Source organism: Delphinapterus leucas, chromosome 15 (assembly GCF_059928025.1).
Source record: "Delphinapterus leucas isolate spDelLeu-1000000601 "Yukka" chromosome 15, BTC_Dleu_Yukka2, whole genome shotgun sequence".
NCBI classification, from domain to species: domain Eukaryota; kingdom Metazoa; phylum Chordata; class Mammalia; order Artiodactyla; family Monodontidae; genus Delphinapterus; species Delphinapterus leucas.
In genome coordinates, this window is record NC_143143.1 from 52,511,287 (window position 1) to 52,655,465 (window position 144,179).

Genomic DNA, 144,179 nt, shown 5'->3' on the forward strand with positions numbered 1-144,179 from the left:
TCTTAGTCATACTAAGTTCACAGACGCTCCAAAACACACCACTGGATATGGCTCTGCCTAGCAGAAGGACAAGATACAGCCCCACTCACCGGATCACAGGCACCAGTCCTCTCCACCAGGAAATCTACACAAGCCACTGAACCAACCTCACCTACTAGGGGCACACACACACAAAAAAACAGGAACTACAAACCTGCAGCCTGTGAAAAGGAGACCCCAAACACAGTAAATTAAACAAAATGAGAAAACAGAGAAATATGCAGCAGATGAAGTAGCAAGGTAAAAACCCACCAGACCAAAAAAAAAAAAAAAAAAAAAGAGGAAATAGGCAGTCTACCTGAAAACTAATTCAGAGTAATGATAATAAAGATGATCAAATTCTCAGAAATAGAATGGAGGAAAAACGAGAAACATTTAACAAAGTCCTAGAATTAAAGAGCAAACAAACAATGATGAACAACACAGTAAATGAAATTTAAAATACTCTAGAAGGAATCAAAAGCAGAATAACTGAGGAAGAAGAACGGATAAGTGACCTGGAAGACAAAATAGTGGAAATATCTGCCAAACAGAAGAATAAAGAAAAAAGAATGAACAGAATTAAGGACAGCCTCAGACACCACTGGGAAAACATTACATGCACCAACATACGAATTACAGGGGACCCAGAAGAAGAAGAGAAAAAGAAATCTCTGAGAAAATATTTGAAGTGATTATAGTTGAAAATTTCACTAACATGGGAAAGGAAATAGTCAACTCTAGGAAGAACAGAGAGGCCCATACAGGATAAATCCAAGGAGAAACATTCCGAGACACATATTAATCAGACTACCAAAAATTAAATACAAAGAACAAATACTAAAAGCAGCAAGGGAAAGGCAACAAATAAATAAAAGGGAAACGCCATAAAGTTAACAGCTGATCTTTCAGCAGAAACTCTGCAAGCCAAAGGGGAGTGGCAAGACATAGTTAAAGTTATGAAAGGGAAAAGCCACAACCAAGATTACTCTACCCAGCAAGGATCTCATTCAGATTCGATGGAGAAATTAAAACCTTTACAGACAAGCAAAAGTTAAGAGAATTCAGCACCACCAAACCATCTTTACAGCAAATGCTAAAGGAAATTTTCTAGGCAGGAAACACAAGAGAAGGAAAAGACCTACAATAACAAACCCAAAACAATTAAGAGAATGGTAATAAGAACATACATATTAATAATTACCTTAAAAGTAAATGGAATAAATTCTCCAGCAAAAAGACATAGACTGGCTGAATGGACACGAAAACAAGACCCATATATATGCTGTCTTCAAGAGACCCACTTCAGACCTAGGGACACATAGAGACTGAAAGTGAGGGGATGGAAAAATATATTCCATGAAAATTGAAATCAAAAGAAAGCTGGAGTAGCAATACTCATATCAGATAAAATAGACTTTAAAATAAAGACTATTACAAGAGACAAAGAAGGACACTACATAATGATCAAGGGATCAATCCAAGAAGAAAACGGAACAACTGTAAATATTTATGCACCCAACATAGGAGCATCTCAATACATAAGGCAAATGCTAACAGCCATGAAAGCGGAAACTGACAGTAACACAATCATAGTAGGGGACTTTAACACTGCACTTTCACCAATGGACAGATCATCCAAAATGAAAATAAATAAGGAAACACAAGTTTTAAAAGACTCATTAGACCAGATAGACTTATTTAATATTTACAGGACAATCCATCCAAAAACAACAGAATACTTTCTTCTCAAGTGCTCATGGAACATTCTCCAGGGTATATCATATCTTGCATCACAAGTCAAGCCTCAGTAAATTTAAGAAAACTGAAATCATATCAAGTATCTTTTCTGACTACAATGCTATTAGACTAGATATCAATTACAGGAAAAAACTGTAAGAAATACAAACACATGGAGGCTAAACAAAATGCTACTAAATAACCAAGAGATCACTGTACAAATCCAAAAATACCTAGAGACACATGACAATGAAAACACAACAGCCCAAAACCAATGGGATGCAGCCAAAGAAGTTCTAAGAGGGAAGTTTATAGCAATACAATCCTACCTCCAGAAACAAGAAATATCTCAAATAAACAACCTAACCTTACACCTAAAGCAATTACAGAAAGAACAAAAAAAACCCCAAAGTTAGCAGAAGGAAAGAAATAATAAAGATCAGATCAGAAATAAATGAAAAAGAAATAAAGGAAAAAATAGCAAAGATCAATAAAACTAAAAGCTGGTTCTTTGAGGACATAAACAAAATTAATAAACAATTAGCCAGACTCATCAAGAAAAAGAGGGAGAAGACTCAAATCAACTGAATTAGAAATGAAAAAGGAGAAGTAACAACTGACACTGCAGAAATTCAAAGGATCATGAGAGACTACTACAAGCAACTATATGCCAATAAAATGGACAACCTGGAAGAAATAGACAAATTCTTAGAAAAGTACAAACTTCCAAGACTGAACTAGGAAGAAAAAGAAAAAATGAACAGACAAATCACAAGCACTGAAATTGAAACTGTAATTAAAAATCTTCCAACAAACAAAAGCCTAGGACCAGATGGCTTAACAGGTGAATTCTACCAAATATTTAGAGAAGAGCTAATATGTATCCTTCTCAAACTCTTCCAAAATATAGCAGAGGAAGGAACACTGCTAAATTTATTCTATGAGGCCATGATCACCCTGATACCAAAACCAGACAAAGATGTCACAATGAACGAAAACTACAGACCAATATAACTGATGAACATACGTGCAAAAATCCTCAACAAAATGCTAGCAGACAGAATCTAACAGCACATTAAAAGGATCATGCACCATGATGAAGTGGAGTTTATCCCAGGAATGCACGGATTCTTCAATATATGCAAATCAATCAATGTGATACCCCATATTAACAAACTGAAGGATAAAAACCATATAATAATCTCAATAGATGCAGAAAAAACTTTTGACAAAATTCAACACCCGTTTATGAAAAAACTCTCCAGAAAGTGGGCATAGAGGAAACCTACCTCAACATAATAAAGGCCATAGATGCCAAACTGACAGCCAACATCATTCTCAATGGTGAAAAACTGAAACCATTTCCTCTAAGATCAAGAACAAGTCAAGGTTGCCCACTCTTAACGCTATAATTCAACCTAGTTTTGGAAGTTTTACTCACAGCAATCAGAGAACAAAAAGAAATAAAAGGAATCCAAATAGGAAAAGAAGAAATAAAACTGTCACTATTTGCAGATGACATGATACTATACATAGATAATCCTGAAGATGCCACCAGAAAACTATGAAAGCTAATCAATGAATTTGGTAAAGTAGCAGGATACAAAATTAATGCACAGAAATGTTTTGCATTCCTATACACTAATGACTAAAAATCTGAAAGAGGAATTAAGGAAACAATCTCATTCTCCATTGCAACAAAAAGAATAAAAAACCTAGGAATAAACCTACCTAAGGAGACAAAATACCTGTATGCAGAAAACTGTAAGACACTGAAGAAAGAAATTAAAGATGATACAAACAGATGGAGAGATATACCATGTTCTTGGATTGGACAAATCAACATTTTGAAAATGATTATACTACGCAAAGCAATCTGCAGATTCAATGCAATCCCTATCAAGCTCCCAATGGCATTTTTCACAGAACTAGAACAAAAATTTTACAATTTTTATGGAAACACAAAGGACTCCGAGTAGCCAAAGCAAACTTGAGAGATAAAAATGGCGATGGAGGAATCAGGATCCCTGACTTCAGACTATACTACAAAGCTACAGTAATCAAGATAGTATGGTATTAGTACAAAAACAGAAATTTAGATCAATCGAAAGGATAGAAAGCCCAGAGATAAACCCACGCATATATGGTCAACTTATCTTTGACAAAGGAGGCAAGAATATACACTGGAGAAAAGACAGCCTCTTCAATAAGTGGTGCTGGGAACACTGGACAGCTAAATGCAAAAGAATGAAGTTAGAACACTTAACACCATACACAAAAATAAACTCAAAATGGATTAAAGACCTAAATGTAAGGCCAGACACTATCAAACTCTTAGAGGAAAACATAGGCAGAACACTCTATGACATAAATCACAGCAAGATCCTCTTTGACCCACCTCCTAGAGAAATAGAAATATAAACAAATGGTACCTAATGAAACTTCAAAGCTTTTGCACAGCAAAGGAAACCATAAACAAGACAAAAAGACAACCCTCAGAATGGGAGAAAATATTTGCAAATGACAAAGGATTAATCTCCGAAACATACAAGCAGCTCATGCAGCTCAATATTAAAAAAACAAACAACCCAATCCATAAATGGGCAGAAGACCTAAATAGACATTTCTCCAAAGAAGATATACAGGTTGCCAACATGAAAGGATGCCCAACATCACTAATCATTAGAGAAATGCAAATCAAAACTACAATGAGGTATTACCTCACACCGGTCAGAATGGCCATCATCAAAAAATCTACAAACAATAAATGCTGGAGAGGGTATGGAGAAAAGGGAACCCTCTTGCACTGTTGGTGGGAATGTAAATTGATACAGCCACCATGGAGAACAATATGGAGTTTCCTTAAGAAACTAAAAATAGAACTACCATATGACCCAGCAATCCCACTACTGGTCATATACCATGAGGAAACCATAATTCAAAACGAGACATGTACCACAATATTTGTTGCAGCACTATTTACAATAGCCAGGACTTGGAAGTATCCAAAGTGTCCATCAACAGGTGAATGGATAAAGATGTGGAACATATATACAATGGAATATTACTCAGCCATAAAAAGCAACGAAATTGGCCTATTTATTTTGAGGTGAGTAGACCTAGAGTGTCATACAGAATGAATTAAGTCAGAAAGAGAAATATAAATACCGTATGCTAACACATATATATGGAATCTAAAAAAAAAATGGTCCTGATGAACCTAGGGTCAAGATAGGAATACGACTCAGAGATAGAGAATGGACTTGAGGACACAGGGATGTGAAAGGATAAGCTGGGATGAAGTGAAAGTGTAGCATTTACATATATACACTACCATATGTAAAATAGATAGCTAGTGGGAAGCAGCTGCATAGCACAAGGAGATCAGCTTGGTGGTTTGTGACCACCTAGAGGGGTAGGATAGGGAGGGTGTGAGGCAGGTGCAAGAGGGAGGGGATATGGAGATATATGTATACATATAACTGATTCACTTTGTTATACAGCAGAAACTGGCACAGCAGTGTACAGCAATTATACTCCAATAAAGGTGATTTTTAAAAAAGAAAATATAGCAATGAACAAAAAGAACAACAAAAAGTTTGAGTCTCTGTCTTATACCATATATAAAAAAATGAACCCAGTGACTTCCCTGGTGGTACAGTGGTAAAGAATCTGCCTTCCAATGCAGGGGACATGGATTTGATCCCTGGCCAGGGAACCAAGATCCTACACCCTGCAGGGCAACTAAGTCCATATGCTACAACTACTGAGCTCACATGCCTCAACGAGAGAGCCTGTGTGCCACAAAACTTCAGAGCCCACACACTCTGGATCCCATGTGCCATAGCTATAGAGCCCCCATACCCTGGAGACTGTGTGCCACAACTAGAAAGAGAAAACCTGCATGCCACAACTAGAGAGAAGCCCATGTGCTGCAATGAAAGATTACGCATGCCTCAATGAAGATACTGCATGCTGCAACTAAGACCCAAGGCAGCCAAAAAAAATAATAATAATAAAATAAAACAATGAACTCAAAATGGATTACAGACTTAAATGTAAGCTTAAAACCATTAAACTCCTAGAAGGAAACATGGGAAGTAAGCTCTCTGACATAAGTCTTAGCAATTTTTTTGGTTATGTCTCCTCAGGCAAGAAAAACAAAAGAAAAATAAACAGATGGGACCACATCGAACTAAAAAGCTTTTGCGCAATGAAGGAAACCATCGACAAAACAAAATGGCAACCTACTGAATGGGAGAAAATATTTACAAATCACATATCTAATAAGGCATTGATATCCTTATACAAAAATATACAAGGAACTCATATAACTCAGTATCAAAAAAAATCTGATTGAAAATTAGGCAGAGGACCTGGGTGGACATTTTTCCAAAGAGGACATGCAGACGGCCAACAGGCACATGAAAAGATGCTCAACATCACTAATCATGGGGAAATGCAAATCAAAATCACAATGAGATACCACCTCACACCTGTCAGAATACCTATTATCAAAAAGACAGCAAATAACAAGTGTTGGTGAGGATATGGAGAAAAGGGAACACTTGTGCACTGTTGGTAGGAATGCAAATTGCTACAGCCACTATAGAAAACAATATGGCGGTTCTTCAGAAAATTAAAAATAGAACAACCAGAAGGTCCAGCAATTCCACAGCTGGGTATTTATCCAAAGAGAATGAAAATGCTAATTCAAAAAGATATGTGCACCTCTATGTTCATTGCAGCATGACTTACAATAGCCAAGGTACGGAAGCAACCTAAGTGCCCATCAATGGATGGATAAGGAAGGAAGATGTGGTGTGTGTGTGTACAAACACACCATGGAATACTATTCAGTCATTAAAAAAATGAATGGAATCTTGCCTTTGGGCCAACATAAATAGACCTAGAAGGTATTATGCTAAGTGAAATAAGTCAGACAGAAAGACAACTACTACATGATTTCACTTATTTGTGGAATCTAAAAAAACAAACACATATACCAACAGAAGAAAACAGAGACAGACTCATAGATATAGAAAAACTGGCGGTGCTAAAGGTAATGGGGGTAGGGAAATGGACAAAATAAGTAAAGGGTTTTAAAAGGTACAAACTTTCAGCCATACAATAAATAAGTCATGGCAATGTAATGTACATCATAGGGAATACAATCAATAATATTGTAATAACTGTATTGTGACAGATGGTTACTGGACTTATAATGGAGATCATTTCATAATGTACATAAATGTGGAACCACTATGTTATACACCTGAAACCAATTTTGTATGCCAACTATACTTCAATTTAAATAAATAAATAAATAACTGTCAGTGATGTTAAAAAGAAAAATATATTGAATCACTATCTTGTACACCTGAAATATAATTGTAGGTCCATTAAAAAAAAAAAAAAGAGTTGCAGTCTGTGTCTCCTTTCCTTTGAATTTGAGATGGCTTTGACCAAAAGCAGAAGAAGTGGTGCTATGTGACTTCTGAGTCTGGGTTGTAAAGAGCCATATAGCTTATGCATTGTTTGTTAGAACATTCACTCTTTGAGTGCTACACCATCATGTACGAAGTTCAATCACCTGAGCTACCTTGCTGTGAAGAAATCCTAGTGACATGAAGAAGCTTAATGTTGTAGGTTGTCTGATTGATTGTCTCAGCTGACTCTAGCCTTTAAGACATCCCAGCCAAGGTGCCAGATATGTGAGTGATTGGCCCCTCGATGATTCTAGCCCCCATATATTCATGTCATATCATCTGAGGTAACACATCATGGAAGAGCATAAAGCCATCCCTGTTTGCCTTGTCCAGATTCCTGATGTACAGAATCTATGAGCATATCAAAACAGATCTTGCTTTGTGTCACTAAATTTGGGATGATGAAGGACTGGGTCATAACTTGGATATCTCAGCCACTCCTTTTTACTCTTTTCCCTGTCATGCTGTCCTGTTGAAAGGATTTATTGAGCATCATATTCTTATCTGGGTCTTGCTCTGAAATGGCTTACTTCATTCAGTTGTGTTAACAAGGAGTGTGAGGGATGTGCCCTAGATTTGATCATTGCACAGAACTGAGTTTGAAATGACCTTTATCACCCAAACATCTTTTAAATTTTTATTGACAGGGTTTGGGAACAAGTAGCATCTGCAAGCCTTTCAAATCTCCACATTTCTGGACTCTCTTTTTGGGAATCTTTTTTTTCCCTGTGCATAAATCAGCCAAGTCTTTGTGAGCTTGTTTTTCTTGTAGTAATGCACCCAACACAGCTAAATAGTAGCCAACACATGCTATATATTTGCTTTCCAACTCTTTCCCTTAGGGGTTCATTAAGTAGGTGATCTGCCTTCCAAGTTATTGCTAGTGATATGAATAATAATGGTTTTGCCACTGCATGACATGAATTTTAATCCTTCTTAACTTTAATAGTTTTCCTACGACTCACCCCCTAACCAAATACCCAACATTTTTTCTTTTTTGTTACTCTTTCTCTAATACTATTTTTAAGTCAGTCAGGGTGTACTGCAGTAGTAAAAAACTTCAAAATGTCAGTCTCTTAAAACAACAAAAGTTTATTCTTGCTCACACTCTGTAACCATTTTGTACTGGCTAGAGGCTATGCTCCATGATGCCCACATTTGGGAACTCAGGCTGCTGGAACAGCCACTATTTGGAAAATTGATGCCGAAAGCTCAGCTTCTCTGTACACCAGTGCCAAATTGAATCTTGGAAACAGAGTTTTGGGTAAAGAAGAAAAGGAAAACTTTGTCACTTTCCCAGGCAAAGGGGGACACAGTGACCTCCTGCCTCAAAAAACTATGTGTCCCCACTTGGAGAGGATAGTGAGAAGTTCTATAGTAATGGTTCAAAGAGGGTGTGATCCACTCATGGACATTCTTCTGATGGGTTGATGGTGAGGTAAGTAGGAGTCAGCATCATCAACCTTCAGGTTCCAACTGGTCTGGGGACTACTTTCTTGTGGGCAGCATACCATTGTTAATCATTAACTTTTCCCACCTGGAGGAGGTTTCAGTATCTGTAAAACAGCTCAAAGATATTGTTGTGTATATCCTTTGATGGGAAACAAGGACCTTGCCCCAAGGCTGCACTACTGTTTCTCTTGACTGTTTGTTTCTCCCTTGTCTTGCATCCCCTCCCTCCCCTAATTAACAACTGCTTGAATTTGCCCCTTGGAACTCAGGGAAGGTCACGGAGGCTGAATGAAGGCTATTTCCTGTAATCAAAGAAAGGGGGGACACAGAAAACCTTTGTGCCCAGGAGCCCCACAGGGCCCTGTCTGGTATTAATACTGTTAGTTATCATGGCAGAGGAAACAACAGGCCCAGAGGGTTTCAGTTCCTATTAAATTCTCTGTCCCAGAATTGACACACTACACTTCCACCCATGATTCTTTGGCCAACAGGTTTTATGACCCAACCATACCACATGTAAATCAGGACATGCAATACTAGGATGAGCCTGGAAGACAAGAGATCTATTTGCTGAAGAGCAATAATGAGTAACACAGTGCACAAGGCATCGGCATCTTCATAAAATAGTAAGGAATAAACAGACCAAAGCTGAATGAGAGCAAGAGCCCAGAGAGGTAAGCAGAGACAATTTTCCTCCAAGGGCATGCGCTGAACCCTTGAATTGGATTTCTATTTTAATTGCTTCATGGACCTTGGGGAACAGAAGACAAACCATATGACTTTCAAGGTGGATACTCAAAAAGATGTTAACCAGTGTAGTGGAGAAGCACAAGAAAACTCTTTGCACCTCATCTCCATCTTCAGACCACTGCCAGGGACTGTTGCAAAGTCCTGCCTTTTTGCACAGAATGAAAGAGGGAAACTTTCCAGAATCTTGCAACAGTTGTGCATGCTTTCATTGCAGCTCAAAGCCAGGACCTCAAAGGGCAACACATTTAGTGGATGAACCAGAAAAAAAAAAAATTCACCGGCTAGAGGCAACTTGCCCATTTAGAACTTGACTCTAATTAGAATGAGAGGGATAAAAGAGGAACAAAAGTAAGAGAATGAGGGGGATGAAGAAGAGGAAAGGGAAGAAAAAGAAGAGAAAGAAAATGAAGTTAAAGATGAAGTCAAAGAGAAGGAAGGGGAGAGGGAGAAAGAAAAGGAGGAAAGAAGGAAGAGAAAGAAAATGGGGACTATCTAACCACTTGCCCTCAATCAGGCAGCTTTGAGACTGACATTGGCATTTTGTGTGTGGGAAAAACGTCAAGAACTTAGTAAAAATGTACCTTATATATGTATAACCACAAAAGATGTATCCAAAGTATATAAAGAAATTCTACCTGTCAACAACAAATCTAATATAAAAATTCACCAAGGACATGAGCAAGCATTTCACAAGTTGGGAAACATAAAAAGCCAATAAACAAACATAAAAGGATTATCAAACTCATTAATAATCAGGAAAATGCAAAGTAAAACTGTAGGCAGATAGGATAGGAGGGTCCCCAGAGGAAAAGACCACATTTGGCTTCTCTTTTTCTGGCATAAAAGAAGCCATTTTGGCCTGAGCCATTTTAGTGATCTAAGCATGGCTGCAATGCTTGCCCTTGAAAAGGTCTCTGTAATTAATGATCTCAAGGGAACAAAGGAATGCAGGAACAGAGAAAAGACAGTCAAACAATAGTGCAGTGATAAAGCAGAGTCCTAGTTTCTCCTCAAGGGATATATGTAATAATGTATCTTTGAGTTCTGTAGGAACTAAGCCCCCCTCCCCCCAGGTGGAGGATGGAATGATTAAGTTGACCCTCCTAACTTCAATCAACTAAAACTTGGACTCTGTCGACCTTTGCCCTAATTCTATGCTGAATTCTCTGCTCCAGCTCCTTCATGAATATACCTTTACCCTTTGCTTAAAACTTCCCCAATTTTTGGGAGATTGGGATTGACATATATACACCAATATGTATAAAATGGATAACTAAGAAGAACCTGCTGTATAAAAAAATAAAATAAAATTCCAAAAAAAAACTTCCCCAATTTTGCTGTTAGGGGAGACACTGCTTTGGGAAAGACCCCCTTACTTTCCACAAGTAATAATAAACCTTCCCTTACTTTCTGCAAGTAATAATAAATCCTTCCTTCTCCAGATCGTTGGCTTGATTTTGTCTATTGTCTCAACACCCACCAAGAGGCAAACCCAGTTTCCGGCTAACAAACTCACAATGAAATATTTTTTAGCCTTGTAAGAGGCATTATTCTGCTGAACATTTTATTGGGATGTTAAGAAGGGTTGACATGAATAAAGAAAGTCCAGTGTAAAAAAAAATAAAAAAGCATAAAACACCTCTATCTTTTAGCTCAAATCCAGCAGCAGAGGCCATCTCCTGGCCATTTACCATCCTGATTCCCAAATTGGGTGGTCGGCAGCGATGGGCAAGTGCAACCTTTAGCAGCTTGAACAAGCTTCTCACTTCACAGAGGCCTAGAGCGGAGTTTTACAGAATGTATTGTCTCTGAAAAAATGTGAGATATTTAAACAACGTAATTATCACAAATTAACAGAAGCAGTTCTAAACTCCACCCACTTCTTTTAGTTCTCTCCACCAAGAGATTCATGAAACGATTTGGGGACTATATTTAGCTTATCTGCAAAGATGGTTTGTACACCAAATCAGCTGCCGGCTGCAATAGTACAGATGAGAGTGGAATTTTTTCTTTTTCTTTTAATTCGAGCTTCTTAAAATAAATCCTCCTTTACTCTCAATCGAGCCAGAGCAGTGGTTCTCAAACCATACTGTACATCGGAGTCACCTGGTAAGCTTGTTACAGCACAAAAGGCTGTAGAGTTTCTGATTCAGCAGGACAGGGGAGGGGCCTGAGAACTTGCATTTCTAACAAAAGTTTCCAGGTGAGGCTGACATCGCTGGTCTAGGGCCACCCTTTGGGAACCACTGGCCCTTATCTCCTTTACTTTCTCAAGCACTTGACCTGTTTAAGGTTCATTCTAGAATGATAAATTGCCTCTGCATCAAAATTACTTTAATTGCAAGGTGTTAAAAGTTTTAATATGTCGAAGTTGCAAATAAATGAATATGTAAATAAAAGGTCTTGCTTTAATATGCAACTTTTGAATCAGTTCTCGCAGCAGGTAAGATCTCAGATCAATTTTCATAATGATTTTGTTAACTGTGCGATGGAGTTATTTCTTTTAGAACTCCCCTAACATATTAACAGAATTTCACATTCCAATAGTATTTTTAGGGTCAATTTAGTTATCACTACACTGAAGCAAAAAGTAAGCATTTGTGAACTTTAGGAATAAACCTATCTATAATTCAATGTTAATCCTAACAGCTCTTTGATTAAATTAAAGGGTAGGGGAGTGAGATTGTTAGGGGAGTGAGATTGTAAGGGAAGGCAGCCAACACAGGGTGGCTTAGCAACCTACTAACACTTGCGGGCAACTGAAGCCTGCACTGTAGAACACACACCTACGAGTTAACCCCCAGAGGAGTGAGGGATTTGGTATTTATATACCAATTCCACTAAGCCCTCGGTGGAGGATTATTCCAGGGGGCATTGATTCCATAGCACTTTAGCATGCCATGTGGATGGAAAAGCAGGCTCCAAATTTAAAAGAGCATTCTCAGAGAGGTGTAGGCAGTTGGAATTCAGCTGCTGGACAGCACGTGAGCAGTTTTAAGTGGGGGCTCCCAGATTGAAAACCAGGTCTAACTGATGTCAAAGCCATTGCTTTCTGAGTCATTTCTTACTAATATGAATCTGCTCCAGGTGTTCGTTCCATGACTGAATGAAATTTGGATTGAGATCACATGATCTTTTGGACTGGCACTTGCTTGCATCCTCTCCAGAGCAAGATAAAGTTCTAAGAATTAACTGTAAATTTGGCCTTAATGTTCCTTGTTAAAGCCAAATGTTTATAATCGGCTGAGTTTCATATTGTGTAGACACCCTGCATTTACTGGATGTGTAAGGGAACCACGGACTGAAACCTCCTGCTTTGGCCAGGCATGATGATAAATGGCTTGCATGAGTTGTCTCAACAGGAGGTCCTGATAAGGAACACAGTGCTGTTGCCGAACACTAACCAGGAGAATTCGAGAGGGGCCAAAAAGAAGGAGGAGACTCCAGCCCATAATATGTTCTGCCAAACTCCCAGAAACCTTGCACTGGAATCTATCTTGGCTGAGAGGTGCGAGCCAAGAAGGCAAGAGGAGAGTTAAGAAGGATGCTGAGTCAGACCAAATATGGGTACAAGCAAGATGACTGGCCAGAGACTATCTGGAAAGCTAATGAGATTATCATCATCATAAAAGGAGACTGAAAGTCACGTGGCAGAGCAGTTCTCCTGGGTTCCCTTACCCTGCTGCTTTCCCCCTGGGCGCCCTTTCTCAATAAAGTCTTTTGCTTTGTCAGTACGTGTGTCTCCTCAGACAATTCATTTCCAAGTGTTAGACAAGGGTCTACTCTCGGGCCCTGGAAGGGGTCCCCCTTCCAGTAACACATGCCCCATTCATTTCATAAGCTCTTTTTCATATATGTGCATGATCCAAACATGGAATGAAAATGAATGGGCAGCCTATTCCAGTACCAGTTAGGCAGCAAAGGCACATGCCCCGCGGAAGAAGCAGCCTTAGGCAGAACTGAGTTAAGAGCGGCTTTCAGCAAGTACTTCTCTAGGTTTTTAATTTTTACTCATTCTTCTGCCTTTTTTTTGTTTGTTTGTTTTTTCTTCTGCCTTTTTAATGTGACAAACACCTAATCCCCTCCTGTTGCCTCCCCAACCCAACTTCTTGTGGCTTAGGTGTACTACCTGTTCTTTGGCAGACAGCTGCAAATAAAATTTCAAAGTCTAAGCATATGTTTGCTCTCTTAATGTACGCAACAGAAAACTAAATCTGAACTTTGGAAAAAGTCTATTAATAATTGACAAATAACAGAATTGTCAGGATGTAGAAAGCAACACAGGGAAAAAAAAGAAAAATATCCCAGGGTTCGCAACAGGAAAATGTTCACCCGGCTTGTTTGCATCAGTGATTATGAACAACATGCTAAATCCATACTTCCAAAGTCTATATATGACTATTATAAATCTGGGGCAAATGATCAGGAAACCTTGGCTGATAATATTGCAGCATTTTCCAGGTAAGAATTTTTTTAAATCATATTTAAAAATTACACAGAGACATTCTATCAAAACAAGATCTTTCAGCTTTAATGTTGATGGTGTGGAATTATTTGTCTAGATATTATGCTTAGTAGAGAGGCGAAATTCATAGGGCTGTGAGAAATGTTGGGCTTTAAACTTGTTTGAACATATTCCAAGCCTGGGAATCTTGAAAAAAGCTAACCCTAACTTTCCTCACTTGAAATTATGTGGATGCATACATTTTTATACATTTAACTGTGTATAAAAATGGTGACAAATTCTGATGACTCCATTTTCTTTTTCTCTGAGTATGACAGTGATGGTCTATTTTATGGTGTAGGAAACTATTAACATTAAACATAAGATAGCCATCTTATCTGGTCAAACCAGATCGGATGGTTGCCTCAGATGTTCCCATCCTGCTGGCTTTCCACTATCATTCATTTTGATTACCATTGTCTAAATTTTCACCTTAGATTCCAGTTTGTCCATATAGCATTACTCTTTCAACTTTGCTGTTTCATCTCTCCTTCAAAGTGCTTCATCTCTCTTCCCAAATTAGTTTTCCCTTGACTTTCATATTTCAAAGCCCAAGATGGTAGATATCATGGTTTATGTTTTCTATTTGTAATAAAAACAAGAAACAAAATAACTTTAAAGGAGGAAAACCCCTTTTTCTCTCAGCAATTAGGAAATGGTTTATTTGCTGGAGCAGGAGAGGCGAGCCCTCCATATACTATAGTCTTTGGGGCTCATTCATCTTATATAATAGCTTTTAGTGAAGCCAGCAAATGTCGCGGGCACTCATGGAGGATGAAAAATTAAAGAAAACAGGCAAAAAGTATCCAGGGGAAAGAATCTGCCTGCCTTCCTCATTTCTTCTTTAGCCTAGAGCAAAATCACTCAAAATCATTTTTCTATGTGTAAGTTAGGAGAAATGAAATCATTCTAACCAAGGTGGGTCCTGGCAAGCAGCACTGATTCATCTGCAAATCCATGCAGGAGCCTGAGAGTGGGGTGAAAGGGGGTGGGGGGCTTCCCAAAACTCCTTCAAGCCTTGACTTTGTCTCAGATCTTTTCTGGGACGCTGGGGGAGCTATGGGAAGGGAAAAGCTGGCAAAGAGTGGAGCGGCTTAAAATTCTGCATGATTTTTTCCAACTGTTTTGTAATATTTTGGGGTCCCTTCAACATTTTCTGCTCTTGGAAGATGTCCCTTCTTGGGCCCATCTCAACTCATCACCAGGTGATGTGGTTTGTCTATTAGTAGTCTCCTGAAAGCAACACTTGAACACAAATAGGTAACTTTGTTTTTTTGCGGTATGTGGGCCTTTCACTTCTGTGGCCTCTCCCGTTGTGGAGCACAGGCTCTGGATGCACAGGCTCAGCGGCCATGGCTCACGTGCCCAGCCGCTGTGCGGCATGTGGGATCTTCCCGGACCGGGGCACTAACCCGTGTCCCCTGCATCAGCAGGCGGACTCTCAACCACTGTGCCACCAGGGAAGCCCACAAATAGGTAATTTTAACCAAGGAAATTTCAGGGCCTTGACAGGATGATGGAGTTGGTGTCCCTCAGCATTCCTTGGGGCACAATGCTCAGGTGACCACCTACTCCACTTATACACAGCCTTCCTCACCCCTTACCACCCTTCACCCCGTGCTAGTTGATTAATTACCTCACACATTAAGACTCTCAATGGGCTCGATTCAGTATTACATGCTGAGGATAAAGCAGTAAGCCAGATGAAGAAAGTTCTTGTCCACAGGAGCTTACATTCCGGTGGATGCACATTGACCTTGGGCCTCCATAGTGCTGGTGGGTTGAATTGATGCAAACTGGACCCAAAACAATTGGCCCACTGGAGGCCTTTAAGAGGAAGCAAAGGGGTGTAGCAAAACAGACAGAACACCTCTTCAACCCTAGAAATTCTAGAAACCTGGTGAGACACAGAAGACTGGTGACTTCCAAGATGTGGACTGGAAAAGTACCTCACAACTTCTGTGAATTACATGGTTCTGCAGTGAGTATTCTCAGCTTACTCAGCCTAAGTACTGAGTAATTTAGGGTCAAGACACAGATAATGAGAATGAGGTTTCAATGCCACCTTTTCCACGAACCTTGATCATTCAATTTTGTTCAGCTTTAAAGAAGGGAAAAATGTATTAATCAACTTTCTCTGGAGGAGAGAGGATTATTATCAACCACCTGAGGAGTTTTTATTGCAGCACACATTGCCTATCTAACATCCCAGTTCCTCCTTTGCTGTGTAACTTGCTGGGTGGCCTTTCAGTCCTCACCCTGTGTCATCAAGCTGATCACGTGGAACTAAAAATAGATGTTCTGCAGAGGTGGTGGCGGCTTTGGCTTGATGGGATGAAGGCAATCAGTCTGAAACGTCTCATTTGATTCAAATGAAGATGGCAAAATAAACAAACTTCAGATAAGCCCTTGTGACACAATGACAGAGTATTTTAAAGACAGTTATGACATTTATACCCCTCCCCATGCCACAAGTGTAGCAAATGGTCATTCACAATGACACCTTTTATCTCTGTACCCAGCCCTGACAACCACGATTTGGAGTTCTGGGGACACTGGCCACTTATGTGACCAAATGGTTGCTTGGAGGTATTTCTGGCTAAGACTTGGGGCTCTAATACTACTGTGTCCACTCCCCACATAAAAAAGGACAAATAAAGTCAAATAGATAGAACCACCCAGAAGAACAGTTTCCTATCGCAATTATAACAGGAACAGAGAAAAACGTCATCTTGCTAGGTTTCATGGGGCCTGACCTGATTGGAGTTAATTTTCAAAAAAACAGTACTTTGTTTCTCTTACACATTAACTCAGGGTATCTTTCTAAACCGTGATCTGCACATATTTTGCGGCTTCTTGTGAAATTATCATTGGTGGAATATAATTCTCTGATTTGGGTATTTAGAAGTCCTGTAATATTAGAAAAGGAAGCTCTCCTCGTCCCTCGCAGATCACTTAGAGACTCGGAAAATTGTGTGGTTTTCTTTCAAATAACAGATGGTAAAAGTGAAATCATTCCCTCTCTTTAATATTTGAGAAGCAATCTACACTTACCAGTGGCACTGGCAGTGTTCTTCTCGTAGGTGTAAACGTCACAGGATCATTCAGCTCATTTGCACAACAGGTAAGTAAGCTGCTTTTTCTCTTGCATTATGAAAAGCAGCTAATTGTCTCTTGTTTTTTGAAGATACACACACACACACACACACACACACACACACACACACACACATACCATTTCAGGAGATCCACAGGCCTTCTGAAACTTAACTACACACAGAGCCTTTCCAAAAATGGCTTGACTATTTAAATATGTTTACCATGCTGTGTTTTCTTCAGACTTAAATTCCTGCCCTCCTTCTTCCTTTACCAGGATGCCTCAGAGGTTAATAATAATTCAGTTAAATTTCTTAAAGATCTCTCGATATTACAAATGAATGGTAAAAAGTATGATTACAAATACTGTGGTGTATTTTATATACATATATACACACATTCTGTAGGTTTATACATATATTTCATGTGTTTTTATTGTTTAGAATAACTAATTTCGAGAAATTAAGATGCAATATGATCATCTTACTGGACTTATTAATTCAGTGTGTTGAGTTGGTGGGATTCAATAACAGCACAGGACTTCAAAGCTGGGTGATGAGCAGGTGTCTTCTTTCATCAGTGTACCTCCTCTTGAGGACTGTATCACCCGATTTATGATAAATTAAAATCAAGGTCCTTGTTGGATGTGAAAATGTTGCAGGAAGGGGGACCCCTTCCAGGGCTCGAGAGTGGGCTCTTGTCTAACACTTGGAAAAGAATTGTCTGAGGAGACAATCATGCTAACAAAGCAAGAGACTTTATTGGGAAGGGGCGCCCGGACGGAGAACATCAGGGGAAGAGAACCCAGGAGGACTGCTCTGCCACGTGGCTCACAGTCTTGGGTTTTACGGTGATGGAATTAGTTTCCGGGTTGTCTCTGGCCAATCATTCTGACTCAGGGTCCTTCCTGGTGGCGCACGCATCACTCAGCAAAGATGGATTCCAGTGAGGAGGATTCTGGGAAGTTGGTAGGACAGATCACTGGAGTCTCCTCTCCTTTCGACTTTTCCTGAATTCTTCCGGTTGATGGTGGCTTGTCGCGTTCCTTACCAGGACCTCCTGTTTAATAAAACTCATGCAAGTGTTTACTATTGGGCCTGGCCAGGGCAGGCTGTTTCAGTCAGTGGTTTCCCTAACAAAATGGATCCCACCTTTTGCCCCACTTATTTTAACTCAGGAAACCTATGAAAGAGGTTTATTATTCAATTGGCTCGATTATTTTTTCAATCTTCATAACTTTTTCCAAAGTGGAGGTCCCATAAGAGCAGAGTCCAAGGTTATAGTCAGCTACTGTTTTATGTAAGACTGTGGAAAAAAATCACTTAAATTGGGGGATGGGATTGGGTGGGGCTTGGAGAGCTATTGGAATTACCTGACAAGGTTAGTTGTAATCGCTCTTTGGAAAATTTCAAAATATGGAGGACTTTCTAGAGAACGTACATTTCCCACTCCATTGATCTCATCTAATTTGGCCTAGGAATTGCATTTTGTGCAATTGTTGACGGGTGTCTGTAATGCCATCCTCAAGGCAGGAAATAACGTGTGTGGGAAGCAAGAACAGTTATTTAAGTGACTGCGCCACCTCGTGGACAAGCCTAAAGCTACTGCCTGGAGATGGAAGTAGCTTGCCTTAAAAGGGGAACCTTGCCTTAAAAAGGGGAACTGGATATTTGAAAATGTTCTTTCTGCCACACACACACACACACACACACACACACGGCTGATGCCCCGCAGCTCTGTGTGTATGCTTCATAAAAGCTTTCATTGTTTCCTCAGCTCTATGTAAATATTAATGCCTTCCAAGGCCAGCGTGCCAACGGCTGCTATTAAATCTTTTTCTCTCATTCTAATAATACACTTAGAGATGATTGGTAGTAAAAAACTCTCTTCAAGGCTTCTGCCTTTCCCCCATCAGAATGGAGATCAAAGAATTACGCTGTGAGGGTCAGTCGAGAAGAAAAGACTTCCAGCAGCAGAGCATGTGGTGTGACAGAAAATCATGACAATTATGATGTTCAAAGAAATTGCAGAGAAATCACAGTTAAACTTCTTTATTATGCTTGCAAGGGCTGGATGTTTTTACTTTATTATGTGAGGAAAGGTTATATTACAGACCCTTAGCTATTCCTCAAGGCAACAGGAAGACAGAACTTCTTCTGCTACAGGAAGTAAGCTTCAGTTAAGACTTGGGAGGTTCAATTTATTTTGGTGACTCCCTTACTAAATCACACTTCACTGTATTATTAAAAAATCTTGATCTATCTAGAAGCAGAGTTAAATCTAGGTCCTGAAAGGTAAGTGCTAGTTAGGTACGTATATGTGTGTACTCACATATTTATTGCCTTAGTGCTCATTAGAAATGGGGCTGTATTTTTTTCAGTTTTAATCAGTTACTAATGAGGAGAAAATAATCCTGAACAAATAAGAGACACAAATTTTGCTGAGAGAAAAGAGAACTAGTTTTCCTGTAAAATTTACTAGTTTGATTCTTGGTTTGTTAGTAACTTTCATTGCTACACAAAAGTATTACAGAAAAAGTAATTTAAGATAATGTTCAGGGGTCAAAAATTCAAGCCAAAAACTTGTCTTTGCCAAATAACATTGTTCATGAAAATGCTCAATTAAACTAAAATAAAAACTTCCCTTATCATCATACTTCAATGGATACTGAATTCAGATCAAGGATTTTGAAGAAACCACATCAAATTTTAAAAGTAGTTCCCTGAAGCTACTGTCTGTAAGAAAAAATACTGCTGAAGTAGACATAGGATATCTTCTTAAACTCTAATCTAACCTCCATGCCATTCTATACCATCTTGAAAATGGCTTGGAAGAAGTGAAATGAAAGCTATATTCACACAAAAACCTTTAAGTGAATGTTTATAGTGGCATTATTCACAATCACCCCAAGTTGAAAGATTCCGAATGTCTCTTATCTTGAGAATGGATAAACAAACTGTGCTACCTTCTTACAGTGGAATACTAGTCATCAACCAAAGAGAACAATTATTGATGCATGCAGCAATATGGGTGAATCTCAGAAGCATTAGGCTAAGTGAAGGAAGCCAGACTCAAAAGTCCACATACTAGAGCTGACCTTTGAAAGTGGGTTTGAACTGAGCAGGTGCACATATACAGAGATTTTTTTCACTGAAACGGTGCTACACGATCCATCGTTGCTTGAATCCGTGAATGTGAAACTGGAGATCTGGAGGGTCCGACTGTAAAGTTTTTTCACTGTGCAAAGGGCTGACCCCCTCCACCCACCCCGCCCCCCGCCTTGTTCAAGGGTCGACTATATATGATTCCATTTGTATGATATTCTTGCAAAGTAAAACTATAGGGACAAAAAAAAAAAAGATCAGTGGTTGTTAGGGGATTGGATGGGGGAGAGTTTCACTACAAAACGAAATGGGGCAAATTTTCAGGATGACTGAACTGTTCTAGATCTTGATTGTCTGGTTACACAACTTCATGCGTTTCTCAAAGGGCAAAAAACCGTACACTCAAATGGTTTAATTCTATAAAATGTTAATTATACCTTACTAAGAACAATGGCTTGAGAAATTTATTATTCATCTTATTGTTAACTCTCCATCTTAACAATTAAGATTTACCGCATTTCCTTGAGCTTTGTAAAGGACTTTGCTTGCTGGGAAAAATAGAAGAATATTTTCTCTTTCTAACTCAAATTAATGTCAAAGCTTTGGTTATGCTTTTGAAATTCTAAAAACTTTTTTTCTTTTTCAAAAATTCTAGGTGGAAGCTTTATCCACGAATGCTCCGGAACGTTGCTGAAATAGACCTGTCGACTTCTGTTTTAGGGCAGAAAGTCAGCATGCCAATCTGTGTTGGGGCTACTGCCATGCAGTGCATGGCTCACGTGGATGGGGAGCTTGCAACTGTGCGAGGTAGGAACAAGGTTCTCACTCAAAGGGACAGAAATGGGCTAATATTTAGCAACTCTCTTCTCTGTATGCATCAAGCAAACACTTCCCTGGATGTCTTTATACTCACAAAAGTTAAGCTCATTGACTGGCATCAAAATGCCTGTTCTGGAACGTCCTGCTCTTCTACCTTCTAGCTGTACGACTCTAGCAAGATACTCAGTTTTATCAGCTGTAAAATGGAGATAAAAATAGTACCTACCTCCTTGGGTTACTGTGAGGATTAACTGAGTTCACATATATAAAGTACCTAAAACAGTGCCTGGCACAGAGTTGTGGCTCAATGACTTTTAGTCGTATTATGAGTATCAATATCAATATCTCAAAATATCGAGGTCTGAGAAATGGACTCACCCGTGGTCACACAGCTAGGCAGTACAGAGATGGACTCAACTTCATGGCTATCTAATTTCAAAGCCCTTGCTCCTTCCCCCAAACCACATGATTCTCACCATCAAAGAGCAAATGCAGTGACTTGGTTGGTTGTGTTTTCTGCCATGGTTTTGGACCATGATTCATTTACTGATAGGTTATATTCCCAGTAGAGCATTTCCAACTGCCTTAGGAGGGAATGATGAGAAATTCAAATACGATATGCAGAAATTCCTAATTAGGGCTAATTTATTAACTTCCCAGTCCTCTAGCAACTATGAACGTTTGAAAGGATATGTGCAGTGATAAATCTCCCCACATTCTGCTTCAGAAACACATATAAAAGTTGGTAATGAAGTCTATCTGATTTTTTTTTTTTTTTTGATGCTGAGCAAGGCAGGAAATTCAGGACCAAAGAGCAGGAACTAAATACTATTTTAAAACATTTTAATTTTAAGAATTAAGGATCTTGTGGATTCACTTCCCTCCTTGAAATGTCTTTCACAAAATACTGCCTGGACTGTCAGCATGACACAGTGAGGTTGTGCTAGAGAGACTTAGGTTAGAGTCTGGAGTCCCTTTAATTCTAGGACCACACACAGATAAGTGTGGCCACAGCCATTTGTCTACAGTAATCCTGAAATATGGAGAAGGAGAGGGAAAAAAGGGAAATGTATCAGTCTATTTAAAGTTAGGATAAGAGAGGACTTTCCAAGAATGTTACAGACAACAACCAGTGAAACAAAAGCAAACAAATCAGCACACACACAAAAATGGAAATTTCCACACTCTCAAATATCTATAAAAATTTAAAACAAATGACCAACTAATAAGAATTGAAAAATGAGACTGCAAAGAGTTAATGTCCTTCCTGTGTAAAGAGCTCTTTTATTTGAATAATAAAAGAACATATAACCCAAAAATGGAGGAAAAGATGTAACTGAAAAAAGACAGATAAGACATTCACAAATGGAGGCATAACAATAACAAATAAATATATGAAAAATATTCAAATTTTATCCCATCCATAATTATCAAATATAAAATTATGATAATTTTATTTTCTGAATATCAAATTATTATTTTAATATTAGATAGGGTGATTAGGTTACACGCATTGTTGAAAATGTGCATTTTCAAATACTGGTAGGAAGAGTGAAAAATAGAATAATCTTTTTAGAAAATAATTTGACACTATGTATCAAAGCTTTGAAAATATGAATTCCAAGTGATGCTATGAAATATCTTCTAGGAATGCCAAGGAAATAATTATGATTTTGAGGAATGACATCTTTGCAGGGATTTTCATGCCTGTTATTTTTACTAAGAAAATAGTCAGGAAAACACTCGAATGTCCCATATTTGGAGATTGGTTGCAAAAAAATAGGATGCATAAATATGGGCTAAACACTTAAAAATCATATTATAGAAAGAGTTGAGTGGCATGGCAATATGTTACAATATAATAATTTTTAAAAAGCAGTTACAAACAATAATAAGGTCATATAATATATTTATTTTTGAAGACCAAGAACGTAGATCACATTTTACAAATTTTTATTTATGAGTGATGGGACTATTCCTGACTCTATAGTCTTCTTATTTTTGGTCCATATGTATACAATTTTCTTTGAATTATTTTGCAAGAAGAGACCAATAAAAGCTAAATTTAAAAGAAGAGAGAAAACTGGAGAAGGAACCATGGAGTGGAAGTGAACGAAAGGAAGTGAAGAAGGCAATAAGCAAAGCTCACTTGGTAAAATGCCCTGGAGCCTGTAAAGTATTTTTACATATATCATTTTATTTGCTATTTGACAGGTGTCACTGTCCCCATTTTATGGGCAAAGAGCTAGTTCCATAGAAAGCAGGTTTTCATAGTTAGTAATTGATAGGACTTACTCTCCAAATCACCTCTGATGGCTCCTTACTTTTGCTGGGGGTGGGGTGGAAAGAAAAATGAGAAGAAAGGTTACTTAGAAAGTATAATTTGACAGCCTAGGCAGTACTGTTTTATCTAACATTATTTCCTTCTAGCACTAACCATGAAACATTATTAAATGCCTATTGGAGTCTTATCCCTTTAGAGTTATTTATTTATAAAATGATTACCATGTTCCAGGCACTTTTCTAAGCACATTACAAGTATTAAAACATCACATCCGGGCTCCCCTGGTGGCGCAGTGGTTGAGGGTCCGCCTGCCGATGCAGGGGACACGGGATCGTGCCCCGGTCCGGGAAGATCCCACATGCCGCGGAGTGGCTGGGCCCGTGAGCCATGGCCGCTGAGCCTGCGCGTCCGGAGCCTGTGCTCCGCAACGGGAGGGGCCACAGAAGTGAGAGGCCCACGTACCCCAAACAAAAACAAAAACAAAACATCACATCCGCTGAACAGCCCGAAGAAGTAGGTACTATTATTAAGCCCATTTTATACAGGAGAAACAGAGGCACACGGCAGATGCCCAGGGTCACACAGTTCATAAATGATAGAGATGGGATTCAGACCTAGGCAGTCTGGCTCCATAGTCTGGGCTCTTAACCACCTTGTGCTGCTTTTAATTTCCAGAAAATCCCATAAGTATCATGAAGGGAAGCCCATGTATCTGTAAATCACATTCCCTAAAAGTAATTAATTTGTCACTTAAGGTGCACGCAGAGCAGACCTCGCCGGGGGAGTGCAGGAGACTGAAATACTTGATAGACATTAGCGTAAGGTAGAACAGGCAGAACAAAGAGGATGTGGTGACACTGAGGACGCAGAGGAACTGGCAATGAAAGGTTATACACACCAGGTTGGAGAAGCCAAGATCCTGAACACATTCCTGTCAGGGCAGTGACATGACTGTTTATATTCCAGATTTGTGGTAGAATCATCCCTCAAGGGTTTCAACATTCTTAAGGTTTTCTCCGACATTCCAATTACTGTTTATGGATTGATGGTCTTTTTAATATTAAGATTAATCCCCCAAACAGGTGGTGATCAGCTCATAACAAAGAGTCTTCCTTGGCTGATACATTTTGATGGCGGGATGGATAGGTTACTTGGAAGGAAAGAATGTGTGCCTGGAACAGATGCTATTGGTGCCCAGGATATATTCCCTTATTACTTCCCATTTTTATCAGAACCTGCAGCTTTTTGCCTAACATTTTCTCTGGCAGCAGGAGCTGATGAATGGGGGTGATGGTTGGAAGTGGATGAGTGGAAGGGCATCTCTCTGGCTGGTGGATAAATACCTCAGCTCTCTTTGATCAGGGTAACTGAAGCATCTTCTAATCCCATCACCCAGGGCTTCCCTAATAAGACTGAGCCCGAGTTGCCTTCAGAAGTTACCTGCCCATTAGCACACCCTTCACTGGCTGCCTCCCACCCCTCTTTCACTTTCCTACTCCGTCAGCTCACCTTGCCCTCATTCCCAAATACAAGACTCAGGCTCATAGCATTGTCTCATTGTCAGTTTCTGGAAGAATGCAAACCAAGACAATGACTAACTGAATATTTGTACAGCCACAGGCAAATTTAAGGAAGAGTGGAGGAACACACGTATTTGGTAGACACCGGTTTCTTTTCTCAAAACTCAGAAAATCAACATGGAATTACGCAGCTGATGTTTGGTTTACTCTATCATTTCCAAATATGGAAACTCTCAAGCTAGCCTGATCCTTGGGGAAACTGTGAGATCTATGGATGGATGTTGCTGTGGAGGATTTTTTTCCCACCCTCCTAATTATCTGGCCCCTAATCAGGTTTTCTTTTTTCCAGGGTCTTTGTCCTTAGCTAGAAGGAGAAACTGGGGCCAAGTTCAGAGGATAGGGGTTAGTTAGAAGCCGTCTCTGGAGAAAGTGTTCCTGTTAGCCTGGTCAGTAAGAGTAGGTGAAATCAAATCCCCAGGGAATGGTCTGGCCTGAATAATTAGAATGAGCCTCTAGAAAGTTCTGGAAGTTGCTGTGGTACCATGGTCTTGCCTTCGCAGCTGGTTCTCCAGACTTCTTCACAGAGACTTACTTCAGGGGTCATTTGGCCTTTCTCCTCACCACTGTAGGACATGTCTGCATTTTGAACTAAGCCCAAGAGCAGAGCTTTCTTCTTTACATGACTGTGTGGTTGTAGAGTGACCAGTGGAGCTACTCTTTCTTCATTTTCTAAATGGCAACGAGTATAGGGTTGCCAAATAAAATACAGGGAACTAGTTATAGTTGCATTTCAGATAAAAACCAAATCATTTGTAACTGGTATCCTATGTTTATTTGCTACAGCCGGCAACCCTAGTTAAATGAGAGATCTTATCTCTAGGGGCTCTTGTGAGGGTCACATGAGATAAATACTAGGAAAAGCTTCCCAAAATGGGGCTTAATTTTTATTTGCCCCTGAGATTCCAAGTCCCTAAAATATTTCTCTCCCATACATTAAAAACTCACTTTCAGAAAAGTATACTCCATTTATAATATCTTAGTGGGAGTAAAAAATTGCTCTTTTTACTTTGTTAAAGATGTTTTTGTTTTAAGCTTTATGCAGGAACCTCAAAAAATGACTTTAAGGGCCAGGCTGGTAATGTAAATGTCCAAGGAGGGATGAAGTTAAGAAAACAATAATGCAAGCTCAGTGGTGGAGAGGGTACCAAACCTAGATTGCAGGTTCCATTGAAGGAGGGCAGCCACATCTTGGCACTAGCTAACTGATGCCCCATGGGAGTGAGGATGTGCGGTGGTTGCCAAATCTTCAAAAATTTTAAGAGAAGCCAGAAATCTTGATTTTTATGTGCAATGTCCTGGTTTTTAAATGTTGGCAAATAAATCAAAATTCTTTAAAACACTGTTTGGAGCAACAATGTGCGGGCCAAGGCAAATACTTTTGTGGGCTACAACTGTCCCCTGGGCTGTCCAGCTGGGGCATCTGATTTATGTGGAAATTCACCACTAACTAGTTTCACTCTCTAGGATTATGTTTCCTCACTGATAAAGTGAGCTGCTTACATGTGATCAGTGGTTCACTTCTGGTGTTGCAAGGAGGCTGGAGTTGTTTCCAATGATCTCAAGGAAGTTAAGTGTGTCACTGAGCACACAGCTACTTGTGTTGCTTGTTGGGACTGAAAAGAACAGTGCTTTAAAGAAAAAGTTCTGCTGCTAAGACAAAAACAAAAAGAATACTCAAAAGCATAAAACTCCCAACAGGAGTAGATGATCTTTACAATTTTTTTCAGCATACGAATAACTGGTTTTGTGCCCTTTTAAGATGTCATCAAATACAAAAAAAGAGACCAAAGTCAAGACCTGCCCCTCCTGACATTGCTGAAATCCCCCCTCTCTCCCTTACTTTCCACTCTATGGCAGCCCTGGAGGATATAGACTATGGAGTGAGCATCTGCCTACATTGGATTTTCATTTCTCAAAACTGCATTCTTGGGATAGAAGAGAACGATCAGATAATTACTGATCTCTAGATCTTGCTGAAAACAAATAGGTGTTTAATAAATGCTTACATAAATTTTAAAAGTGATACTTCAAAGTCTTGTGGAAAATGATGATAGCGACCGTTTATTTAGCAATTAATGTGTGCCAGGCAATTTGAATTTATTAACTCATCTATCCCTGACCACTCTTTTAAAATGTGTGAGCCCAAAGCCCTGAGGATCTTTCTATGACTCCTGTGCATGTGGAAACTGAGGCTTGGAGAGATTAAATACCTTGCTCAGGGTTATTAATCACTTACACAATGCTGTCTATAATACCCTGGTCAGTTGCTGATATTTCCAAATGTCATTAACTGCAGCAAGATCCCTAAGGCAAGCTGTATGCTATAGTCTTGGAATATTTACTATAAGTGTTCTATGTTTTTACAGTTTTATCCTTTTAGTTTTGAGAGTATGGAATAAGCCACAGAATATGAAACTTATTAGGAAATAAGAGCCTTGTGCAAAATTCAGGAGCGTAAATAAAGGGGCTTGAATTTTAAACAAATGAAAATTAAAACTCTTTTAAGATGGAAGGAAAATAACCAGAAAACACTCAGTGGAGAGCAGTTTGCTATGCATTGTTTTATGAATAAGAGATTTATTGCAGTGGATGATTTAGTCAACATTTTAATAATTGACCATTATTATAATATTTAAGCAGTCAGATAAATGCCTCTACTTATAATGGCATAGCGTTTGAAACTCTACTAGATTGGTTTTTGATTTTTTTAAGTTTTATCCTTCACATAAGCCTCAGGGATGAATACAGAATCATTTCTCCAAAATATTTAACATATTGAAGAAAATAGCAATAATAAACATAAATGCTAGTAGCACATAAGGGAGGTGGTCTCATTAGGTTAAATTTCCATCTTGCAAAATAAGTAGAACATTTCTGATTTCTCAAAGAACCAATTAACAAAATGCTTACTATAGCATTGAGGCTTTTAGGACATTATGGTGAAAATCTCTCTGGTTTTATGCACAGTAGCTGTAATAAAATTTTATTTTGTACTCCATGGAGGTATGCATTAGCTCTTTTGCTCCATTTAATCATGGGAAATCAAAAAGAAAGAGAAAAAAAGAGATTAAATATTTACTTATCCTTTTGCTTCTGACTTGTTATGTGGACAAATGCCACATGAGGGAGTGCTGGGACCTCAAATAGAGAAAAATTAAAACCCACTTAATGCATTCCAGGAATGCTCGGCATATTAGTAAATTCTTATTAAACTGTCAAAAAAAAAAAAAAGATTTAAAAAAGAAATTCCTATCCCTGGATGCAATTAGAGGCTACCACACAGAATTTGATGGGTCATAAAACCATTAAGTCTAAACACTTTCTTTTTGAGCCTAAAAGGCCAGAACATTCCAAAGTGAAGTTTTGGGACTCAGCTATGACTTGGCCACCTATTAAGGTGCAGGTGGAACAGATTGCAGAGTAACACAAAGACCCCAAAGAACTGAATTAGGGTGTAGGTGAGAGCTTTAGCTGTTGAATTTTCTGGATTTTCCGAGATTAAGTGATCAACCTTAACACTGAGTGAAAGACCATTCAGCAGGAAAAATTGTCATTTCCTTTGCTCCAGACCCAAACGATGTATTTTTGAAAGCTTTATTGATATATTTATGTGTTGTACTAGGTGATCAAGTAGATATACATTTCAGCATACCTACAAGGAAAATATCACCATTATTCTTAATTTTATCTAAATCCAGGAAAAGCACCAGATTTGCTTTAAATTTTACTCTTTCTGAGGTGAGTGCCTTTTATGCACCAGGTGCTTGGACTTTTCATCCCTATTATTAATCCTCGCAGTAGACCTGTGAGGTCATTATTATTTATCATTCTCCTCAGTTGACAGTGGAGGAGAAGGACACCTTTGACCAATGTCTAGTGTTGGTGAGTGGTTAAGATGAGGTTTGTTGATCTGTTTCACTCTAGAGTTTAACCCAGTTATTTGTCTTCATCCATTATTTTATCACTTTTACAGAGAAGAAACGAAAGTAGGGAGGAATAAAGGAGAAAGGATAGTTCACTAAAACTTTGTCCAAATTACATTAGTTAAACATTTGGAAGGGAATATCTCTTTGCATCACTGTAGTAAAAAAAATCAATTCATACCTTTTCTTGCTTTTATTTTCAAACTCTTTTATCTCAGTTTTGTGTTCTGGACCTTCTTTTTCAATAATCAAAAGTCAGTAGGGGCTTCCCTGGTGGCGCAGTGGTTGAGTCCGCCTGCCAACTGCAGGGGACACGGGTTCGTGCCCCGGTCCGGGAGGATCCCACATGCTGTGGAGTGGCTGGGCCCGTGAGCCATGGCCGCTGAGCCTGCGCGTCCGGAGCCTGTGCTCCGCAACGGCAGAGGCCACAACAGTGAGAGGCCCGCGTACCGCAAAAAGAAAAAAAAAAAGTCAGTGGACATGCTCTTTCTGTACATACACTCACACATGTTACATCTACATACACATGCATATATACATATATATTAATGATTATGGACATCTTATATATGCATATATATAAATGTATAATTCATATATAAAAATTTTCAAAAAGTGATAGATTCAGTGTTGAAATCACTTTGCAATGAGACAAACTTCATTAATCCAAAACAGCTATTAAAAAATTAGACTCCAGCTATCTTAAAGACCAACATCAAATGAAATAATTTCTAGTATTTTGCACCAGAATTTCAGCTATTGATCAGCTTCCTCAAGAGCATGAGATTGCTTCTTCTCAAATTATTAGTGTGCCTGGTGACCTTAAAGATGTGACAGTGAGAAGTCAGAGGCTGACATATATATTCCAATACTGAGGTTGTTAAATTGAGAGAGGTTGATTGAAGTCACCACGTGCAAACCTGATACTCCTTGAAACCATCGTTAAAAGGCATCTCACTGTGGTGTCATCTCCATGCCATCAGCCAGTTATGACAGGACCTGACGACTCAATAAAATGACAGAATAATAACCTGGGAATCGGTATAGTAAAGCTAATGTTTTTGTCTATTGCAGAATTCTGCCCCAGAGATAAAGTAGGAGCAAGGAAGGGAGGGCTAAGATGTCGTTGGACTAACTGTTCCTTGAAAATATTTCCATACAATGAAAAAGAGTTCTTGAGGTGTAGTGACATTATGACTGCTCAAGGTTACTGTTCCAAATTCAGACAATGAGCCATCATGAAAACACTGGTTTCTTGGCCTTTTGGGGCAGTATTTAAATCGGTTAAATTTTCTAAATCGTACATGAATATTTGTTTGACCACTTCTAAGTATTGCACTCATGATTATAGTAGAAGTTTTGTTCTTCCCTTAGATGACTGACTTCAGAACATTCTTTTTCTGGGTAATCTCAATGATAACTTTAGACATTAAGACAATAATGTTAATTGTGTCTTTAACAAACCTGTGTAATAATAGTTCCTGTGCAAAGAAAGGCAGACCCACTCACTGGCTGGTAGGGTAAACGGTAGGATGAGAGCACTTCAGTGTGTCAGACCCTGAGTTTAGAACCACACAACTGTTTGGTACTTTGTCATTGCATATTTTCCCCATTACATAATGACTTCCTGTGCAGAGGACAAAATGCGTTTTCTCAGCAAAATTTTCAGCACAGCTGTTTTGGTGACTAAGTTTTGCAGGAGCTTTTTAATCAAATGCACCTAAAAAAACCTCCTTTGGGCCCTTTCATCATATTATCCCCTTTCCTTTAAATACATAATTTTGGAAGCTTAACTCACTTTTCCCATATAGGAAAGTTATTTTCAAGGAAATAATCTGTACCCAAAGTAGCACATTGCTTAGTTGCTCTGCTCTAATCTGGATATATGATTTATCCCACATGAATTAATGTTCCAGATAACAGACATTGACTCCCATTGATAACTAATAGTTTACATTTTCTCTGTTGTTGTTTTTCTTTTTTTTTTTGTGGTAGTGAATAAACATCATTCTCAAATGTATTATAATTCTCTCCCTTGTCAAGCCTAGCATGATGAACTTTAGTTTTATTTGATGATTCAGCAGCTTATTTATATGTGTAAGGTTGTTGGTGCTGACATTAAACATTTGGAAGCTATTTTATATTAGTAAATTGTGCCTTCTTAACTTAGAGAAATATCTTCTTTTTCCTCATCTTCTGTCATTTTATTTTTATTCTGTTGCTTAATTTTGCCTTGAATTTGAAATCTAGGAAGCTAGGAAAATCCTGGATAAGCAAGGTTATAAAATATGTCTGATAATGGTTAAGTGTGCTGAGAGGTTGTTACTGTAATGCAATTTAGTTCCTTGACTTTAAATCTAGCAAAAGATGAATGCATAAGAAAATGTTGCAAAGGTACCTGTGCCCCTCTCCAGAGGGACAACAATGGAGAAGAAAGATTCAGCAGTATGTGGCTGGCAACTGACAAGACAGGAGCCAGCTGCTACCCACCGTTACACCACTGGTCAGTTTCTCCCCCCTGTTTCCTGTAAGGTCCTGTCATTACTCAGGCCATCAGATATATCCAATTAACTTGCATGAGTCCTTGTGAAAGAAGATATCTACTTCATTCTTCTTAAAGTATAGTCCACGAAACAAGCATCAGCATCACTCGGGAGCTTGTTAGAAATATAGAATCTAAGTCCTATCCCAGACCTATTGAGTCAGAATCTGAATTTTATCAACAGCCCCATGTGATTCCTGTGCATGTCGAAGCTTGAGAAGCACTGGACAAAGACTTGGAATGAAAGTTTCTGGTGGTTCCCAGCCAAAGGCATAACTTAAATCCTCAAAGATGAAAGAGTTTTGGGTGTAGCATGAATATCATTTTCATCCAAAGATCCTCTAAGACCTTCTGAGAGCCAGCTGATTTCGTGATGACTGCCTGCAATGAGCAGGAACTGCGAAGCAGACTCTAAGATACACAAGAGAGACGTGTACAAAGCAGTTTTCAATTAAAGAATTGGGACAGGCAGACTTAGCATGCCTAAAATTTAAGGCCACAATAGGTTTCCTGTCTTCTCTACTTCACATCCAGATTACCTGAATTAGAAATAAATGTTGTTATTAGGCTTGATGTAAAATGAAACCTTGGCAAAATTTAGAAGTACAATTGCATTCCTTAGCCACAGGGAGGATTTTGCCAGCTCATGCTGCTTTGCAAAGCTATTTACCTGTTCTAGCCCAGCCAAATCGCTAAACATCAGAGTTTAGCATTTGCATCAACCCCAGGGGTGGCTGAATTCATATCTAATATGAAGTGATGTAAACCTTGGTAGTTGATTACAGGTTTCATAGTGTAGGAAACTGAGTTATTTCTATTGAATAGTGGTCTGGGGAGGAAGAATTAACTTGATCTTATGCCAGATTATTGCAAACCCTGAAGCATTTCCCCAGCCTAGGGCATGTGATTTAATTCTAATAAGAAACTTCATTTGGATAGGTCTGAGGATAACTTTTATTCTGTTAAACGCAATGCACCAACATTTTCCACTAGCCCATAGCCCACTTTGGGGTTGGAGGAGGGGTTATAGCTGATAATAAACAATGATACTAATCTCATTATTTCCATATCATTATATTTGCAGTTGTATTGCAAATAAAAGAGGAGAGAAACCAAAAAGTGTAGGGAGAATTTGAAACCATTGCTTCTAGGTATTACTGCTTGATGGCTGGACTTAGCAAAAGCTGGCAGCCGCATAGATTTACCACACAGTTCTCTCCATGGAAGTCTGTAGGCAAATAAAGGGTAGGCATGAGGAGTGGGGAAATGCATGTTTTTGTTACACCTCCTAGATTATTTGCTTTTGTTTTGTCCCTGACTTTCCAAAAAGATGTACACCCTCGGAATGTATTAATGGAAATGATCAGCCGTAGCCCAGAATTCCTTGGCCTGGAGAAGTTTCCTCTCTCCCTTAAGTGCTTTCTTGCTTCAGGTACTGAGAATTTGCCCATATATTTGCAAGGATAAATGAGTGTCTTACGCATCAAAACCATTGCAGAGGAAAGCTGTGTGTTGAGAAGATTGTGAATAATGAGGAGAAATCCAGGTCCTCGGCAAAATTCGGAAAATTTAAAAAGCTATCTAGAACTTCTTTTCCCAAATAGTATTAGGCATTCTCTCACTTAACCCTTTACAATTGTTTAGCTTTAGAGTTTACCAGAAAACATCCACAAACATTGTCTCAGTGGACCATCTGACAACACTATGAAGTGGGCAGGGCAGCAGCTGTGGTTAGACAAACTTTGCAGATGAAATGTGCCTCAGTTGGCAAAGCTGGGATTGTAGCCCAGGCCTTCTGACTCTCAATCCATTGGATCTTGTCTTTCTGAGAGATAGATGTTATCACGTAGGTCATTTATAGGGTTTTATCTTTGATGTTTCAAGGTCCAAAACCTTACTAGTGTCTCTTTTAGTGGTGTGTGTGTGTGTGTGTGTGTGTGTGTGTGTGTGTGAGTGATATGCATTTTTAATAGCAATGGCATAATGTATTCCTATTGCCTCTAAATAAAGAAGAAAAAGAAATGTCAAATATAAACAGAGTCTGAATATATCTAGAGCATTTAAAGTTTAGGTGTCTATCCTTGAAGGTATATCTTAGGGATGATGAAACAAAGAGCTTGTGGAAGTAAGGAAATAGTCATATGGGATCAATGTTTACTTAATGGTGTAGCCTCCTGGGTACGTTGTTTCTAGGATACCCTCACTATTATGAAAGCCAAGATTTTTAGACTTGGATAAATACTGGGGACCCTCATCATGGGCAAGAGCCAGGCCTTGCCTTTACAATATTATCACCTCAGAGATGATCTCCATTTTGCCAGGAGTTGGGAAAAGGCGACGTGCTTTGGAGTTTTCTGTTGCTGCACCACATTTTGGGAATGGAGGTCTATGAAAGTTGACCCCTGCCCTTTGTAAAATGAAATCTGACAGTTGCTACTTTTGAGAGCAGGTGAGAGTTTCATTGTGGAAAATGAATAGGGAGAGAAAATGGACTTCAACAATTTTGAGCTTTTGACGCTAGACTAGGATAACTCGAATTAGAATTTCTCAACAAAATCTGACTACACTAGGTGGTTTACAAAATTCAAAAGCTGATAATTTTTGCCCCCCAAAGAACAATATGAGCTGGAAGGACACATGTTTACCTCTGAGGCCAAGGTGATATTTGAAATATTTAGCAACCAGTAGAGCAAAGACTTTGACCAATTGCAAGAGATGCTCAGATGTTTTTCTCTAGTGCTCTAATGGTGGTCTGGACGTACCCAGCTCTGCCAGGCACCAGCCTTTAAATTGCTGGATTGTGTGGGTGTGTGGGGTTTGGGGAATCCAGAGACTCCTTAGTGAGAGAAAAGAGAGATGTCACATTGAAGGGACTCAGGAAGAGGGGTCATTTACTTTGGAGCCATGGTTATTTACAAACAGGAATGGAAGTATTTCAATATTTTAACAAGCTGAATTGTCATGCTGGTATGTACCAATGGAATCTTAGATCTGTTCTTACTGGAGGTAAGAAAATTTTCAACTGTCTCTGTGAGTGGTTCTTGCAAATCCCAGGCTCCCTTATCTCCTTCTAACATAAAACTGTGTTGAAAACAGTGGATGTAATTCATCAATGTTTTTTCTTTTTTTAAACATGTTTAATGGAGTATAGTTGCTTTACAATGTTGTGTTAGTTTCTGCTGTATAACAAAGTGAATGAGCTATATGTATACATATATCCCCATATCCCCTCCCTCTTGCATCTCCCTCCCACCCTCCCTATCCCACCCCTCTAGGTGGTCACAAAGCACCGAGCTGATGTCTCTGTGCTATGCAGCTTCTTCCCACTAGCTATCTGTTTTACATTTGGTAGTGTATATATGTCCATGTCACTCTCTCACTTCGTCCCAGCTTACCTTTGCCCCTCCCTGTGTCCTCAAGTCCATTCTCTATGTCTGCATCTTTATTCCTATCCTGCCCCTAGGTTCTTCAAAACCTTTATTTTTTTAGATTCCATATATATGTGTTAGCTTATGGTATTTGTTTTTCTCACTTCACTGTCTATGACAGACTCTAGGTCCATCCACCTCGCTACAAATAACTCAATTTCATTTCTTTTTATGGCTGAGTAATATTCCATTGTATATATGTGCCACATCTTCTTTAATCATTCATCTGCTGATGGACACTTAGGTTGCCTCCATGTCCTGGCTATTGTAAATAGTGCTGCAATGAACATTGTGGTACATGACTCTTTGAATTATGGTTTTCTCAGGGTATATGCCCAGTAGTGGGATTGCTGGGTTGTATAGTAGTTCTATTTTTAGGTTTTTAAGGAACCTCCATACTGTTCTCCATAGTGGCTGTATCAATTTACATTCCCACCAACAGTGCAAGAGGGTTCCCTTTTCTCCACACCCTCTCCAGCATTTATTGTTTCTAGATTTTTTGATGATGGCCATTCTGACTGGTGTGAGGTGATACCTCATTGTAGTTTTGATTTGCATTTCTCTAATGATTAGTGATGTTGAGCATCCTTTCATGTGTTTGTTGGCAAACCGTATATCTTCTTTGGAGAAATGTCTGTTTAGGTCTTCTGCCCATTTTTGGATTGGGTTGTTTGTTTTTTTGATATTGAGCTGCATGAGCTCCTTGTAAATTTTGGAGATTAATCCTTTGTCATTTGCAAATATTTTCTCCCATTCTGAGGGCTGTTTTGTTTATGGTTTCGTTTGCTGTGCAAAAGCCTTTAAGTTTCATTAGGTCCCTTTTGTTTATTTTTGTTTTTATTTCTATTTCTCTTGGAGGTGGGTCAAAAAGGATCTAGCTGTGGTTTATGTCATAGAGTGTTCTGCCTGTGTTTTCCTCTAAGAGTTTTATAGTGTCTGGCCTTACATTTAGGTCTTTAATCCATTTTGAGTTTATTTTTGTGTATGGTGTTAGGAAGTGTTCTAATTTCATTCTTTTACATGTAGCTCTCCAGTTTTCCCAGCACCACTTACTGAAGAGGCTGTCTTTTCTCCAGTGTATAGTCTTGCCTCCTTTGTCAAACATAAGGTAAACATATGTGCATGGGTTTATCTCTGAGCTTTCTTTTTTTTTTTCCGGTATGCGTGCCTCTCACTGTTGTGGCCTCTCCCGTTGTGGAGCACAGGATCCGGACGTGCAGGCTCAGCGGCCATGGCTCTCGGGCCCAGCCTCTCTGCGGCATGTGGGATCTTCCCGGACCGGGGCACAAACCCGCATCCCCTGCATCGGCAGGCGGACTCTCAACAACTGCGCCACCAGGGAAGCCCTATCTCTGAGCTTTCTATCCTGTTCCATTGATCTATAGTTCTGTTTTTGTGCCAGTACCATAATGTCTTGATTACTGTAGCTTTGTAGTGTAGTCTGAAGTCAGGGAGCCTGATTCCTCTGCTCAATCCTTTCTCAGGATTGCTTTGGCTGTTCAGAGTAATGTTTTTCTTTATCACAGCAAATAATCACAAGCTAATGGGGATCATAGCACATTGGTAATATATGTTCCAAGAAACATGGAGCCATCTCAGGTTTGCTCCTGTTCTCTCTTGGGAGTAGCATCTTAGCCTCAATTCATAATATGTCAACACAGACTCTGATATTCCCCCTGCATCCAGGAGGCTGTCTTGGAGCAAACCTGTTAATTTACCAAGTATTTATTGAATGCCTATACCTGGAAACAATGGTAACTTAGAATTTGGGGGGACCCTGATTCAAAATTTCAGTCCTGTATTATTTAATCTTGGAAAATGAACCTCAAGCACCAATAGCATCAGGAACCACTAGTATCAAAGCCAGAAGACTCAGGAACCAGATGGCACAGATTGGCCTTACCTTACTCCAGACATGCTTACCCAAGGGAAATGGGCAAAATGCTTGTTAAGGCTGAAGCCTCCTGCTAGTTTGATAGTTTAAGTAAAGTAAATATCATTGGTGCATTGGTTTGTAGCGTTTTAACAATCTGTGTGGAATGTCTGTAGATATTTCTTATGAATTCAAGGAGATCTGTTTGAGGATTTTTGATCCTTATTAGCAGAGCTGCTGTTGCCTGCATGATGCCTTTTCATAAACTACAAAAAGGTGCCTTATCATGTGCTAGTCCTCTTAGCTGGACCACTTTGTGCAGCCACAGTCTGCACCTGGAAACCAATGGCAGGTCTTACCCACTGGTTTCCAAATTTCCATGCTTTCACAGAACTCTGGCCATGGTATTGTCCCTCAGGCATATGGAAAACTGTGGGTGTCCCTTGGGTGTCATGGCCCTGAAGGATTGGAGGAGTACATTTATCCATATTTGATACCAGGGGAGTCTTCTGAGCATCTGGGAATTCTAGGAAAATCATTGCCCTGTGGGAGTGGTCAGACATGCTGGGTTCTTGTTTCACTCAGTTGCCCATCTATCTGTGACCTTACTTAGGCCACATCCTCTTCAGGACACATTTTCTTTGTGGTAAATTGATAGTTAGGAGATTCTGATCCCAGCAATCATTGTCCTCTAGTGTTTGTTCCAAACAGCACTGGATGACCTAGAGTTATTTTCCATATTTACAACTCAATGAAAATAACACTATGGTTCAGGATGTTCATACATATCACTACTTATTATTACTTGCTTAAAATGTGGTCTTTTTGGACAATATTGTGCAAATCATGAGTCCTTATGAGAGAAATTCTCAAAGGAACACTTGGAGGAAACAGATTAGTAACCCATAGATAATATAATCTCCAGCTTAAGTCTTCTTTATCTGACCTGTGACCTGAAAAATAGGGATGAAAAACACCTTCAATGACATAGGAAAAGTAACATTTATCAAAAACAAAATCCACTTTGTTACCAGATGAACTTAGAGTTTTACTATCAAATGACAATGCTATTTAAATGTCAAAGTGTGGTCCAGGGCCTGGCAGCATCAGTACCGCCTGGAAGCTGGTTAGAAAGGCAAATTCTTGGGCCCCATCTCAGACCGACTGAATCTGAAACTCTGGGGGTGTTTTTCACAACCTGTGTTTTCACAAATACTCCAGGGGATTTGATTGCCTGCTAAAGTTCGAGAAGCATGAAAGCATTTTAACCTCTCAGAGTAGCTTTATAAACAGCATGTCATCTGATTCTTATCATCACCCTGTAAGTGTCACTTGGATGACTTTTACTCACATTTGATATATGGCAGGGACACAGGTAAGTCGAATGACCCAGGGTCACACAGTCAGTTTTATATATTTATTATTTATCTCTTGGTATGTTTGGCATTTGGCATACAAACATTTTATCAGTTTCTCCTGCACTAAAGCTGACCCCAATTTGACTACCTATTTTTGGAAAAAAGCCTATCACCCATGTTCTTTCAAGTTCTCTAAGACAATAAGTTACATGATTTTATATAATTTTTCATTTATTTGCTCATTTTTTGATATCTTGTTTAAAAGATTGTGAGGTAACTGATGTCTGTTTGAAATGTCTAACATATGAATTGTATAAAATTTTAAAAGACAACATAAATAGTAGATGCACCTTTAACAAAAGCTTAAAAGATAAAATTTAAAAAGGAAGAAAAATTAAACTCTCCCACCTATAATTAACAATTAGTTTGTTTAGGTTCATACACCAATAATCACATTTGTACAAATCATGTTATATATGTTATTTTGGAGGATTTTTGCTTTCTTTTTCTTTCTTTCTTTCTTCTTCTTCTTTTTTTTGGGGGGTGCTGTGCCATGTGGATCTTAGTTCCCCGACCAGGGATTGAACCTGGGCCCCAGCAGTGACGCGCAGAGTACTAACCACTGGACTGCCAGGGAATTCCCTGCTTTCTTAATATACCTTGAAAAACTGTCTATGTCTGTCAATGTCATTCTTTTGTAACTGTCATAGTCAGAAAAAGAAGAGGGGTGGAATGAAAGAGGGATTGTGCATGCGCACACGAGAGAGAGAGAGAGAGAGAGAGAGAGAGAGATTTAAGGAATTGGCTCATACAATTGTATAGACTGGTAAGTCCAAAATCTATGGCTGGCACGTTAGAGACCCCAGGAAGGGCTGAGCTGGTGTTGAGTCTGGAGGCAGTCTGCTGACAGAATTCCCTCTTCCTCAAGAACAGTCAGTCTTTTTCTTAAGGCCTTCAACTTATTAGATGAGGCCCATTCACATTATGGAGAGTAATCTGCTTTACTTAAAGTCCACTGATTTAAATGCTAACCTCCTTTAAAAAAATATCTTCACAGCAACATCCTGGACATATTTGAGCAAATATCTGGGCACGATTGCTTAGCCAAGCTGACACATAAAATTAACCATCACAAAAATATTACTTTCCATGGGTGTGTATATTTCATTTTATTTATGAACTATAGATGATCTAATCCCCTAAAGTTGGAGATTCAAGTTGCTCCCAATTTTTTTATCCGAATACATAGCACACCTTTGGCTATTTGAGTCATTTTTGTCTTCAAGATCGGTTCACAGAGTGTGGAAAGGAATGCATATTTCTTACTTTTAAAGACTTAACTTCTTATTTCCAAATTGCCCTTGTAGATGGCTTTACCCCTGGAACCATAACTTGAAGACTTTGGAGTAGGGAAAATGCCAGACTGACCTTGATCTTCTCCTTTCTTCCCAAGCTTGCAGGTCACTGGGAACGGGCATGTTGCTGAGCTCCTGGGCCACCTCCTCAATTGAAGAAGTGGCAGAAGCTGGTCCTGAGGCACTTCGCTGGCTGCAGCTGTACATCTACAAGGACCGTGAGGTTACCAAGCAGCTGGTGCGACGGGCTGAGTGGATGGGCTACAAGGCCATATTTGTGACGGTGGACACACCTTACTTGGGCAACCGCTTCGATGATGTGCGTAACAGGTTCAAACTGCCACCCCAACTCAGGTAACCATGGGTCTCTGATCACTGGGTCCCTGAGCTGGTTTTCTAATTCTCTTTGCTCTTGTCATGATCCAACTCCAAAGACTTTCTCCAGTTTCTACGTGGGTGCCCTGGGGAATTAGATCTTCACAAAATGTTGGTCCCAAAGTATGGTTGACTGGGATTTGTCTAGGGCTGACAAGGTCTGGGCTCTAGAGATGGTGCCATTGTCCAATATCCACATAATCCTCAGCAAATCACACCCCTTATATGGGTGTCACGTACTTGAGCTATAAAAACAGAGATAGGAATTGCTGTATACTTGTAAAAGTCAAAAAAAAATTATGTCTCAGAGTGCATTAAGGGCTTTGAGTAAGATGAATTTCCATATAGACAGAAGATATTTAATTTAAACTAAACAACAGCTTGTTATTGTGATCCTAATACCCTATTTCTTTGTCTGCTGAAATAAAAAAGCACCCTTTTAATTTTATTTTTATTGTATTTGGAACAACTCTGGCAAGGAAGATTGAAGAAAGCTAAAAGAATGGAGACAAAAGAAGCCACACATTTGCTCCTTCATCTACTACTTCTTCTTTCAGCAATATTCCTCTTTTGTTGTGGTTCACCTATGGATCAAGATTCATTAACTTATTCACTGGTTCATTCGTTCTTTGATCCATTTACTCATTCATTCATCTTAGCAAAAACAGTGTATCTAGTAATCTAAAACTAAACTGTGAGCCCATCCATCAGCAGGGAATTGTTGTCCTTTTCCCTGTAAAAGATTAGAATCATCTTGAGTTAAAACTAGAAACTCAATGGAGTTTACTGAGAAAGACCCCCAACCTCCTTAAGCTACAGATCTCCCTTTCCCTTCGTTTTTACCTTCCCTCAGTTCCCACTAAAATCTGCCCTTATGTTTTTCATAGGGCTAAAACTCTTTGACCTCAAATCAAATGTGACTCTCAAATCTTAGTTTTAATGGAGGACATTTTGATGATGGGATTTCAAAGCATCCAACAGAGTACAGGAAATGAGGGATGCCTTCTTTGGAATCCTAGATCTCACTTCACACGGACTGTTGCTTATTTTGTCTACATATAAAGTTAATCCTTTTAAAAGATCCAAAATCTAAAAGATTCAAAATCAAATCAGCATTCCACATAAGGACAATAAGATTGTTGGAAGCCAGGAATTCCATGTGTATTAGAGAATGGGATGTCTCTCATGCATCACATAAGTCCATAGTCTTATGTAAGTGTCACATAACTGTCATATAGCTCTGCTGTATGTAAACTTATTTAAGTATAAGCTACTGTGCATAAAATCTTGCTGTTAAACCATAAGTAAATGAGCTGTGTGATGTTATCTCCGTGACACTTCCAGGTAGGTTTAAGATATTATTTCTGTATGGGATACTGTCAATGGCCCAATGACAAAGTGCTCCCCCTGACAGCTGTCAATCACCCCGCTCCATGCATCCCAGACACTGAGTTGCGCAAACATCCTGTCTTTCTAAGAGAACGAAAACAAAAACAAACGTCCCTGACATATTCCTACTTCTTGCCAAACTCGTCAGAAAGTAGATGGTTTCAAATTTCCTTAATATGAAACCTGTATTCACATTATTTCTCTATTTTGGTTGCTTTCATTTTTAGATTTTCTAAAATAATTAGTTTCCCAGTATTTAGGCTTCTGACAGGAAGTGTCCCTCATTGTTTTGCTTCGGCCGTTTAAAAAGGAATTTACTATTCCTTTTCCTCCTCCTCTTACCACTTCTACTAGCAACAACAACAATAATAAATAATACAGTAGGTTTTCTTTAAGCTTAGGAAACAGTTTCTTGCTCAGGATAACAAGTGTTTCAGAGCGGTATCTACTTAGATGGGGGATGACATGTGTTAATTCTGGCCGGTATCTCTTGCTCCTGGGTGCCAGGGCCATTTAGCCAGGAATGGGAAGGCTGCTTTGCTTTTTCCCCCTTTTTGCTCCCCGGCTCCTGCCCAGATGACGTGAGGGACTGGGAGACAAAGGCCCTTTTCAGCTGTCGATGTGCACAGGAGTGGCCACGGCTCCCCAGCTTGTCACATCTCCCGTCTGAAGATGATCAAATAATGAGCCACACATCCAGGCTACGGGGAACACAGGAAACACCCCTTGCTGGTGCCCTGGCCCCCAGTGCATACACTGGCCCTGTTTGTCCCTGTGGGCTTCAGGGGGGCAGCACCCTGGGGCCCACATTCAGCAGTGAAGGCAGAGCACATGATGGGAGGCCCAGGCTTCCGCTGGAGGCCACATGCTACCAAAAAGCTCATCTGTTACAGCCTGATATGAAATCAGGTTTCTTTCCTCAACTGACCTGACTCACAGAAGGTGAAGCCGGGCTGTTCAGAATGAGGTTTGGCAGGCAAGGGAGGCAGGAAATCCAGAGGAGAATGAGTCTGTAAAGCGGCGGCTCCTTCCAACCCTCACGGCTTCCTCTGCCTGGAGGGGAGGGGGTGGGACCTGACTCCTGGCGTCTGGGACCAGCCAGAGTTCAGGAGTTTGGTAATCTCTGCTTGGTCCATATGCAAAACACACATATGTGTGCAGTATAAGTGGCCCAGAGGTCCCCGAAACTCAGGGGGAGTAAAGCGAATTCTCATCTGCTCTCGGCAGAGGAGAGGATTGAAGCCAATTCACCAGACTGGTTCCTGAGGCTCTGAGGCAGGGACCTTCTTCCATCTCCATGCCCCACAGAGGTGGCTCATTTATCCCGGGTTAAGATTTGGCTCTTCAGTGCATCACCAAGGCAGTTAAAAGAAAAGAAATTTCCAATCATCGACTAAGATCAAGGTAAATCATAACACCTACACTTTTGATGATTTGCCCAGGGACATGCTCCCTTATGCCCTGAAATGATGTATTCATCACAACAGCCAGAGCACAGCCCACAAAAATAGATCAGACTTCACTGTCTTCCCCGATCTCTCTGGATAAAAGTGGCCAGTGAGTGTCCCCCTTGATTCTCTGATCTCATTGCCCAGCTCCCTCAACTTCATTTACTCTTCCTAGAACCTCTGGCTTTCCTACTGTTCTTTCAACATGCCAAACACACCTGCCCCTTAGAGCCTCAGAATTGACTCTTCCCTCTGCCTGTAAAGTTCTTTCCCCAAATCAATGCATAACTAACTTCACTTCCTTTACATTTTGACATCAGAGGTGACTCTACATGTCTTTATGTTGGGAAACAAAAATAAAAAATAAACAGTAGAGATCAGAATAGAGACACAATATGTGTGGGGATCTTGGGTTGTGGAGGCGGAAGGGAGAAAAGGATTTGAAGGAGGACTTTGTACATGACCCAACAGCCTCTGAATTATTTGGTTAGGAAAATGTTCACAGTATAATTCACATAATATTAAGCAGAATAATGACCTCCCAAAGATGTCCATGTTTTGATCCCTAGAACCTGTGAATATGTTATTAATACTTTACATGGCAAAATGGACTTTGCAGATGTGATTAAGGACCTCAAGATGGGATAATTATTCTGGATTATCACAGTAATGGAAAGCATTCTTATAAGAGCAAAGCAGGAGGGTCAGAGTCAGAGAAGGAGATGCAATGAGAGAAGCAGAGATATGAGTGATAGCATCAGGAATCAGGGACTGTAGGTGGTTTCTTGAAGCTAGACAAGGAAAGGAAATGGATTCTCCCCTACAGCTTCTGGAAGGAAAACAGCCCTAACGACACCTTGAGTTTAGTCCAATGAGATACATTTTGGACTTCTGACCTCCAGAACTGTAATATGATAAATTTGTGTCACTTTAAAGCCTCTAGGTGTGTGTGTGTTATAGCAGCAACAGGACACAACTACAAAAGCACAGATCTGCCTATTTCCTCTATATCTTCTCATTGAGACCGTGTTTACAATATTTAAACTTTCAAGTTAAGCATCTACCAGATCACATTCCTCTTATTCTGCTCTTTTTTTCCCCTTTATTTTGTATAGCACTTATATTCTAACATGCTCCATAAATTACTTATTATGTTCCTTGTTTAGTTTCTGTCTCCCTTGCTTCGAATATCAACCCTAGGTGGCCAGGCATTTTTGACCATTTTACTAAAACACTGGCACATAGTAGGTGCTAAATAAGTAAGGTTGAATCAGTCAATAAAAATGTGCTAAATCATAAGAAATTTACCCAATAAAACAAGAAGTTGAACGAGGGTTTGGGCTCATACTTAAAATCCTTGCCCTGAACCTTTCTTCCAACTGCCCAGCCACATTGAAGAAGAAATTAGCAGGGCTATGCAATCAATAGAGATGTTTTCCTAACCACAGAATTAAACGCTAGTGTTCCATGCACCCATTTCTATAATGTATTATGAATGTCTCTCTCTCATATTGTGTTGATACTGTGTGTTATACTGTTTGTTATTTTATAGTTTGTTTCCCACAGTGGAGACATATGGCTTTATCTTTATATCTTTAATGTCACATTATCAATACTTACAATGCAAAATATTGTATATTTCTCAGTAATAGTCATCTTTATCAATGTTACAACTGGTTATTTAATAAAGTTAACTTTCTTTAGTAGTTGTTACCTTTTTATAATACTAACTTACTAAAAACTAAGATCATTTTTATATTAGATTAAAAAGCATATTTGGGGGCCATTCAAGGCACAATGAGTCTCTTACAAAGAAGAAATCCTATCCCTTGCCTTTGAGTCATTAAACAGATTGGGATTTGGAGAATTAAGTCCCAAGTAATCATGTTATTATTTTGATGTTGCCCTTTTCCTTCCTTATGAAATGGAGTACTTTGGTTATCAGAAGTCGCTTTAAGTGTTTTTCTGTGTATATGTCATAATTCTAATAAAAATAGCATTCATGGAGGTTTCCTTCAGAGCCATGGGTAAAACACTCCATCGTGGGTCTCTGTCAAGATATCTGAAAACTTTTTCTTGGCTTCTGGCTTTGAACAACGTTTTAGAGTAACAACAAGGCTTCATTGTGCCCTGAAATTTCTGTAAGGCAACATTCATTCAAGTGTTGATCTGCATTTCACCATCCAAGAATAACAACAGTTATTTATATAATTTTATCCATGTTTCTGTTTTTTCCTATCCATTTCCCCCTTTCACCCCACCCCTGCTGAAACACTGTAGCTTGTTTGGGATGGGGGTGGGGTGCTATGCAGAGAATATACACATACAGATATTATTCTTTTTCTTCCCCCCTGGTTTTGCTATAGGATAGACAGACTGGACCTTTTTCTTATTAACAATATTATTTAGAAGTTTGGCATTTAATATCACTTAATATCATTTCTAAGTAATGGAATAGCTCTCCATAGTAAGGGTATGTTTATTGATCAGAAGGTTAGCTTAATTAAAGTTAGGATGACCACAGAAGACCAAAGTCTTTGATAAAATGTACAACCCTAAGTGGGTTGATTAAAAAAAAACAAAAAACCCAAGTATTTCAGCTAAAATCCAGACCAAAACTCAGCAAATAGATGGATACCAGTATGACTCTCATGGAGTTGGAATTTTCTGCGATATTTAATGGCCACCTGAGTCAATGAAATTATTAGACTAACTATTCAATCCTTATTGAGAAAACTTTGCCAGTGGTTGAAAAGAGTTACTTGGGATATGAATGTTCATGTCCTTATGTTAATAGATGCCACCCAAGCTACACAACCAGCTATTTTAGCTGAAAGCACACTAAAAGCATTAAACCTAATTTTGTATTGAAGTCTTATGATTCACTCTCTTTTTTTTTTTTTTTTTGGCTGCACAGCGCAGCATGCGGGATCTTAATTTCCCAACCAGGGATTGAACCCATGCCCCCTGCAGTGGAAGCATGGAGTCTTAACCGCGGGCCCGCCAGGGAAGTCCTGAAGTCTTATGATTATCTTAAAAAATTTAAAAATAGTGTGCCTATGTGCTTCTAAGTTTATATAAAAATTGCTATAGCCTTGGCTCCAAGATCCTTTCTGTGTTCAGTGGCAAAGCCAGTGGAAGGGAATAAAAACCTATGACTAAGCGAGAGATACAGTTGTAGTTTTATGCAAAGAAGACATTTGCTAGCATGGTAATTTATAATGTGCAGAACAACAAGTTGAGTCCAGATCATTGTCATCATTCAAAATCAGCCTTTTAGAGAAATGAAGTAGGTAATTGGATTTGTGTCTGTAGGGCAGGTAAGTCACATGGATGGTGCCATTGTGTATCCAGATGGCCATCAATCCAGTTAGTGGTCAGAGGTGCAGGCAGGAAAGACTTTATCCCTAGCTTGGAGAACTGCCAAAATCTAGTCAAGATATCAGGATATTAGACTAAGAGAAAAGACTTCAGGTATAGAGTAAGCCAGTAGCAGAGTCTTACAGGTGAATTAGAAAAATACTGTTCTAAGCTGGGTTAACAAAATTAGACATAGGAGAAGGCAGCAACTCAATGGGGTGTGTCTCAGTTTGGGTTCCTTTAGGAGCAGAGTGAGAGGCACTGTTTTAAGTACAAGTAGTTCTTTTGGAAGATGAAAGGAGTAGGGAAGAGGTGCAAGGGAGGGGAGGTAGTGAACAATGGGCATGTTTTCAAGACAGCTACAGCTATGGGCAACTAAAATTTAAACCTGCTGGGAAACTCTGGGAGATCTTGTAGAATACTTCTCAGAGTTAGTCTGCCTATGTGTGAAGAAGCTGGGGTATTTATATACCAACACCCTTGACAAGTTGAGTGCTCTGCGTAGATGGTGACTCAGGCTCCAAGAGCAAGAAAAAGTCATATGTATTAGTCAGGTTCTCCAGAGAAACAGAACCAATAGGATATCCATATCTATATATTAGTATCTATATCTATAGAAAGATTTAGTATGAGGGATTGGCTCACACAATTATGGAGGCTAAGAAATCCCACAATCTACTATCTACACGCTGGAGGCCCAGGAAAGCCAGAGTAGTTCAAGTCCAAATCTGAAGCCTTAGAACTAGGGGAGCCAATGGTATAAGTCCCAGTCTGAGTGTGAAGACCCAAGAACTGGGGGCCCATAGTGTAAGTCCTGGTCAAGCCAGAAGGTTTGACAACCAATAGCTCCAATGTGCAAGAGCAGGAGATGATGGACGTCCCAGCTCAAACTGAGAGAATGAATTTGTCCTCCCTCCACCTTTTTGTTCTATTTGGGGCCTCAACAGATTGTAAGATGCCCACCCACATCTTTCCTCAGTCTACTGATTTAAATGCTAATCTCACAGACACACCCAGAAATAATGTTCCACCCAGTTACCTAGGCATCCCTTAACCCAGTCAAGCTGACAAAACTAACCATCACATCACAGGCAAAGTAAGGAAGGTCTTGATAATTGGAAAACTCATGTCTTGGTCAGGATTTTCTGGAAGATTGGGGAGTCTGAGTCAGCAGGCAGAGAGCCTCAGAGAAAGCACCTAAATGGCAGAGGGAAAAGCAAGAGCTGACAACTCATTTGCTGGGAAACACTTCCCAATTCTCCCTATGCCCACCACCACCACCACCACGCTAATAGTAGGACAGGGAAAAGAGTCTACAGTGACAACAGACAGAAGTTGTTAACACATGTTACTGCAGTTCCAGTCTCCTCTAGAATTTTCCACAAGGACTTTGAAAGATTTCTGAAGTCAAATGCAATTGCCAGAATGCAATTGAGAGCTGAGTGAAGAAAATGTAATTAGGAGTCAAGAGACCCAGTTTGGAACTGAAATGCTGCCTTAGCTAGTTTTATACTTGGGGGCATCTCATTCTGCAGCTCTGGTTTTATTTTCTACATAAAATAGGAATTATAGAGTATCAATTTTATTTTCCAAAAGCATTTAAAATTGTGGCTATATGAATGCCCTTTGTAAATTGTGATGCACCAAGCAAGTGTTCATCTTTATGCTTAGTATGCATTGCTGGCTGAAAATAGCATCAAATTTATTGTTTATATTCATAAAGTGGCTTAAAAATGTAGAGATATTTAAACTTGGCCAAACATTTCTCCTTTAAACTGATTTATTTATGTAAAAAACCTAAGATGTAAAATAAACTGTAAGTGACCAATTAAGTCCACTCGATTGTCACATTTAGCCTGGAATCATCCACCAAAACATGGAAAATGTAAATGTAATCAATCTGTAGATGGTTGAAGAGTGAACAGCCCATTGATTTGAAAAGGGAACCTGTTTTTTTTTTTCATTGAATGAGTCATTGTAAGGATATCTTTAACTTTGGGAATTATCTCATTTTGTGCAATTCTTTATTTCAGAATGAAAAATTTTGAAACCAATGATTTAGCATTTTCTCCCAAGGAAAATTTTGGGGACAACAGTGGACTTGCTGCATATGTGGCTAAAGCAATAGACCCATCTATCAGCTGGGAGGATATTAAATGGCTGAGAAGACTGACATCCCTGCCCATTGTTGCAAAAGGCATTTTGAGAGGTTTGTTTATTTCTCTACTTGAGTTCACCATGATTTTATGATTCTTTATGGATATGATCATAATACTTTTTCAGGGAAAATAATCAGGAAAAATGAGTATGGAAATAGAGACATCTTATCTCTCAATTCTCCATTTTGGTGTTAGTGAGTAAATATTTCCTCCTTCTTAGGTAGTATTATGAAGGAGAACAGGATTCTCATGAATTAAGAAGTTACCTTTTCTAAAGAATTGGGATGTCATTGCCTTATTTCGGAACTGTCATCAAATCACAGAGCTTGGCAAAATCTAGCTAGAAGGTCTTGAGTTCATTGCTTTGGTTGAAAGCTGCCAACAGCTGCTCTCAGACAACAAGAAGCCCCAAGGATGATATTATGACAGCCAGACCTTTTTAAAGAACCTTTTCTATTTTTCTCCTGTTCCCTCCCAGTACCAATGACTAGAACTGACTTTCTGAGTGTGGTAAATCCCACATCACCTCCCTTTAAAGAAAGGCTGACAAGAACATTAAAATCCTCAAATATCAAGCCGTAGGTATTAAGGAACTTGACCACTTCCCCAGTATCCACATGTATGCAAATCCCACAGAGAGGTACCAATGACTATAATAATCTGGAGTGTAAATGTGTTCACCCACAAAAATGTTTTCTTGCCTTTGAAAACATTTCTTAAGTACTGTTATATGAATAACTGCCCCAAACATATTATTTTAAATGGAAATGTTTAAGTAAGTGTCTCTGGGATGAGAGATTCTATTAACTTATCTCAGGGTTAACAACGACATAGAATCAAAACTTTTTCATAGGCTTTACTTGAATATGTATGAATCCCATAGCCCCTATTTATAAAACTCTAGGCATGTCCTCAACTTTATTTAATATTCTGTACACAAAAATAAGCTAATACAAGTAAAAGAATGGACCTAATGAAGCTTTTAAGTAGTGGAGATATGTTTAAATCCAGATCTGTCTTAATCTGTGATTTTAAAACAAAATTGTCACATTATTTCCTGTTGACCATTGTCTTAGTTCAAAATTTCTGTGGATTATACTTCATTGAGCATACCCTGATATTACAGACACCTTTAAACAACAGTTTCACTGACCTTGCTTGCATCCATATTGTAGTCCATGATTGTTAGTGCTACTTCCTGTAGCTATATACAACTGTAGATACTAAAGTATTAACCTGAAGATCTGCCCCATTCTTCATTCATCCATTCAATTATTCACTCACTCATTCATTTCATAAACATTTATCATGCTTACTGTGTGCTAAAATAAAATAATTTGAGGTCCTTGGCCTAAAGGACACCCCATTCTTGTGAGAGACAGACATAAAAGCAAGAATTTGGGTGCAATAAGATGTTAACAGGTGCTGAGATTGAAATCTATGCAGCATAAGGGTGAGGGTGAAAATAGGGTTTAGACAATTATAAAAGTAAGTTACGGAAGGTTTCATTATAAAATGAAAGCTGATCCTTGAGTTTTGCCATGATATCAGGTCAAAAGACTCTTTTTCAGACTTCAATCATGACAAAACACAGCAGTCACAAGTTAACAATGTTTAAACATATAAGCCATATTAGAGAATGTAGACTTTAAGATTGTTGAGGACCACTAAGAATACTGATCAGGGAAGCCGCCTCATCAGATTAGCATCTTAGAAAAATCATGCTTTATGTAATGGACCTTCTCAATGGAGGCGGCAAAACTGTGCTCAAGGAGGCTGTTTAGGAAACTGCTGTTGCCCAGACAAGAGATGATTGTGGCTGACCTACAGTAATGGCAGTGAGGAATCTGAGAGAGTGTAGTTATTTTACAAAATTAGTTCTGTTTCAAGTATTTAATTCACTCTCATCACAGAAGCTGGCTTAAAAACACCAAGGTCATTTAATTTTTTTAACCAACTTTTCAATTTTGGATTCCCAGTATATGTAATTTTCTACAACTTTGTCCTCTAGGATATGACATAAACCTATTGAATTAGACTTTACTATCATGTGTTATGTTAAAAAAATACTTTGGGGCTTCCCTGGTGGCGCAGTGGTTGGGAGTCCGCCTGCCGATGCAGGGGACACGGGTTCGTGCCCCAGTCCGGGAAGATCCCACGTGCCGCAGAGCGGCTGGGCCTGTGAGCCATGGCCGCTGAGCCTGTGCATCTGGAGCCTGTGCTCCGCAATGGGAGAGGCCACAACAGTGAGAGGCCCGCGTACCGCAAAATATATATATATATATATAAATAAAAAATAAATACTTTGGCTTCTAGAACTTCATTCTGTGGTCATTTTTACCAAGGACCACCACCACCACCATCACCTCTCTTTTTTCTTCTTATCCATATGTATTATTTACTTGCTTGTCATATTTTCATTATGTTTTGCACCCAGTACACAGTCCAAATGTTTGTTAAGTAAAATCCTCAGTGAAAACTACATGAATGTCTGTAATTAGAGAGAGCACAAAAGCAAGAGAAGGAGAGATAGGGCATTTGGCATTTGAAAGGAAATAACTTATCTATACATGTACAGTTTACATTGTCTAGTTTCTCTGTAACTATTCATTTCATTTATTTAACAAACAAGGATCATCACTATGACAACAGCTACATCAGGTGGTACACATGCTCAATCTGGGTGGAGGGGAGACAGGTGTGGCAAGGCCAGTTGTGGGAAATCCAGGTGTCAATATTTCACAGATCTTCATCCAGAAGTCACATGGACTGACTGAGAGTCATCTATCCTCTTTCATTTCCATTTTCCCAGAAAGACACAGATTATGTTTGTAGGAACATGAAATCATGGGCAACTGAGAAGATCTCAGTGAAACATCCCCCCTTACCACCATTTTAAGAATTGCATTCTAATGAATGCAAATTGGACTGCAAGATGTAATCTCTTGCTGTGGTTAAACTCTGCCTTTGGAAAACTAACACAGACTCCAAACATGTACTTGGAGCAGGATTAGGTCTTTGCCAGAACTCACGCTAAAAAATGGCATTTGAGCAGACGTATGCTTTTTAGAGTTGTGTTTTTTTTTAATTAAAAAAATTTTAAACTAGGCTGTCTCACTTCTGTAGTGGCTTTTGGTCTCTCAGAAACTTCTCTAACTCATTATTTTCCTATCTACAGTTTTTAAAGACATTTTCAAAGAATATTCAGTGTTCCTGGATTGTGTTCAAAGCTGCTTCCATGGAGCTAGGATTTAGTTACTAAACTTCTGTTGAGATAGCACAGAGTCCTGGGTTAGAAACTCCAAGGGCTTGAGGGTAAATCTTGAGTACTTACATTTCACTTTGGTATTTTAGATTAAGTATGGAAATAATGTGTTAATAAGATAGCAAATAGTGCTGTTCACTATTGACTATTGTGTTTGTCGATCAATTAGTGTATTAACTGGCAAATCAACAAATGTGGAATGGCATACCAGTAAACTCTAGGGATTAATGAAAATATCAAAGATTCATCAACATTTTGCTAAAACCATTTTGACTCTCTCATTAAGGAAACATTTTTTCTCTCTGGGTTAAAATAAAATGTAAAACTATGGACAAGATTTCATAAGCAAGTAGTGAAAGGGGCTCGTATCTGGTCCTAAATGATTACTTTCTTTTTTCTCTAGATACTCATGATCCTATCTTCTGAGTAAATCACTCTGTCATTTCTCCCTACATTCCCAGCACTGCCTGGAAGGACACAGAAAACCACTTGAAATGATAGAAAACAACAAACTATGACTTAAGTAGCACTTACTTCAAAATGAAAGGCTCATAATAACCATAATCCTTGCTAGGATGAAAATTTATTGTTATAAACAAAACTCAAACAAACTTGCCAAAAGTATCCAGCAAATGAATCTTCTTCTACCTACTCATCTTCTTAGTTAACACTCCCTGCACCATCAGATGAAAACAATAATAATAATAGTGCATATTCATCTGAGTGCTCAACATGTGTCAGGCACTTTCGAAGTATTCATTCAACTCCTTTAATCCACAAACCAATCTTATGTGCATCTTTATACCCATTTTGTAATTTAGTACACTGATGCACAAGAAAAAGTTAAATAACTTGCCACTTGTGTGGCAAGCAAGTAGCAGATACAGGATTCAAATATAAGTGGTCTTATTACAAAGCCTAAAGTGTAATCTCTTTCTCATACTGTGTAGGATCAGTTTATTGACAGTATTCAATATCTCAAAACACAGGTTATAGCTACATGGTGGCAGGTATCTTCATATACATAGGAGGATTTCGTACATCTTCAATCACGGGGTTCATATATAGTTCATATATTTTGATTTTTGATTTTATGTATTGTATCACATACACAACTAGATAACCAGGGCAATTCCAAATACATTTTACATTGTTCATTAAGGTTACTTATGGTTATATCTAGACTTTTAGAAAAATACCACACTACATCCCTTTATCAGAGTAGTAAACTCACGCAAACATTAAAGCTGAGCTAGCCAATATGGCAGCCACTAGCCAAATGTGGCCATTCAAGTTAATTAAAATTAAATAAAGGTAAAATTCCAGTTTCTCACTTACACTGCCACACTCCCATTACTCTATGGCTACATGTGCTATTTTATGGAACCATACAGATCTGGAACATTTCTATCATCACAGCAAAGTTCTATTGGACTGCACTGTATTAAGGCTGTGTCTTTAGAGAACCATTTTCCAAACATGTTTTAAATGACGGTATATTGGGCTTTTGGTTCAAAACACTCTTACCAAAACTAAGACCCCACTGAAATTAAAGTATAGAAGTCCAAAAATACATAACACTTATGACAACAAAGCAAAGGAAAATAAGAGGCACAAACAGCAGAGAAACCTCAAGAAATTTATGAAACAAACAAAATGTAAGAAGTCATGTTGACAGGAGGAAAATGAAAATAAAACTGCCTCTACAGGTAGTCTTTATGGGAACTCTGACAGCAGGAGCAAGTCATATAATGGGATGCCTCAGGGGGCTCTGGGTGTCTAGTGTGACAGAGATGGGGGATGAAAAGTGGAAACTGAAAAGCAAGGGGATTAATTGGAGTTCTGTTTGTGAAGCTCACGTACCAGCCAATAATCCTGTCCCCCTAGTGCAATAATAGGCAACTTGGCATAGTAGCTTGCTCCTTTTTAATGAACTAAATGGGTGCTGGGACAACCTATGGGTGGATGACCTTCACAACATGCCGTGATACTGTCCTTATTCTGACACTGAAGTTCACAGTCCAGTAGCCCCTCAGTTGACTTTCCTTGTCTTGTCCCACATGGAGTTCCAAGAATTTCTTCTCCAGGCAAAGACTTGGCAGGAATAAAATTGATTTGCAAAACAGCTCCAGAAGACTATATTAGCTCCCTAGTCTTTCTTCTTTGTATATAAGTGAAAAATTTAGCATCACAAGGCATTTCAGAATGCCTTGAGTTAATATACAATATTTGTTTTTCTCTTTCTGACTTACGTCACTCAGTATGACAGTCTCTAGGTCCATCCATGTCTCTACAAATGATCCAATTTTGTTCCTTTTTATGGCTGAGTAATATTCCATTGTATATATGTACCACATCTTCTTTATCTACTTGTCTGTCAATGGGCATTTAGGTTGCTTCCATGACCTGGCTATTGTAAATAGTGCTGCAATGAGAATTGAGATGCATGTGGCCTTTTGAATTATGGTTTTCTCTAGGTATATGCTCAGTAGTGGGATTGCTGGGTCACATGGTAATTCTATTTTTAGTTTTTTAAGGAACCTCCATACTGTTCTCCATAGTGGCTGTATCAATTTACATTCCCACCAACAGTGCAAGAGGGTTCCCTTTTCTCCACACCATTTCCAGCATTTGTTGTTTGTAGATTTTCTGATGATGCCCATTCTAACTGGTGTGAGGTGATACCACATTGTAGTTTTGATTTGCATTTCTCTAATAATTAGTGATGTTGAGCACTTTTTAATGTGCTTCTTGGCCATCTGTAGGTCTTCTTTGGAGAAATGTTTATTTAGGTCTTCTGCCCATTTTTGGATTGGGTTGTTTATGTTTTTTTAATATTGAGCTGCATGAAATGTTTGTATATTTTGGAGATTAATCTTTGTCCGTTAATTTGTTTGCAAATATTTTCTCCCAATCTGAGGGTTGTCTTTTCGTCTTGTTTATAGTTTCCTTTGCTGTGCAAAAACTTTTAGGTACCATTAGGTTCCATTTATTTTTTCTCTGTTTTTATTTCCATTACTTTAGGAGGTGGGTCAAAAAATATCTTGCTGTGATTTATGTCAAAGAGTGTTTTTCCTATGTTTTTCTCTAAGAGTTTTATAGCATCTGGCCTTATATTTAAGTCTTTAATCAATTTTGAGTTTATTTTTGTGTATGGTGTTAGGGAATGTCCTAAGTTCATTCTTTTACATGTAGCTGTCCACTTTTCCCAGCACCACTTATTAAAAAGACTGTCTTTTCTCCATTGTATATCCTTGCCTCCTTTGTCATAGATTAGTTGACCATAGGTGTGTGGGTTTATCTCTGGGCTTTCCATCCTGTTCCACTGATCTATCTTTCAGTTTTTGTGCCAGTACCATATTGTCTTGATGACTGTAGCTTTGTAATTTAGTTTGGACTCAGGGAGTCTGATTCCTCCACCTCTGTTTTTTCCCCTCAGAAAATATTGCTTTGACTATTGTTTTGACTATTCGGGGTCTTTTGTGTCTCCATACAAATTTTAAGAGTTTTTGTTCTAGTTCTGTAAAAAATGTCATTGGTAATTTGAAAGGGATTTCACTGAATCTGTAGATTACTTTGGGTAGTATAGTCATTTTCACAATATTGATTCTTCCAATCCAAGAACATGGTATATCTCCCGATCTGTTTTTTGTTTGTTTTGTTTTGTTTTGTTGTTTGTTTGTTTTTTTTAACATCTTTATTGGAGTATCATTGCTTTACAATGGTGTGTTAGTTTCTGCTTTATAACAAACTGAATCAGCTATACATAAACATATATCCCCATATCTCCTACTTCTTGCATCTCCCTCCCACCCTCCCTCTCCCACCTCTCTAAGGGGACACAAAGCACCAAGCTGATGTCCCTGTGCTATGCAGCTGCTTCCCACTAGCTATTTATTTTAAATTTGATAGTGTGTATATGTCCATGCCACTCTCTCACTTAGTCCCAGCTTACCCTTCCCCCTCCCCGTGTCCTCAAGTCCATTCTCTACATCTGAGTCTTTATTCTTGTCCTGCCCCTAGGTACATCAGGAACAATTTTTTTTTAGATTCCATATATATGTGTTAGCATATGGTATTTGTTTTTCTCTTTCTGACTTACTTCATTCAGTATGACAGAATCTAGGTCCATCCACCTCACTACAAATAACTCATTTTCATTTCCTTTTATGGCCGAGTAATATTGCATTGTATATATGTGCCATATCTTCTTTATCAATTCATCTGTCGATGGACACTGAGGTTGCTTCCATGTCCCGGCTATTGTAAACAGTGCTTCAGTGAACACTGGGATACATGACTCTTTTTGACTTATGGTTTTCTCGGGGTATATGCCCAGTAGTGGGATGCTGGGTTGTATGGTAGTTCTATTTTTAGTTTTTTAAGGAACCTCCATATTCTTCTCCTTAGTGGATGTACCAATTTACATTCCCATCAACAGTGCAAGAGGGTTTCCTTTTCTCCACACCTCTCCAGCATTTATTGTTTGTAGATTTTTTGATGATGGCCATTCTGACCAGTGTGAGATGATACCTCATTGTAGTTTTGACTTGCATTTCTCTAATGATTAGTGATGTTGAGCATCCTTTCATGTGCTTGTTGGCAAACTGTATATCTTCTTTGGAGAAATGTCTATTTAGGTCTTCTGCCCATTTTTGTATTATGTTGTTTGTTTTTTTGATATTGAGCTGCATGAACTGTTTGTATATTTTGGAGATTAATCCTTTGTCAGTCAATTCTTTTGCAAATATTTTCTCCCATTCTGAGTTTTGTCTTTTCATCATGTTTATGGTTTCCTTTGCTGTGCAAAAGCTTTTAAGTTTCATTAGGTCCTATTTGGGTTCTTTTTGTTTTTACTTCCATAACCTAAGAGGTGGGTCAAAAAGGAACTTGCTGTGATGTAAGTCATAGAGTGTTCTGCCTATGTTTTCCTCTAAGAGTTTTATAGTGTCTGGTTTTACATTTAGGTCTCTAATGCATTTTGAGTTTATTTTTGTGTTCCGTGTTATGGAGTGTTCTAATTTCATTCTTTTACATGTAGCTGTCCAGTTGTCCCAGAACAACTTATTGAAGAGGCTGTCTTTTCTCCAGTGTATATTCTTGCCTCCTTTATCAAAGATCAGGTGACCATACGTGTGTGGGTTTACCACTGGGCTTTATATTCTGTTCTACTGATCTATAGTTCTGTTTTTGTGATAATACCATACTGTCTTGATTACTGTAGCTTTGTAGTATAGTCTGAAGTCTGGGAGCCTGATTCCTCCAGCTCCGTTTTTCTTTCTCAAGATTTCTTTGCCTATTTGGGGTCTTTTGGGTTTCCATAAAAATTGTGAATTTTTTTGTTCTAGTTCTGTGAAAAATGCCATTCGTAGTTTGATAGGGATTTCATTGAATCTGTAGATTGCTTTGGGTAGTATAGTATTTTCACAATACTGATTCTTCAAATCCAAGAACATGGTATATCACTCCATCTTTTTGTGTCATCTTTAATTTCTGTCATCAGTGTCTTACAGTTTTCTGCATACAGGTCTTTTGTCTCCTTAGGTAGGTTTCTTCCTAGGTATTTTATTATTTTTGCTGCAATGATGAAATGGATTGTTTCCTTAATTTCTCTTTCTGATCTATTGTTGTTAGTGTATAGGAATGCAAGAGATTTCTGTGCATTAATATTGTATCCTGCAACTTTACCAAATTCATTGATTAGCTCTAGTAGCTTGCTGGTGACATCTTTAGGATAATCTATGCATAGCATCATGTCATCTGCAAACAGTGACAGTTTTACTTTTTCTTTTCTGATTTGGATTACTTTTATTTCTTTTTCTTTTCTCATTGCTGTGACTAGGACTTCCAGAACTATGTTGAATAATGGTGGTGAGAATGGACAACCTTGTCTTCTTTCTGATCTTAGAGGAAATGCTTTTAGTTTTTCACCATTGAGAATGATGTTTGCTGTGGGTTTGCCATATATGGCCTTTATTATGTTGAGGTAGGTTCCTTCTATGCACACTTTCTGGAGAGTTTTTATCATAAATTGGTGTTGAATTTTGTCAGAAGCTTTTCTGCATCTATTGAGATGATCATATGGTTTTTATTCTTCAATTTGTTAATATGGTGTATCACATTGTTTTATTTGCATATATTGAAGAATCCTTGCACCCCTGTGATAAATCCCACTTGATCATGATGTATGATCCTTTTAATGTATTGTTGGATTCTGTTTGCTATTATTTTGTTGAGGATTTTTGCATCTATATTCATCAGTGATATTACTCTGTAATTTTATTTTCTTGTATTATCTTTGTCTGGTTTTTGTGTCAGGGTGATGGTGGCCTCGTAGAATGAATTTGGAAGGGGTCCTCCCCCCATAATTTTTTGGAAGAGTTTGAGAAGGATGGGTGTTAGCTCTTCTCTAAATTTTGAAAAAATTCACCTGTGAAGCCATCTGGTCCTTGACTTTTGTTTGTTGGAAGATTTTTAATCACAGTTTCAATTTCATTACTTGTGATTCATCTGTTCATATTTTCTATTTCTTCATGGTTCAATCTTGGAAGGTTATATTTTTCTAAGAATTTTTCCATTTCTTCCAGGTTGTCCATTTTATTGGCATAGAGTTGCTTGCAGTAGTCGCTTAGGATGCTTTGTCAGTTGTAACTTATTTTTCTAATTTATTGATTTGAGTGCTCTCCCTCTTTTTCTTGCTGACTCTTGTTAAAGGTTTATCAATTTTGTTTATCTTCTCAAAGAACCAGCTTTTAGTTTTATTGATCTTTGCTATTATTTTCTTTGTTTCTATTTCAATTTTTTCTGCTCTGATCTTTGTGATTTCTTTCCTTGTACTAACTTTGGGTTTTGCTTGTTCTTCTTTCTCTAGTTCCTTTAGCTGTAAAGTTTGTTTGTTTATTTGAGATATTTCTTGTTTCTTGAGGTAGGAATGTATTGCTATAAACTTCCCTCTTGGAACTGCTTTTGCTGCATCCCATAGGTTTGAATCATCTTGTTTTCATTGTCATTTGTCTCTAGGTACATTTTTATCTCCTCTTTGATTTCTTCAGTGATCCATTGGTTATTTAGTAATGTATTGTTTAACCTCCATGTGTTTGTGTGTTTTACGTTTTTTCACCTGTAATTTATTTCTAATCTCATAACATTGTTGCCGGAAGAGATGCTTGATATGATTTCAATTTTCTTAAATTTACCAAGCCTTGATTTGTGACCAAGATGTGATCTATCCTGGAGAATGTTCCACGTGCATTTGAGAAGAAAGTGTATTCTGCAATTTTCAGATGGTATGTCCTATAAATATCAATTAAATCTATCTGGTCTACTGTGTCATGTAAAGCTGTGTTTCCTTATTAATTTTCTGTCTGGAAGATCTCTCCATTGGTGTAAGTGAGGTGCTAACATCCCCCACTATTATTGTGTTATTGCTGATTTCCTCTTTTATATTTGTTAGCAGTCGCCATATGTAGTGTGGTGCTCCTATGTTGGGTGCATATATATTTATAATTGTTATATGTTCTTCTTGGATTGATCCCTTGATCATTATGGAGTGCCCTTCCTTGTGTTTTGTATCATTCTTTATTTTAAGGTCTATTTTATATGATATGAGTATTGATACTCCAGCTTTCTTTTGATTTGCATTTACATGGAATATCTTTTTCCATCCTCTCACCTTCAGTCTGTATGTGTCCCTAGGTCTGAACTGGGTCTCTTGTAGACAGCATATATATGTGTCTTAATTTTGTATCCATTCAGCAAGCCTGTGTCTTTTGGTTGGAGCATTTAATCCATTCACTTTTAAGTAATTATCAATATGTATGTCCCTATTACCATTTTCTTAATTGTTTTGGGATTGTTTTGGTAGGTCCCTTTCTTCTCTTGTGTTTCCCACTTAGAGAAGTTCCTTTAGCCTTTGTTGTAGAGCTGGTTTTGTGGTGCTGAATTCTTTTAGCTTTTGCTTGTCTGTAAAGCTTTTCATTTTTCTGTTGAACCGGAATGAGATCCTTGCTGGGTAGAATAATCTGGGTTGTAGGTTCTTCCCTTACATCACTTTAAATATGTCATGCCACTTCCTTCTGGCTTGTAGAGTTTCTACGGAGAAATCAGCTGTTAACCTTATGGGAGTTCTCTTGTATTTTTATTTATTTATTTATTTATTTTTACATCTTGATTGGAGTATAATTGCTTTACAATGGTGTGTTAGTTTCTGCTTTATAACAAAGTGAATCAGTTATACATATACATATGTTCCCACATCTCTTCCCTCTTGCGTATCCCTCCCTCCCATCCTACCTATCCCACCCCTCTAAATGATCAAAAAGCACCGAGCTGATCTCCCTGTGCTATCCGGCTCCTTACAACTAGCTATCTATATTATGTTGGGTAGTGTATATGTGTCCATGCCACTCTCTCGCTTTGTCACAGCTTTACCCTTCACCCTCCCAATATCCTCAAGTCCATTCTCTAGTAGATCTTTGTATTTATTCCTGTCTTACCTCAAGGTTCTTCATGGCATTTTTCTTTTCTTAAATTGCATATATATGTGTTAGCATACGGTATTTCACTTTCTCTTTCTGACTTACTTCACTCTGTATGAAAGACTCTAGGTCCATCCACCTCATTACAAATAGCTCAATTTCGTTTCTTTTTATGGCTGAGTAATATTCCATTGTATATATGTGCCACATCTTCTTTATCCATTCATCTGATGATGGACACTTAGGCTGTTTCCATCTCCAGGCTACTGTAAATAGAGCTGCATTGAACATTTTGGAACATGACTCTTTTTGAATTATGGTTTTCTCAGGGTATATGCCCAGTAGTGGGATTGCTGGATCATATGGTAGTTCTATTTGTAGTTTTTTAAGGAAACTCCATACTGTTCTCCACAGTGACTGTACCAATGCACATTCCCACCAGCAGTGCAAGAGTGTTCCCTTTTCTCCACACCTGCCCAGCATTTATTGTTCCTAGATGTTTTGATGATGGCCATTCTGACTGGTGTGAGATGATATCTCACTGTGGTTTTGATTTGCATTTCTCTAATGATGAATGATGTTAAACATTCTTTCATGTGTTTGTTGGCAGTCTGTATATCTTCTATGGAGAAATGTCTATTTAGGTCTTCTGCCCATTTTTGGCTTGGGTTGTTTGTTTTTTTGTTATTGAGCTGCATGAGCTGCTTGTAAATTTTGGAGATTGATCCTTTGTCAGTTGCTTCATTTTCAAATATTTTCTCCCAATCTGAGGGTTGTCTTTTTGTCTTGTTTATGGCTTCCTTTGCTGTGCAAAAGGTTTGAAGTTTCATTAGGTCCCAATTGTTTATTTTTGTTTTCATTTCCATTTCTCTAGGAGGTGGGTCAAAAAGGATCTTGCTGTGATTTATGTCATAGAGTGTTCTGCCTATGTTTTCCTCTAAGAGTTTGATAGTTTCTGGCCTTACATTTAGGTCTTTAATCCATTTTGAGGTTATTTTGGCGTATGGTGTTAGGGAGTGATCTCATCTCATACTTTAAAATGTAGCAGTCCAGTTTTCCCAGCACCACTTATTGAAGAGGCTGTCCTTTCTCCACTGCACATTCTTGCCTCCTTTATCAAAGATAAGGTGACCATATGTGTGTGGGTTTATCTCTGGGCTTTCTATCTGGTTCCATTGATCTATCTTTCTGTTTTTGTGCCAGTATCACACTGTCTTGATTACTGTAGCTTTGTAGTATAATCTGAAGTCAGGAAGCCTGATTCTTCCAGCTCTGTTTTTCGTTCCCAAGGTTGCTTTGGCTATTAGGGGTCTTTTGTGTTTCCCTACAAACTGTGAAATTTTTGTTCTAGTTCTGTGAAAAATGCCAGTGGTAGTTTGATAGGGATTTCATTGAATCTGTAGATTGCTTTGGTTAGTAGAGTCATTTTCACAGTGTTGTTTCTTCCAATCCAAGAACATGTTATATATCTCCATCTATTCGTATCATCTTTAATTTTTTCATCAGTGGCTTATAATTTTCTGCATACAGGTCTTTTGTCTCCTTAGGTAGGTTTATTCCTAGATACTTTATTCTTTTTGTTGCAATGGTAAATGGGAGTGTTTTCTTGATTTCACTTTCAGATTTTGCATCATTAATGCATAGGAATGCCAGAGATTTCTGTGCATTAATTTTGTATCCTGCTACTTTACTTAATTTATTGATTAGCTCTAGTAGTTTTCTGGTAGCATCTTTAGGATTCTCTATGTATAGTATCATGTCATCTGCAAACAGTGATAGCTTTACTTTTTCTTTTCTGATTTGGATTCCTGTTATTTCCTTTTCTTCTCTGATTGCTGTGGCTAAAAATTCCAAAACTATGTTGAGTAAGAGTGGTGACGATGGGCAACCTTGTCTTGCTCCTGATCTTAGTGGAAATGCTTTCAGTTTTTCACCATTGAGGATGATGTTGGCTTTCGGTTTGTCATATATGGCCTTTATTATGCTGAGGAAAGTTCCCTATGTGCCTACTTTCTGCAGGGTTTTTCTCATAAATGGGTGTTGAATTTTGTCGAAAGCTTTCTCTGCATCTATTGAGATGATCATATGGTTCTTCTCCTTCAGTTTGTTAATATGGTGTGTCACGTTGATTGATTTGTGTATATTGAAGAATCCTTGCATTCCTGGAGTAAATTCCACTTGATCATGTTGTATGATCCGTTTAATGTGCTGTTGGATTCTTTTTGCTAGTATTTTGTTGACGATTTTTCCATCTATGTTCATCAGTGATATTGGCCTGTAGTTTTCTTTCTTTGTGACATCCTTGTCTGGTTTGGGTATCAAGGTGATGGTGGCCTCATAGAATGAGTTTGGGAGTGTTCCTCCCTCTGCTATATTTTGGAAGAATTTGAGGATAGGTGTTAGTTCTTCTCTAAATGTTTGATAGAATTCGCCTAGGAAGCCATCTGGTCCTGGGCTTTTGTATGTTGGAAGATAGTTAATCACAGTTTCAATTTCAGTGCTTGTGATTGGTCTGTTCATATTTTCTATTTCTTCCTGATTCAGTCTTAGCAAGTTGTACATTTCTAAGAATTTGTCCATTTCTTCCAGGTTGTCCATTTTATTGGCATAAAGTTGCTTGTAGTAGTCTCTCATGATCCTTTGTATTTCTGCAGTATCAGTTTTTACTTCCCCTTTTTCGTTTCTAATTCTATTGATTTGAGTCTTCTCCCTTTTTTTCTTGATGAGTCTGGCTAATGGTTTATCAATTTTGTTTATCTTCTCAAAGAACCAGCTTTTAGTTTTATTGATCTTTGCTATCATTTCCTTCATTTCTTTTTCATTTATTTCTGATCTGAATTTTATGATTTCTTTCCTTCTGCTAACTTTGGGGTTTTTTTTGTTCTTCTTTCTCTAATTGCTTTAGGTGCAAGGTTAGGTTGTTTATTCAAGATGTTTCCTGATTCTTAAGGTAGGATTGTATTGCTATAAACTTCCCTCTTAGAACTGCTTTTGCTGCATCCCATAGATTTTGGGTCATTGTGTCTCCATTGTCATTTGTTTCTAGGTATTTTTTTATTTCCTCTTTGATTTCTTCAGTTATCACTTCGCTATTAAGTAGTGTATTGTTTAGCCTCCATGTGTTTGTATTTTTTGCAGATCTCTTCCTGTAATTGATATCTAGTCTCAAAGCATTGTGGTCGGAAAAGATACTTGATACAATTTCAATTTTCTTAAATTTACCAAGGCTTGATTTGTGACCCAAGATATGATCTATCTTGGAGAATGTTCCATGAGCACTTGAGAGAAATGTGTATTCTGTTGTTTTTGGATGGAATGTCCTATAAATATCAATTAAGTCCATCTTTTTTTAATGTATCATTTAAAGCTTGTGTTTCCTTATTTCTTTTCATTTTGGATGATCTGTCCATGGGTGAAAGTGAGGTGATAAAGTCCCCTACTATGAATGTGTTACTGTCAATTTCCCCTTTTATGGCTGTTAGTATTTGCCTTATGTATTGAGGTGCTCCTATATTGGGTGCATAAACATTTACAATTGTTATATCTTCTTCTTGGATCGATCCCTTGATCATTATGTAGTGTCCTTCTTTGTCACTTCTAATAGTCTTTATTTTAAAGTATATTTTGTCTGATATGAGAATTGCTACTCCAGCTTTCTTTTGGTTTCCATTTGCATGGAATATCTTTCTCCATCCCTTTACTTTCAGTCTGTAGTTGTCTCTGGGTCTGAAGTGGGTCTCTTGTAGACAGCATATATATGGGTCTTGTTTTTGTTTCCATTTAGCCAGTCTGTGTCTTTTGGTGGGATCATTTAGTCCATTTACATTTAAGGTAATTATCGATATGTATGTTCCTATTCCCATTTTCCTAATTGTATTGGGTTTGTTATTTTAGGTCTTTTCCTTCTCTTGTGTTTCTTGCCTAGAGAAGTTCCTTTATCATTTGTTGTAAAGCTGGTTTGGTGGTGCTGAACTCTCTCAGCTTTTGTTGTCTGTAAAGGTTTCAATTTCTCCACCAAATCTGAATGAGATCCATGCTGGGTAGAGTAATCTTGGTTGTAGGTTTTTCTCCTCCATAGTTTAAATATGTCCTGCCAGTCCCTTCTGGCTTGCAGAGTTTCTGCTGAAAGATCAGCTGTTAACCTTATGGGCATTCCCTTGTGTGTTATTTGTTGTTTTTCCCTTGCTGCTTTCAATATGTTTTCTTAGTATATAATTTTTTACAGTTTGATTAATATGTGTCTTGGTGTATTTCTCCTTAGATTTGTCCTCTATGGGACTCGCTGTGCTTCCTGGACTTGATTAACTATTTCCATTCCCATATTAGGGAAGTTTTCAACTATAATCTCTTCAAATATTTTCTCAGTCCCTTTCTTTTTCTCTTCTTCTTCTGGAACCCCTATAATTCAAATGTTGGTGCACTTAATGTTGTCCCAGAGGTCTGTGAGACTGTCCTGTGATCTTTTCATTCTTTTTTCTTTATTCTGCTCTGCAGTAGTTATTTCCACTATTTTATCTTCCAGTTCTCTTATCCATTCTTCTGCCTCAGTTTTTCTGCTATTCATCCCATCTAGAGTATTTTTAATTTCACTTATTGTGTTGTTCATCATTGCTTGTTTCATCTTTAGTTCTTCTAGTTCCTTGTTAAATGTTTCTTGAATTTTGTCTATTCTATTTCCAAGATTTTGGATCATCTTTACTATCATTATTCTGAATTCTTTTTCAGGTAGACTGCCTATTTCCTCTTCATTTCTTAGGGCTGGTAGGTTTTTATCTTGCTCCTTCATCTGCTGTGTGTTTTTCTGTCTTCTCATTTTGCTTATCTAACTGTGTTTTGGGTCTCCATTTTGCAGGCTACAGGTCCATAGTTCCCGTTGCTTTTGGTGTCTGTCCACAGTGGCTAAAGTTGGTTCAGTGGGCTGTGTAGGCTTCCTGGTGGGGAGAACTAGTGCCTGTATTCTGGTGGATGAGGCTAGATCTTATCTTTCTGGTGGGCAGTTCCACGTCCAGTGGTGTGTTTTGGGGTGTCTGTGGGCTTATTAGGATTTTAGGCAGCCTCTCTGCTAATAGGTGGGGTTGTGTTCCTGTCTTGCTAGTTGTTTGCCATAGGGTGTCCAGCACTGTAGCTTGCAGGTCGTGGAGTGAAGCTGGGAGCTGGTGTTGAGATGGAGATCTCTGGGAGATTTTCACCATTTGATATTATGTGGACCTGGGAGGTCTCTTGTGGACCAGTTCCTGAAGTTGGCTCTCTCACCTCAGAGGTACAGCACTGACTCCTGGCTGCAGCACCAAGAGACTTTCATCCACATGGCTCAGAAGAAAAGGAAGAAAAAGCAGAAATAAATAAAGAAAGAAAGAAAGAAAGAAAGGAGGGAGGGAGGAAGGAAGGAAGATGGGAAGGAAGAAAGAAAGAAAGAGATAAAATAATATAAAATAAAGTAAGATAAAATAAAATAATTAAAATAAAGAATAATTATTTAGAAAAAAATTTTTAAAAACCCCAAAAAACAAAACAAACAAACAAAAAATGGACGGATAGAACCCTAAGACAAATGGTGGAAGCAAAGCTATACATACAAAATCTCACACAGAAGCCTACACATACACACTCACAAAAAGACGAAAAGGGGAAAAAATAATAAATCTTGCTCTCAAAGTCCACCTCTTCAATTTGGGATGATTCACTGTCTATTCATGTATTCCACAGATGCAGGGTACATCAAGTTGATTGTGGAGCTTTAATCCGCTGCTTCTGGGGCTGCTGGGAGAGATTTCCCTTTCTCTTCTTTGTTCTCACAGTTCCCAGGGCTCAGTTTTGGATTTGGCCCCGCCTCTGCATGTAGGTCGCTGGAGGGTGTCTGTTCTTTGCTCAGAGAGGACGGGGTTAGAGGAGCAGCTGCTTCGGGAGCTCTGGCTCACTCATGCCAGGGGGATTGAGTGGTACGGAGTACAGGGCGAGCCTGCGGTGACAGAGGCCGGCGGGACGTTGCACCAGCCTGAGGGGCGCCGTGCGTTCTCCCGTGGAAGTTTTCCCTGGATCCCAGGACCCTGGCAGTGGTGGGCTGCACAGGCTCCCTGGAAGCGGGGTGTGGATATTGACCTGTGCTCGCACACTGGCTTCTTGGCGGCCGCAGCAGCAGCCTTAGCGTCTCATGCCCGTCTCTGGGGTCTGTGCTGTTAGCCGTGGCTCGCGCCCATCTCTGGAGCTCCTTTAAGCAGCACTCTTAATCCCCTCTTCTCACGCACCAGGAAACAAAGAGGGAAGAAAAAGTCTCTTGCCTCTTCAGCAGGTCAGGACTTTTCCCCGGACTCCCTCCCCACTACCCGTGGTGCACTAATCCCCTGCAGGCTGTGTTCATGCTGCCAACCCCAGTCTTCTCCCTGCGCCCCGACCGAAGCCAGAACCTCAGCTCCCAGCCCCGCCCGCCCCAGCGGGTGAGACAACAAGCCTCTCGGGATGGTGAGTGCCGGTCGGCACCGATCCTCTGTGTGGGAATCTCTCCGCTTTGCCCTCTGCAGCCCTGTTGCTGTGCTCTCCTCCACAGCTCCGAAGCTTTCCCCCTCCACCACCTGCAGTCTCTGTCCACGAAAGTGCTTCCTAGTGTGTGGAAACCTCTCCTCCTTTACGGCTCCCTCCCACTGGTGCAGGTCCCATCCCTATCCTTTTGTCTCTGTTTATTCTTTTTTCTTTTGCCCTACCCAGGTACGTGGGGACTTTCTTGCCTTTTGGGAGGTCTGAGGTCTTCTGCCAGCATTCAGTAGGTGTTCTGTAGGAGTTGTTCCACAAGTAGATGTAGTTCTTGTGTATCTGTGGGGAGGAAGGTGATCTCTGCGTCTTACTCTTCCGCCATCATCCTGTTCAGCCTCTTCCCTTGTATTTTGTTTGTCATTTTTCACTTGTTGCTTTTAATAATTTTTCTTTGTCTTTAATTTTTGTCAATTTGATTACTTTGTGTCTCGGTGTGTTTCTCCTTGGGTTTACCCTGCCTGGGACTCTCTACACCTCCTGGACTTGGGTGACTATTTCCTTTCCCATGTTATGGAAGTTGTCAATTATAATCTCTTCAAATATTTTCTTGGGTCCTTTCTCTCTCTCTTCTGCTTCTGGGACCCCTATAATGTGAATGTTGGTTCGTTTAATGCTGTCCCAGAGGTCTCTTAGGCTGTCTTCATTTCTTTTCATTCTTTTTTCTTTATTCTGTTCTATGGCAGTGAATTCCACCATTCTGTCTTCCAGGCCACTTATCCGTTCTTCTACTTCAGTTATTCTGCTATTGATTCCTTCTAGTGTATTTTTTATTTCAGTTATTGTACTGTTCATCTCTGTTTATTTGTTCTTTAATTCTTCTAGGTCTTTGTTAAGCATTTCTGGCATCTTCTGAATCTTTGCCTCCATTCTTTTTCCAAGGTTTTGGATCACCTTCATTATCATTATTCTCAATTCTTTTCTGGAAGGTTGTCTATCTCCACTTCATTTAGTTGTTTTTCTGGAGTTTTATCTTGTTCCCTCATGTGGTACATAGTCCTCTGCCTTTTCATTTTGTCTATCTTTCTGTGAATGTGGTTTTTGTTCCACAGGCTGCAGGATTGTAGTTCTTCTTGCTTCTGCTGTCTGATCTCTAGTGGATGAAGCTATCTAAGTGGCTTGTGCCAGCTTCCTGATGGAAGGGACTGGTGGTGGGTTCAGCTGGGCATTGCTCTTGTGTGCAGAGCTCAATACAACTTTAATCTGCTGATGGGTGGGGCTGAGTTCCCTCCTGTTGGTTGTTCAGTCTGAGATGACCCAGCACTGGAGCCTACAGACCCTTTGGTGGGGCTAATGGTGGACTCTGGGAGGGCTCACACCAAGGAGTGCTTCCCAGTACTTCTGCTGCCAGTGTCCATGTCCCTGTGGTGAGCCACAGCTGCCCCCTGCCTCTACAGAAGACCCTCCAACACAAGCAGGTAGGTCTGATTCAGTCTCCTGTGGGATCAATGTTCCTTCCCCCTGTGTCCTGATGTGCACTCTACTTTGTGTGTGCCCTCCATGAGTGGAGTCTCTGTTTCCCCCAGACCTGTCAAAGTCCTACCATCAAATCCCAGTTAACTTCAAAGCCTGTTTCTCTGGGAATTCCTCCTCCCATGGTTGGGAAGCCTGACGTGGGGCTCAGAACCTTCACTCCTGTGGGTGGACTTCTATGGTATAATTGTTTTTATGTTTGTGAGTCAACCACCCAGAAGTTATGGGATTTGATTTTATTGTGATTGCACCCTTCCTACCATCTTGTTGTGGCTTCTCCTTTGTCCTTGTATGTGGAGTATTTTTTTGGTGAGTTCCAGTGTCTTCCTGTCGATGATTGTTCAGCAGTTAGTTGTGATTCTGGTCCTCTCGCAAGGGGGAGTGAATGCACATCCTTCTACTCTGCTGTCTTGGACCAATCTAGAGCATGTGAATTTTTAAGGACACAAATATTCAGTCTATACCACATGGGTTTAACATTTCCATGTACCTATAATTTTAGAAGAAAAGTATTTCTAGCATTATATTGAAAAATGGGAACATTTAAAAAGCAGTATGCCATGAAACACAGTTTGGAAGATGGTGATTTAGCATAAAACTTTCAAACAACCAGAATTATAAATTCTCCTGTCAATCTTTTTTTATTATTCTTGTCAGGTTTGCCTTTGATCTCCATTGCTGAATTTATGAATATATACAATGTTCTGTATCTATCTGCTTAAGTTTCCAAAATCTGATTTCACTACAACCTTGGACTATCTTTGAGTGTTAAATTGGAGAACCAGTGTTATTTTTGTAATTCTGTTAGAAAATGGTTTTTATTGGGAGAATATTGAAAATAATAGTTAAAATATAAAGTATAAAAAAAGTTGGAAACTGATTTAAGAAAATGTTAATCTATTATTTAAAGTTATATTTTCAGAAACCAATATATTTTGAAGCATGATTAGAGGTGTAGCATATAATTTTAATATTACATTTTTGTATATTTCAATGGGAAAAATACATTTAATTATAGAACACTATTACTTAAAATAATTATTAAAGTTATATCTTTATATTAAGGAATGTTTTGGAAATAGACTTGTTCATCACCTGTTGTACTGAAAGTGCTTGCTACTTGTATGTTCTTTTATGTTATTAAATTGTAGAGGAATATTTATATTAAATGCTAAATAATATGATCTTGTTAATAACAAAATTACTTAGCAAGAATATTTACTTTTCAGGATAAATACATTTTTAACTGCATGTCAATTTTCTATCTATTGATAATTCTATTTTATCATTAAATTGTTCTAAGTGTTAACCTTTTTTGGCCAAAGAAGCCATCACTATAATTCCAGATTTAACCCTTGGGTGTATTTCTGTGTTCAAATTTCCAAGCAAGATACGTATGTATGAGGTCAGGCTCCCTTTGACTGGGATGCTTTGGCCTCAAACTCAAGCTTTATTAAGTTGCCTTTTCCATACAATGGTTGTCTTGCTCTTTCTAGGTGATGATGCCAGGGAGGCAGTTAAACATGGTTTGGACGGGATCTTGGTGTCAAATCATGGGGGTCGACAGCTCGATGGGGTGCCAGCCACTGTGAGTTTTGGCAAATGCCTCAACTGGTATTCCCATTTCTATCCCACTTCTGGCTATCTCTATGACTGCCTTTCCTTCTGTATATATTTTTGTGTGAACACTCAAGGTAAAATATGTATGAATATAGGTAAGAGCTCAGATTTTAAGTTTAGTGGCAAGTAACTACCTAAATTAGATCACTATTCAGTCTATTTATTTGTAAGCTTATAAAAGTCTGTGTTAAATACCCAGCCATTAGTAGGCAGGGATTATTCCTGTTTTCATAAATATACCAATAAGTATATTATAAATTGGAGTATGAAAGAAAATATTATGCCATGAGTTTCCTGGAGGTGGGAGTTGAAGAACTACAGAGTGAGGGCAGGTGGGGAAAGGAGGTAGAAATCCTGTGGTCCAGGTGAGATGTCTGCTGCAAACAAGCTACTCTGTTGGGGCTGTGAACTACCTTGGCTGCATATTGGAATCACCTGGGAAACTGTAAAGAATCCTAATTCCCAGGCTGCACCCTAGATCCATCCATCAGAATCTTGCAGGACCAGGGGAGGCAGAGGCACTAGTATTTTTGACAGCTATCCAAGAGATCCAATGTGAATCTATGTTTTGTATACACTGTACACACTGTGCTAGGCAAATAAGAGTCCAGAATCCAGATATAAAAGTAAACTGAACTGGCTGGAATGATTTGGGTTGGAGTTAAAACTGTAAAGGAGAGCAATTAGCTCCAAAAAGGCCAAGAGCCAAGGAGTCCAACCAGGGGTTGATTTTAAGATCAAGGATTGGTGGGCCCAGAAGTTGATCAAAAGTCATGGAGGCAGACACATATCTAGGGGTGGATTTCATGGATCCATGATCTAGAATGGAGGCCAGGAGCTGTAGGTGGAGTGGGGTGGGGTCCCCTTACAGGCTGTCCACTTGTGGGAACATGACCAAGATTCTTTTAGATGAGGCAATGGGATTGCAGTTGCCTTTCACCTCTGCTCTGTTCTCATGTGGACCCCTGTTTTTACGAGTGTGAGTCTAAAAGTGGAATGGGAAAGAGTGAGATGTGTTTGGGGAGTACCAAGGAATCCATTTTGTTTGCACTACCTGGTGGGAGTCGGGAGTCCTGGGAAATACACCTGCTAGGAGAGGTCTGGGAGGAGGTCCTTTAATATTATGTCATTGAATATGCAATAGCAAAGCCCTGAGTTAGCAGCAACGAGTATCACAAATTGGACTGTGGAATTACAGGGGGCAGGAAGATCAATGAGGTGACCCACATAATTATGAGAGCCAAGGAAAGAGAGAAGGGCCTGACCTGCTATGGGGCAGAAGGACTCAATAGCCCCTCCGAATTTCAGCTTTTTCATCTTTTAAAGTTTAAAAATCAATTAGATTACTTCTTTGGTGCCTTTAAACTTTAGTGTTCTATAATCTCAATTATCTATCATAGGCAAAGTAAGCTAGCATCATGTAACAAAACTTAAATAAATATGTATCTACAAAATAATGTGGATGGACTTCCTAGGTCATCATTTCTGAGCTGGATCATCATATGCATTTCCCCCTTTTGTCAGAACAATTTAGTCATAGTTAATAGGGGATGGCTTTAATTGGGATGAATATTTGAATTTATTCAAATAATTTAGTAAAGTAGTAGTGGATTACTGTTGCATTAAACTAGCAGGCTGATTTAGCTAAAGCCATGGATGCTGTGTAGGTTAGGGCAGATTGAATGATGATGGGGGCTATTGGGTATACGCATTTGCACTCAGACTTTTTCGTGAAGCACTAATGGGCTAATGATAGGAATGAATCAAGTCTTTGCACGCAGTCAATAATTAAAATCATAAAATTGGAAGTTGTCAGCTCTTTCCAATTCAGCATTACTTATAAAGACCCATCTTTTTAGGTGATATTAAACATTGCCTGCAGTGGAGGGTGAAGAGCTCCTTTGGGCAGGGAGAAGATGGTCACAGTTCAAGGCTTTTCCGCTGATTTATGACTCTCTTTTGTGTGAAGATGTAGACTTAGTGTGCAGGCCAAATTCAGTTTGTTTTCTAAAAATAAAATTTAAATCTACTGAAATCAAATCTAACTAGATTTTAAGGGAAAAATATCTAAATGGTGTGATTTATTTCCTTCTGGCTGAGGGGATATGGAAACTTATCTAAAAGTTTTTTGAGTTGTGGTCTCAGAGACTATTTTGAGAAAAACAATTACCCTCCCCTTTGCATGATGTGTGCATGAGAGGAGATGCTTGCTTGAGTTTTGCCTCCTACTTTAGAGCAAATTTAAGGTGCATGACAATGAGAAGAATGTGAAACAGTATTGAGTTTATAGTGAAGGTATTTTTCTCTCAGTGTGGTGGTTTTGAGGTGTGTGGCAAAAGGCTTGGAGGATGCTGTGGTGTAGAACTTTTCAGTAGATACACAGAAGGACTTGCTCTCCTGCACATTCTGTGACATCATAATTCAGAGCCAAAGAGGCAACATGATTTCACTGGCAGAGCATTGAAATGAACCCAGAGTTTTGGGTTCAAGTCCTTGTCTTGCCTCCTCTGAGGGGTGAGAGCTGGGTGAGCAAGTTGCTCAAACTTTTCAGCCTGAGCCTCTTCATAACGTTGTGTTGGTTGCAAAAATAGAACATCTGGATTATATGATTTCTACATTTCTATAAATCACAGAGTTTCTTTGTATGGAGAAATACTTATCACTAAGAGTCCTAGAACAGGAGTTTGACTTAAGTCCATCTTAATGCAACGCTACCAAGAACCACTGCCAGACCCCTGCTACGGCAAAGAGTTTAAAAATAAGTTCATGTTAAGATCCTTACCCTGAAGGTAATAATGTGGCCAAGACTTGTCTTGGAGTAATTAGAGAATGATATGGCAGAAGCAAATCAATTTCCAAAATCCACAGTACTGGAACATCTCAAACTGGGGTTTAAAGACAGATTCTCTGGAGTCTTTGAACCCTAGGAGAATTCTTTTTTCATTTTTGTTTTGATGCTAACTGGACCCAAAATACCTTAAACTTAAAAATATGACATTCTTTTCTAGTGAAAATTCTCAACTGTAAAACCTTTTCAGAAAATAAACTTTGGGTTGTTAAATCAGTGTTTCTAAAGTTGAGTCCTTGGGCATATTCTATGAGATCTTTCATTTTTCCTTCTGAAAGGGATTCATGAAATTCTACCTTTGAGAGACACTTGATATATCAGTTAGCTTTTGCTGTGTAACAAACCACTCTGAAATTTACTGGCTAAAATCCAACAGCCATTTATTCATGTCACGACTTTGTGTGTTGGCAATTTGAGCTGATATCCACTGGGAGGTTTTTCTGGTCCTGGCTGGGCTCACTCATATGCTTATGTGGTCCATTGCTGGATCTACTAGGGCAGACTAGTGTAGGATGACATCAGCAGGGATGACTCTGCATCGTCTCACATCTAGCACATTAGGTGGCCTGGTTTCCTAGAGAGCAAGTGGAAATATGCAAAGCCTCTTGAGCTCTAGGCTTAGAACAGGCACACTGTCACTTCTCTCTTGTTCTATTGGTGAAAGCAAGTCAAGGGGTGAGGAAATAGACTCTTCTGGCCCCATTTCTCCCTCATGATGGGAGGAGCGGAAATGTCACGTTGCAAGGAAATGGAGATAGGGAAGGAAATAGTTGCAGTCATTTTTACAGTTGCAAACAATTGCCAGACCTATATGGACCAGTGATTTTCTAAACATGCTTAGTAGAACTCACCCCCCCACCCCCAGCCAGGGCTGCCTGGTGAAGCATGATGGGTAGAGAGTCAGAGGAGGACTTGTGGGCAATGGCCTGGAATCTGTCTCCTTCACTGTTAACTAAAGCACCTCTGGCTTTATCTGCTTTTGTTTGTGCTCAACTGCTTTGGTTTGGAAATCAAGAGTATAGGACTAGATGCTATAAGAAGGTAGAAAGATGGAAGCCCCCTGTGAGTGGAAGTTTTGTGGGACAGGGAGGACCTGGAAGTGTGTACCTTGAGCAGGAACAGGAAAGAGGGGGGCTCTTTGGGAGTCAGATCCCTGTGGGATTCATTTTGGATTCCTTAAACTGCCTGGCATAATGCCTGGAATCTGCCAGGTGATCAATAAAGTGTTTGATAAATCAATGAATGAGATATATGTATATGTATAGCTGATTCACTTCATTATAAAGCAGAAAATAATACACCATTGTAAATCAGTTATACTCCAATAAAGATGTTAAAAAAAATCAATGAATGGATGGATGAGTGAGTAGTAGTACATTGGAATCTTACCGTATTTTCCTCTAGATTAACTCTGTTGGAGATAAGCCTGAAATTAGTTGTCTAAAGAACCTTTAAGGAAAGAAAAGCTGAAATGAATCGTCTCTTAGATGTGTAGCAAGCTGAAAAAAAGGGAAACAGAACAGTCATAAAATAGTGGATTTTTCTACTACATTTACTTATTTAATCTGCTCTATCAGAATTATTCTGCATAATATATACACAGTAAAACTGCAGCTCCAGAAAGAAGAAAGGGAGGATAGAAATGCTCAGCTATGGATAGAACATCCTTGTCCAAGGACACAGGAAACACCAATCTGGACTTCATTTTATAACCCAGGATTCACATTTTAAGTATCCTTATTAGTTTATTTTTTAGACTAGTTTGGGCATTGGAAATATCCTAAACAGACTTAATTTGCGTGACTGTGAAAATGTGTATTGAACCCAAGCTAGCTAATATTTTTCTTTGGTTTTGGTTTCAAATGGGGAAATATGCTTAATTATAGCTTGCATCATCACTTGGAAATTGTAGCATTTATATGTTGATGTAACTTGCCTGACTGTAAAAAGAGGACTATGTATAGGTAAAGGGACGTATGTAAATGGATCCAAAGCATGTTTGGCCAGGCAGAAAAGCCAAAAGGAAAAGGGGAAAATCACACTACCTGCCAAACGTTTTAGGGGCCCTGTTCCAACTGTTGCCTTCACTTCCTCCAAATCTGTAGTCAGGTTTGGTCTTCAACATTTTACACAAAACTCTCTTTAAGTTGAGCCTCTAAAATTTTAGGGGAGAAGTGGGAAAGCTTTTGAGTGATTTCAGCACAATTATTTCTAGAAAAACTGCACTTGAATGTATGGACTTAATTTTATATTTAAATACTTGGGGATGAAAGTGGATAATTTCTACAGATTTTGATCTACAGGTCACCTTGAGGATTGTTTCCACCCTCAAGTGCAAAGATTCACATCAAAGTAGCCAATTGTATCAGTTACTAGATATTAAAAATGTTGGCTATTAGCCAACTTTATGAGCTAGAAAAAAAAGATTACAAACTCAGTGATTTAAATCAACAGAGTCTTTATTCCCATGAATCTGTGTGTCAACTGGGGATCTGCCGATCTAGATTTGGTACTGGTTAGATGGCTGTGCTCCAAATTTCAGGTCCAGCTGGGCTTGGATGGGGCAGCTCTGCTTGCTGAATATTTTCTCTGGGTCTAACTAAAGGGAAAGCACTGCCTGGGGGATTCTCCTCCCATGCAAGGTGCAGGAGAAAATTGAAATGCATGAGGTCTCTTAAGGCCTATGCCCAGAAACGGCACTCTGCCACCTCTGCTCAAGTGTCATTGGCCAAAGTAGGCTGCAAGGCTAAGGCCACTGTCGAGTAGTGGCAAGTGCACTCTGTTTCTTTTAGTACAAAACACTGCCAAGTGGTCTTGGAAAAAGTGGGTTCAGAGTGGTGTGAAAAATTAAGAACAATAGTGCAATCTACCAGATCGACCTCAATGAGGATCTTATATTCTCTAGTGCTGATATAAGCCTACCATCAATTGCCAATCAAGATGAGGATCTTCAAGGTTCATGTGGTCATTTTCCTTAAAGGCAAGAAAAATGTTATCAGGGAGAATTCTCTAATGTACAGCTGGATGTTTGCTATATTATTATATATATTTGCTACATTATTGTACATATTCCCGTATTTTGAATGGGAAAATCAGAGACTAAGATTTTCTGTGACTGGTGGTGTTTGCATTTTTATATACCATTTCTTCTACCACAACCTGAGTATGAATTTTAACAACTCATTTTTCAATGAGTAAATAATGTTCAGAATAATTTATATGAGCAAGATAATTCATTTATATTTATGTGTTTAATGAAAAAACAGCTCTGTGTCTTTTAAGATCATTACGTGCTTTTAAATTGTGTTTATATATTTTTTGGATCATGATATTTGAATTTGAATATCAGGAATAGAATAAAACCCTTGGATTTTGATAGAAAAATAAGTCACTCAGTTCCAAATTTAGTTGGTTTTTTGTTACTAGCATTTGCATCTCTTTTATTTTAGGAGGGAATAGCTTTACTGTTGATTCTAAACCTAGCCTCTTTCACTCTAAGCCCTGTCAGATGGTTGGTGGCCTGAGGAAGTTGAATTGGAGAACAATTCAGCATGCATAATATCACTTTACTGACCTCTTGTCTCCACAGATTGACGTCCTGCCAGAAATTGTGGAGGCTGTGGAAGGGAAGGTGGAAGTCTTCCTGGATGGGGGTGTACGGAAGGGGACCGATATTCTGAAAGCTCTGGCCCTGGGAGCCAAGGCTGTGTTTGTGGGGAGACCGATCATTTGGGGCTTGGCTCTGCAGGTAATGAGAGGACAAAGCAATAAATATATAAAACAGGATGACTCAACTGTGAAATAAATCTGTGAAACCATTCAGACTGACTTACTCAAAAGATCTGTGTCTTCTATTTGCTTAGGGAGAGAAAGGCGTTCAGGATGTCCTTGAGATACTGAAGGAAGAATTCTGGTTGGCCATGGCTCTGAGTGGTAAGACTTGGTACTCTCATTTACAACTTCTTTTCTTCTGGGTGTCTTTAGGCCAGGCTCCTTGGTGGAGAGAAGTGAATTTGAAGGGGAAGAGGATGGAATCATTTGGAGTGTAATTCAATTTAACGTTGGCTGCATACTCACAGCTGTAGTGCAGAGTGCTCTCTGGACGGAGGAACTCCACAGTGTGTGCTGTCTGGAGTGGTCACTTAGCCTTTGACAGTCTTCTCAGGGATATTTTGGTGAGTCTTATTAGTACCTTAAGGGTGAACACTACATTGAACCCTTCCTCCTCTCTTAACACATGAATGAGAAATCTAACTGGCTAGTCAACAGCTCCATCTGGATGTCTAAGGGGCATCTCAAAGTCTACCTGTCCAAAACTAAACTGCCAACTTTCCCCTTTAAACCTGCTCTACCTTCCAACTCTCCAGTCTCAGTTCATGTTAATACTATTATCTCAGTTGCTCAGATCAAAAATCTTAAGTCACTCTTGACTCCTTTTGTCTCTCATACCCTCACATCCACAGAGGTGCTTTCTGTAAAAGAGACCTACTCACCACCTCCTCTGCCACCAGCCTGTCTGGAGCCTTCATGATCTTTCTTCATCTTGGATATTGTGATGGTCTTCCTGTGTATCCTTCCCATCATTGTCTCTCTTTCCTAGGGAATTTCGGGTCAGCCTGTCTATCGTTGCTTCCATCCCTGTCCCAGTCTATTCTGATCACAGCATCAGGGCTATTCTTTTAAACATGAACTCAGGTCATATCACTCTTCTGATCAGAACCCTCCAATGGCTCTCAATTTATTCAGAGTAAATGCTGAAGTCTTTACGATGGTCTACGAGGTCTTACGTGGTTGACCTCTGTCACCTCTCTGACTTCAGCTCCTCCCACTCTCACTCTTGCTTATTCCACCCAGGCCACATTTGCCTCCTTGATTATCCTTGACCATGTCAGACATATTTCAGCCTTAGGGCTTTGGCCTTGGCGCGCCTCCTACCTGGATGCTCTTTCCCCAGATATCTACGTGGCTAACTCTCCCATGTCCTTCAAGTCTCATTTACATCCTACTTTCTCACAGTGTCCCATCCAGACCACCATATTTAAAATGGCAATTTGTCCTCCACCCACTCAACTTCCAGTTTTTTTCCCTGTTACTATTTCATTATTTTTCCATAACACCTAACACCTTCTATAGGTAATCTATCACATAATTAATTTTTTAATTACATGCATTATGTATTTTCTGTTTCCTCTCTGGAAGTAAGAACCCTGAGGCAGGGATCTTTGTTATCTTTACTGCAGTATCCCCAGTGTCTAGAGCCGTGCATAGCACGTAAATATAAGTATTTGCTGAAGGAACGAACAAGTAAATAATCACCATTATTCCTAGTGACTGAATTTGACTCAGAATGGACCTCTAGATGCAAAGAATCACCTTGAGTCAATTATCACCTCCTCCACTTTTGAAAGTAATGAGGGCTTCCTTTTCTGTGATTCATGTCACTCAGATTGTCCCCACAGATAGAATTCTGGAGATCAGTGGTCTACACACTCCTGAGCTGAGGCTGTGTGGACACAGCATCAGTGAGAAGAACGCCATTCTCTGAATCCTCACTCTGCATTTTAATTTGCTACAGACATATCCTAAAAGAGAGCTTTCAGCCACTGACTCTCTATTAAATGTGGCAGAAAAGAATATACTCTTTGTGTTAATAAAAATATGTGCCAGTCATTTTGTGTTAAGGACTGTTTAGGTAATAAAAATGGTCTCATGCCACATAAGATTTGGCAAGCTTACCTTGAATCATAAACCTTACATTTGTCAAGTTTTACATTCCTTGGGAAAACGATTACCTGCCTGATTATTATTGCATTCATTTCATATTAAATGTATGCATTATTTTTTCAGGGTGCCAGAATGTGAAAGTCATCGACAAGACATTGGTGAGGAAAAATCTTTTGGCCGTTTCCAAGATCTGACAGTGCACAATATTTTCCCATCTGTATTATTTTTTTTTTGGCGTGTATTACTTGACAAAGAGACACTGTGCAGAGGGTGACCACAGTCTGTAATTCCCCACTTCGATACAAAGGGTGTCGTTCTTCTCCAACAAAATAGCAATCCCTTGCTATTTTAAGTTCATTGCTTTTGACTTTTCAATGAGTGTCCTAGGAACCTTTTAGAAAGAAATGGACTTGCATCCTGGAAATATATTAACTGTTAAAAAGAAAACATTGAAAATGGATTTAGACAACGTCATCCCCTGGCAGCCTCACCTGCTACAAAACAAAAGATATCCTTGGGTGAAATTGGACATAGCTAGTGCAGAGGTAAAAAGAAAATGATCTCCCTGTTTATTAATCTGCATTGTGTGTGGATATCCCTAAAACTGTGTTCTTAAAATCTAAGCGCAGGTTCAGAAGGCTGGATGTGCCTGGAGAAACAGGAGATTTGAATTCACAACACTAAGGAGATAGCACTTGAGAGAATTAGGATAAGTTGGTGGTAATTTGTGGTTTTTCTAGATACTTTTTAACACCCTGGGCTATTCTACTTCTTTGAATGTAGATTTCCATTCACAGCTTTAGTATCAGAATATATCTAAGTATTTTATGATATAGATTGCTTCTTATTCAGAGAGAAATAAAGCATTTTTTGAAAAGAAGATATCGGGTCAATTTGTAACTGTGGAATTCAACTATTTTAATCTCTGAGCCCGAACTACCTCTCTGTTCCCTGTGCATACCCATTCATTCTCTTATACCTCCTAGTTCCTCTTCTTTACTCATTTGCTTCTTTCCACTCACAGTCACATGCCGGGCCAGCTACATGCTTTGTGAGGGCCATGCCAAGTGAAGATGTGGGCCCCCTGTTCAAAAAAGCAGGAAAAAGTCCTTTTCCTTTCTTTCAAGGTTTTTCTCTTAACCTGTCAAGGTCTCTTTTCTTTGCTATTTAATGTCATGTTTCCTTGGGCACAGGGATCCTCACCGGTGCCTGAACACCACCCTGTGATCTGTCCCAACTCCTGCTGGGGGTGGATGGCGGCACTGCCACTGGGCCGGTGGTTCAGCCAGCAGCCAAGGACTCGTTCAGGAAATGTGGGGAGGTGGTGGCAGGGTGGTAGGGTGGAGGGGGTGGGGGGTGGGGATAATGTGTGATTCTAGACTCCCAGGCCCCAGCATGTGTTCCATGGTCCCATCATCCTTTATTATAAAACACAAACTTAAAGATAAGATTATTAAGAATTTCAAGCCAACAACAGAACACTAAACTTATGCTTGAGGCCCCCTTTGGAGCCTGGAGTCCTGTGTGACTGTATTGGCGAACTGTCCAGGAAGTCCTTGTCACGTGACTTTTACATTTATTCCCCAACCAGGTATTTGACAGATTATAGGTAAACTTGGTAACCAAGGTGAGTCTGAAATTGTCTTTTCACCATCTCTCTGGTTGTTCATTTAGTGTGAAGTACTGAATGAAACAATTGAGAGAATCACTACCTTGAAATATGACCATGATATTATGTCTTCTTGTTTTATTATACTGTTTGATCATTCTCAGATCTCTCTCTTTGTCTCTCTCTCTGTGTCTGTCTCTTTCTCCTTTCTTCCCTCCTTCTCTCTTTTCCTTTAAATGCTAAGATATTTGTAAATACTATGATGGACACAAACATATATCTTTCTTTTTGAACTTATATCTAGGTCTGATAAAGAAGAATCATTTAGCAACTTCCCTGGAGGTCCAGTGGTTAAGATTCCATGCTTTCACTGCAGGGGCCATGGGTTTGATCCCTGGTTGGGGAACTAAGATTCCACATGCTGCATGGCACGGTCAAAAATATAAAAAATAAAATACAATAAAAAATTTAAAAATAAATTTAAAAAAAGTTAAAAAAAGAATCATTTTATCTGATAAAAAGAAATTAAATTTTTCTCCAAATACTAAGAAAGAATATGACTGTCATATCACATAATTGTTTTGTGCTTTTCCAATTAATATTGATCAGTTAATAGGTCTATAATAAGCACTTCTTTGATCCCACCAACTGATTCAGAAGTGCCTTTGCTGTTTGCAAAGAATGTCCGCTTTGGCTACATTATAGTTTGTGGCTGCTAGAAACTTGATAGCTTTCTCAGCAAATGGAGATCTTCACAATGGCATTTTAAGTGAGTCTTATGAGAATGATGATGAATGGTCTTTTTTTTTTTTTTCTAAATTTATTTATTTATGGCTGTGTTGGGTCTTTGTTTCTGTGCAAAGGCTTTCTCTAGTTGTGGCAAGCAGGGGCCACTCTTCATCACGGTGCGTGGGTCTCTCACTATCGCGGCCTCTTGTTGCGGAGCACAGGCTCCAGATGCGCAGGCTCAGTAATTGTGGCTCACACGCCCAACTGCTCCGTGGCATGTGTGATCTTCCCAGACCAGGGCTCGAACCCGTGTCCCCTGCATTGGCAGGCGGATTCTCAACCACTGTGCCCCCAGGAAAGCCCCTGAATGGTCTTAATTTGTGAATTTCTAAACACTTTTATGACCCCCAGATCCACACTACCTCCTTGAACGTAGATATCCATTTTTTCTTCAGAGTCATAATACAACTAAATGCTTCATGATGTGTGTTGTTTCCATAATCAGGAAGATATAAAGCTGTTTTTACATTGTTTTGAGAGTGTCTCCAGTCCAGTTGTAACAATGTTAAAACCAAATCTGTCTGACGTCTGAGACAAAAAGGGGGGTGTGTTTGTTGCACATCCCTTGCTGGGTATTTTCTCACTTGAACTTGAGAGAAGTTCTTTGAGGAAGACAACTGATTTTTCTGTTCCTGAGTTTCTTAAAATATGTTGAGGGAGGGAATAATAGAGAACAGATAGTTTAATATAGGCCAAGTCTACTTTTCTTGTGTGTTTAATGTATATGGTGCCCTAAAGAAGTGCTTCTCAAGCTGGAGAGTGTATTATAATCACCTGGAGGGCTTGTTAAAACAGATTGCTGGGGCCACACTCATAGATTCTGATTCAGCAGGTCTGGGGTGTGACCTGGGAATCTGCATTTCTAACATGCTCCCAGGTGAGGCTGATACCACTCTTGTAGACACACACTTTGAGAACCACCGGTCTCGTCTAGAGCAAGAAGCATCAATTCCTATTTGCCAAGCAGATCATGTAATGAGCCAGCTGTTGCATATGGATGACACCCCACCTAAAAAGGCCACCTTTTCTTCAGCCAATTGATTCTTCTTGTTGAAATTTATTTCTTATAGAGGCACAAAGTACTTACATTGATGTGTGTTAAGTGTTCAAATTTGTCAGAGGCGTAAACATTTTATGCATACACTCATGTGACTATCAGCACCCAGATCAAGATTTGGAGCTTCTCCATCATCCCCAAACGACCCCCTCTACCGGAAATAAACTTATGTTAACTTCCATCCCCATTGGTTAGTTCTGGCTGTTCTTGAACTTCATATGTGGGATCATACAATATGTACTACTGTTTTTGTTTTGTATGTGAAGTCCATTCATGTTGTTGAGTATATCGGTAATTAGTTCTGTTTATTCAATGCATGAACATGCCACAATTTATTGATTCATTCTCCTATTGTTACATGTTTGGGTTGTTTTTTCTGCTGGAAGCTGATTCCCACTGATTTTAGCGAAAATGCAAGTTCAGTGTTATTTTCTGATTTTTCAAGAAAAGCTAGACATCAACATTGTTATGTGAAGATTTTAAGGCTGGCAAATATTTAACAATCTAAACATGGAGCGGGTCATATTAAACATGGGCATGGCGCATGAGGCACGAGTTCTCAACTCTTGTAACATCTCGGCCTCACAGATCTTTCCCTCATGGCTAAAATCACTCTTATGCCCCTACACAGAATCATGACTGAGATATGTAGCAGTAATGGGTGCCTGCTAACAGAATTAATCAGAATCTCTTTTGTTTAAGCTTGCTTATATTCTGCTATGTGGAAGAACGTGGGTGTGAAATAAACTTCCTTGTCTCCACCAGGCTTGGGGAGCCCAGAATCCCAGGCCTGTAGGAATAAATCAAGTAGTATGGATGCTTCTTATCCTGCAGTTTGAAAACTGCATCTATGTCATTGCTGTGTTATTCATTCGTTTATCTTGCCAAAACATTAACATTTGTGAAACAGCTTTAGAGGGCTGTGGTGGATTAGTATAGCATGAAAGGAAGTGGTGGCTTGTTCTCAAATAAGGAGAAAAGATCTTTCGTTGTAAAATCCATAATTTATTTATTGTCTGATGAACTGTACTGCATGTCCATTGCATAGCAACAAAATAAAGTTTGTCTGTTTAGGAAAGACTGAAGTTTTCTTATAACATAAAGATAGAGGATGCTTTCTGAACTTATATTGTCTTCAGTGTGTGCTCTGTCACATGCCAGTTATAGTAGAACATCAGGTTGAGAGTTTATTTTAGGTAATACAAATGTTAACACAAATGACAGAAGGGTATTATTATATGTTTGTGTGATGGGAAATCTTATCTATTTAAAAAGATGTAATTTCCTGTCCTTATCCAAATCTAACTTGAGCAATCAGTATCTTATTTCCTCACTAATAGTTGTTTGGGGGAAATAAGAAAGCTTATTTTTATCCAGTTATCTGTTTGTTTTTCTACTGATATTTTCCTGAATATCATTTTAGATAATGAGCATAGGTTCAACTGAAAATTTTCCAGGATCTTCTGAAAACCAAGAATTGTGTTATCCTGAATAATGTCAATACAAGGGAGCAATAAATTTGATTTTGTTTGTTCATTTGATTCAGCCTCATTGGGGAAAAGACTCTGGCTTAGTTTCCTACCTGTGTCCTCTGGTTAGATCATCTATCTTTAAAGCTGATTTGTTTTCCATTATAGTCAAACTCCTGAGTCTAACAGTATGGGGATCTTCTTATTGATGGACTAGTTTATAGCAATATGCTTTTCATTATATATTAAAGCTTTATTACCAACTTCACTAAATGAAGTTGAAAGCCAACCCACCCCAAAGCACTGGGTTAGGATCCTGAAGATCTGAGTAACTAGCCATGTGAAACATTATTTAACCTTAGCACCCTCAGATTCTCAGCCATGAAATGAGAACACAGCATGGTGAAATATGTGAGAATGTATCGTGAATTATAAGTTGAGATTCAAAGTCTTATTCATAATAATTATCATCAGGAGAGATAAGTTCAAATACGTATTTTGTTTTTATATTACTTATTTCAAAACTTTGACTTTTTGTGAAAATGTTAAGTATTTCAAGCAATTCAACAGAGTAAAAAAAAAATCACATATTTTACCACATAGAGATAATTATTATTTATATTAGATGAATACCATTTCAGACATTGCTATATATATATATATATAATAAATAGCAGCTGGATACATAGATAGAAATGACTTTGCTGAAATAGAACTACACAATAAATGTTACATTTAAGTAAAATATTCAATTTAGTGTTACTTGAATTTAGTAGAAGGGAAAGAGAAATTGAAGGAATTCTTAAAATTAAGGTAAATGATCATCCAAAAAGAAATATAGCATATAAGTTTTTGTTCATTGCATTTTGAAAATTATTTAAAACTTAAGAGGTTGGAGTAATTTGTTATTTCTGGCATATACATATTTCAATTTCAGACAGTATCAATTAACTCATCACTATAAAAAATGAAGAAATTAGCCCTTACACCTAGTCTCTTTTCTTTTTTCTCCCTTTCTCTCCCAATTTTCTTAATATTTGTCTACTATCAAAGTATAAAGCATCCTCCTCTGTAACAATAATTTCCAAAATTGTTTACTATTAGTTTTCATTGAAATAGGTTTAGTACTTACAATAGTCTTCAGAGCTTCTCTATTCCTTGGTTCTTAACTTCGATTTCATTGGTAAATTATATTTTCAAAATTAACTGTATTCCTTGAGTTTCTGCATGTTTGAAAATTGGCCTGATGTGTTTATATTTGAATGGTAGCTGAGATGAGTATAATACTTTGGGGTCACACTTGCCTTTGTCAGACATTTTGCATTGCCACCTGGCATCTGGCAAAATCCAGACTGGCGTGCTTTCCTCCTCTTGCTAACACCACCCACCAAAAAAACAAAAACAAATACAAAAACCTGATGCCTGAAAAATGATTTCTTTATCTCTGAATTTCAACACCTTCAGCTGAGGTAATGCTACATGCCCCATGACTCACAATTTAAAAACAGGACTATGCTTAACACATTGCTTTAATTTTAATTTAAATAGGAAAAAAGTCCCAACTTAACTAGTATATGTCTCATATGAATTATTATATATTATTAACATTGTCCTCTATTTTCTATGTTAGCCTTACTAACAATGTTATAACGATAGTAACATCAGTGGTTATTATGAATTTTGGTACATTTGTTCTGTTAAAACAAACATTTAAAGATTCTTATTATCTAGACCAGCACTACCCCATGAATGTTTTGTGATGATGAAAATATTGTATTTCTGTGCCATCTGATATAGTAGCCGCTACTTACATATGGCTATTGGGCACTTGAAATGTGCCCAGTATTGAATGCTTAACTTCATTTAATTCTAATTACTCTAAGTTTAAGTAGTTGCATGTGGCCACTTGGTATAGTCCTGGGTAACCCAGATGTAGACATGCAGAACAATCTTAGGCCGAGAAGAAACTTTATTTAATAGACTCAAGACCAACCTTGCTACATGGTTACCCTGGGCAAGTGACATAAAGTCTTTTCAATGTAGTCCAATTTAAAGAATAAAATGTTATCGCAGCTCTTATCTGTATTGTAGGCACTTCAATTACAGTAATAAATGTAATAATGTCTACAATTATTTGGAAGAAAATACTATATTGATCTAAAGCAGCTTTGGTTTTTGTTTGTGTTTCTTGTTAATCTTTTCATTTATGATTTACTGGGAAGATCCCAGAAATTTTGTCTGAAGTCTTGAGTTCATGGCTCAGACTAGCCATGGACTGAACACAACATCGTGAGAAAATAATCTTGAACATAAATTTTCATCCTTTAGGTGGAATAGTCATAACACTATTTAGTAGTATGTACTAATGAGTAGTGATGCTCTTTTAAACTAAGAAATGATGTATGCGTAAGCTATTATATAAATACTTGTAATAAAAATATTTGGCATGTAGTGCAATGACTGACATCTTGGAAATCTGAAAATAATGAGCAAAGTTCGTTAGACAGAGTGAAATAATGTCCTTTTGAGTAGATAAAATCCTGTATCCTAAATAGCCAACTGGCACCAATAAGGAGCCTTTCTCTAAGGAACTTTGGCATTTCTTTGATCCAGGAGCACAGATTTCTTTACCAAATGAACATGTAGCATTGCCCAAGTCAAGAACACACTTTTGGTTGAGATTTTCCTTTATTGTTGATATCATATTATCTGGTTTTAATATTAATGAACACACCTCTCAGATTTTTAAAAAGTTTCTGAATAATAGTAGACAATAGTTTTGCCCTAGTCAAGAATATATTTTTAGTTTGAATATTAGTTGTTATAACCATGCTATCCAGTTGAATTTTTTTTTTTTCTCAGTATGCGGGCCTCTCACTGTTGTGGCCTCTCCCGCTGCGGAGCACAGGCTCCGGACGCGCAGGCTCAGCGGCCATGGCTCACGGGCCCAGCCGCTCTGCGCCATGTGGGATCTTCCCGGACCGGGGCATGACCCCGTGTCCCCTGCATCGGCAGGTGGACTCTCAACCACTGCGCCACCAGGGAAGCCCCTAGTTGAAATATTAATGAGCAATATAACTCCAAATTTTTGGAGAATTTATGAATAACAGTAATTTAATATAATATGTGTTATGACATGAACATTTCTGTCTTAAGTAGTGATTTTTAAAAAAGAATCCACTAAAAAGTAGTCAGAAGGAAACTCTGTTAAATAATTCTTCAATAAACTAACTGAATAAAGTTAAAATTCACTGTTTCCAACACTCCCAATCACATAGCTACGAAAAAAAATGCAACAATAAAACAAGCCAACAAAAATATTTGAAGATTGAGATTTTAGTAAACTGTTAATCTACCCAAAAAAAGAAAAAAAATAATTTATGCAATTCTTAGATATTCATGATTATGGGCATGGCAGTGTATATGAAAGGCATAATCCATAAATTTGAAAATGCAATTATTGGATCAACTGGTGGTTTTGTCTACACAACTGCATAAACAATTTGCCTACTTTCCACTAACTTGACCAGATGCTTTGTTGTCATGTAAACACAATCTAAATGAAATCCACATATTTCCCCCCAAACCTTATTTTAGCTAAATGCTTCTTGGCTAATCTTATTCCAGGTCCGTTAACAATTTATCCAGATGATTTGACTGCCTTTCAACTCTTTTGCCATTTCTTGCTCATCCTTTATTGGGCAGGCAAATGATGGAGAAAATGATGCAAGGGCAAGCAAATAAACATAGAAAGAAAGGTCTTTGGAAAGCAAGACACTCCCCACAGTTGTTGGATCTTTCTCAGGAAGGGAGTGGTTAAGAGGGCACAGGAGGTTAATGCCCATATTGCCTCTCCATCTGAGAGGCCTCCTCCCAGGAGTTCAAGAAAGAAAAGCTCTTCCCCCTCTACTAAATACCCTCTCTGCTAACACTTGTACTTCCAAAGTTCTTCAAAGGCTTCAGGTAAGTTAAAAAAAAGTTAATTTGAAAAGATGTATGATAACTTAATTAAAATTTTTCATCTGTAATAACTTTTATAAAATTTTCCATTTTTGTTGCTTATCCAAAACTTCCTGATGATGAAGGTTCATGTGCTCCTCCAAATTTTTTACCTTTCCCAATAGAAGGAAATGAGAGATGATAGATAAGACTCACATCTTGCAAGAATCCATCTTTTCCTATCCATTTCAGTTTATTTCATGGACTGCTGACCTTTTGGAGTCTTTGACACTCATTCAGAAACAAAACATAAATTAGGTATTCTAAGTATTCCAATCCGGTGTAAAAGCCAAGGTGATTTCCTAGTCTAGATTCATTTATAGTTTTGCTTCCACCAAACAAAGGGTTAAGAATGAAACTGAGAAATATCAGACCCTGTTGGAAAATGCTCATAATCAGCCCTTGTCTGCACTACTGAAGCAGCTCAGTAATGAATAATTACGTTTGTCACCAGCTATCACATATTAACACATCGGTTACTAAAACAATACACTAGTCTTTAAAAATTTTACGAGTTTCATGTGGAGAGTGCAAAGGAATAGGGGAGTGGCATTTTTGTGGACATAGCCTCTAATTTCCTAGAGGATGCCTCAAAGCCCTTAGACATTTCTCTGTGCATTGAGGTCATGCCAAGATGGATATTGGAGAAAGGTATGCCATCCAGATCTTTGGGCTCTGGAAAGAGACCTCTTTTGGTCATGGCACACTGCTTCCTGCACTGCTGTTTGGTGCTTTGAATATCTCAGAGAGGACAGAGTTCTATTATCACCAACTGTAATGCTTATCAGTCCTTTAGTATGGTAAGAGAAATGTAGTGTCAAGAACAACAGAAAGTCTCCCTCAACTGTGTTCCATCTACTCATATAGCATTGCTTCCAGCTATGGCCATTCTGAGTACACACACGGGAGAGCACACAACACGGTAAAGATATCTGGAAATCCAGTTATGCTCCTAGAATGTACCACAGTCTTAAAGTTGACAAGTGATGACTTTTACTTTCTTACAAGCTGTTAAGTAAACACATGGGTAAACTTACGCCATCTTGTCCTAAGAACAAAACAAACACCATTAAGGACAAATTATGAGAGCAGAAAGCTAGAAGCTGGATTGTCATGTCCATGAAGGCAAAGAATCTCTCTTGTTTATTTTTCTGTATTACCAGCACCTTACATGAAAAATTGTAGTGATTCAATAAATATTTGTTAAATTAGTTGATGAAAATTTGTCATGGATATTATAGAAAATTTTAAGAATGAACTCTAACATTCTATGCTTGACATCAAAATATAGCAAATACTTAAAGCATTCCATTAAAAAAAATTAAATCACAATATCTGATGGAATATTCTAAGAACAATGATTTTTTTTAAATTTTTATTTATTTTTAACATCTTTATTGGAATATTATTGCTTTACAATGGTGTGTTACTTTCTGCTTTATAACAAAGTGAATCAGCTATACATATACATATATCCCCATATCTCTTCCCTCTTGCTTTTCCCTCCCACCCTCCCTATCCCACCTCTCTTCGTGGTCACAAAGCACTGAGCTGATCTCCCTGTGCTATGTGGCTGCTTCCCACTAGCTATCTATTTTTCATTTGGTAGTATATATAAGTCCATTCCACTCTCTCACTTTGTCCCAGCTTACCCTTCCCCCTCCCCGTGTCCTCAAATCCATTCTCTACGTCTGCATCTTTATTCTTGTTCTGCCCCTAGGTATTTCAGAATTATTATTATTTTTAGACCCCAATATATGTGTTAGCATAGGGTATTCTTTTTTCTCTTTCTGACTTACTTCACTCTGTATGATAGTCTCTAGGTCCATCCACCTCACTACAAATAACTCAATTTCATTTCCCTTTATGGCTGAGTAATATTCCATTGTATATATGTGCCACATCTTCTTTATCCATTCATCTGTCGATGGACACTTAGGTTGTGTCCACATCCTGGCTATTGTAAATAGAGCTGCAATGAACATTGTGATACATGACTCTTTTGGAATTATAGTTTTCTCAGGGTATATGCCCAGTAGTGGGATTGCTGGGTCATATGGTAGTTCTATTTGCAGTTTTTTAAGGAACCTCCATACTGTTCTCCATAGTGGCTGTATCAATTTACATTCCCACCAACAGTGCAAGAGGGTTTCCTTTTCTCCACACCCTATCCAGAATTTATTGTTTGTAGATTTTTTGATGATGGCCATTCTGACTGGTGTGATGTGATACCTTATTGTAGTTTTGAATTGCATTTCTCTAATGGTTAGTGGCGTTGAGCATCCTTTCATGTGTTTGTTGGCAGTCTGTATATCTTCTTTGGAGAAATGTTTATTTAGGTCTTCTGCCCATTTTTGGATTGGGTTGTTTGTTTTTTTGATATTGAGCTGCATGAGCTTCTTGTAAATTTTGGAGATTAATCCTTTGTCATTTGCTTCATTTGCAAATATTTTCTCCCATTCTGAGGGTTGTCTTGTTTATGGTTTCCTTTGCTGTGCAACAGCTTTTAAGTATCATTAGTTCCCTTTCGTTTGTTTTTGTTTTTATTTCTATTTCTCTTGAAGGTGGGTCAAAAAGGATTTTGCTGTGATGTATGTCATAGAGTGTTCTGCCTATGTTTTCCTCTAAGAGTTTTATAGGGTCTGGCCTTACATTTAGGTCTTTAATCCATTTTGAGTTTTTTTTTGTGTATGGTATTAGGGAGTGTTCTAACTTCATTCTTTTACATGGAGCTGTCCAGTATTCCCAGCACCACTTATTGAAGAGGCTGTCTTTTCTCCATTGTATATTCTTGCCTCCTTTATCAAAGATAAGGTGACCATATATGTGTGGGTTTATCTCTGGGCTTCCCATTGTGTTCCATTGATCTATATTTCTGTTTTTGTGCCAGTACCATACTGTTTTGATTACTGTAGCTTTGTAGTATAGTCTGAAGTCCAGGAGCCTGATTCCTCCAGCTCCATTTTTCTTTCTCAAGATTGCTTTGACAATTTGGGGTCTTTTGAGAACACTGATTTTATACATGAGCATTTTATGATCATAAATTGCTATTGTGAAATGGTTTGATTTTCAAAACAGAAATGAAAAGGGGAATTATTAAAATATTAAGAAGTATAATTTTCTCACGGATAGATTTTGTCATATAAAAATTTCTTTTTTGTGAGTTACAAGTTCATTTTAATATAATTAATTATAGAAACTATAAAATAGGCCTTGGTTATCAATATTTTTTAATTTTTATTTTATATTGGAGTATAGTTGCATAACAATTTTAGGTTCATTTCAGGTGTACAGCAAAGTGATTTGGTTATAAATATACATGTATTTATTCTTTTTTCAATTCTTTTTCTATTTAGATTATTACAGAATATTGAGCAGAGTTCCCTGTGCTATACAGTAGGTCATTATTGGTAGTCTATTTTAAATATAGCTGAGGAGGAGCCACGATGGTGGAGTAGAAGGACGTACCCTCACTCCCTCTTGTGAGAACACCAGAATCACAACTAGCTGCTGGACAATCATCAACAGAAAGACACTGGAAATCACCAAATAAGATACCCCACATCCAAAGAGAAAGGAGAAGCCAAAATGAGATGGTAGGAGGGGCGCAATCACAGTAAAATCAAATCCCATAACTGGTGGGTGTGTGACTCACAGACTGGCAAACACTTATACCACTCCAGAAGTCCACCCACTGGAGTGAAGGTTCTGAGCCCAACGTCAGGCTTCCCAACTTGGGGGTCTGGAAATGGGAGGAGGAATTCCTAGAGAATCAGACTTTGAAACCTAGTGGGAATTGACTGTAGGACTTCAACAGGACTGGGGGAAACAGAGACTCCAATCTTGGAGGGCACACACAAAGTAGTGTGCACATTGGGACCCAGGGGAAGGAGCACTGACCCCAGGGGAGACTGAACCAGACCTACCTACTGGTGTTGGAGGGTCTCCTGCAGAGGCGGGGCTGGGGGCCTATGGGCTCACTGTGGGGACAAGGACACTGGCAGCAGAAGTTCTGGGAAGTACTCCTTAGCGTGAGCCCTCCCAGAGTCCTTCATTACCCCAAACAAAGGGCCCAGGTAGGCTCCAGTGTTGGGTTGCCTCAGGCTAAACAACCAACAGGGAGGGAACCCAGTCCCACCCATCAACAGTCAAGTGGAATAAAGTTTAACTGAGCTCTGCCCACCAGAGCAACAGTCAGCTCTACCCACCACCAGTCCCTCCCATCAAGCCTCTTAGATAGTCTCATCCACCAGAGGGCAGACAGCAGAAGAAAGAAGAACTACAATCCTGCAGCCTGTGGAGCAAAAACCACATTCACAGAAAGATAGACAAGATGAAAAGACAGAGGGCTATATACCAGATGAAGGAAAAAGATAAAACCCCAGAAAAACAGCTAAATGAAGAGGAGATAGGCAACCTTCCAGAAAAGAATTCAGAATAATGATAGTGAAGATGATTCAGGACCTCGGAAAGAATGGAGGCAAAGATCGAAAAGATGCAAGAAATGTTCAACAAAGACCTAGAAGAATTAAAGAACAAAAAAACAGAGATGAACAGTACAATAACTGAAATGTAAAATACACTAGAAGGAATCAATAGCAGAATAACTGAGGCAGAAGAATGGATAAGTGACCTGGAAGACACGAGGGTGGAATTCACTGCTGTGGAACAGAATAAAGAAAAAAGAATGAAAAGAAATGAAGACAGCCTAAGAGACCTCTGGGACAATATTAAACGTGACAACATTCACATTATAGGGGTCCCAGAAGGAGAAGAGAGAGAGAAAGGACCTGAGAAAATATTTGAAGAGATTATAGTCAAAAAATTCCCTAACATGGGAAAGGAAATAGCCACAGAAGTCCAGGAAGCTCAGCGAGTCCCATACAGGATAAACCAAAGCCAAAACACAATGAGACACACAGTAATCAAATTGGCAAAAATTAAAGACAAAGAAAAATTATTGAAAGCAGCAAGGGAAAAATGACAAATAACATACAAGGGAACTCCCATAAGGTTAAGAGCTGATTTCTCAGCATAAACTCTACAAACCAGAAGGGAGTGGCATGATATACTTAAAGTTATGATAGGGAAGAGCCTACAACCAAGATTACTCTGCACGGCAAGGATCTCATTCAGATTTGATGGGGAAATCAAAAGCTTTACAGACAAGCAAAACCTAAGAGAATTCAGAACCACCAAACCAGTTCTACAACAAATGCTAAAGGAACTTCTCTAAGTGGGAAACACAAGAGAAGAAAAGGACCTACAAAAACAAACCCAAAACAATTAAGAAAATGGTCATAGGAACATACATATCGATAATTACCTTAAACGTGAATGGATTAAATGCTCCAAGCAAAAGACACAGGCTTGCTGAATGGATACAAAAGCAAGACCCATATATATGCTGTCTACAAGAGACCCACGTCAGACCTAGGGACACATACAGACTGAAAGTGAGGGGATGGAAAAAGATATTCCATGCAAATGGAAATCAAAAGAAAACTGGAGTAGCAATACTGATATCAGATAAAACAGACTTTAAAATAAAGAATGTTACAAGAGACAAGGAAGGACACTACATAATGATCAAGGGATCAATCCAATAAGAAGATATAACAATTATAAATATATATGCATGCAACATAGGAGCACCTCAATACACAAGGCAACTGCTAACAGCTGTAAAAAAGGGAATCGACAGTAACACAATAATAGTGGGGGACTTTAACACCTCACTTACACCAATGGGCATATCATCCAAAATGAAAATTAATAAACAGAAGCTTTAAATGATGCAATAGATGAGATAGATTTAAGATATTTACAGGACATTCCATTCAAAAATAGCAGATTACACTTTCTTCTCAAGTGCGCATGGAACATTCTCCAGGATAGATCACATCTTGGTTCACAAATCTAGCCTCAGTAAATGTAAGAAAATTGAAATCATATCAAGCATCTTTTCTGACAACAACACTATGAGATTAGAAATGAATTACAGGGAAATAAAGTAAAAAACACAAACACATAGAGGCTAAACAATACGTTACTAAATAACCAAGAGATCACTGAAGAAATCAAAGAGTAAATCAAAAAGTACCTAGAGACAAATGACAATGAAAACACGACAATCCAAAACGTATGGGATGCAGCAAAAGCAGTTCTAAGAGGGAAGTTGATAGCTCTACAAGCCTACCTCAAGAAACAAGAAAAATCTCAAGTAAACAATCTAACCTTACACCTAAAGGAACTAGAGAAAGAAGAACAAACAAAACCCAAAGTTAGCAGAAGGAAAGAAATCATAAAGATCAGAGCAGAAATAAATGAAATAGAAACAAAGAAAACAATAGCAAAGATCAATAAAACTAAAAGCTGGTTCTTTGAGAAGATAAACAAAATTGATAAACCATTAGCCAGACTCAAGAAAAAGAGGGAGAGGACTCAAGTCAATAAAATTAGAAATGGAAAAGGAGAAGTTACAACAGACGCTGCAGAAATGCTTTAATACAAAGCATCCTAAGAGACTACTACAAGCAACTCTATGCAAATAAAATGGACAACCTGGAAGAAATGGACAAATTCTTAGAAAAGTATAACCTTCCAAGACTGAACCAGGAAGAAACAGAAAATATGTACAGACAAATCACAAGTAATGAAATTGAAACTGTGATTAAAACTCTTCCAACAAACAGAAGTCCAGGACCAGATGGCTTCACAGGTGAATTCTATCAAACATTTAGAGAAGAGCTAACACCCATCCTTTTCAAACTCTTCCAAAAAATTGTGGAGGAAGGAACACTCCCAAACTGATTCTATGAGGTTACCATCACCCTGATACCAAAACCAGACAAAGATACTGCAAAAAAAAGAAAATTACAGACTGATATCACTGATGAGTATAGATGCAAAAATCCTCAACAAAATACTAGCAAACAGAATCCAACAACACATTAAAAGGATCATACACCACGATCAAGTGGGATTTATCCCAGGGATGCAAGGATTCTTCAATATACGCAAATCAATCAACGTGATACACCATATTAACAAAGTGAAGAATAAAAAGCATATGATCATCTCAATAGATGCAGAAAATCTTTTGACAAAATTCAACACCCATTTATGATAAAAACTCTCCAGAAAGTGGGCACAGAGGGAACATACCTCAACATAGGCCATATATGACAAACCCACAGCAAACCTCATTCTCAATGGTGAAAAACTGAAAGCATTTCCTCTAAGATCAGGAACGAGACAAGGATGTCCACTCTCACCACTATTATTCAACATCGTTTTGGAAGCCCTAGCCATGGCAATCAGAGAAAATAAGAAATAACAGGAACACTAATTGGAAAAGAAGAAGTAAAACTGTCACTGCTTGCTGATGACATGATGCTATAAATAGAAAATCCTAAAAATGCCACCTGAAAACTACAGAACTAATCAATGAATTTGGTAAAGTTGGAGGATACAATATTAATGCACAGAAATCTCTCACATTCCTATACACTAATGATGAAAAATCTGCAAGTATGGAAACACTCCCATTTACCATTGCAACAAAAAGAATAAAAAACCTAGGAATAAACTTACCTAGGGAGACAAAAGACCTGTATGCAGAAAATTATGACACTGATGAAAGAAATTAAAGATGATACCAACAGATGGAGAGATATACCATGTTCTTGGAGTGGAAGAATCAATATTGTGAAAATGACTATACTACCAAAAGCAATCTACAGATTCAATGCAATCCCTATCAAATAACCAATGGCAATTTTTACGGAACTAGAACAAATCATCTTAAAACTTGTATGGAGACACAAAATACCCCGAATAGCCAAAGTAGTCTTGAGGAAAACAAACGGAGCTGGAGGAATCAGACTCCCTGAGTTCAGACTATACTACAAAGCTACAGTAATCAAGACAATATGGTACTGGCACAAAAAACAGAAACATAGATCAATGGAACAAGATAGAAAGCCCAGAGATAAACCCATGCACCTATGGTCAACTAATCTATGACAAAGGAGGCAAGGATATAAAATGGAGAAAAGACAGTCTCTTCCGTAAGTGGTGCTGGGAAACCTGGACAGCTACATGTAAAGGAATGAAATTAGAGCACTCCCTAACACTATACACAAAAATAACTCAAAATGGATTAGAGACCTAAATGTAAGACCGGACACTATAAAACTCTTAGAGGAAAACATAGCAAGAACATTCTCTGACATAAATCACAGCAAGATATTTTTTGATCCACCTCCTAGAGTAATGGAAACAAAACCAAAAATAAACAAATGGGACCTAATGAAACTTAAAAGCTTTTTGCACAGCACAGGAAACCATAAACAAGAAGATGAAAAGACAACCCTCAGAATGGGAGAAAATATTTGCAAACGAATCAATGGACAAAGGATTAATCTCCAAAATATATAAACAGCTCATGCAGCTCAATATTAAAGAAACAAACAACCAAATCCAAAAATGGGCAGAAGACCTAAATAGACATTTCTCCAAAGAAGACATACAGATGGCCAAGAAGCCAATGAAAAGATGCTCAACATCACTAATTATTAGAGAAATGCAAATCAAAACTACAATGAGGTATCACCTCACACCAGTTAGAATGGGCATCATCAGAAAATCCACAAACAACAAATGCTGGAGATGGTGTGGAGAAAAGGGAACCCTCTTGCACTGTTGGTGGGAATGTAAATTGATACAGCTACTATGGAGAACAGTATGGAGGTTCCTTGAAAAACTAAAAATAGAATTACCATATGATCCAGCAATCCCACTATTGGGCATATACACAGAGAAAACCATAATTCAAAAAGACACATGCACCCCAATGTTCATTGCAGCACTATTGATAATAGCCAGGTCATGGAAGCAACCTAAATGCCCATCGACAGACAAATGGATAAAGAAGAAGTGGTACATATATACAATGGAATATTACTCAGCCATAAAAAGGAATGAAATTGAGTCATTTGTTGAGACGTGGATGGATCTAGAGACTGTCATACAGAGTGAAGTAAGTCAGAAAGAGAAAAATGAATATCGTATATTAATACATGTATGTGGAACCTAGAAAAATGGTACAGATGAAATGGTTTGCAGGGCAGAAATTGAGACACAGATGTAGAGAACAAACGTATGGACCCCAAGGGGGGAAAACCGCAGTGGGGTGGGGATGGTGGTGTGCTGAACTGGGCGATTGGGATTGACACGTATACACTGATGTGTATAAAATTGATGACTAATAAGAACCTGCAGTATAAACAAACAAACAAAAAAACAGCTAATACTAAACTTTCTTTGGGTTATTTGTATGGAAATATGTTAATATAAATGTTTCAGAGATTACATGGAATTTCTAAAAACTAAATAAATAAAAAGATCCTAAAATAAATAAATAAATATAGCTGTGTTTACATGTCAATCCCAAACTCCCAGTCTATCCCTCCCCCCACCCTTTCCCCTTGTAACCATAAGTTTGTTCTCTAAGAATGTGAGTCTGTTTTTGTTTTGTAAGTTCATTTGTATCATTTTTTTTTAGATTCAGCATATAAGTGATATCATATGATATTTGTCTTTGTCTGACTTACTTCACTTAGTCTGATAATCTACAGGTCCATCCATGTTGCTGCAAATGGCATTATTTCATTCCTTTTAATGGCTGAGTAATATTCCATGGTATATATGTACCACATCTTCTTTATCCATTCATCTGTCGATGGACATTTATGTTGCTTCCATGTCTTTGCTATTTGTAAACAGCACTGTTTCTTTGATTACGTTTCTGTAGCAAATAACTACCAAGTTGAGTAAGAGAAATTGTTGAAATGTCACCAAGTCATAGAATTTTAGAGTTTCTTGGAATATGTTAGACCATGTGGCCAAATACTACTCACATGTGTACTATGGGCAAGCCCTATGATGCACTCCCTGCATAATCAGTCTTGGCCACACAAATTTGGTGTTGTGGGTATGCCACATCTCAATTACACAATAGTCCATCCCTAAAAAGGGTAATTAATATTTCTTTAGTTCTTCTGAGAAAATTAATTTTTGCTTAAGCATCCTAAACAATGTCCCATTAAGATTTTATAGCTCATGACGCTTTGTTGGAAAGAAAAAACACAATTTGAATTAGGTCAAGCAATAGGAAGGGTTTTTAAGTATCTCACTAAATCACAGGAAGCGTTGAACCGCCAAGCCTCAGGAAGAATATGAATGCAGTTGGGACTTAAGAAACTTGGTTCCAGGGATTTAAAAGTTCCAAGGACTTGTTTTGCTTTTTTCTCCCTTTGGTTCTCCCAGAATGTTGGCTTCACTACTTTCTCACTGCAGATGGGCAACTTCATCTTGGTAGGTCACACAGCTACCAGCAGCCCCTTGGATTCACATCCCCTGGCTCTGCCACCAAGAATTCATGTTCTAGTTCCAGTTCAAGATTATTGGAAAGCAGAATGCTAACTTGTGCACCCCTTGATCAATTGAACACAGTCAGGGAGAAAAGGTACAATATGAATATGGGGCTGCTGTGAATCCTAAATATGGTAGTGTGGAAAAGAGGGAAGGGAAAGAGTGCTGCTGCTTCCAGAGTAAGAAATTTTGAGGAATTTTGGTGGCTAACAAAACAATAGGTGTTCTTTGTAGAAACAACAAATGCATTTGTTGTTGTTGTTGTTGTTACTATAAGTATACCCCGTACATTTGGGACATACTTATCCTAAAAAAAATGTGTTCTTTATCTGATATTCAAATTTAACTTGGCATTCTATATATTTTTTGTATGTGTGTGTGCTATTTTGTGGGCCTCCTTACAAATTAACTAATGTTTTCTGGAGATATTTTTACTAAAAAAGAAACTTAGGAAACGTATGAGTTCTTTGACCTTAATCTTATAATACCTGAAGGGTACAGCATCACTTGGCAACTGGGAAATTTGAAACTGCCCAGGGAATTGCCTTGAATCCCACTGTGCGTAGTGTCTTACTTTCTTTGCTTGACCACACATCAGTGATCCAGAAACATACTGTCAGTTTCAGACCACAGAATGTTTGATGGAAGTTTAACATGTTATTCCAAGGCTAGTGTGTTCATTCTTGCAAATTTAACTTCTTGATTTCTTTATTATTGAAGTGCATAAATTAATCATAGTAATTTAAAGTTGTCCTGTGGTTTGATAAGACACATCTGCTTATTAATGTATCTCAAATCTTATATTAAAGAAATCTACTTACCTTTATTAATTCAGGTATTTTCCATAAATACTTCGGGTATGTCTACAATTAATATAATATGGAACTAAAGTTCTATGGAATGCAATGTAAGAAATGCTAAAAATCCAACTTATTCATCTTTAGTTTCGGAAACAGACCAAGAAGGTTATGACTTACCCAAGTCCAGTCAACTAATAGTGGCAGAACTGGAGATAATTGATAAAGTTTTAATAACAAAATAAATCAAAATTAAATGGTAAGAAATTAAAAAAAAACTTGTTTAATACAAATTCTTGTCAGAATACTCCTCATCCATTTAAATAGCATCTGTAGACTTCAGGTAATTATTACTTCAAAAAATTATGAACTTTGAAGTGGTGCAATTTTATTTTCCACATTGCAATACTGATGGAACTTTATGAAGCAAAAGAGGTACAGTGGTTCATCACGATCACCCAAGAGTAAAAGGAATTCACCACAGAGGAGCTGGAAATAAGTGGGCATCACGAAGCCCTTAAGCCAAAACCAATGTGTTGGAGTTGCTATTCCTCCAAGGTGCTCTTCTCTAACATCCGTGGACACTGAGCCCATGGAAGTAGTCTGATGCCCCTTTGTATATTAATTATCTGTATCCTACTATTAGGAGCTGAGGGTACTTCAGTGTAGAGAACCAACAGTAGGCTATCCAGTATCCACCAAGTAATCTCTCAGAAACAAGAGAAATCAGCAATCTAATCTTGTTTTTCTTGGGATAGTACTCGTCCTACATACAGACAGGTGCACAGTTGTTTAAGGGATATGCTTTAGAAATCATTAAAACCATCAACGGAAAGAAAGAAGGAAGATGATATCTCCCAAAGCAACTTCAATAGGATGTAGGTTGAGTAAGGTATACTGATGATAATTTGGAATAGCAGCCAAATAAAGTGACATTAAATCTAATAGGAAAACAAATCATTATCCAGAGAACAAAAGTGGAAACTGAAGCTAAAAGTAGAGAGAAGCAACCAGAAGTCTCCATGTATAGGGTGATTATATGCTCCTGTTTGCCCACAGCAGTCCCAGTTTTATATTCATTCTCCCAGTGTAAATGCCCCATTTACTCCCAAATTCTCCCAATTTGGAATATAAATTACATGGGCCACTCTGATGGAAAAATATGGACTGATGAAGGCACTTTGATGTGCCTTGACTAACCTGAAGTTGTCTTGTACTGTTGAAAATTCTAAGAATGTACTTAAACAGATGAGGTATTGGTGGGAAAAATGCAGTGTTCCTGGAGAGGCCAGGGGGAAGAAAGGAAAGCTAGAACTCAGGAAGTGGCCTTTAACAGGTAAATAGTCCTTTGAAACCATAGAAAAATACTCAAGCAAATATCTCTGGTTGCTTGTGCTCAAGATCAAAATATAGAGTCACTTGTACACAAGATTTTACAGGCTATTGTTGAATAGGGTATTTTCTTCTGTGATAAGATAAGAGTAACAAGTTTCTAATTGGAATTCTTTCTGACATTGCAATCCAATGTGCTTTGAAAAAGAGTTTCATAGAGAGGGATCAACATCTAATTGTCCTTTCTGCTACTTCCGGATCAGAATGCTCAGTACTGGGAAAGGATGAGAAGAAATGCTTTCTTGCCTGCTCTAACTCATCTGGCCTCCCAAATGTCTCTGCGCATGTATGGCAATCCATCGTTCCTGTCTACTGTCTAGTTTTTCCTGCAGAAGGTCATTGCCTTTGATTCTCTCCAATAACTCTTCATCAGGTCTTACTCTGCTGAGGGCTGAAGCCAGGGAGAATACAGTTGTGCACTTGCCTCTGGCTCCCATTCTAGTCCTGGCAAGGCTGGACTCCAGGATGAAGATGGAGATGGGAATCCAGCCATGAATATCTGTTCCAGTCAGATTTCTCACCACGTGGGGACCTGGTCCTTATTGGAACACCTGAGTTCCTGCTCTTCTATCTTCCATCTCTATGGTTTTGTGGTTTAGACAATTATTTCCACTGTCAAGAATGTCATCTTATCCTAGATGGCTGAACCTGGAAACCTACAGAAAAGTGATGGTAGGAGATTTTGATCTGCAATTGTTATTTAACATTCAGAAATACAGTACATTCCCAAGTAGATTCTTCCAAGTATGGCTCTTGGAGTAATACTTCTTAAAAATGATCCTCATGTCCTAGAATTACCCAGCTAACTCATACATGTAGGGAACATTTCTACAGAGACAAAGACAGACCAAATGTTGGGTTTTTAATAAAACACTCTGGTAAGCAAAATCAAAAAATAATATTGAACATCAACATCATTTATCCTGTACCTATAAAAACATGTTTTACTTATGTTTATTAGCCATTGGGGGTTGATTCATCAATTGGCTCTTTGCTATTGCAGTCTCTTGTTCCCATTTACAACTCTCTTTCTACTTAGGTTTTTTTTGAGTGAGAGGCCCTGGAAAATTAAAAAAAAAAAAAGTCCAGATTCTAAAGGGCTGGTTTGTGAGAAATCTGGATTACAAGAAGATTAGCTCCATTCTGGGCTGTATGACAGGCATAGGTTTTATATTTGTATGTCTCAACATCAAGCACCTATTTGAAGTTGTCTTATTCAAAAGTGTTTTCCAACATCTCTCTCCAACACCTGCCCAGGTGACTAACAAAGCAACAGAAACAGATCAAAGCTGTGATTATTTTCCCTGTTCATCACACAATAAATGCCTCAGCTACCTGTCTGGCATTTAATATAAAAAGAAAACTTGCAACCATCATAACCATTGATATATGCCACCAATATTTTGAGCTACTAACACATTTGCCTGTTATGTCAAGGCATCTGAAAGTTTAAAACTTGGCAAAGTAGTGTTTTTCTTTTTCTTCTTCTATAATCCCAGGGTAAATATTAAGCAGACAGCATTTATGCTTTGAGCGTTAAAGAAAAAAAAAAAAAGACTGAATTTGAAAAGCCTACTAGTACAGGATTTCGGAAAGTGTCCTTTGGCTGGAAGCTGAGTGGAGAAGCTGCCATTCTGTAGATGGGACAAGAGGGAAGCCGCATGGCCTCATTCATAACTTCACAGCTACTGCAAATATCAGCTGATGAATATTTATGTTATCCCTGGCTTAGACCCGAAAGACAAACAGCGGAAAAAAAAATGAAAGTTAGGAAAAGGTCGTCTGAACTCTGTGGGATTTTTTACCAGCACTTTCCATGCACGAGCAGTAGCCCTGAATGAAGTCATTCTGTTCAGGGGCCCGGCACAGGAAGAGTCTGTTCATTAGCACCCCGCACTTTGTTTGAACCTTGTACATTCATAGGCTCCTGAAAGGAAAACGCTTTTCCTTAAATCAAACACACAGGATATAGAGCTACCTTATTATTCTTTATATTTATTTATTTATTTTGGTAAATTATTGCAAATTGCTCCTCATCATATAGTAACTTCAACGGTTCAAAGAAAGAGCAGGTCAGAGACCAAGAGCTTTTAAACACAAAAAAAGACAGTGCCAGGCCAGGTTAATATTTTATTGAGTTATGGTTTCAGAAGAATATCTGTAAGTATACATAAATGATAGAATTACATAACTCTACTAATATCCTAGTAGAGAAAATTATTTTTTTACAATGTGCTAGAGGTTTTAGTTTTATTTCAGAAAAAATGCCCCTTGAGCCCCACTAAATAATAAATAATCAAATTAATCACTTGGAGTTGATTATTTAAATTGTGTCTCTCTCCTTTTAACTGTTTCTTTGCCCGTCAGAGCCACCTTTATCCTCTGCTGCCATTTCTGCCATCTTTACCACTTTCAAGTTGACCACAGTTGTGGAAACAAGAAAAGGAAACTCACCAAGATGATATAAGCTTTCCACCTGCTCATAACTCTATTATCAATTTTTTTTTTTTTTGCGGTATGCAGGCCTCTCACTGTTGTGGCCTCTCCCGTTGCGGAGCACAGGCTCTGGATGCACAGGCTCAGCGGCCATGGCTCACGGGCCCAGCTGCTCCGCGGCATGTGGGATCTTCCCGGACCAGGGCACGAACCCGTGTCCCCTGCATCGGTAGGCGGACTCTCAACCACTGCACCACCAGGGAAGCCCTCTATAATCAATTTTAATTAAGGAGAAGAAGCTAAAAAATTTGGCTGAAGTCAAATTTGTGACCGCCTTGTGGATTTCAACAACAGATACATCCTGTGATTTTCTCACACTCACAGAAAGGCAGGTGACTTCAGTGGGGATATCCAGAAGTGCTTCACTGAGATGAGGATGGGGTACAAATGATTTATGAAGGAAGTGCTTCTAGGAGACATGGGGAAGTGACAGGAGAAAGACAAGATACAGAAGGGAAGATGCCAAGTAAGGGAAATTTTAGCCTCAGCTGGATCTTGCAAGGAGCTCTGGAACATAATTGTACCTGAATGTTTGTCCCAACTTGAGACAAGGGAATTGGGCTTTCATACTCCTGCATTAGTCAGAAAATTAACTAAGGACTGCCTGCTAGTGGTGACGGGGTGTTTTGGGTGACCAACCGTTTCAGCTTGCCTGGGACTGTCCTGCTTTTAGCACTGAAAATCCCACGTCTTGGGAAACACTTCAATATCCAGCAAACTGGGCTGGTTGGACACCCTTGGAAGATGCAAATTCCCAGGTACTTCTGGCTCTCGGGGCAGCAAAGTGGCTCCAGTAGTCCAAGGTCAGCCTTCTGAAGGAAGTCACAGGTGCAGGCTGTAGGAATCAAGGCCCACCGAAGCTTGTGGATGGGCACATAGACAGGGCATAGGGAATTCAAGGGTCTCTGGATGGAGCTCAGCTGTGTCCCCTATAGCAGCCACTTCCTATAACCAGCTCTCTAAGGAATAACTAGGTGTTGGTAGAGATTATTTTAGATGTGAGATTGAGGACTGGAATTTCAATTAAGGTATTTATTTCATCCTCCACATAAATCTCTTAGTTGTAGCGAGACTTCAGGGTTATGGCATGTAGGTTCAGCACTAGTGAAGACTTACAATCGGATTTTATGAAGAGAGTACTAACACTTGAATGAAATCAGGTACCAAATCATGTGTTAGACATTAACAGAGGGAATTTGAACAAAATATCTGCAGATACCGTGTGGGTAGATGACAATAAGCAACTACTCTTTGTCAGTTTCCTTCAACATTGGCAACAATCAGTTGCTTCCAGTGATGCTGTGACATCTAATTCTGAAAGTGCATCGCATGTACGAGGTGAAGACAGAGACTGAATATTCTCCAGCACTGCCCAAGATTGATGGAATCCTGTATTTCTTTTGATTTAACTTCTAAGAGTTAATAATGACTGCCCAAAAGTAAGAGTAAATAATCTGCAAAATTCACTTTTTTCCTCTCTTGGGTTAAAAAATAAAAGTGAGAATTGTTTTTCTTGTGTTCCTCTCTTGGTTTATAAAAATAAAAAAGGGTGAGTGAGAAGTTGGTCGATTTACCAAGCATATCTTGGGCAGGTGTGTGCTTTTAACTCCGTGTGTTGTCGGTGACAATGGCCTCAAATTTCACACTTGGTTCTTTGCTTTTCTCCGCTTTTCAAGACCCTTATAAAACAGTCCCACCCAGAGGATTTATTATAGGAGTGCTTCCTTCTGCCTGCAGCAATACCGTATCCACATGAAAGCATGCCTTAGACAGTCCACCTTCTATCACTGCTTAGGAGAAACGGGGATTCAAAGAAATATTTTCCAGCTAAATAGCTGAAAAAGTATCTCGCAGACTATTATAGGGGTATGTGAAGAAGAGAAATCTTCTATCCGCCATTGCTCAGTTCATTGAGAAAATGATCGAGGTGCTGGCTTCTTGGTTATTCTTAAACTCTTTCTAAATTGATATGTAAACACTACTGTATAAAATAGGTAACCATCAAGGACCTACTGTGTAGCACAGGGAACTCTGCTCAATATTCTGTAATAACCTAAATGGGAAAAGAATTTGAAAAAGAATAGATACATGTATATGTATAACTGAATCACTTTTGTGTATACCTGAAACTAACACAACATTGTTAATCAACTATGCTCATATATGTGTATATATATATATATATATATATATATATATATATATAAAGTCAGCCAGGTTGCTGTTTGGTCTTAAGTTTCAACTATCACGGGCCCCTTCAAAATTATTACCTTTTGCTAAGTTACCACCACAATTAAACATCAGAATGCTCTTTGGATAATGGGGATAGAATGAGACCTAAAATAAAGAAGAGGGAAAAATCTAGGGAAACTAAGGGAGTGCTATTTCTGAATTATTTATTATGAATATTTTGGGAGGGTAAAGACTGGTGGTTGAGTATGGACAAATTCACTAAAACTGAGAACAATAAAACTATGAACAAGCTTTTTAAGCTATAGAGAAGTGAATTTATGGCATGCTAAAAGAATAATGTTTATTGAAACTCTATACTAAAAAATGGTACAGATCAAAAATATGGCTAGGTTTGTGACATGTTAGCCTTCATTTTACTATTGGTTTTGAGGTTTGAGGGAAAGCTTACCTAAGCATTTAAGCTACTGGTTAAGTAATTTTATGTGCATTTTCAGACTTATATATGACTGATGTGAACTCAAGTGCATAATACAAATGAGGATTCTCGGTCATGACATATTGTGGGCACCAGATAAAGATTTGTTGGATTGAATGAACATTTTCTCTATGAATGATAAGCTTCTATACAAAGAAATAGTAAAATTAAATATGCAAGATATTTGTGTTGCAGGAGATGCATAAAAATTAAGAGATTACTACCTATTTCTAAAATGAAATCTATCAGAAATCCGTCTGGTCACAGTCTACCTCCAAGTGCACAGAGTTTCAGAACTAGAAAGGGTTAGGCTGACTAATACACTTTGCTTTTTTATGCAACTGAGAATGTTCTATGAGAATTTGGTCATCTAGCATAAGCCACCCTAATGCCAAAATGTTTTCCCCAACTAAAGACAAATTAATGATATTATTTGGGGATGGAATTTTCTCTAGATTAGATTTGCTCCTTCTGTTTCCACTTAGCATCAGTTGGGTTACTTCAATTAGATATCTACAAATCAATTAAGGAGAAGTTTGTTTTTTTTACAGTTTTATTGAGTCTTTATATTTTCTAAGCATATTTTTTCATGTGGTAAAACTTTAATTACATGATTATATAAGGTTATAGACTTGTAAGCCTTTAGAACTTTGCTGTGATTGTCTCCTCTTACTGCTTATATTCCCCAATCCACCTGGTTAATAGTCATCAAATAGGTTAATGTTCCTGACCTCATAATTTTTTTCATTACTAACTACGCCTCCCTGGTTTGGACCCCTGCCTTGAGGCATTTGCCTTCCTCCCCTGTACTCCTCAGATTCCATGACAACTCTGATCTTACTGTGCCATCATTTCTGACTTAATGCATCTACATTCTCCCAAAGATGGTGACCTGTCTTAGGACAGGTCCTTTGTCTTTCTGTTGGCTACCATATCTCAAGTTTGTTTCTGGCACCTACGAGAAATAATTATCAGACCTATGAGAAATAATTGTTAAATAAATAAATTTTGTATAGCCCCAAAATCATGTGAGTGGAAGAAACATCCAAAGAGCAGTGATCAAACCACTGATGAAGTGAATATTAGTATGGCAAAATGGCCTTCGATGCTATGAGAGTTTTAGTGTTTTTTCTCCCTCTTCCCCTTCCTCCTTTGGTTAACCCTTACTTTTGGCAGCATAAATCCAACACAATAAATGTTCTGCCTATAGATGGCTACCTTTGAACTCTTCTCTTTGGGGCTGAGAAGTCACCTGGGTTGTAAGAACAGAAGTACGACTCCAAGAAGGCTGATAAGATATAATCTGGAGCTTGAAAAGAAAGGGACAGCTTTCAGAACTATGTAGTGATTTCTTTGTATAATGTAAGCTACCAGAAAGAATTTCTGAAGGAAAAACTTTCAGGTTAAAAGTGCAGTCAAAGATTGCATTAAATGCCAGTATAATCCACTCTCTATAATACATTTAGATCATTAAAAGTAGATGATGTAACTGTTCATGTTACACTAAAAACTTACTAATTCATATTCTATTATTTTTAAATGTAGGATATTTTAGACAGGAGCCAGGATTAGTTTTTGTTTAGCAAGTGCTTTCTTGTAAGAATAAATTAATGAGTTTAAACAAATAGTGTATGAGAGTAGAAAATACTTTTAATTCCATCTTTTTTTTTCAATATAAGTAACATATTAGACTAAGGTTAATTACTTTTTACATTTTTACTAAGGTATCATTTACATACAGTAAAATCCACTCTTTCTATTTTACAGTTCTGAGAGTTTTGACAAATAAGTATGTAATCACCAGCTCAATCAAGATATAAAATAGTTTCTTCACCCCCCAAATTCCTCTATGCCCTTCATAGTCACTCTCTCTTCCTACCCCAGCAACCACAGATATATTTTCTGGCCATAGAGTTTTCACTATTCCAGAATGCCACTAAATGAAGTAATGCAGTAGGTAGTCCTTTGAGACTGGCTTATTTCACTTAACATAATGCATTTGAGATTCATACGTGTTATTAGGTAAATCAGTAGTTCCTTCATTGTTTTTCTCCCCCAGTGCTATCCCGTGTTGTGAATAATTATGTAAGATTTTTCTTCTAGTATATATATATATATATTTGCAATACGCGGGCCTCTCACTGTTGTGGCCTCTCCCGTTGCGGAGCACAGGCTCCAGATGCAGGCTCAGTGGCCATGGCTCACGGGCCCAGCCGCTCCGCCGCATGTGGGATCTTCCTGGACCGGGGCACGAACCCATGTCCCCTGCATCAGCAGGTGGACTCTCAACCACAGCACCACCAGGGAAGCCCTCTTCTAGTATTTTTAAAAGACTTAATTTTTAGAGAACTTTTAGGTTCATACCAAAGTTAATAGGAAGGCACAGAGGTATCCCATATACCCCATGCCCAACACATGCATAGCCTCCCCAACTATCAACATCCCCACTAGAGTGGTTCATTTGTTATAACTGATGAACCTACACTGACGCATCATAATCATCCAAAGTCCATAGTTTACATTATGGTTCACCCTTGGTGTTGTATAGTCTGTGGGCTTTGACAAATGTATAATGACATGTATCCATCACTATGGTACCATACAGAGTATTTTTACTGCCCTAAAAATCCTTTCTGCTCACCTATTCATCCTCCCCACCTAATCCCTTGGCAACCACTGATCTTTTACTGTCGACATAGTTTTTCCTTTTCCATAATGCCATATAGTTGGAATCACACAGTATGTAGCCTTTTCAGATTGGCTCCTTTCACCTAGTAATGTACATTAAAGTTCTTCCATGTGTTTTGATGACTTACTTGCTCATTTCTTTTTAGTACTAAGTAAAATCCAAATGTCTGGATGTACCACAGTTTATTTATTCATTCACCTTCTGAACGACATTTTGGTTGATTTCAAGTTTTGACAATTAAGAATAAAGCTGCTATAAACTTCCATGTACAAGGTTTTGAGTGGACATAAGTTTTATCAGCATCTTTGGGTTAATACCGAGGAACACGATGGCTGTATCATATGGTAAGAATGTTTATTTTCTTTTGTAAAAATCTGTTAAGATATCTTCCAAAATGGCTGTACCATTTTTCTTTCCCATCATCAATGAACGAGAGTTCCTGTTGCTTCACATCTTTGCCAGCATATGGTGTCATCCGGGTTTCAGATTTTGGCATTCTATTAGGTATGTAGTGGTACCTTGTTGTTTTAATTTGCTTTTCTGTGGTGACATATGGTGTGGACCATCTTTTTGTATGCCTTTTGCCATATGTATTCTTCTTTGGTGAGGCATCTGTTAAGGTATTTGGCCCACTTTTTAATATAGTTGTTCATGTTCTTCTTATTTATTTATTTATTTGGTTGTTAATTTTCTTATAGCTGAATTCGAAGACTCTGTATATTTTGGATAAGAATTCTTTATCAGATGTGTCTTTTGCAAATATGTTTTCCCAATCCATAACTTGTCTTCTCATTTTCTGGACATTGTCTTTTGGAAGTCAGATGTTTTTAATTTTAAGGAAGCCTAACTTAGTAATCACTTCTTCCATGGATTGTGCCTTTGATATTTTACCTAAAAAGTCATCACCACTCCCAAAGTCATTTAGATTTTTCTCCTATATTATTTTTTCAGAATTTCATAGCTCTGCTTTTTATACTTATGTCTGTGGTTCATTTTGAGTTAATTTTTGTAAAGGGTGTAAGAGTTGTTTCTAGATTTTTTTTTTATTTTAATAGCGAAGTTCAGTCTTGCTTTGCACCTTTGTCAAAGATCAGTCAACTATATTTGTGAGTCTATTTTTGGGCTTTCTATTTTGTTCCATTGATCTATTTCTCTGTTCTTTCACCAACACCATGCTGTCTTGATTATTGTTACTTTATAGTAATTTTGAAGTCTCGTAGTGTCAGTCCTCCAACTTTGTTCTCCTTCGATATCGTGTTGGCTATTCTGAGTCTTTTGCCTCTCCATATAGACTTTAGAATCAGTTTGTCAATATCTATAAAGTCAACTTGTTGGCATTTGGATTTCAGTTGAATTAAATCTGTAGGTCAAGTTTGGAAGAACAGACATTGTGACAATACTGAGTCTTCCTACCCATGAACATGGAATGTCTCCCCATTCATTCAGTTCTACTTTGATTTTGTTCATCAGAGTTTTATAATTTTCTTCATGTAGACTTGTACATATTTTGTTATATTTTTACCTAAGTATTTCATTTTTGAGGTGCTAATGTAAATGGCATTGTGTTTTTAATTTCAAATTCTACTTCTGATGGTATGTAGAAAAGCAGTTGACTTTTGTATATTAACCTTGTATCCTTCAGTCTTGCCATATTTGCTTACTAGTTCCAGAAGTTTTTTATTGATTCTTTAAGATTTTCTACATAGATGATCATTTCATCTACAATGTTTTATTTCTTTTTTCCCAATCTGTATATTTTTTTTGTTTCCTTTTCTTATATTATTATGTTAGTTAGAACTCACAGTATGATGTTGAAAATGAGTGGTGAGAGGGGACATCCTTAACTTGTTCCTGGTCATAGTGGAAAAGCTTTCTGCTTTATCACCATCAAGTATGATGTTAGCTGTAGGTTTTTGTAGATATTCTTTATCAAGTTGAGGAAATTCCCCTCTATTCCTAGTTTACTGAGAGTTTTTTTTTTTTATCATAAAAGAGTGTTGGATTTTGTAAATGCTTTTCCTATATCTATTGATATGATGGTGTAGCTTTTCTTTTTTGGTTTGTTGATGTGATGTATTACACTAGCTGATTATCAAATGTTTAACTGGTCTTTCATACCTGGGATAAATTCTGGGTATGAAAGTTAGTCTAACATTTGAAAATGTTTTATTCAGACTTATAATCCATATTCAGTTAACTTTTATATAAGGTGATAGGTATGGGTTGAGGTTGCACATGTTTTGTATAATTGTTTCAGCACAATTTGTTGAAAAGACTATCATTTCTCCATTGAATTGTCTTTGTACCTTTGTAGAAAAATAATAGACTCAATGTGTGAGTTTACTTCTGGATTCTTTATTCTATTCCTTTGAGTTATATATGTATTCATTTGCCAATACCACACAAAGCTAATTATTTTTTAAAACTTGAAGATGTGAAAATGATTTTTCTTATAAACAGACAACCTGAGAGTCTTTTACACCCTTGGTGAATTCAGCTAAACTTTCTGAGGTCAGTTTCTGTACATATGGAATGAGGATTTGCATTAGTGGATTAGCAGAAATCCAAAGTCCTTTTTCTTCTTTCCCTTCTCTTCCCTTACTTTTCCTCCTTTCTTTTCTTCTTCTTTCCCCTTTTCCCTTCCTCTCTAGCCTTCTCATTCTTTCTCACCCCCTTTCTGTGCCCGTATCTTCTTGTCTTCTTTTTCTCTCTCCTACGTTCTTTCCCTATCTGGTCAGTAGATGGTGCTGTGCTGCAACACATGTATTTGCTGATTTCCTAAAACTTGTAAATATCATATGACGTCATCTGTTAATTCTACGCCTTCACTTTGAGAACTGATTGCTAAATTGTTAATGGAACAATGATGTTCACACTCCTCCGCCTTTGAGAAATGAAACCCCGGGCACGGATCAGATCATTTAAACTGGTCACTGGAAAAGTTGTCAGGAGATAAAAGCTTTTGATTAAGAAGAATATTTTTTAAAAAGCAGTAGTGGGTAGTGGCCCTGAAAACCCACAATATGGCTCAGACTTGTGTGACATTTGAGTTGGTGTTTGTTTATCCAAGAGCAAAAATATGGATGGCCACTAAGAACATAGGATAGGAAGCCCCTTTGCTCAAAATAAAATCCCAAGGTTAATTTGTTTGTGAATCACAGAGCCAGCTGGCTGCCTTGGCCCAGCTATGACTTTTGTGGTGACAGCTGTTTCTACCAAGATTTGATGGGTGGGGGCAAGGGCAGAGCTGGTGGTTGCAAGATGGGATGGAAGTGGGAGATGGATTGAAAGAATGGACTATGGTTACTTTAGAAAGGAAATCCATGGGTTTCAGATATTCTTGATTGAACTCATATTGCCTCTAGCTGTACATAAGAAGAGGTGGGGGTGGATGGTCAGTTGTTACTTCAGGTCCCCTTAGGTTATGATTTAATGGTGGGTGTTTAATTTTCCAAACGTTTAGCTAACTGTGAAGGTTTCCAGAAAAGGCACTGTATTTGCTTGCAAATAACCCAGCTTGTACTTCTCTGGCCCTACAACCCTGAGGGGCTATGGACTCTTGCATGTTTCCTAAAGCCTGCTTTTCCAAAGGCCAAATAAAAGGCCCTTTTTGGGTCTGATGGCATCTTCCTGGAGTTTCCACGTATAAACTGTAATAGCTTACACTTTACAGTACTTTATGGTTTCACAAAGCAATTTTACTCACATATGTAATTATCCCTTTTCTTAGAAAATAGAGGTTCGGATTAAGGCATTGGAGGTCCAAGCCAGAGAGATTGGTGAGGAAGAAATGTATTGGTTAATAATGACCTCTAACCTCATTTAGATCTCCATTTGGGTGTTTCAGCTTAACAGAGCCAAAACTGAGCTTCTGATATCCATCCCCCATCTGCTTAATTTCCTGTCTTCTCTGTCTTGGTGAAATCACAAAGTCATCATTTCCGTTGTCAGCTTCAAACTTTGGAGTCGCTCTTGACTCCCTCTTTCTTACCCTATACCTGATCTACAAGCAAAACCTGTTGACTCTACCTTTAAAGTATGTTCAGAATCTGCCTTCATCTCACCACCTCCCTTACTACATACACCCTGGCCTGACCCACCATCATCTTTTGTGTAAATTAGGACATCAGTTTTCTAACAGGTTTCCCTGTTTCAACTCTTGTCCCTACTTCAGTGTAATCTCAGCACAGTAGCAATAGTGGGGCTATTAAAAGTCAAGTCAGACCTTTGCCTAGAGCCCCCTCACCCATGGAGGAGAAGACCTTTTCCCAGACCCCATCACCCATCATCCATGCATGGCTCCCATCACCCATAGAGGAGGGGCAAACACCTTACAGTGACCTGAAAAGTGATGTGGCCCTTTCTAACCTCTGGGACCCTGGTTTGTGTCACTAATCCTCTCACTCACCCATTGCCTCCTGCCTGTTTCTCAAACCTGATAGGAATGCTCCTGCCTTGGGGTCTGTTCACTTCCTCTTTTCCTGAAAACTCCTTGCCCAGATACCATACTTAATCTCTTGTCCTTCAGATCTTTACTCAGTGTCACCTTCTCACTGTGGTCTTCCCTGGTAATGCTATTTAAAATTGAGCTCCTCTATAATCAATTCCTATTCCTTTCCTGGTTTAATTTTTTTCAACACTTATTAGAAACATATTACAATCTGTATTTACATATCATGCTTATCATCACCCCCAATTTCCTAGAATATAAACTGTATGAGGGCAGAGATCCTTATCTGTTCTCTTCCCTACAGTAACCCCAAAGCCTAGACTAGTGTTGACACATAGGGGACCCTCAATAACTGTGACTGAAGGAATGAATGCATGAATGATGTTCTCCAACTCACTTCCATGGTCTAAGGCCCTGGCAGAACCACAAAAGAAAGTACTACAGCTCAACTAGTTTCCTGGGATTGGAAGATTTCCTGGTTGGAAGGACTGGAACATGGAAATCAATGCCCCAAAATCACCTTGTGAAAAATACAGTTTCATGGTCTTACTCCTGGATACTCGGATTCAATAGGTCTAGAATACATATTTTTATGTGTTCCCCAAGTGATTTTAATTCTTAAACAGATTTGGAAACTCACTGTCCTAGAGAACAGTTTCCCATTAATTCAACAAATATTAATTGAGCATATTCTATATCCCAGAAATTATACTAGGGAGTGGCCCCAGGCTGACATCTGGTAGGAGAGATAGGTGTTTAAAATGATACTTGGAGTGTAATTAATGCTTTCCTGAGGCATTTATTAATTTCAGGGGTTACACAAGACAAAAGGACACATGGGGAGTGGCCAGGGAAGAATTACCAGAGGAAATGACTCCTGGTGAAGAGAAGGGGTAAAGGTAGGTGAAGGACAAGGATGCTGTGGACAGGAATATAGCTTGGCCTCTGAGTTCAAGGCCATTGATAGGTTTCTGATACCTGTTTAGATTATATCAGAGTCCGGAGCTGCACCGTACCTAACAAAGGGGGCAGTTATGTGGCTTTCCATTTTTCCAAGAAGTACCTACATTTCTTTTTATAGTCCCCTCTTCCAGGTATCTAGGATTCTAATTGTCTCTGAGATCATAGAAAATATATTTCTGGCTTGCTTATCTAGTTTTCTTTTTCAGAGGGTATAATAATGTCCTTCTTAATATGGAGTAACTGATGATTTTTGACGTACTCTTTTCTGGAATGTTTGCACTGAGACAGCTTTTAATAATAATAACAACAACAACAAAAAAATCAGGCAGGCATTAGTGACAAACCAGAAGGGAAATACTCTTTTGGGCTTGACATTCCAATTTTCCTCAAGTCATGTTACCTGAGGAAGACCTTAAGATTGGTACTAGAATCGGTCTCCAGTGGTTTTCTGCCAATTCATCTCATCGCAGTATGGGGGGAAATGGTAACCACTCCTGTCTCTTCCAAGCTATGATATAGGCCTTGTACCAATGCCTTAATTTTTCTGTGCTGCCGTTACTCAAATTTGTAATATCATGTTTGTACTATCTTTTTTCCATTTATATTAACCAAGGTAAGTAGTGTTCGCTGCTGTGACAAATAAGCCCCTGGTCACACAGTATCTTAACATGCTAATTTAAAAATGTTTTACCCATCTCATAATCCAGTGTGGACCTCAAAGTAGTGGCGGTGGGCTGGTTGTCTGGACATAGGCGTCAGTTCCATACAGTCATTCAGGGACACACATTTTTTCATGATGAGTCTCTGCAAAGTGCAATCATGGCTTCAAAATCATCTTGACAACTTCTAGACAGCAAACAAGGAGAAGAGAGAGTGGAATAGGCACTCAACTTTAAGATGCCTTAAACCAAAAGTTGGCATCCTTTTTCTGTAAAGGGACAGATAGTACATATTTTAGGTTCTGGGAGACACATATTCCCTATTACACCTACTCAATTCTGCTGTTTCAATGTGAAAGCAGCCATAGACAGTATGTAAATGAATGGAGGTGGCTGAGTTCCAAAGACAGGTGGCAAGCCAAATTTGGCCTGTAAGCTATCGTTTGCTGACCCCTACATTCCACCAAAAGGGATGTCTTCCCTTCACATTCCATTGGCAAGAATCAGTCCCATGTACTTTGTTTGTGTGCCCAGGAAAAGGAAACACTTTGATGAGCAACTAGCCAGTCTCTGACAGATCACATATCAGAGGTGGAGTGCTCATTGGTTTTTTGAGACAGTGGACACACTGCTATCTAGTCCTGACTTGATCAAGGTCAATAATGTGTCTTTGTAAAACATCACCTCACAAATTCTAGGTGGGGATACTTTGCTTAAGATTGTTCTGGGAGGTCCTACATTGATCAGGTGGGAAGCTTTCCTTCCAGATAAAGATAAGTACTCTCCCAACCAGAAGTAGCACATGCTCCCCGGACATGATAAGTGGTCATTATTGGATGACAAGGATAAGGACTGCTCTGTGTTAACTCAGTTTTCAAACATCAACTGGGATCTGAAGCTCTTCTGTCAATTGGTTTCCTTCCTTCTCTCCTTCCAAAGTCCCCAGAGATGGGTGAAAATCTTGCCCTGCAAGTGTACACCCAAAGATCTAATTATACCAGCAGCAACTCAGTTTGTGGTATAGTATTTGTTTCTTTGTGCCCCCCAAGGCCTCCCCTTTAATTTACTGTGGAATCAGAAACAGCAGGTTCTTTCAACAGCTCTGTGAATTAAACAGAGCAAACATTTAGCTGAAAATAAATTTAGGGATGGCTTCCTATACAGGAGTTACAAACAATCTCACAATCCCAGGCCTTAAACCTCATACTCTATGTTTGGATGATAGATTTAGTGCAGTAATGGCTCCAATTCTCCGCTCCTCCCTTTGCATCAGGGCTGGCCTTATGACTTGTTTTGGTCAACAGAATGTGGTGGAGACCTGTGTACTCCACATTCTCTCAAAACTCTACTGCTGCCATCTACAAAAGTCTGAGATAGCCAGGTGGAGGGTGGAAGATAACATGAAACAGAGAACAGCTGTCCTAGCTGAGGCCCTCCCAGAGTAGCCGGCCTGCCAGTGCCTCCAGATGCTTAAAAGAGCCCAGCCCAGAAGAAGGGTATTTTCCAAGTTAATAAAGCTAGAGCTTGATTGAGCAGGACTCAATGGCACATCTTCAGATTTGTAGTCCAGCATCTTACCACAGCTTGCAAAAATAGAGGCAATTCCTATGATCTCAGAATTTCCTGTGCATATCCCCTTTTTGGCTTTTATTACATTGAAATCTTTACTAAAGAGTAGACCTGAAGGCCATATTGTTATTAGTTGATGAACTTGCACACATTACTTAACTTTAACTTTTTGGCCTTAGTTTCCCCCAAAATACTGCTAACAGCACCACTCAGGTATCCAGAAAAATACCTTTGGTTCACCCTGTGTGAGATTTCCCACTTCAGATAAGTTGCAGAAGTCTATTCATTTCACATCAATACTATCTCACTTTTATCCCACTGATATCAGCCAGTTTTAAGCTTCCATTACCTATCAAAGGTCTAGAGTGATAACTTAAATGTGTACTTGTTTCCTTGGGGCTCCTCAAATCCGTCCTGCATCTAAATTCAGTAGGCACTTTATAAAGCTCAGTTCAGCCAGGTATTGTCCAGCTTAAGACCCTCTGGCTCCTCACTGCTTCTCTAAGTACAAAAGCCTGAAAATGACTGCAGACACCTTTGTCACTTTTGCTTTACAGAAACCCCACATCCACCTTTGCCTGGGGTTGTCCCACTTTACGTCTCTTATCTTAGTGCTCAGTTCAGCTTAGCATTTGTCCTGCCCCTTTTCACTCCCAAAATTGAAGCAGTTTTGATAGTAAACTGCATGATCATGCTTTGTACCTTTAACTGTTTTCTTTTTGTGGACTTTCTCATGGTCTGAAAGTCCCGATCTATTTCTTTGAACGGCTAATGCATGACATTTTCCTCAATGCCTGTGCGTCTCTCTTGTAAGATTTAAGTGAAAAAGTTGTCTGTTTGCATGTGGAGAGAGGGGCAGGAGAGGTGTTCACCAGCAAGCAGGGGAAAATTTTCAACTTTGACCCCACTGAGAAAGACAGGACACTACCTTCTTTCTTATTTAAACTCTGTGAATGTTCCGATGTGTGCCGTTTTCACTCCACATTACTCCTACTGTTGTTAGATGTAAAGAAAGGCTTTGTGATTCTTGGCCAAAGGAAGATTGGCAATTTGCTCACTTCTTCTGGGGATTGAAAAAGGAGACAAAGTTATAGAAGTGGTGGGAAAGGAAAATCGGTCCTGGGCCCTCTTGGGAAGCAGGTGCAGGCTTGCTCTGCAAACTCACCTGAGAGATTTGCACTAACATGAACCCTGTTTCTCATCCCTGGAGAGACAGACCTGCTTGAACATCTGTCTCAAGAAGCATGAAGAGCACCCAAGGAGAAGAGTCTCAGGACCCTGAGACGTTAGAACCCTGACCATCTCTTCCCAGGTATGCTTGTTGTTACACGTGTGCTTGTGCATGTATTAATAACCCCCCAATTTCTTCAGCAATATTAGAGATCATGGAAGGCTAACTATGCTTTATCATTATATGAAACACAGAATGCATTCCCAGTTCCAAATAACTCAGTAGTGTCTATTTAAGCACTGGGGTGAGGGAACTTCAGGCAAAGATGTGACAGTCTCCAAGAGAAGTCTATTTTTGCAGAGGAGGCGGTACACCCCCATCCCCCACAGTTAAACTGGAGACATTTAAAAATTACTACTATAGGATGTATCACCAGGAAAAATCAGAATCATACGTGGCATTGGAGGTCATCCTAGATTAGAAAATTGAGATCCAATGTAAGAAAACTAAAAATAAATAAGTTGTGGTCATTATCTGATAAGAAATCCCTGCTTTTTCCTACTCTTGGCATCTTTTCTTTCTTTCTCTCTTTCTTTCTTTCTTTCTTTCTTTCTTTCTTTCTTTCTTTCTTTCTTTCTTTCTTTCTTTCTTTCTTTCTCTTTCTCTCTTTCTCTTTCTCTCTCCCTCTCTCTGTCTCTTTCTCTCTCTCTCTCTTTCTTTCTTTCTTTCTTTTCTTTCTTTCTTCCTTCCATGAAAGTGAAAGGACTCAGAACAGCCAGAAAACAGATATGTAGGAAAGGGGATTTACCAAAGGGAGCAGATGTTTTTCTAATTCTGAAAATGTATAAGGTTGAAACATGCCTTTCAAAGCTAGAGATAGGCACAGATTACCACCCTGTATGGGTTATGGGCACTTGGGGATTTCTTGTCCATTTAATATTTTTTGAAGTTTAATATCTCAGCAGTGAAAGGAAACAGAAGCGGCTAATTCTGAACCTAAGCGTTCTTTCCTGACCCCTTGGTACCTAGGCACAATAGGGTGAGTTCAGGACTGAGAAAGGTCTTAACTCCCTGTTTCCTGTCTTTTGTTAGTTTTAATCTGACACTTAAACATACTTCAATGTGGACTTTTGTGTGGGAATGCCTTTGATTTCTTTTTTCCACTCCTGGGGAATGCCAGCTAAGAGAGGGAGAAAAATAGAATAAAGTTCTAATCATATGTAATATATATATTAAGAAGTGATGTGGTGCTTTTTTTTTTAACCTGAGAAGTAGACTGGCGACATTATAATGATCTTTTCTTAGAAGGAATCTGAACTTCAGTCCTAGGAAGAGGGTGTACTCCTCCTATTCCTTTCAAGTGTGCATATCTCCATGAGAAATTTGCACTGCAAGGCTCTTGGTACCACATCTTGTGTTTGTAGTTGGAGGCTGAAGCTGGGGTACTTGTCTTTGGGAAAGTGAGAGCTGTTCCCATCTTAGGGAATGATGTAGTCAGCCCTACCAAATGCACAAATCTTCTGGTTATGTGTTTGGGGATGGGGTGAGGAAGGGCTCCTTGACGACCCAATGAAATGCTTCCTTGGCTTCATAAACTATTCCCTTGAGCTAGTTGACCCATTTACCTGGTCAGTCATTTCGGTGGATCATCAGTTGACTATGACTAATGGGCCATTAGCTCTGGAACTTTTGCTTAATGTGATCTGCTCAGCTGCCTTTATGGAGAAACACTCCTATTTCTACTTGAATAAGTGGGACCATGTCTGTGGGGGAATGATACATATGCTTTAGTTAGGGAGAATGATGGAAAAGCAAATAACAGGCAAGGGTGAGTAATAATGATTAAGCAACACAGCTAACATTGTGCCCTTATGACCACATTTTTAATAGAGTGTGATACATACTTGTGATTCAGAAACCTACAAACTAAGAATTACTGTATGGAAAACATATTGGCTACAATATATTGGTGACATTTTAACATATGTATATGAATATGTGTATATTAATATGTATATATACCAGGCTACCGTCTGCTTTAAAGGGCTCTATTGTATTATTCTGTTGAAGTTTTCATTTAGTGTTATTATTTTAACAGGTATAGTAGTTTTACTTTCATATTACCTTGCAACTATTGTATTAGGCTGTTCAATAGAAAACATTCTCTGTATTGTATTAACACATACTCAACCTACACTAAACTATTTGGTAGTTTATGCGCAGACACAGTAAATAAAGATATTCAGTTTTAGTGTCAAAGCATAATTTTCAAAAAGGTAAAATCATGACTCATGCAAATATAAAATGAGTGCATGTAAAAGATTTTGTTTAACTCAATAAATGAGGGAACCAGTAATATGTTAAAACATGTCCACATGAGAATTTGGCTTACTGGAACTTATATAATTCATCTGTGATTCTGTGAGCAGTAATCATTCATATTGCTTATCATTTTCTACAAATTAGCAGTCACCCCTACAGAATGTAATTTTTAAAAATACATTTCCAAGTCTTGGATAATTTTCCCTGACAAGAGTTTTTATTCCCTCACTTACTAATTCAAGTACTTTTGAGAGTCTAGTATGAGCATATATTAGAGACTGTTATACACAGATGAACAGGAGAAGGTATCTGTTTTTTGGACCTCAATATTTAGAGGGAGGAGAGGGGTAGACTCAGATAACTATAGTTCATTTGATAAAAGCCAGTAGAATCTTAGTGAACATTCTGGGCACTACTGGAAGAAAGTTTGTTTGAGCAGAGTCTCACTGGTTGAAAAGCTCACCAGCAAGAAAAAGAGATGTGATGTTTGGGGGTCGAGAGGCAGGCTTTCCATTCTACCTGGAGGGGACAGAGTGCAAAAAGACACATGGGTGTGAAAAAGCAAGGCATATTTATGGGAAGTGCAAGTATTGATAAAAAACCCAGGACTGGGGAGTGGTGTGGCTGGAGATGAGATCCCTGAGACAGAAAAGGCAGAAGGAATTGATAAACCACATTATGCTAAAGGAGGCAGAAGACTAATCCTGAATTTTAAGCAGGACTAAAACTATATTAAGACTATATTAAGTAGTAATAACTTTAGCATTTCAGATCTCACTCTGAAACAATGTAAAGTTGTGTCAGGAAAATCAGTTAAAATGCTGTGACAATGGACCTGGGGGGAGAGGATCAGAATTCAACCTGTCCCCGCCCCCAAACATTCTAACACTTTGAGTGGACATATTGGATTCATTTGTTTGCTTTTGGAGAAGGCAATCGCCTGACATACTTCTTTCTGCCACTTTTATTTTTACCTCTGATCCTTTCGTTTTCTCACCCCGCCCCTTGCTCCACGTTTTCTTTCCTCTCTCTTTTCTCTCTCTCTCTTTGTGCCTGTGTCCCCGCAGGCTAGCACTCTAGGAAACACCTGCCACATGTCTAAGTACTGTGATCGCTCCTGAAGAATCAGTGATGCTGGGAGGTGTTCTGATTTTCAAGGCAATTCTGGACACTGACACATTCCTACTCTCTGATTCTTATTTGTAAATCAACTGCGAAAGCACCATGACATCATCCTAAGCAAGGTAAAATGCAACTGCTGTCTTCTGCTTTATAATTACCACACACCAGTCTGGGTTTCCTGATCCCTCTCAGGACTGAAATCCCTTCACTCCCATCAACAAGCATTTACAGGTCACCTCCCAGGATGGGTTATTTCCACAGATGGCTAATTTGGTCCATTTTCATTGACTCGTGGTAATTTCCTCTCTAGGGGGTGAGATTTTTCTGACAATATTAATTTCTTTTAAAAAGCAGTAGTAGTGGGGGAAGATGGAGGAGGGAGCAAGAAGAGGATCCTTATGTAACTTCCAATGTTCTAAATTTATCACAGTCCCATCAAAACTCCCAGCGAATTCAGCGAAAGTGATTTTATCCAAATGTCTTGATAAATTTAACCTGATTAAGACAATTCACATTTAACTGTGAAATGATCAATAACCAACCCATCTAAGCTTGATGTTCATTTTAAAAGAGATTATTAACCAGAAGGAATCTCAAGCTGAGTCAATTTGGAGTATTAAGTAGAAGGAAAGAACTTAAAGCAGCTTAACAGGAAGAAGATGTTTGATCAATTAATATTGACCACTTCCAAAAATAAAATTATTATTCACCCTATGACAAGATAAGAATAACTCTGGGCAAGTCTGAAACAATAACCTCCTGGGTTTCTTTGTTTGTTTTGTGGCCAGGGCTTGCTGGATCTCAGTTCCCCAACCAGGGATGGAACCCAGGCACACTGCAGTGGAAGCACAGAGTCCTAACCACTGGACAACCAGGGAAATCCCTAACCTCCTGGTTCTATTGCTGTGAAATGGTTGACTGGGTCATACCTGTCCTGGGCTCAGTTTGTACATCCCTGAAGTGAGCAGCTCCAATAGAATAGGGATAAAAGTAAGCCATGAAAAATTAGAACACTTTTTTATTATTCCTTTTCAAATATGACAATTAAAAAAGGAAGGAAAAAAAAAGGAAATGAAAGAAAAGAAATCTAGCTGAAAAAAGTCTGCACATAACACACGCTCGTCGTGTGAAAATGAACTTCCTAAATCCAACTAAAGCAAACCAGAATGACGCAACAGTCAATTGCACAGTTGTCATAAGGTGATAATGGAAGTTCCCCTCTGTACCTTCAGGATCCTCACTCCCATTCATTTTTCAGAGATAATTAGTGTTAATTTCTTGTATATCTTTCCAAAAATGTACTTAGGGCATTGCATTAGTTAAGGTTCTTTTGGTTTCAGGCCACAAAAATAAATTCCAGTTGACTTAAGCCACAAAAAAGAATTTACTGGAAGGATGCTGGGGTATTTTGCGGAACTGAAGCAGGATTAAACCCCTAAATCTTTGGAAAGGGTAGACTAAAGGAAGGTTACGAGACGTCCCAACACCATATGTTGGAGGATTGCTGTTAACGTGACTTGTCTACAAAGATTCTCAGCCTCTGATACTTCTGTTTTAAATTTTAAATTTGACTGGTCAAAGTACATTAAGCAAGTGAGCTGTAATGTGGCTGGGTGTGTGGGGGCAGAGGAGTTAGGAAATGGGCAAATCTCAAAGTGTAGGTAGCTGGGGAAGTTTTCTGGACAAGTTAAATGGTAATTTGCAAGACTGCTACCATGAAGAATCTCTTGAACGTAAGTTTGTTTACATTTACTCACATATAAATCACACACTCACACTGTATATATTTGATTCTAAGACACATATCTTTCACATTTTAATTAGCTATGAAGTCAGAGGTGTATAATTGATACTACTTAGCATTAGATGACAGTTTTATATAGGGCATTTTTTTCTTTCTCTGTGGAATATAAAATAGTGAAATCTTTCCACTTTGGTATTTTAGTAACTTCTGCGCAAGTGGAAAAAATAGTGTTTGTTCCTGAGCCAGGTGTCACTTATAAGTATATTGGAATTGCATAGCTGGCACTATTTTTAGGAATCCCTACATTTAAAACCAGTGCCTAAAATTACCATCATAGAAAAGCCTTTTGGCCATTACAATTAAATTAAACTTTATATAAACACTATAGAGCTTATTTTAGGAGCAAAGTACAAAGCTGGGTACTGTGAGTTAAAATAAAATGTGACTGTATTTTAGCTCTCAAGATAATTACAAATTGACACCTTGATTTTGAAATTCTAGCCTCCAAAACTGTGAGAGAATAAATTTCTGTTCTTTTAAGACATTATGTTTATGATAACTTGTTATAGCAGCCCTAGGGAACCTAAAATACCCTGAGAGAGATCGTACAGTGTTTTAAAAGTACAAAGCATAATGAGGTATATTGGATCTTTTTTGAGATCTGGTTTTTGTGGCAGAAGAGACATTATGAGTCTGAAGCTGTGGATCTTTAGTAATTTAATTCACCAAATACAGTCTGAGTTTCTGTTTAATTTATAGGTGGTGTGATCTCTCCTTCTGGCTAAAAGGGAATAATTGTATTTGCCTGTTTACTGAAATAACAACAACAAGAATAAGACCAAAAATATGAAAAGATGAGTTTTTAAGACATTAGTCATCAGGCAATGCAGGACAGTGATACCTGAGAGACAGAAAACAAGTGTGGTGAGTACTGTGATTGTCCCAAGTTTACTGCCTTGAAACAGGCATGGAGGGAGAACCCAGGAAGAGCTTGGTAGATAATCTGACTAGGGGAGACAGAGCAGAAAGTTAAGGTATTAAAAGGACATAGTACTGGAGGGGAAAGGAATATATATGCATGAGAAACACACACACTGATACATATAGCTCTAGTACATTAATTTTCATCAAATATTCTATAGTCTGCTTCGATGTACAACTGGTCACAGTAATTCATCAACATTTAGGACTGCTATCTGGAAGAGGCTTTGGCACGCACTATATGTGTTTCATCTGATATCTACTTAAGAGCACACATAAGCCATCACGTAATGGATAAGAACCATTCTGCTAAGTCATGTTCAGTCTCTCACATGCGTGTTGAACAGGACTCTGGCTCCTTCAGTTCTGCCATCTTAGGAGGGTCTGACCAGTTCTACTGGAATTTGTGATGGAGGACCAGAGTGTGACAGGAGGACCAGGACCTGAACGCTGAGAGGAGGAGGGAAAGGATTAGCAAAAATCAATCAATCAACTATGATATTAACATGATGAAGCAGTGAAGGGGGGAAGAGGGATTGAATGTAAGGAGGTTCAGAGGGGAATATGCTCTTGCTCTTTTGAAGAAAGTGCCTTGGTGGCCTCCATTTAAGTCAGTGGATGAGAGCAAAAAATGAGTTCTTTTCTTAAAATATTACTGGAGACTGTCTTCTTCGAGGAATTTTAAAAAGTGCAAATAAAGAATTTAGGTTATTTGAGAGTTCTTATTTTTGCATGAACTGTGTCCATTTGACTATTTTCTTAGCCTGAATTCAGAGAGATAACATAGAGTAGTGTATTATAGGACTTCAGAAAACATTGACTCCTCACGGTTTAATTGGGATTATGTCATAGTTCCCATAATTATGGACTTTTTTAGAAAATATTTAATTCTGCTTTGTGTGACCCATCTTGGAGGCAGAATTATAAGAATCTAGAGTCTCAGGAGGGTCTCATCTATCTCTTTCTTCTGTAAGTCATACTTCACAACTTTTTGAATGAATGAAGTTTTCTTGAACTATCTTCTATTTCCTTATTTCCAGATTTTCTTATTAAGTTGTTTGCTGCATGATTGATTGCTTCCTCCCCTTTAGATTCCTAAACCAAAGCTGTCAGATACGGTCTATAATGCTCAAATACTGAACCATGAGTTCTTTTGTTTGGTGTGTTACTCTAGGGTAGATCTGTCTGCAGGAAGGTTGGCATTCAGATGTTCAGAATGGACACAGGGAAAGACTGAAGGGCACATCTCATTGGAACCAACTGGAAAGGGAAAAATGAACTTCTTGAGCCCATTGGTCATGAGTGTGCCCTTTTCTAGGAAAATTTGGTCCTGAAAGTCATTTTCTACTAGGTATAGAGGTTATTTTCCAAGACCCCTTATACATACAGGTGGGGCAGTATGAACACATTATTTATGTTAATAATTCAATGTTATCTCTCATAACTAATATGCTGCAAATATCGAGCTGACGAGCAGCTGTGTAGCTACTCATATCTGAAATAAACAGAGAGCTAGTGTCTGTGAAAAGAAAGAGCCCAATTCATAACAAAATTGCATATATTTCTAATATAGGAAATATAGCTGCTTTGCAAAGTTCTCTCTAGGACAGTGGGAGATATTATTTTACACACTCAGCATTCACCAGTTTTAACTTTCCAAACAGAACCTATTTCAAATATTTTAGAGATTTTTGTTGTTGTTCTGTTTTGTTTTTGCTTTCCTTAAGTTGGATGGTAGAAGGCTGCCTTCTGGAGGTTGAAGCACGTGATTGACAGATGAGTGTGGAGCTCTGGTCTGAGCAATCAGAAGGCATCAGGCAATGGTGCAGACAGGAAGAAACAGAGGAACATCATGTAGGAACAGGCCAGAGGCCTGGGTCTGGGAGTCTTGCCACATGTCAGAAGTAGGGTTTGAGGAGGCTGAAGATGTGGTGAATGGAAGCCAGAGAAAGACAAATGATGGTGGGAGGTTTTAAGGGACACAGAGGGAGTTGGGAAAGGAGCACAAGGAATGTTGGAACTCTGTGGGCCAAGACAGACTTTTTCTGTTAGGGTCTGCAGGCAGAAAGCCTGCTAAGGCTCAGTCCTAAATTGAAGCAATCAGGCTGATTGAAGGAAAGGCTATAAAGGTGGTAAAGTTTGTTTCCAACATTCTGCCATTACTTTTCAACACCCTGAAGCTCTTTTGGCAGGTTCTCTCCACCCAGGTGTTCAGACCACTACCCTCCCTTCTTCTGAACTCCAGCACACAGGGTCACCCACATTATAGTAATCATTGGACAACCTTCTTATTCCAAACTTTTCTTCCCAGTTTTTCAGCTTCCCCCAAATCTGATTCCCTCTGTGCTCATGCCCTTGATCCCTGCTGGAGCTACTTTGACAACAGATTGGAGCCAGCAGTGTCAATGATGACTGAAGCTGTCTCCATGTTTCTTTCCTCTCTGATCCCATTCATACTCTTCTTCACTCAGTAAAGAGGGAATTCCAGTAGAATTAGGTAAGAAAGAGGCCTTTCTTTGATTCCTTCAGATTACAACTTATTGCTTTGTCCATGAGTGAGGAACAACCCAGAGAGTGTGAGCTTAGCTGTGGTTTAGGATAAATAGAAGGGAGGATGGAGATTGCTGGTGGAAGAGTCAGTGAGGAGCTTGATGGAGAAGAAAGACCTGTGGGGTCAGGTCAGGGCCTGGTTAGAGTCTCCACAGACCAGCTTGGGGATGATAAACAAAATATTCAAAGGGTTTGGTGAGCGACTGAGGTAATTCCATAAACTATTCTTTTTTTAAACCATAGCTTGAGCTAATGGATTTCTACAGGATGCTTTCTCTTTTCTACTACTCTGTGAGTGTAGCCCAGCCTTCTGTTCTGCTAATGTTCATTGGTTCTATTACTGAGTCTGGGATGAAAAAGGTTGCTTAGATGTCAGCCAAGACACTCCCTCTCTTTTGGGGAGAGGGAGTTGCCAACCCGAATATCCACTTCCTGCCAGCTTAAGGAGCTTATGACTCAGATTCAAGCAAAACACTGAGCTGAAGCAAAAAGAGAGGGAGGGAGTCTCAACTCAGAGGAAGGCTCCAGTGCCAAACTGCATCACCGAAACATTCAACTCAGGAGAACCCATCACACCAGAAAGCTAGGTGATTGTGTATTAATTCTCTGCTTTGAACACACACACATATGCTCACACAGGTTTCCTTTCTTTCACACTCTCACAGACACATTTCTCTCTGAGCAGGAATTCTGAGGCTATTTTACCTTCCTGTAAAAAAAAAAAAAAAAAGCTACTTTTGGAAGCTGGAATGATTATTAAGCATCTCTCATGTTCCATGATAGCAGAAAAGTCCCCACCAGATGGTATGATTCAGCTGGTGTTCCCAGTTATCCCTTCTTGCGTGTGTCACCCTACTTACCATTCCTCATAGAGGGAGGTATGTTGGGGGGAAGGCTACAGACATTTCTTGGGAATAACACTGAAACCCAGATGCATGTCTTTCAAAGTCCTCTAGTCCCAGTGGCTTCCTGAATATTCTCTGGTGGCTGTGTGGCTGCCAGCGTTGACTTGCTGGTCATTTGGAAGGTGAACTCTACACTGAGGAAAGGTAGCAGATGAATTAGAGACATCTCCATTCTTTCTTTTCCTTCCTCCTTCCATTACTCATGGGCAGGTCCACACCCCTCCCCACCAGTTGTCTCTTTGTGAGTTAGTCATTTCCCTCCAAGGGTCTTACCTCCATGTACTGAAGATAAATGTGTGATCTTTGAAGTTCAAAGTACCAACTATATACTTTCCTGTTAAATATAGTTTATAGTGTGACTACTTCATGTATGATTATATATATAGCATGTGAAAACTTCTTAATATTCAAGTTTTATTTATGTTACTATCTTTCAAGGAACCCTGAAAACTCTCATAGTAAATTCCATAGTACCAGATGTCTTAATGCCTTTTGGAAATCTTCCTGATCTGGATCCAGCTTCAGTTTCTAGTCTCATCTTACCTGGCATTACTGTTCCCCTTTAAACTGGCTAGACTGGTGGACTTAATCCCCCAACCCAATTTAATCACTCCTCTCTTTGAAATTTCCTCTCCTAACCTCTGTCTAATCTCAACCATTCTTAAAACTCAGACCCACGTCCGTCCATTATCTTTATTGGAGGAGAAGGAAGAGGATAAGAATAAGGAAGACAGAGAGAAACAATCCATGCAGTAAAGTCTGAGGGGAAAGAAACCTGGTTGTGGTGGGCGGTGTTCCTTGGGAAAATCTGTCGTTAGCCTAAGGAATGCGTTATAGGTGCTCCCCTCCTCCTCCCAATGTTTTAAGAAGCTCAGAAAATGGGGTTTATCAATACAGCAGGAGTTTTCAATCCCAGTCAGAAAAACATATTACCTTCATTCTGGGACCAAATTTTTCATGTCTAACAGTGACAGATATGTGGGAAGAAGTCAAAAGGTAGTTTAGTGGGCATGGCTATGGTGAAAGAGGAAGTAGTTGGAAGAACTAAATGCTGGTTACAACTTAGCCCGAGAGTTATATCTCTTCTATTCTTGAGGACCTCTCTTTTTTTTTTACTTTTAAGTAAGGCAAACACTACTAATTTTATAGTATACTCTTTTTATTGAAGTATAGTTGATTTGCAATGTTGTGTTAGTTTCAGATGTACAGGAAAGTGATTCAGTTATATATCTCTATATATGTGTATATCTCTTCTTTTCCAAATTCTTTTTGATTATAGGTTATTATAAGATATTGTATATAGTTCTCCATGCTATACAGTAGGTCCTTGTTGTTTCTCTTGAAAACCTCTTAAAGGGTGCTTGTAGATCTGAATTGTCCTAGAGACAGATTCTCAAGGTTATACCTTTGAACTTCTAAGGCTGACCCATGCTGTTCAGACACATTTCTTTTTCAAGTATGCTAACAGTGTCCATCTGGTTACTATCCAGATGGAGGGCTCTTCTACCTCTTTAAGAGGACTCTGCCTATCTCTGTTTTGACTGTTACTTGAGGGCTTCAATTTAATTATATTCCCAGGTACAGGGAAGACCACCACCCACTTGCCCCATAGTTGGTTCTCAATAAGGCTACAATACTAGTCAGCTTTACTTAGCACTTTGTCTCTAGTGGCTTTTCAGTGAATATTTGTTGGATTATTATTAGTCTGCTACTTTTGTATGCTATAGTATATTCCTTTGTCTGGGATGGGTAGCCAGGTGCTTAAATAGTGATTTAGATTTAGTGGCTGAAATTTCCCGAGAAGCTTCAGTGTTTAGGTCAACTTCTTGTTTCACTTATAAAATAGAATTAGACTAATAATTTATATTGTTATTGATGAACGGCACTTAATAAACCACTTCTTGTTTTATAGATAAACAAAGTAATGCTCAGTTAGATTGACTGTCTTATTCAAACAACTGGTCAGTGATGAAGCAGGACAGGAATGCACATCTTCTAAATTCTAAACAAATGGAAATGATGTGATTGTAGAGTAGTTTAATTATGGAGTCTAATCGAGGACATAGTTACTTGGTCTTTATATTTCACTGTGGTCTCCCAGGAGCTGACAGAACAACAGTCACCAGAGTTAGGCAATTTTATTATTGCTGCCAAATATGTATGTCCGAAGTTCTTTATGTTCATTATGAAAGTTAGTAACAAAATAAACATTGCCATGGTTACCATGGAGTTGTTAGACTAAGATTTCAACAAATGCTGTTTGAAGAAATTGATCCAGTCACTTCAGATGTAGTTTCCAAAGTAAAGATTGTGGTAAGGATGACTCCTCTGAAAGAGTCAGCTATTGTGAATGTTGGGCTTCCAAGTTGCAATGTCATCTCGTGCATTTATTCTTTCTGGCCTAAGCAGAGTTCAGAAATATTGTATAATTAGACTGGTTGATACCATGGACGCAAATAAACATTCTTTTTTACTTCCAAAATGATATAATATACACCAAACTACTTTTATAGCTATTTGGGGGTACATTTTCTCTTTTTGCCCAAATGTGAATCAATTAACAAAATATTCATTGGAAAGAGGTTGGAGTAAGGCTAAAATAATAGTTTCAATAGCAGTAGAATTCATTTAATACCAAGTCATACTTAGTTAGTACCCTTTATACAGTTAAAATAATTTTGTGATAAAAGTAAGATTTTTAAAAACTGAGCTTGATTGTAGTGAGTAGCCAGGATTACAAAGACACATTCTTTGTCCTTTGAGTTGTTTTCAATATTTTATTCTTTCTTTTTACAGTGGACATTTTCTCTGTAATTATTAAAGACAAAAGGGAGGCCCGTGTTTCCACAGGGCTGGAGCTCCCGGCTCGGGGTCTCTTCCCTCCGCTGTCATGGAACTGCCCCGGAGCCCGAGGGGAGGGAGGCCTCACTGAGGCTGCCAGCTCTGGAGGGGCCCTGGCGGCTGAAGCCGCGACCGTCCTGGGGAATGCGGGCCGGAATCATCGTACCTGGGAGTTGAGGAAGATGGTGGAAGAATAAGACACGGAGATCACCTTCCTCCCCACAGATACATCAGAAATACATCTACACGTGGAACTGCTCCTGTAGAACACCCACTGAATGCTGGCAGAAGACCTCAGACCTCCCAAAATGCAAGAAACTCCCCACGTACCTGGGTAGGGCAAAAGAAAAAAGAAATAAAAAAACAGAGACAAAAGAATAGGGATGGGACCTGCGCCAGTGGGAGGGAGCTGTGAAGGAGGAAAGGTTTCCACACACTAGAAGCCCCTTCGCGGGCAGAGACTGCGGGAGGCGGAGGGGGAAAGCTTCGGAGCCACGGAGGAAAGCACAGCAACAGGGGTGCGGAGGACAAAGCGGAGAGATTCCTGCACAGAGGATCAGTGCCGACCGGCACTAACTAGCCCGAGAGGCTTGTCAGCTCACCCGCTGGGATGGCGGGGGCTGGGAGCTGAGGCTCGGGCTTCGGTTGAATGCAGGGAGAGGACGGGAGTTGGCGGCATGAACAGAGCCTGAAGGGGTTAGTGCGCCACAGCTAGCCGGGAGGGAGTCCGGGAAAATGTCTGGACCTGCCGAAGAGGCAAGAGACTTTTTCTTCCCTCTTTGTTTCCTGTGCATGAGGAGAAGGGATCAAGAGTGCTGCTTAAAGGAGCTCCAGAGATGGGCATGAACTGCAGTTATCAGCATGGACCCCAGAGACGGGCACGAGACGCTAAGGCTGCTGCTGCCACCACCAAGAAGCCTGTGTGCAAACACAGGTCACTATCCACATCCCCCCTCCCGGGATCCTGTGCAGCCTGCCACTGCCAGGGTCCAAAGATCCAGGGAAAATTCCCAGGGAGAACGCACGGCAGGCCTCAGGCTGGTGCAACGTCACGCTGGCCTCTGCCGCCGCAGGCTCACCCTGCATCCATACCCCTACCACCCACGGCCTGAATGAGCCAAAGCCCCTGAATCAGCGGCTCCTTTAACCCTGTCCTGTCTGAGCGAAGAACAGACGCCCTCAGGCGACCTACACGCAAAGGCGGGGCCAAATCCAAAGCTGAACCCCGGGAGTTGTGCGAACAAATAAGAGAAAGGGAAATCTCTCCCAGCAGACTCAGGAGCAGTGGAATAAAGCTCCACGATCAACTTGATATACCCTGCATCTGTGGAATACATGAATAGACAACGAATCATCCTAAATTGAGGAGGTGGACTTTGGGAGCAAGATATATTATTTTATCCCCTTTTCCTCTTTTTGTGAGTATGTGTATGCTTCTGGGTGAGATTTTGTCTGTATAGCTTTGCTTTCACCATTTGTCCTAGGGTTCTGTCCATCTGTGGTTTTTTGTTTGTTTTTTCTTTTTTTATTTTTTAAAAGTAATTTTTTCTTAATAATTAGTTTTTATTTTAATGACTTTATTTTATCTTTATTTTATTTATCTTCTTTCTTTCTTTCTTTTTTCTTTCTTTCATTTTTTCTCCCTTTTATTCTAAACCATGTGGAAGAAAGGCTTTTGGTGCTCCAGCCAGGAGGCAGTGCTGTGCTTCTGAGGTGGGAGAGCCAACTTCAGGACACTGGTCCACAAGAGACTTCCTGGCTCCACGTAATATCAAATGGCAAACATCTCCCAGAGATCTTAATCTCACTGCCAAGACCTAGCTCCACTCAACGACCAGCAAGCTACAGTGCACGACACCCTATGCCAAACAATAGCAAGACAGGAACACAGCCCCACCCATTAGCACAGACGTTTCCTAAAATCATAATAAGGCCACAGACACCCCAAAACACACCACCAGATGTGGACCTGCCCACCAGAAAGACAAGATCCAGCCTCATCCACTAGAACACAGGCACTAGTCCCCTTCACCAGGAAGCCTACACAACCCACTGAACCAAACTTAGCCACTGGGGACAGACACCAAAAACAACAGAAACTATGAACCTGCAGCCTGCAAAAAGAAGACCTCAAACACAGTAATATAAGCAAATGAGAAGACAGAAAAACACACAGCAGCTGAAGGAGCAAGGTAAAAACCCACCAGACTTAACAAATAAAGAGGAAATAGGCAGTCTCCCTGAAAAAGAATTCAGAATAATGATAGTAAAGATGATCCAAAATCTTGAAAATAGAATAGGGAGAATGCAAGAAACATTTAACAAGGACCTAGAAGAACTAAAGATGAAACAAGCAATGATGAACAACACAATAAATGAAATGAAAAATACTCTAGATGGGATCAATAGCAGAATAACTGAGGCAGAAGAATGGATAAGTGGCCTGGAAGATAAAATAGTGGAAATAACTACTGCAGAGCAGAATAAAGAATGAAAAGAACTGAGGACAGTCTCAGAGACCTCTGGGGCAACATTAAATGCACCAACATTCGAATTATAAGGGTCCCAGAAGAAGAAGAGAAAAAGAAAGGTACTGAGAAAATATTTGAAGAGATTATAGTTGAAAACTTCCCTAATATGGGAAAGGAAATAGAAAATCAAGTCCAGGAAGCACATAGAGTCCATACAGGATAAATCCAAGGAGAAACATGCCAAGACACATATTAATCAAACTATCAAAAATGAAATACAAATAAAACATATTAAAAGCAGCAAGGGAAAAACAACAAATAACACACAAGGGAATCCCCATAAGGTTAACATCTGATCTTTCAGCAGAAACTCTGCAAGCCAGAAGGGAGTGGCAGGACATATTTAAAGTGATGAAGGAAAAATATCTACAACCAATATTACTCTACCAAGCAAGGATCTAATTCAGATCTGATGGAGAAATTAAAACCTTTACAGGCAAGCAAAAGCTGAGAGAGTTCAGCACCACCAAACCAGCTTTACAACAAATGCTAAAGGAAATTCTCTAGGCAAGAAACACAAGAGAAGGGAAAGACCTAAAATAACAACCCAAAACAATTAAGAAAATGGTAATATATACATACATATTGATAATTACCTTAAATGTAAATGGACTAAATTCTTCCAGCAAAAGACACAGACTGGCTGAATGGATACAAAAACAAGACCCATATATATGCTGTCAAAAAGAGACCCACTTCAGACCTAGGGACAGGTACAGACCTGAAAGTGAGGGGATGGAAAAAGATATTCCATGCAAATGGATATCAAAAGAAAGCTGTAGAAACAATTCTCATATCAGACAAAATAGACTTTAAAATAAAGACTATTACAAGAGACAAAGAAGGACACTACATAATGATCAAGGGATCGATCCAAGAAGAAGATATAACAATTGTAAATATTTATGCACCCAACATAGTAGCACCTCAATACATAAGGCAAATACTAACAGCCATAAAAAGGGAAATTGACTGTAACACAATCATAGTAGGGGATTTTAGCAGCCCATTTCCACCAATGGACAGGTCATCCAAAATGAAAATAAATAAGGAAACACAAGCCTTAAATGATACATTAAACAAGATGGACTTAATTTATATTTATAGGACATTCCATCCAAAAACAACAGAATACACTTTCTTCTCAAGTGTGCATGGAACATTCTCCAGGATAGATCATGTCTTGGGGCACAAATCAGGCCTTGGTAAATTTAAGAAAATTGAAATTGTATAAAGTATCTTTTCTGACAACAATGCTATGAGACTAGATATCAATTACAGGAAAAGATCTGTAAAAAATACAAACACATGGAGGCTAAACAATACACCACTTAATAACCAAGTGATCACTGAGGAAATCAAAAAAATACCTAGAAACAAATGAAAATGGAGACACGATGACCCAAAACCTATGGGATGCAGCAAAAGCAGCTCTAAGAGGGAAGTTTATAGCAATAAAATCCTATCTTAAGAAACAGGAAACAACTCAAATAAACAGCCTAACCTTGCACAAAAAGCAATTAGAGAAAGTAGAATAAAGAAAATGCAAAGTTAGCAGATGGAAAGAAACCATAAAGATCAGATCAGAAATAAGTGAAAAAGAAATGAAGGAAACAATAGCAAAGATCAATAAAACTAAAAGCTGGTTCTTTGAGAAGATAAAAATTGATAAACCATTAGCCAGACTCATCAAGAAAAAAAGAGAGAAGACTCAAATCAATAGAATTAGAAATGAAAAAGGAGAAGTAACAACTGACACTGCAGAAATACAAAGGATTATGAGAGATTACTACAAGCAACTCTATGCCAATAAACTGGACAACCTGGAAGAAATGGATAAATTCTTAGAAATGCAGAACCTGCCAAGACTGAATCAGGAAGAAATAGAAAATACGAACAGACCAATCACAAGCACTGAAATTGAAACTGTGATTAAAAATCTTCCAACAAACAAAAGCCCAGGAAGAGATTGCTTCACAGGAGAATTCTATCAAACATTTAGAGAAGAGCTCACATCTATCCTTCTCAAACTCTTGCAAAATATAGCAGAGGGAGGAACACTCTCAAACTCATTCAAAGAGGCCACCATCACCCTGATACCAAAACCAGACAAAGATGTCACAAAGAAAGAAAACTACAAGCCAATATCACTGATGAACATAGATGCACAAATCCTCAACAAAATACTAGCAAACAGAATCCAACAGCACATTAAGAGGATCATACACCATGATCAAGTGTGGTTTATTCCAGGAATGCAAGGATTCTTCAATATATGCAAACCAATCAACGTGCTATGCCATATTAACAAATTGAAGGAGAAAAACCATATGATCATCTCAATAGATGCAGAGAAAGCTTTTGACAAAATTCAACACCCATTTATGATTAAAACCCTGCAGAAAGTAGGCATGGAGGGAACTTTCCTCAACATAATAAAGGCCATATGTGACAAACTGAAAGCCAACATCATCCTCAATGGTGAAAAACTGAAAGCATTTCCACAAAAATCAGGAAACAGACAAGGTTACCCACTCTCAACACTATTATTCAGCATAGTTTTGGAGGCTATAGCCACAACAATCAGAGAAGAAAAATAAATAAAAGGAATCCAAATTGGAAAAGAAGAAGTAAAGCTATCACTGTTTGCAGATGACATGATGCTATACATAAAGAATCCTAAAGGTGCCACCAGAAAACTACTGGAGCTAATCAAGGAATTTGGTAAAGTAGCAGGATACAAATTAATGCACAGAAGTCTCTTGCATTCCTATACACTAATGAAGAAAAATCTGAAAGCGAAATTAAGAAAACACTCCCATTTACCATTGCAACAAAAAGAATATAATATCTAGGAATAATCCTACATAAGGAGACAAAAGACCTGTATGCAGAAAATTATAAGACACTGATGAAAGGAATTAAAGATGATGCAAATAGATGGAGAGATATACCATGTTCTTGGATTGGAGGAATCAACATTGTGAAAATGACTCTGCTACCCAAAGCAATCCACAGATTCAATGCAATCCCTATCAAACTACCACTGGTATATTTCACAGAAATAGAACAAAACGTTTCACAATTTGTATGGAGACACAAAAGACCCCGAATAGTCAAAGCATCTTGAGAAAGAAAAATGGAGCTGGAGGAATCAGACTCCCTGACTTCAGACTATACTACAAAGCTACAGTAATCAAGAGAGTATGGTACTGGCACAAAAACAGACATATAGATCAATGGAACAGGATAGAAAGCCCAGAGATAAACCCACACACATACGGTCACCTTATCTTTGATAAAGGAGGCAAGGATATACAGCGGAGAAAAGACAGCCTCTTAAATAAGTGGTGCTTGGAGAAGTGGATAGGTACATGTAAAAGTATGAAATTAGAACACTCCCTAACACCATACACAAAAATAAACTCAAAGTGGATTAAAGACCTAAATGTAAGGCCAGACACTTTCAAACTTTTAGAGCAAAACATAAGCAGAACTCTCTATGACATACATCACAGCAAAATCCTGTTTGACCCACCTCCTAGAGAAATGGAAATAAAAACAAAAATAAACAAATGGGACCTAACGAAACTTCAAAGCTTTTGCACAGCATAGGAAACCATAAACAAGACCAAAAGACAACCCTCTGAATGGGAGAAAATATTTGCAAATGAAGCAACTGACAAAGGATTAATCTCTAAGATTTACAAGCAGCTCATGCAGCTCAATAACAAAATAAACAAACAACCCAATCCAAAAATGGGCAGAAGATCTAAATAGACATTTCTCCAAAGAACATATACAGATTGCCAACAAACACATGAAAGGATGCTCAGCATCATTAATCATTAGAGAAATGCAAATCAAACCTACAGTGAAATATCATCTCACACCGGTCGGAATGGCCATCATCAAAAAATCTAGAACCAATAAATGCTGGAGAGGGTGTGGAGAGAAGGGAACACTCTTGCACTGTTAGTGGGAATGTAAATTGATACAGTCAGTATGGAGAACAGTATGGAGGTTGCTTAGAAAACTAAAAATAGAACTACCATATGACCCAGTAATCCCACTACTGGGCATATACCCTGAGAAAACCATAATTCAAAAATAGTCATGTACCAAAATGTTCATTGCAGCTCTATTTACAATAGCCAGGACATGGAAGCGACCTAAGTGTCCATCATCAGATGAATGTATAAAGAAGATGTGGCACATATATACAATGGAATATTACTCAGCCACAAAAAGGAATGAAATTGAGATATTTGTAGTGAGGTGGATGGACCTATAGTCTGTCATACAGAGTGAAGTAAGTCAGAAAGAGAAAAACAAATACCGTATGCTAACACATATATATGGAATCTAAGAAAAAAAAAAAAGGTCATGAAGATCCTAGGGTTAAGAGGGGAATAAAGACACAGTCCTACTAGAGTATGGACTGTAGGATATGGGGAGGGGGAATGGTAAGGTGGGACAAAGTGAGAGAGTGGCATGGCCATATATACACTACCAAACGTAAAATAGATAGCTAGTGGGAAGCAGCCCCATAGCCCAGGGAGATCAGCTCGGTGGTTTGTGACCACCTAGAGGGGTGGGATAGGGAGAGTGGGAGGGAGGGAGTCACAAGAGGGAAGAGATATGGGAACATATATATATGTGTAACTGATTACTTTTTTATAAAGCAGAAACTAACACACCATTGTAAAGCAATTATACTGCAATAAAGATGTTAAAAAAATACAAAAGGGAGCCATAATCTTATTCACTCTCCTGTTATTAACCCAGGGAAAAGAGTATTCGAAGTATGTTAGTAATTTTAACCTTGAACTGGCATTATTTTATGGAAGGTGAAGAAGATCTTTTAATCAGCTTTATCATTGAAGATAACACATCGGAATGGCCATGGGTTCATTTGTCAAGAAATAGTAGAACAATGAGGATAATTCTTCTAAGTGACCATAGCTAATTAGACTACATAGAGATTTATTTTCTCCCAAAGTTAAGAAGTACTACGTTTCCAATGAATATATTTTTTCCCCTAAAGACCTGAATAGTAGATTGGCTAATAGGATAAAGTAAAAACAGAAAAAAAATATTACAGCTCATGAACTTCCGACTAACATGTAACCACAATACCACCGGGCATGAATCATTTTGGTATTGTAAGTATTATGTCCTGTGTGTTTTATGATTACAATTCTAAGAGAACACATATTTGTGCAATATTTAGTCTGGGTGGTAAAGTAGATTTAGTTATATTTTGTGGGACTTTTTTTTCCTTCTTGAAGAGTAAAGAGAAAGGACTTGGGGTTGGTAAGTGTAACTGCAGCAATAAGTATAGTGATGCTTGTTAGAAACAGAGTAAGTTTTATATGATATAAATTTGTTTCCTATCAGTTCTTTTTTCACAAAATGATCTATAATCTTATAATACAAGATGTTTAGAAGACTTTTTTCCATAACAAAAGCTGATGAAATTGAAAATATAAGAATAATAGAATTCTCTGTATATTATTGAATATGCCCGTAAAAAATAAACGTGAGAGCAAACTATTTTAGTCCTTCAGAGAAGCATGAGATCAAAGGGGAGAGATGAAAATGCTTTGCAGTCATTACTCTTATTTTTCTGTAATATCTACATCCCTGATACTCATTTTGTGGCCATAAACTGTCAACATCCACATCCCCTAGGAACTTGTTAGGAGTAAGTGCAGAATCTCAGTCCCCACCATAGATTCAGAATTACAGTTTAACAAGATCCCCAGGTAATTCATATGCATGCTAAAATTTTAGACTTGCTGAGATATGGAGCTGCTTTTTTTTTCTGTAACTATCTATGGAGGTAAACATATGGAGTTTGCTTGATGATGTGGTAAAGTGAGACATGCCTCTCCTTCCTATAGGAGGAGAGACAGAGAGACTAAAATCATCATGGTAGCACTGGTAGCACCAGAGTTCTTCTCTACTATCGTGGAGGCTTTTGTAACATAAGGCACATCTTGAAGGGGTCAGATGTGCCATTAACACCATCGTGCAGAATCAAGGTCACGTTCATAGGAGGAATTAGATTCTTCATGGTCGATTGGACTGTGTTGTTTCTGGCAAATAATTTTCCCTTTGACAACGTGTGCTTTCATCTTAGGTAATTAGTGAGGAAATCAATGGCACCCATCCACAGTCAAGAGCTGGAAGTGGATTCACACATTCTCCTTCCTCCCCTGGTCCTGACACTAGAGCCCATTCCTACCATTTAAGGTTCTGTATGGGCCATCATCTTGGGTTTAATGGCATGAAGCAGACCCTGAAAGGGACTAAGACATTCTCCCAACTTTTGTGGGAAGAGGTGAGTTCTTCTCAGGGATTGGGTTGAGAAACAAGGAGTCTGAGTTTTAAAATAATGATTGTGAGAGCAGGATGGAGAGATTAAGGAAGGAGAGAGATCATGGGAGAGAACATTCAGAAGGATCTTCCTCTATTTGGTGGTTTTCAACTTTTGCTGCATACTAGAATCACTGGGAAGCTATAAAAAGGTCTGCTTTGGGGGCTGCACCTAGACAAATAACATTAGAATCTCTAGTGGGACCTAGGTATCAGTTTTGGTTTCCTTCCTTCCTTCCTTCCTTCCTTCCTTCCTTCTTTCCTCCCTCCCTCCCTCCCTTTTTCCTTCCTTCCTTCCTTCCTTCCTTTCTTTCTTTCTTTCTTTCTTTCTTTCTTTCTTTCTTTCTCTTTCTTTCTTTCTTTCTTTCTTTCTCTCTTTTTCTTTCTTTCTTCCAAGATCTCCAGATAATTATATTTTGTGATTAAGGTTCAGAACTATTGAAGGTCTAAATTTCTAAAGTTTCCTTCACTTATGTGTTAAATATGTTTTGTGTGGGGAAATCTAGTAGGCAGGAAGAGTTCCAGCATCTTGAATATTGGCGGAAAGCTCAAGGAACAAATGAGACATGAAGCTTCTTTTGGAGACCACTGGGTAAATCTATGCTCAGGCTCTGGAAACAGTGTGACTAAATTCCTCTTGGTAAAATCTGTTCTCTGCTTCCTTTTCTCAATCCTTACAATCTACCAAGAAACACTCACTGCTGGCTGAGTGTGGTAGCCAGCCTCTAAGATGGTCCACTGATCTTTGTCTCCTAATAGTCATGCTCTTGTGTGGTCCCTGCTCACATTGAATCACTCAAGGCTAACCTGTGTGACCAACAGAATACGGTAGAAGTGGTGGTGTGAGACATCCAAGCCTGGGTCGTAAAATGTATTACAGCTTTTGCTTTAGTATCTTGAACCTCTAGCTCTACTAAAAGCCAGCTGCCATGTTCTGAGGACACTAAAGAGGCCCCATGGAGATGAACCAATTTGCCAGCTACTTGACTGAGTTGCCTTAGAAATAAATCACCCAACACAATGAGCCTTCAGATTACTGCAGTCCCAGCTGACATTTGACTGCAATGTCATGCGAGACCCTGAGCCAGAACTGCATCATTTGGCTGCTCCCCAAATCCTGGTCTACAGAAACCATGAAAGATAAAAAGTGATTATTGATTTTTAGGCTAGGAAATTTTGGAATAATTTATTATACAGCAATAAATAATTAACCCAGCAGGGCTCATGCAAACCTTGGCTACCCAGTAAAGGAGTCAGTTTGGGCACATATTTGTAGATGATTCTAGAGCACAGCAACAGAGTTGAATATTTTAGCAACAAGTTGTATTCGATTCTACTTTAAATTAAACTATTTTATACATAAGCCAAATATTAAAGTTTTTGGCAAAACTAGTGATATCATCAAAGCCTTAGCTTTTCATTAGGTCTTAACAAGTAGTGAGACAGAATTTGATATACAGTCAGCATTGTTGAATAAAACTTTCTACAATTATGGAAATGCTCTATCCCTGCACTGTCCAATATGCTACTGTTGGCTGTTGAGCACTTGATGTCAGACTACTGCAACTGAGGGGCTGAATCTTAAATTGTATTAAATTTTAACTTGTGGCTACCATATTGACAGAGAATTCTATATAATTTCTGGGCAGAATATAGAGATCACAAAAATATTCTGCCATAGTTTGTAAGTTGTGAATTGAGAATAGGTGGAAGACCCAGTAAGTGAAGCAGTTTATCTGTGGTATATTCAATTAATATGCTTTTTTTTCCTTTTAATCCCTAAATATGTGTCTCTTGGAGTAAATGATGACAAACCACAAAGAAGCAGATCATAAGGGATTGTGTATCGCCAAGTTGTAATCGATTTCAGGCTCTGTGACAATGAAAGAAGTTATACTGGAATTTGAGGGGAATTTTGAGATTTTGTCAAAGACAGTTTTCTGCATGGTGCCTGCTGAACTGCTTTCTAGAAAGGTGCTGGCCCTGGCCAGCTGCCATCTTATTTCTTTTGCTGAATTTTATTGGGTGACTACACACTACAAGGCAAGCTCAAGAAGATTTCCAAGCAGTGTAAGGTCAACACAATCTATAGTTTCTAATATCTAGAGATTTTGTTGTTTATTTATGATAGTATGATGATGATGACTATTATGATTATTAACTATTAATGATTATTTTTGGATCAAATTGATTTATTAAGTTTACCTAGTATCCTGTATTTTTTTTTTATTTAATCGGAGAACCAGAGATAAATTAATAGAAATTCCTAGCACCTTTTTGTTCTCTGCTTTATCCAAGATTTTTAAACATGTTATACGTGGAAAATTATGGGTAGACTAAATTTTGCAACCTGAGTTTTATTTAAAATACCTATGAAATTGTTCTATTTAATGATCAGCTAATTATGTTCTAACAGAAAAAAAATGATGAAAACTTATTTTTGAAGTAATCAGTGGTCGATGACATGCTCTTTGATAAAGTAAGGATTTTTTTTTTTTGTCATATAGGTATCTATGAATTATATATTTAATTTATCTGCTTTCTGATTTTGGATATTTGTTTATATCAGTTACCAAACTTTTTTTGCTTGGCTATTATTACAAAATTAAAAGGTGATTTTATTTTTGAAAAAGAAAATCAGACATATAGGTAATTAAATAAAGAAACAAAAACACACCAAATCCTACCACTTATACCACTCTGAATTGTTTATACATATACACACACATTTTTATAGAAAAAAGCTCTCAGTTATGTTTATATACACACATTTTTACAAAAATGAGTTCATATTATATGTACTGCTTTGATATTGCTTTTCATTTTACAATGAGGAATAGCATAGTTTCATGACATCATATGTCTTATAGTTACTGAAATGGGTAGTTATAAGAATAATTTTCAAGTTTTTTAAAGTCTTTGATATACATTTGTGTGTATATTAACATCCTATTTTTAATACAGCAATTCCAGAATCATATCTATTACTTCCTCAACAAATCATGAGGCAAAATGGGAAAAATAATAGATGTAAAAATCAGATATATGCAGATTTTCCATTTAAATCTATGTCAACCTACTACCATGACTGGAGACAGTTGGTCTTCCCCAGAGTGCTGAAGGACAGGGCAGGATTTTGTTTGAAAAGTGGGGAAAACTCTTGAAATATGAAGTCACTGAAACACTGTTACTCCACTGAACTTTTGAGGTCTAGCTGAATGACTGCTCCAATCATTCCTTTGCCTCTCTTACTGCCCCAGCTTCCCTCCCAGTGTTTCATGATGTCACCTTCAAAATAAACTGCTTGCATTGGAATGTTGCCTCGTGAAGAACCTAAATTAAATCACTTTTTTTCTTACAAAAATTTATTTTCAATATTCAACCTTAAGTCTAAAATTTTTAATTCATTTATTAATTTCTAAGAAATTTTAACTCTATTACTTTGTTTTTTCTACTGACTCAATCATGTCATCCATACATAACAGTTTTATTTCTTCCTTCAAATTCTTATTTTATTCTTTTGTAAAACAGTTTTGAAAGAATATTGGCAGAAGAATAAGAACAAATTTGGTGTTTCTTAAAAATAAACTTATAAGTGACAGTGAAAAACTGACCTTTGATTGTATATCGGTCTTCTTCTTTGAGGAAAAGGTTTTTCTAACTGGGAGGAGTAGACTGAATATTGTAATAGTGAGTATGTACGTGACTGAATTTGAGAACTAAGGCCACAATTGATACAATCTTATTCCATCATTCACCACGTCTATATGTAGTGAGTATATTGTGCCTTGGGCCCTATTTTATTTTACTTTATTATATCTTTAAAAATCTTTATTGGAGTATAACTGCTTTACAATGGTGTGTTCATTTCTGTGGTATAACAAAGTGAATCAGCTATACATAAACATATATTCCCATATCTCCTCCCTCTTGTGTCTCCCTCCCACCCTCCCCATCACACCCCTCTAGGTGGACACAAAGAACCGAGATGATCTCCCTGTGCTATGTGGCTGCTTCCCACTAGTTATCTATTTTACATTTGGTAGTGAATATATGTCCATGCCACTCTCTCACTTTGTCCCACCTTACCATTCCCCCTCCCCATGTCCTCAAGTCTGCATCTTTATTCCTGTCCTGCCACTAGGTTCTTCAGAACCTTATTTTTATGTTTAGAGTCCATATATATGTGTTAGCATACCGTATTTGTTTTTCTCTTTCTGACTCACTTCAAACTGTATGACACACTCTAGGTCCATCCACCTCACTACCAGTAACTCAATTTCGTTTATTTTTATGGCTGAGTAATATTCCATTGTATATATGTGCCACATCTTTATCCATTCATCTGTTGATAGACTCTTAGGTTGCTTCCATGTCCTGGCTATTGTAAATAGAGCTACAATGAACATTGTGGTACATGACTCTTTTTGAACTATAGTTTTCTCAGGGTATATGCTCAGTGGGATTGCTGGGTCGTATGGTAGTTCTATTTTTAGGTTTTTAAGGAACCCCCATACCATTCTCCATAGTGGCTGTATAAATTTACATTCCCACCAACAGTACAAGAAGGTTCCCATTTCTCCACACCTTCTCCAGCATTTACTGTTTGTAGATTTTTGATGATGGCCATTCTGACCCGTGTGAGGTGATACCGCATTGCAGTTTTGATTTGCATTTCTCTAACCATTTTGATTTGCATTTCTCTAACCATTAGTGATGTTGAGCATTCATTCATGTGTTTCTTGGCAACCTGTCTATCTATTCTTCGGAGAAATGTCTATTTGGGTCTTCTGCCCATTTTTGGATTGGTTTGTTGTTTTGATATTGAGCTGCATGAGCTGCCTGTATATTTTGGAGATTAATCCTTTGTCAATTGCTTCATTTGCAACTATTTTCTGCCATTCTGAGGTTTGTCTTTTTGTCTTGTTTATGGTTTCCTTTACAGTGCAAAAGATTTTAAGTTTCATTAGATCTCATTTGTTTTTTTATTTCTATTTCTCTAGGAGGTGGGTCAAAAAGGATCTTGCTGTGATGTATGTCATAGAGTGTTTTGCCTATGTTTTCCTCTAAGAGTTTTATAGTGTCTGGCCTTATATTTAGATTTTTAATCCATTTTGAGTTTATTGTTGTGTATGGTGGTAGGCAGTGTTCTAATTTCATTCTTTTACAGGTAGCTGTCCAGTTTCCCAGCCCTAATTATTGAAGAGGCTGTCTTTCCTCAATTGTATATTCTTGCCTTCTTTTTCAAAATAAGGTGACCATATGTGTGTGGGTTTATCTCTGGGCTTTCTATCCTGTTCCATTGATCTATATTTCTGTTTTTGCGCCAGTACCATAATGCCTTGATTAGTGTAGCTTTGTAGTATAGTCTGAAGTCAGGGAGCTGATTTCTCCAGCTCCATTTTTCTTTCTCAAGATTGCTTTGGCTATTCAGGGTCTTTTGTATTTCCATACAAATTGTGAAATTTTTTGTTCTACTTCCGTGAAAAATGCCAGTGCTAGTTTGATAAGGATTGCATTGAATCTGTAGATTGCTTTGGGTAGTAGAGTCATTTTCATAATGTTGATTCTTCCAATCCAAGAACATGGTATACCTCTCCATCTCTTTGTATCATCTTTAATTTCTTTCATCAGTGTCTTATAGTTTTCTGCATACAGGTCTTTTGTCTCCTTAGGTTGGTTTCTTCCTAGGTATTTTATTCATTTTGTTGCAATGGTAAATGGGAGTGTTTCCTTAATTTCTCTTTCAGATTTTTCATCATTAGTATATGGGAATCCAAGAGATTTCTGTGCATTAGTTTTATATCCTGCTACTATACCAAATTCATTGATTAGCTCTAGTAGTTTTCTGGTAGCATCTTTGGGATTCTCTACATATAATATCATGTCATCTGCAAACAGTGACAGTTTTACTCCTTCTTTTCTAATTTAGATTCCTTTTATTTCGTTTTCTTCTCTGAATGCTGTGGCTCAAACTTCCAAAAGTATGTTGAATAATAGTGTTGAGAGTGGGTAACCTTGTCTGTTTCCTGATTTTTGTGGAAATGCTTTCAGTTTTTCACCATTGAGAACGATGCTGGCTTTGGGTTTGTCATATATGGCCTTTAATATGTTGAGGTAGCTTACCTCTATGCCCACTTTCTGGAGGGCTTTTATCATAATTCAGTGTTGAATTTTGTAAAAAGCTTTTTCTACATCTATTGAGATGATCATATGGTTTTTATCTTTCATTTTGTTGATATGGTTTATCCCATTGATTCATTTGTGTATATTGAAGAATCCTTGCATTACTGGGACAAATGCAAGGTGTATGATCCTTTTAATGTGCTGTTGGATTCCGTTTGCTCATATTTTGTTGAGGGTTTTTGCATCTATGCTCATCAGTGATATTGGTCTGTAGTTTTCTTTTTTCATGACATCTTCGTCTGGTTTTGGTATTAGGGTGATGATGGCCTCATAGAATGAGTTTGGAAGTGTCCCTCCCTCTGCTATATTTTGGAAGAGTTTGAGAAGGATAGGTATTAGCTCTTCTCTAAGTGTTTGATGGAATTCACCTGTGATCCTTCTGGTCCTGGGCTTTTGTTTTTTGGAAGATTTTTAAAACACAGCT

The 144,179-nt window shown here is 38.5% G+C and overlaps 1 protein-coding gene across 1 annotated transcript; it reads left to right on the plus strand.

Annotated features, from left to right (window-relative positions):
• The first annotated feature begins 13,617 nt into the window (after positions 1-13,617).
• Positions 13,618-79,206, plus strand: HAO1 (hydroxyacid oxidase 1). Its single transcript, XM_022556498.2, has 8 exons — positions 13,618-13,910; positions 20,809-20,960; positions 39,414-39,669; positions 47,921-48,096; positions 69,283-69,374; positions 75,844-76,002; positions 76,118-76,187; positions 78,102-79,206. Exons 1-8 carry the CDS (start codon positions 13,774-13,776, stop codon positions 78,170-78,172), a joined length of 1,113 nt encoding a protein of 370 aa, XP_022412206.1. The 5' UTR covers positions 13,618-13,773; the 3' UTR covers positions 78,173-79,206.
• The last annotated feature ends 64,973 nt before the right edge of the window (positions 79,207-144,179 follow it).

What these genes read in the sequence shown, in the direction of transcription:
- HAO1 (XM_022556498.2), top strand. Translation starts at nt 13,774, where the DNA reads ATGTTCACCCGGCTTGTTTGCATCAGTGATTATGAACAACATGCTAAA. An exon ending in TGCAAAAGGCATTTTGAGAG is followed by an intron (nt 48,097 to 69,282) that starts GTTTGTTTATTT and finishes TGCTCTTTCTAG; the next exon opens with GTGATGATGCCAGGGAGGCA. An exon ending in GTTGGCCATGGCTCTGAGTG is followed by an intron (nt 76,188 to 78,101) that starts GTAAGACTTGGT and finishes TTATTTTTTCAG; the next exon opens with GGTGCCAGAATGTGAAAGTC.